Genomic DNA, 128,795 nt, shown 5'->3' on the forward strand with positions numbered 1-128,795 from the left:
TTCCCCCCTAACACGGCCACTATGAAAACAGTTATGTAGATAAAAATGGAAATACCATTAGGACCCAGCCATCTCTCTCCTACGGATTAATGTGAAGAATGAGAATGCCAATTTGCAAAGATTTATGCAACTCTATGTTCACTAGAGCAGTATTCACAATAGCTAAGACATGGAAACATAAATGCCCATTGAGAGATGACTGGCTATGGAGTCCAGTTCATTAATGGAATTAGGACTACCCAGGTATTTAAAAAGATGAAATCTTGTTTTTGCAACAACATGGAAGGAACTTGAGGTGAAAATGCTAAACAAAACAAGAAAGTAAAAGACAGATGGGTTCTCTCATACATTGACTATAAAAGTATTCAATCACAACAAAACAACTCTTAAACTCTGAAAAATACAGGGGTTACAAGAGGGGTAGGGCATGGAGGTAGGTGGGAGAGAAGGGCAGAGAGAATCTACCAGATAGTGGGAAGGGCACTAGAACTTTGGTGGGGTGTGAAGGGAGGCCTACAAACAAATGGAGGTGAAGATTTATATAATAAATTTATATTATTTTATAAATCAATGGTAAATTAAAAACAAATTCCCTGAGCAGACAAAACCAATTTAGTCTTACAAGCAAACCTTGATTGAGCCTATTTGCAAGAGGAACTTCACCTGAGTCATTTCTTGTCTAAGCCTCCGGAAATAAGCAAAACTCACAACTGTTCCCAAGGTTATTAGAAAAACCAAGGAAAATTCTAACCTTTTAACCAATCACTCCTAAGGACAGTCACCCCTAATTATACAAGCTGCTTTTTTTTTTTAATAGAGGCATGCTTTATTTATTTATTTGTTTTGTTTACACATGCACTGGGTACAGTCAGAAGCGCGGGAGGGTGAGAGAATTCGCCAGAGCCAGAGCGGGGAGCAGAGCAGGCAGAAGGACCGAAGTACACTGCTGAGGGGAGCAGCGGGCGGCAGGAGAGGTCTGCGCGCCATGTGGGACCCTCCTCCGGTGGCCGGGGAGCAGCCGGGGATCGAACTGGCTCCGCAGAGGCCGCGGGCAGCTTCACAACCCAGCGCTCAACCGCTGCGCCACCGGGGAGGCCCTATACAAGCTGCTTTTTAGCAGTATAATCCCAAGTCTCATTCCATGTTTGGGTTTGAGTGCTGTTGGTCTGCAAACTGCCTTTTTGGTGTGTGCACGATAAACTTTTGCTAATTACTACTTTGGTGATTCACTGGTTTTACTTCTGTTATTTCTGAAGAGCATTTAATGCTAATTCTACTGCTTTCCGGGGTTGCAAATGCTGAGAAACCCAATTTGCATGATTAAGTACACGTTACAGTCAGGTGCTTTGAATTCCTTCCTACTTAACTACCAATCCTTCACACCCTCACCCACAGACTCACCAAGATCTACCATGAAAAATTTTAAGAACCGATGACTTGTTAAAAAAAAACACACAATTTGTCATAATCATTCATTTTCTCAGCAACGACACGATGCATCACCGAAGATTTGGCAGCATTGAGTAATTTTGAACGGTGAGAACAATCCAATCCACAAGTACACCTGAATGTATACATATACATATTCATTCTCTCTCTCTCTCTCTTTCTCCTCTCTCTCTCTCTCTCAATACACAGAACTCCTTTCAAACTACTGTGAAAGGAATAGCCACAAAACGAGTTTCCAGCCTGCCAGTGGGTTCAAGAAGAGGCTGCTCCTTAGAACTCCAAAAACCTAATAGTACCTGGCTTTTGTTCTGCTCTAACCGACCCTCCAGGCCTGTCTGGCTCTTTCTGCTCTCACTCACAGTGCAACTCCAGTTCCACTTTCCCCACAGCCCTTCACAACCATCTCTCCTAGACGCGTTCCAGCCACCCAGCCCTGCCTCCACTTCCCGGGCTGGTACCTGTTTCAGAAGAGGCGGTCGAGACACAATGCCCCGCAGATCGATATAGACGGGGGAGGACAGTCCGCTCTTCAGTACGAAGTCTCCAAACTTGAAAGCCTGCATGTCGTACAGACTCGTTACCAAAGAGCCCAAAGCTGCAACCACAGGCGCCATGGCGGTGAGCTCCCATGTGGCGTGAATCCGGCGGCGCCCGTCGCGCCGGCGCACTGATGGCGTCGCGCCGGCGCACTGATGGCGTCACTCCGGAGTCCCGCCTCTTCCGCTCCCCTTCCCGGCGCGTCGCCGCGCGCTCCCTGCGCGCCAAAAAGGCGCTAGGCTGTGGGCTTCGGGCGGTGGCCGCGGGTGTGGCGACCTGGTCGTCGCTTGACCGCCTCTGGATAGGATCGCAGCAGTTTAATAATTAGACTGACTGCTGGATCATAAAGTGAAACCTCTCAAGAGAGTTTTTATAAATCCCGCCCACTTTGTATCGCCCAATGCTCGCTTAACTCGTTCCCTTAATTATCTCTTTTCTTACACCACGCTTGTTACTTAACTATTATTAACCAGGAGCCCGCCGCGCCTCCCACTACCGCTTTTCCACAAATTACTTGTTAAGTTCTGAAAAAGCGAATATTACTTCAGGGCATCTGGTTCAATTTGCACATGGCCTAGGAAAAGGGGCAATGTAAAGTACCCAAGATACGGAACTGAACTCCCCCCACCCCCACCCTCAAGGTTTTCTTTTATCTACTTGCGGTTAGTGAAAAAGAGCTCAGCAGAACATTTTCACTGAGCACATAACTCTTAACCTTGAGGATAGGTTTTCTGATTTGCAACTCTGCGCATAAAATCCGTTTAACTTTGCTAATTTCATCACAGGTTTTCTAAGGTTGATAGTAATTGTTCATTACCTGTTCTGTAGGTGTTATAGGACAGGGAGAGGGGCAGCCCAAACCCCGCAAACCTGCCTATTCTACATGGGTTCTGCCATCCGCCGCATCAACACAAAACATAGGAGACTTTAATGGGAAGGAACTTTAATAAAACTAGGAAACAATACAGGTAAGGCAAAGAGTCTAGTTTCTAAATGAAGCACCCAAAGTTACCCATCCCCTCGTGGGTAAAAGTCCATCCAAATGGGATTGGCCCAGAACAAGGCCCCAAAGCCTGCTACAAGTCTAAAGCATCTTCCAGTGGGGACCCACAGAAAAGGGTCACAAACAACCGGATAAGCCCGGAAGGAAAAGAGCAAAATCAACATCAAGATAAAAGCTGCCATTGTCACCTCCCCATGGGTCTCACCCACATCTGTGTCACCCCGTCCACGACCAAAAGACAAGCGCAGTTTCTTCACGTGTCTCTAGGCTCCATGCGCCTCCTCCAGGTCTCCTGGCTCCATCTTGCTTCCTTCCTTCCTCAGTCTCTTCTGCAGCTTCCTCTCTCCCTGCTCAGCTCCACCCTTCCTTGGGTGGGGCAGGGAAGCTGGAACCTCCCCCTTTCCTGGGGACCACCCTGTTACATAGGTACCACGGAGTCCTGGAAGAGGATATGTGTTTTATCCCTGTTAGACTATCTCAAGCACCTGGCACATAATGCACAGCGAATAGACTGGGCGGATAATAGAGGATGAATTGATCGTTGTTGAGGTTATCTGGGACGATACTCTTGGGAACCTATTAAAAAAAAAATCCAAGCATGTTTGGGCTTTACAAATAAACCCCTTACAGCGGGGCGAAAATACCACTATAGATAGGAGGCAAAACTTTACCTTATGGAAGGGAAAATAACCCTTAAAACCACAGGAGACATGATTATTACTCATCAAATTGATCTTGATTTCATTTCTAATTTGTACATGCCTTATATTTTTCTCTGAAGAGATTGTGCTGACCTGCCAGTGTAAAAAGCCATGCTTTTGATAGTTCTTTCTCATTTCAAATAAATGCAGTAAAATCTTGATGAACTAAATGTCAAATGTTAAACCATTTTTGTGGGGGTTTTTTGTGACATAAGCTAATCAAAAAGCTTCAATTTCTAACACTCTGTAATTGATAGTGTACGATGAATTAGTCTCACTTGCATGAGGGTGGCACACAAAGACCCTTTCAAAACCTGATCTTGTCTGCCTATGCTAACCCAGACTTCAGTGTGATGCATAAAGTGAGATCCAATCCAAATGACCTGCCACCTTTCTAACAGAGTTGCCATATGAAACACAAGAATGAAGTTAACACACATTGAAACCATGGCCAAGAACAGCAGGGCAAGCTGGCTGAAACAAGAGGGGGTAAAATACAATCTGTCATAAGTTGTGTCAGAGCTCAGACCCAAAAAGTGCTCACTGTCCTTGAAATGACATCTCATTGCCTGGACCAAAAATAAACACAGGACATGAAACTAAAATGCCTGTCTCGTGGTTAGACAGACAATATTCAGAAATAAGGGGTGCTCATTATGGTAGAGTTCTGGACCCAAATTTGAGTTACACCATGATTTAGTAGAAAGCAACCAATCAGACTCTACCATCTTTCATTTTCTATATTTGTTCTCTAACCACATAAGTATTTTCCAAAGCCCGATCTACTGGAAAATTGATTTGAGAGTCATGCCTCCAGTCTCCTGCCAGGTGACCTCAAATTAAATTGGTTCTTTTGTCAAAAGCTTATGGCATGGCTTTTTGGTTTCTGTGTCATCTGGTAGCAAGCCCATATTTGGCAACAACAATTGAGGCTTATTCCACATTTTTGGAGAGAAAAACACCTTAGTAGAATACATCTCCAGGGTACAAAGTTATTGTTTCCTTTTAAAAATCCTGGGCAAAAAGTGCGGTAATAACAATGATGTAATGTTTTCAGCTTGTCAATGGCTTTCATATATTTTGAGGGAGAGAAAATTACTCTTTTCTTTAAACAAAGGTCTAAATTAGAAAGAAAAGATCACCAGAAATAATACCTTTAGTATAGTATATTTATAGGAATGCATAACTTGTGAGGTGTACATTTTGAAGTTTCATCCATAACTTATAACATTTATTGTAGTAATTAATAACAAGACAGCAGGTCATCACTTTACAACATTACACATGAGTGATTTGGACTTACAAATAAAATATTTACAACCTACCTTTACAAAACGACATTGTGTGCATACAAAATGAACAACTGCAAAAAATTTAAAAATAATAAGACAACCAAAAACCCAGAAGATACACTTAAGGCAGACCAGCAAGACACTGAAATAATTAAGGCTGTGGAATTCTTCTGCACCTTGAAAATATAGAACTATTTATCAATACTGTGGAGTGATTTTAAATCAATTTTACAAGCCTGATGGAAGTATGTACTATATGCATATGTGTAATGGTCCCTATGGGGAAACCTGTCCACTTATGGATAAGGCCCTTTATCTGAATGGCCAGAGAAGCCCACCCAAACTCTCAAGAGACTTGGTGGGATGGGGGTGGGGGGTCACTCAAAACCAAGAGGTACCAATGCAGTTTGCAAACTGACTATTAATAATTCAAATACAGAAACTTTTGATTCCAGCTAAAAGTAATAACCTAAACAATGGTTCCACTTTGTTTATTTGGCTTTGTGGGCTTCAAAAGATAGCAAATTAATTCCCAAATGAGTAGAATCTCTCCCCACAAATCAGCTCTAATGGTTTTGAATGGCCTTAAATGGTTTTCCAGTAGAAAAACTGACCCATCTGGGCTGTGGATAGATTTCTGCATATGAGCATAACATATACATACATAATATACACTATATACATGTACAGATGTACACATATCCATGTTTTCCAAGTTTGTAATTTGATCATTACTGTTCTCTGACTAGGATCACATTCTGAAGAGTATGTTTAGTTTGTTTTTTTTTTTTTTACAGCCTTTACATTCGTCCTAATCACTAATTTTACTCACCTTCCCCATAGAGTAGGCTGAAGTTTGGCAGAAACAGAAGTAAAAGCACCAGGGTCAAAAAAAGCCAAACACAGAGATGACAGATATGGCTTAAGTTAGGAAGAGAAGATATATGTTTTGTTAACTTCAAATTCATCACCATAGTTGTTGAGATTGTGATAATAGTCCCTAATGCTAGTGGATTCACTTTGTGATAGAAAGTAGGCATCGATGGAACTCTGTTATGCTAGCTCTTCCTGGGCTAGCAAGTTCACTTGCTTAAATTAAGCCTCAGGAATTGGGACCCAAGGATTATTTGCACTTTTCCCCACCACCCTCTCTTTTCTCGGCTACTGGCACTATCCAAAATAACAATTTTTGAATAAACAGTGAATCTTGATCATTTGAATAAAAAGCCAAATCTGATCACATTTTATAAACCCTCAGCAAACAAGCTGAGAGGAAAACGCAATAGCTTATGTGTATTTATTTCAAACTTTCCATAAATGTCCCTTAATGATGAAAATCTGCCTCTGGGAAATTGCCTTTTCCGCTAACATCCCTATATATTGAAAATGAGGAAGAAATGCCTTTCATAGAAAATATGACTGATATTTCTGTGTTCTATTATTTCTGAATAATTTTCCATTAGAAACATCCGGTTTTACAGACAAATCGCAGCCCTTTTTAACCCTCGAGAATTAATGTAATAACTGAGGGTCTTAAGGATTTTAGAAAATAAGTATTAATATGGTAGCTTCCCTTTTCTTGCTAGAGTATATGTCAATCTCAACTTTCCTAAACCCACCCCAGGTTCAAGCATTCATTTCTAAATGATCCCTAGATTTTAAGTATTTAAGAAAAGTCATAATGCAAATACATTCTCTGAAAGCTCACATTTTCATTTGCCTAATTCCAAACCCCACATAGATGCCACACAAGAGAAAAGGAGTAAGATCCACATTTCTTAAAACTAAACAGGATGTGGTGAGTTTGCTCTTTTGCCAAACTACAGAGACCTCTAATGTTTGAAACATTTCCTCTTTTATCAAATTCATGGGACAAAGTTTTAATTAATAAACAGCAATATCTGCCATTAATTTATAATATATTTGCTCCCTCATATTCTCACAAATTTAAATTTCCACACTCTTCCACATAGGCAAGAAAAAAGTAATAACTTAATAACTAACTCATGGAAGTTTAATGATGGAGACTATAGGAAAGCAAACAAGCTACTTCTGACACACCTAATGATTTAAAAGAAAAAAGAATACAAGATTTTCCCTCCCAAAACTAGCACTTTAACTAATTTTTAGACCTTTGATTTGCCTCTTCTATAGATGCTTGTGACACTCTGCAGAAAAGAATTGTAGTGTCAGAAAACCTTTTATTTTCACTTCTGTTTTCCCAATGAGAAAAGTGTCTGTTTGGGTTTTTCATCAATTTTTCCAGCACATAAAGTTTGAAAAGAAAAAGTAACTGTTGCTTTGGAAGGCATCTTACTCTGCGTCTGCCCTAAGAAATACTGGAGAAAACAGTCTTTTTTTGACATAAGACTTCATCAACTCTCCTAACCTTTTCCTGTAGACAAGCTTTTAAATGACTGAAATTACAGGTTAAGACCAAATAACATTTAGACAAAGAGCACCTCGTACTTCCAATTAAAATCAATTTACAGAATTTAATCTTATGAGTTTGCAAATGGTATCTAAAGACATGAATATTGAAAACTTGGAATGTTCAAAGTTACCATCAATAAAATTCTTAGCACTGGCAGTGTGTAGCACTTTTTAAAAATCAAAGTATTTCCTAAGCATTTCCTACTAAAGTATTTTCCCAACATTCCCTATGACATGAATATCCTCCCTCCTTCCCCCCCCAATACCCATTTTACCAATGGGGGCATTTGGGGCAGGAAAAAACAGACTTTCTGTAAGAAAGGACGAATAGGAATAGCTGAGGTTGAAACTCAAGAATTCCTGGGCTCACCCTATATTCAGATGTTTTTATTTAAAAGATATTTAAAAATAAAGAAAAATGCTGTAATATCAGTAAATCTAAATACAATGAACTTCTTTATCTCCCATCCTCCCCTCTGAAAGGCACTACTATTTATAAAGTCTTTGTGAACCACAAAGCGGTGAAGCCAGCTTTCCTCTACTGCCTCCTCTACTCTCCCAAGGGTGTTTATGGCTGTGAGAGACCTAACGGTGCCCCCAATGTTGTATTTTTTTTTCTTAAAAATGTTCCCATATTCAGATGCAAGCAGATATAAATCTATTTAATCTGAAATAAATGAAAAAGATGCAGTAAATTGTTATACCTTTTAAAATTATTATGGGTTGTCCCTGATCTTTTCCATCTTTCTGCATCCTACCCTTACAAAACAAAACAAAACAAAACAAAACCCAAAACCCACTGCAATGAGTATAAGCCAAGAAAGCAACTTGTGACTTTAGCCAACATTTATTTTTCTCATTCCGATTGGAGGTTTTCTCTCACTAATTTCTAGTTAAGTCTTGACTTCAAGAACTACCTTAATTATAGTAGAAGTGGACTATCTTCTCTTCCCTACTACCAAGTATAAATATTTTTGCCAAAACAGCTATTAGAAAGTGGTCCCTGATTTTTCATTCCTTCCTAAGTTTGCCTGCAGAGCAACTTAAAATACATTTTCCAGTCTCATCTTCTAGGGTTCCTTGTTATTTCCAACTTGCTGTGCCCATTTTTTTGAATTGGGACCACTATCTTTTCCCTGTTGGGAGGGACCAGGGGTTTTGCAGATAGGGAGCCTCCCTATTAATTTTCTTCAGTTTTCAAACTATATAAAATATACCCCCTTTCTCTTGGGGCCTCTATTAAATTCATTCTACTCTAATGATTGTACTTTGGCTCCAGTTAAGAGAATCATACTACTTTTCACTTCTATGTCCCTCCTCTCTTGGCTCCTGTCTCCTCACTTCCCCAATACATGTATTTGGGGTGTGGGATTCCATGCAACCTCATGTCTGAACCATTTCAACTTTGATTCAAAGGTGATATAAAAGCTTTGGCTCTAACCTATCAATTGTCTTCCCCACAACAGGATTTCAACAACGCCCCCTTGTGTAACCTATGGCCGTTGTCCTAGACTCTCCTCCTCTCAAGCAGAAAGTCAGCTTGTCTCCAACATGGCCGCAACAACTCGAAATGCCTCAGCAGGGGATTTTCAGTCATCAGCCACAGCGGATGCCACAGAACTAGCCAAGTCACAGTGGCGGACATTGGGAATCCTTGGAAAGCGACCAGGCTTTCTTCTGTTATGCTGTCTCTCATAATGAAGACATGTTTACTAAAAGTGTTTTTAGTAAATATGTTTTAAAATTTACATTATTGTATCCTATACTATTTATATATACACATAAGTTTAAATGAAGAGCATGGAAGGTTAGTCGAGAGAGGGCTGAGGAAGTGAGCCTTGATGACCCAGGGTCATTTGAAAATTAGGAAACAGATAATAGTTTGAGTCATTTTCCATAGATTTGGTTAATCCTGAAAATATGAAGTTCTATCTAGTCTTATTGCTTGTACTTTCTACTGGTTTATTAATCTATAATCTTGGATGGGATGAGGTGGAGTGTGGATGAGGAAGTTAACTCTGAGGCCAATGGAAAAGAAAGATAGGCATTTTTAATTCTACATTTCCACTGTGGGAATAAGTTACATATTAAGGTTCAGGCTTTTCCACCATTCTTTTTTATTTAGATAGTTTATACTTCTATTTATCCTTCCTAAACTCTGATTGTAATTTTCTGCTGCATGATTTTAACTATCTCAATCCTACTATAGGACAGAAGCAATGCCATTAAACCTGATGTAGACGAACACTTGAGTTATAATTTTTAAAATACTACTTGCATAACAGCAATTTTCAAAACATACTCTAGGAAACAAAGGGTGGGCGTGTATAAACACAGAAACAAAAACTCTTCCTGAAACATAAAAAGGAAATCATGAAATTCCCAGGTTTAGTTTTTTTCCCCATCAATGGAAAAAAGGGCGGTTCATAATCATCTTGTCTGGAGAACGTACACTGGAGCGCAGTGTTGGCCTCAAAGCGCAATTAGTCCTTTTGGTCCAGGGAAATATTGACAGCTGAGCGGTGATAGGTATTGCCATCGCAGTGAAAACTCAATGCTCTGTCAGAGTGATGTATCAGATTTTATTCCATGGCTTTAAAAAGGACTTGGGACCAGGCCTTTACAAGGCCTCTATGGCTGCCTCCTTTTGGTAAGCACCCCTTGGCTCCTACAGGGGTTAAAAATAAAGCAAGCCAACTTTCTGAGGAGTGCATTCTACAGCTGTAGAAGAAATCAGAAAGTGTTGTTATGTTGTTCATAGGAACTTCAGGGAAGTTTTCTATTGGCCCTTTTGTATGAACCTGTTATATTCATTATATATTTCAAACCAAGTGTAGACAGAAAAATAGCCCCACAACCCTTCCTGTTTGGGGACTTATTTCCTGGCAGGTTTTCCTGCCAGACTAACTCTGAGCTGCCAGTGAATTTGGGGGTAGCATTTCATACACAGAACCTATGTTAATCACACCTGTGACTGAGAGAAAAATCATCTTCCTCACAGATTGCAAAAAGGTGACCTTGCTTTCTGTTAATGCACAGGTTCTGGTAAAAGATTTCTATACAAGATTTATAAAATGCTCTAAAAAAGTTGTCATCTAATTGTGCTTAGTCAAAACAAAGTAATGCTTCGGTAAATAAATTACTGTCTTAACTGGAGCACTCAAAGTTACTTATGCTTGATTTCATATATATCTCTATATTATAAAACTCTGAAACCTGAATGGGTAATATTTAACTGTATGAGAATATGTATGCTATTAAGAAACTATATCTAAGTAATCTAAACCAGCGTAGTGGACATACATGACATCTCTGTTAAATAGAACTTTTTTTTGCTTAAAATTTTAGCAAAGGCAGAAACCTTTGATACTCCCTATGGTGAGCTCATTTTGCCCATGTTGCCCACTCATTTTGGAATGCACAAGCAAAATTTTGGAACAGCAAATATTCTCGTTATCCTTGCCCCTCTTCTTATACTCTGTGACTCTTTGCCGCTTTATCTCTTCTGAATGACCTTCTGGTAAGGCCCTGGATTTCCGGTGATTTTACTGCTGCTCAGACCCTGAATAGCCACTGACGAGGTTTAAGAGGTACATCTCCCAATCCAGAAAACCGCATGGAGTGGAATAATTAACAGATTATTTACAGACACATTCAGTCTTGCTTTGGTTCACACTGCACTTCCATGTGAAACCTCCAGGCCGGGAGCCGGGCTACGTCCCTTGGTTGACCCGGTTGACGATGTAGCTCTTGACGTTGGGGACGGGGCGCACGTCATTCTGGTGCTTGCGGCGCTCTATGAAGCATGCCAGGCGGGAGGTGTCCAGGGGGATCTTGGAGTAGCTGCCATTGTGGGGCTGCAGCCAGGGATGCTGCAGGCAGGTGGCTGCCGTGGGCCGCCGCCGAAAGTCTTCCTGTAAGATCACATTGATGAAATCTCTGGCAGCGTTGCTCACACCACAGAAGTACTCATGTGGGAAGCTGAAGTCCACCCTGCACACGTTGATACACGTCTCCTCTTTGCTCTCATCCAAGAAGGGAGAGACCCCACTCAGCATGACATATGTCAGGACCCCAATGCTCCAAATATCGGTGCCCAGGGAAACAGGAATGCCTTGGATCACTTCTGGGGCAGCAAACTCTGGGTTCCCCAGCAGGTGGTGGATGTGGAAGTGGCCTGAGATCTGGACAGCATCCTCCAAGTCGATGAGCTTCACTCGAGGCACTGGAATCCTTAGGTCAATGAGTAGATTTTCAGGCTGCAAAAACCAAGGGAGGTGGAAAGAAGAGAGGGGATGTTCAGCTCTTTCCTGCCTACCAGCAGGACTCCCTTAGTTCAAACATAGCCCTGATATTCTTTGAAATTCCTTATGCAAAGTGCTTTGGAGGCTTTTAACCAAACAAACTCTGAATTTAGGTGGACTTCAGAGTTCACTTGACGTTGAAAATCACGTCTTCTTAACGACCCCTCACTCTCACATAGAATCAAGCAAATACTGACATTTTCATTTTATTTGAGCACCATGAGTAAAAAGGTGACATTATTGGCTTCCTTCTATAAAGTTATACTAAGTAGTTACAGCTCCCCTGCCCTCTCTCCCCCTAGATGTCACTGTGATTCAGTGTATTGTCATTAATTCACAACAGACACACTTAAAGTGTGTGACAAGCTAGTTTAATATTCACTAGGATTTTAACTTAAGTAAATAAGATGAATTTACTCCCCTCAAGGGTAATGACTGGCAGGGGGGCACTAAGCTGTTTCCCTGCCATAGCTTGTTAACTTTTTTAAAAAAAAATTATTTATATTTATTTTTGCATAGAAGAACTGGGGTGTAGGCCAGAGCTACAGGGGGTGAGAGGATTCACTAGAAACAGAGAGGGGGGTAGTACAGGTGGATCTACTGAAATACACTGCTAAGGAGAGCAGTGGGCGAGATAGGAGAGGGCTGCTGTGCTATATGGGTCAGCCCCTTGGCCAAGGATTCAACTCAGGCTATAGTGGTGATAGTGCTGAGACTTAACCCCTAGGCCGCCAGGGTGGCCCTCCTTGTTACCTTTATGTCCAGGTGTGCGACCCTGCAGTTGTGCAGGTACTGCAGCGCTTCCATGACATCTCGAATGTAGAAGGCTACTTTCTCTTCCATCAGCTCATCGTGGTTCATAAGATAGTCTAAGAGCCGGCCATCATCCATCCTGAAGGTGGAAGGAAAAGGAAAAGGAGATATTTTTGTGAGGGAACAGAAAAAAACGATGTGTAAATCTGTAAGATCTCTGTGCTCTCTCCTCGTCTCTATTATTGCTAAAGATCAGTGTCATGACACAGGCATGTCAGAATTAGAGTTCAAGTTTAGTATGATGCTCATGACTGAAATAAATAAATTTACAATGTGCTACACTTCTCAGAGAAAATTGTATAATCTTATAAGACACATGCTATTTTGTTAACTGGTGAAATTACTCACAAGGGAAAAGTTCTGGGACCCTGTAAGAAGTTAAATTGCAAAACTGAGAAAGTCTTGAGCCTCCCCTGGTGGCGCAGCAGTTGAGCGCTGGGCTGCGAAGCTGCCTGCAGCCTCTGCAGTGCCGTTCGATCCCCGGCACCAGAGAGGGTCCCACATGGCGCGACAGACCTCTCCTGCCGCACCCGCTGCTCCCCTCAGCAGTGTATTTCGTCGTTCTGCCTGTTCTGTTCCCCGCTCTGGTTCTGGTAAATTCTCTCACCCTCCCATGCTTCTGACTGTACCCAGTGCTTGTATAAATAAATAAATCTTAAAAAAAAAAAACTGAGAAAGTCTTCAATCAGAAAGAGAGAGCAGCAATGTTTTGATTAACTTAGACCCAGTGGCTGCAAGAAAGCCTAGGGATGTTTTAGAAGCTGTTTTCATTTGTCAGCTTTTAGTTGGGGAAAAATAGAAAGCAAAGTATGTCCTCAACATTCATAACCCTCTTTTTAAGTCTTTGCCTTAAAGACTCACTAAGTAAGTACATGGTACAAGGAGCCGGGTTGTGGTTTTGAATCCTGGTTCTGCCATTTACAGGCAGGAGGGTGAGGTGGTGGTGAGGGGGAGAGGTGGTTGGGACAAGACAAACTCTTGGTGTTTCAGTTTTTTCCTCTTTGAGGAGGGACTAACAGCAGCAACATTATGAGGATTGTGCAAGTCTCAAGTATGATAAGGAAGCACTTCAGCATAATTTGGTTGCAATAGTAAAAGCTCATAACTGGCAACTTCTTTTAGTTACTCTGTGCCCTCTTCAGCAAGGGGTGACCAGACGTCAGGCACATTCTCTAATGTGCAATGGGTTATTTATTATTTATTAAGTAATGCTCAGGCAGAGGAGTTGGAACCTGAGTCAGAAAACTCAAGTATAGCTGAAACTCTCATGGCCAAGTTTCCATTCTCTTCTCTAGCTTGCTCCGTTCCACTGTATCTTCTGTTTTCCATGACCAGAGTAAAGAAAGACTTCTTTTCCGTCCTTCTTACTCTATGGTGAGCATAGAGTAGAGAAGAGAATGGGGTCTTAGATGAACCCCACCCTGAACTTCTTGGAACAAATAGGGAGAAATTAACAGTAGCACCTCTCCAAGACCCAAGAGTCTCAGCCACCAAGCTCACCCTTAGATAGTTTTGATTACCCATAAGGCCAGGATCCAACCTAAACTAGGGGATCAGGGCCTCATTTGTCTGTAGAGAAAAGCTCTAATAGTGATTCTGTGGGTCACCAAAGGGGAGACCCATCACATGACGCAGTCTGGAGTCACACGGTTTATCTTGGGCACGGCTTCTCCATAAATCTTTAGTGAACCTCAAGTCCAAATGCAGCAACTTTCTATGTTGTCAAAGCTGCTCTCTCCAAAATAGGCATTTTCCCTTAGCACTTACCATGCTATATTGAAATCACTCACTTATCTTCCTCATTAAACTAATATCTCCTCAAGGGCAAGAATTACATGTTTTCATCTTTGTTCTTCCCACCCTTACTCAGGTCTAGCACATGCTGAGTGCACAATAAACTAGTTCAATCCAATATTTATCTAATCTAACCCATGTAACATCCCTGAGAAATGGGAATAATTTTTTCAAGCTTCACAGACGAAGGCCCAAAATCCCAGAAAACTAATTTATACTGTTTCAAATGACAGAGCTGGGACAAAAGCCAGATTCTTCTTTCTAAGAATGCTTTCTTCCCATTGCACTATGGCAGCCTAGAAATTAATACCTTCCCTCAGAACGGTAGCAGGCAAGTCTGAAAGAGCAAAGATTCTGAGTCCGTTTTACCATCTTGGAATGCAAGTAACAACACCTTCTATTGGAACTCATGCATAACATCACTCATAGACAAAGCTAGGTCACTGTTAACAGGATATGCCTTTTGAGTTAGAAAGGCCCCAACAAACAGGTTATGCTCAGAAAGTTGTCTGTAATTATGTTCACTAAGTCTAAAAATGACTGTCTATCAGCTACTGCACAACTGTACCAAATTTAGTCTTGCAGAAGAATTACAAATACTAACTGCTGGTTTTGTTACCCTCTATTTCTTTTCCACCACTTTGAAAGTCTAACCAGAGATGTTTGCATTGGGTTTCTTTTTTCCATCATAAGTAACTTCATGATATGTCATTCCTTCAAAGCTCTACATATGCACACACTTTGACAAGCACACAGGAGTAAGACAAACATAACAGACAAAAGGCAAGAGGTGTCCATGGGTCCACATGGAGCCATCGCTTCATTGGGTTTCGGTTCCAATGTCTGTCTTCTCTCCAGGTGCAGGGCCTCACCAGCACCAGTCAGATAGCATTTCCATGAGGGCTCAGTACTTCTGAAAAGACTGTTCTTTTTAGCCTCTGTCAGATCTCTAAGTAAATCTTAGAGCATAACCTCTATTTTTAGCTTGGGGTCTTAGTTGGGGGGGAGAATGTGACTTTACCCCTGTATTCTTGGGACAAGTATATAGTCCCAAGTATATGGCTGTCTGAGTCCCTAGAAAAATATGGAATGAGTGGAATGAAGGTAAGGCTTCAGCCTAGAAGGGACTTTTGGGGTGGTAGATTGGTGATGCTATGCAGCGGATGGATGTGCCAACCTCTGTCTTTCACTCAGTTTCACCCCTGTCAATAAGTTCATTGTCAATGACCTCCCTGGACTCCTGTCCAATCCAATAGAAGGAAAAGGAAAATCAGAGTGAGAGAGGTGGGTTCAAGTCCCAGTTTCTCCATTTCCTAGTTTTAAGGACTTTATCCTCGATGTGTTCCTATGTGTTCCTATCCTTGATAAAGTCTTTATTCTCTAATCAATAAAATGGGAAAAGTATTTATGTAAAATGGAGGGGAAAGTTCATGCTTCATATAACACTATAAAATGTAATTGCCTCTTCCATTAATTGTCGGTAACAAATAACTCAAATAACTGGGGATCACCATAGAGAGATGGCACCTGTACTTACAGCTCCAAAATCAGGATGTAAGATGTGGGCGATTCGTAGGTGTCATGGAGAGTGATGTATTGGGGGTGCTGCAGGTGCTGAAGTAGGGCAGCCTCGTGGGCAGCCTGCTCTTTTTTCTTCATTTTTTTGCTAACGAATTTCACAGCGACATCTTTGCGGGTGGCTTTGTGAATGCACTTCTTTACGATGGAGAAGCGGCCTCTGGAAAACAATAGGGAGAAAGCGTTTTACCAAGATACAGCAAGCGACTAGGTTCATTTCTCTCAAGGATGAAAGTTTTATCTGAAGTTGCCAGTCAAGAACATTTCATTAGGAACCCTGCTTTCCTGTATTTTATTATAATATTTAGAAAAGCCATATTTCCTTCCTGAGCATCTTACAGCTCTTTAAGAAGCAAAAAGCTAACCAATATCATTTTAAGTCCATTTCATTTCCCTGTCATCTTTGACATTAAACACAGTTTCAGTTTTTTTTCTAAGCAGAGTATATTTCTGTAAAATTTAACAATAGCAACCATATTGAAGAAGGAAGAATCCTAATTTCAAAAACATTTTTAAAAAGGTGACTTTTAATTTTTATTTTACATTGATTATCTTTCTCACATGGAAAATTTCTAAATTACACAGAGGTAGAGAGAATAATCATAATAGATCTAATCAATCCTCTATGCAGCTCCTAAGACTACAATCTTTTGCTAACCTTATGTCATTTATTCCTTTCCCAACACCCCCCTCTTCCATTCTTTTCTTTCTCTAGAGTATTTAAGCAGACTTCATGTTATTTCACTCACAAATATTTCATCTTGCATCTCTAACATTTAAAAATACACAACTGCCATGGCATTTTTACCGCTAACAAAATTTAGCACACCTAGAATAGAGAGAAGGGGTCTCCCACTCAGCCGTGGCTTGCGGGAGGGAGAAGAAAGTGAAGTCAAAGGCAGAATGGCCAGCAGTGGGAGCCGAGAAAAGGGAGGGTATAATTCTAGGTCTGAAAAATTCATTCATGTGGGTCTGCTAGACTTAAGCGGCCTGTTCAGCCACCATTATGGTTACCTGCAGGGCTGCCTTCCTATACAAGGTCACAACCGCCCAGTCAATCAGTCATATGAGCCAAACCTTACAAGGTGCCTTTCAAATCAACCAAGAGCAGAAAGGTTGCTCATTCCGGGAAGGGTGCGCATCACGAGGTATGACGGTCGCGCCCAGGGGGCCGAGGACTGATGTATGACAAGGGGCCCCAGAAGCTGATGAGTGGAATGCCTTGTTGATAAGATTAGGACCATGGCCAGGGGTCTGGGGTCCAGTTTCGATCACAACTTGGTCATCAGGCTGATAACATGGTCCGCAGACTCATGTCCCCCCAAGCCCTAGATGACATTCCTGAGTTTCACCATCCTTTTCTCCTTGTCCTTCTAATGCACATAGCTGATGCTGTATGATTGTTCTAGCAATAAAAACGGCCAGGATTTTGCTCTCAAGCAGCATCCTGCATTTTGTGGCCTGCTCCACGCCTCCCACATTTTTTTTCTTTTCTTTTTTTTAAAGATTCATTTATTTATTTATACAAGCACTGGGTACAGTCAGAAGCATGAGAGGGTGAGAGAATTCACCAGATCTAGAGAGGGCAGCAGAGCAGGCAGAAGGACCGAAGTACACTGCTGAGGGGAGCAGCGGGCGGCAGGAGAGGTCTGCGCGCCATGTGGGACCCTCCTCTGGTGGCCGGGGAGCAGCCGGGGATCGAACCGTCGCTGCAGAGGCTGCGGGCAGCTTCACAACGCAGCGCTCAACCGCTGTGCCACCGAGTCTCCCACATCTTTGTCCACTGTTTAGTTGCCCAATGCAACACATTTATAACTATTTTTCTCTTAAGTGAATACATTGTTTCTCCAACACCCACCCCTCTATGTCCCTGTCCCTTTCCTTACCCCCTCCCTGTTAAACTCAGAGCCCTCAGGCTGTTAATTGATGTCCATTGGTGGTTTTTTTTTAATAAAAGATTTATTTTTATTTATTTATACAAGCACTGGGTACAGTCAGAAGCACAGGAGGGTGAGATAATTCACCAGAGCCAGAGCAGGCAGAAGGACCGAAGTACACTGCTGAGGGGAGCAGCGGGCGGCAGGAGAGGTCTGCGTGCCATGTGGGACCCTCCTCTGCGGTGCCCGGGGAGCAGCCGGGGATCGAACCAGTGCTGCAGAGACCGCGGGCAGCTTCGCAACCCAGCGCTCAACCGCTGCGCCACCAGGAAGGCCCCAATGTCCATTGGTTTTTGAAAGTGTTTTATAGCATCTAATTGTCTGTTATTGTAAGTGTTTAGTATTTTTTATCATTCTGACTGACTTTGCTGCACATAGTTCTCTCAAATTCCCTCCATTTTGTTGAAAATGGCTGTATTTTATTCTTTATTATGGTTATATAATAGTCCATTGTGTGGGTATACAACGTTGTCTTGATCCAGTGGTCCATGGATGGACATTTAGGCTGCTTCCATGTGCTAGCTAACAAAAATAAAACTACAATGAACATTGTGGAACATGTGGGACTTGTGTTGGTGGTTTCATATTCTCTGGATAGGTGCCCAAGAGTGGATTGCTGGGTTGGACAGTATTTCCATTTTTAGTTTTTTAAGGTAAATCCAGATTGTTTTCCATAATGTTTGTACCAGTTCACATTCCCACCAACAGTGTAATAGGGTCCTTTTCACTCTGCATCCTTTCTAGCTCTTGTTGTTGCGGGTCTCTTTAATGTGTATCCTTCTCAGAAGACTGAGGTGGTATCTTATTGTAGTTTTAATAGAAGCGATGATGAACTTTTTTTTATGGCTTTAAGCCTTCTGGATATCCTCTTTGGTGAACTGTTTATATCTGTTGCCATTTATTAATTGGACTGTTTTTTATTATTGATTATATGACTTTTCAATATTATTTTTTTCACACTGTAAATCAGTTCTCAGAAGCCTTGCTGTGCTTCTTTAGGTATCTTCTAAATATGTACAGCTTGGAAATGACCCAGAATTTGTGTTGTTTCATGCACAGAGTTAGGGGTCTTTTGCTTAGCTCATACCTCACTGATATTTCCTCCACGTTCCTTGACTCCCACAAGTGCCCTTTTTTGGTCAGGAAGATGTTTTAGCTTCCTGCACACAGATCCCTGATTTGGTCTACTCCCGGGTCAAACCCAGGAAATAAAAGAAAAAAAAATTAAAAGCAACCCAGAAACCTCACACCACTGTACTCTCCTTGTCTTTCCTCATGTTTTGACTTCCCTCCCCCATCTCTGTTACTTCAGAATCCTCGGATAGTTGCTTTTGCATTTTGTCCAAGGATTCCATTTGTAATTAGTGGGAGATAAAGGCTACAAAGGGCTTACTCCATCTGGGCTGGCATGAAAATGGCTCCTTTTATCTTATTTATTTTTTCATTGAAATATATTTGACATGTAGCATTATATAAATTTAAGGTATAAGACATCTTGATTTGATACATTTGCACATTAAATAATGACTGATATTGTAGCAAGAGTATCTCTATCACATTATGGAATTATTTCTTTTCTGTGAGAAACTGACTCCTTTTAAAAGTTGGAAACTAAAAAACTGTTTGGAAGCTCTGAGAGCGTGGGTGGAGCCTGTCAACTTGACCTTCACCACGGGGTGACCTGACTGTACTGTTTAGTTAGGAAAATAACTAAGTTAGTATCTTCGCCTTTCCTTAGATTCTCCATAAAAGGAAGCTCCTACTTTCTGCCCAGAGAATGAAGCCCTGGCCCTCTACTTTTGGAGGCCTGGTGGAGAAGAGAGTGTGTACCTGAGTATCCTCATGTATTTATTCTCAGGATGCCCCCATTTGGGGGTGGGTTGGGCCTCCCTCAACTGTGCTAGTATTGCAAGGACCAGAGTCACCTGTTTTATCCTTTACAGACAATAGACCTCCCATCTTGTCCTAGGCGGAGAGATAACACTTCTGCCTGCGGCTGGGAGATCTGGAGCTACAATTTTGCACATAGAGCTCAGCCAGTCTTTTTAATTTTAGAATTCTCTTTACACCTGTTTCCAGAGGTACTTGATGCTGTCTGTGCCTCTGGGGAAGTCTGCTGTTAATGTTACATTGGGTCTCCCCTGACCCCATGACTAACTTGGGCTGAGTTTTCCCCAATCTCCTAGGTCACTTGTCATGCTTTCATCTGTTTTTCTATTTAATGTTTTATTGGTGTGGTTTCTTCTTCCAATGTCCTCATTCTTATGCGCTTGCTTCAAAAAAATCCCTTTACTGTCCATTTAGTGACGTTCCAGGAGCGAGTAAAATTAGAGGCCTGGATTCAACCTGCCATCTTTACCCAGAGGCCTGACACTGCTACCTTTTGGGATCCTGTTGAGGTATCCTGGGATAACTCTTTGACATATTTAAGCTGTTGTTTTTGCTTAAGTTGCCATGCTCAAGTCCTCTTTGCTTCTATGAGAGGCTTTTGGAAGGAAGATAGTTCTTTTTGCACCATGGTGTTTATAATATTTAATTACTGGCAAGCTATTTTTAACAAGATAATCATATAGGAATAGAATTCTAGGCTGGGTATGATGGAGAAAGCCTTCTATGGCTATGGTGCAGTTATTGTTCATTTGTCTCATGTAAGTATTTATATAATTCATTTATATTCTGTTAACATACACAATTTTAGAAGGATCTTCTGAGACTATGAGGACTGTTCTTGGGAGAGAGGGAATATTTCAGCTTGTTGGAGATGAGATTATTTAAAAAATACTCATTATCTTGAATGTGTCAAAAATTCTCTCTTTCTTTTGAGAAATATCAAAACATCTATTTCTTCTGGGTAAAACATGCCTTAGCCTGTGGCTATTAACAGCAAATGCGGGTCTTAGGAAGGAATTCATTGATGCATCTAGATGACGGATCCAGTTTCATTTAGAACTAGGTGGGGATTTGATTACTGGGATGATATTTAGCTTCACAAACTTCAACAGTATGGGCCAAACTACTTCAATTAATAGATCTTATATTCAACAAAAAATGGTCTGATGAGAAACAACATAAACTAGTAAAACTATCACAGCCTTAGAGTCAGGCAGCCAGGGTTTGAATCCTGGCTCTATATTTTTCTGGTGGTAAGACCTGGAGAAATTTCCTTACTCCCACCCCCTAGAGTCTATTTCCTTTACTGGAAATCTACTCAAATACTACCTCATAGTGTTGTAAGGATTAGCTTAAATGACTTGTACCATATTTGCATAGTATCTGGTACACTGTGGGCACTCACCAGCATCAGCATCATCATCATCACCTAAACTTCCACTGGACTTTTTTTTTTTTTTTTTAATCTCTGGCTACATAAAGAAGATAGGAAAGAAGAGCTAAAGATTTCTTGCTACTTTTCCATTTCTTTTCTCTTTTTGGGGCTTTAATTCTGTCCAGCAACCCCCAGCCACAGACATGTGGTGTTGTGTTTGTAGGAGGTTTTCTGTTTCATTGAGAGAGGTCACTCACAGGCAGAGGTGACGTTAATGACCCATTGTTAGCGGGAGCTAATTTATTCTCACAGCCAGGGTGAGTGGGTGACTTGTTAGATCTGCCCGCTTTCCTCACTTACACCACCTGCAGACTATGGTACACACAGGATGACCTCCTTTTGCTCCTTTCCACCAAGTATTTTATAAGATAACTCATAGATTTATTCATCATTTTGTTAAAATTCATGTTTTTAATCCTTTTTATTTTTGAGCACACACTTTTCTGTCTAAAATGCAGTGTGTGTGTGTGTATGTGTGTGTGTGTGTGTGTGTGTGTGAGAGAGAGAGAGAGAGAGAGAGAGAGAATTTGGATTAGAAATACTCATATACAATATGCTTGGACACATACAAGAGACTTGTACTAAACAAATTGTTGTTATACATCCTTCTCAAGGATACATGGAATTTTTTAAATAAAAATTCACCATGTATTACTCATAAAAATCCATGTATTACCCAATAAAAATCAAGGAATCAACATCATATAGACCAAGTCCTCCAGCCACAATGCAGCTAAGTTTGAAATTGGTAACAAAAAGATAATTTTTTAAAAATCTCATATATTTGGAGATCCTTCAACATATTTCTATTATAACTGGGCCTAAGAAAAAAAAATCACAGTTGAAGGAAAAACACTTAAAACTGAATGAAAATGAAAATGCCACATGTCAGAACTCAGGCGATGTAGCCAAAATTGTCCTTTGAAGAAAAGGCTGAGCCTTACATTCTTTTGTTAGAAAATAAGAATCAATGCATGAAACATCAAACTTAAGAAGATAGAGAAAAATAGAAAATACATACCAACCTTCTCTTTTCTTTCCTTTCTATATAGAAAACACACTTAATAAAAGAAACATCAGGAACATGTCATTGTTCTGAGATAATGTTGTTAAATAGTCATGGGCCAACGAGTAAAAAAATGTGTCATTACCTTCCAATTTCATTCAGCTCAGTGTAAGCTGAATCAAAATTTTCTTTCCAAGAAATGGTGGCACCATCAGCAGCAGCATCTTTGGAAGAGAGAAACTCCATTATTTTTATATTGAGAAATATCATATAAAGAAAAGCTTAACAGAAAAATTCAAACATTGCCCCAAAGCAATTCCTGTGACTAAATATGGGGCCAACTCAGTGGGAAAATGTCATGATCCTCTGAAATGTTATTTTTAAAAATATCATCCAAGGAGAAACTGACATGACAGGGTCAGACTCCCTGTGCCATCTATGTAAACAAAGAGAAAACTGAGGGCAATCAGAAACACAGTTTCTAGATATTTTAAAATAGAAACTTAGTAAAAAAAAAATTAAAAGGGAAAAATTTTCTCCCTTAAAAAATGTTAAGGGAAAAGTACTTTGGAGGCCTGGGAAGGCCAGTGAGAATGTAGGGAAGATGCAGCAGAGAGGATAGGGCAGATTTTCAAAACCAAAGACAGAAGAAAGGAATGTGCAGCTTAAATACTGCTCTTTCTCATCTCCACTGTCTCGGGCTTAATGAGCTTAATGGCATAATGAATGATGTAACTTGTCCCAAAGTACATGCCTGAGTAGACAGAATCTTTGGTAGCCTTACCTTGAAAGTGTTAATTCCCTGGCAATGATTTGCCCTCACACACATTCATGCAAGTACAAATAGTACTCAGTATCTATTTATGTTGTTCACCAGAGACTAAGGCTCACAAGAAGCAAAACGTGGGCAGTGGCCATCGTGGGCAGGGTTTAATTAGTGACTTGGCGGGGAGGGGCCAAGCCAGCAGTTCAGCCCTGCTCCCCCGGTCACCGGTCACCTCAGGCTTCCCAGAGCGCAGGCGGCTGAGGCTGAGCACGTTGGCTTATTGATTCCAAGGAAACACAGGCCCAGGGCCAAGGTTTTCCAATGAGTCACAAACCTGTGGGAGCAAAGCGGACTACAGGGCTGGGTGGGCACAGCTGATGGGGCTGGGGTGCATTTCTGGATTCAGCTGCAGGCAGGACTGTGGCCCAGACCCTGGAGGGCACTGAGTCACCAAATCCGGATTCCCTTAACCTGAGACACAGATTTATTGCCTTTTCAGCACAGTGACTTCTTCTCCTGCCCAACACACAGTCTATTCTACCCAGTGCTAAAATCCTCATTAATTAGAGATTTCTTTTAACAGATTTTCTCTTTCAAAGTGTCCCTGGGACCAAGGTGGTTTGGTGAGATAGTGAATAGATGGGCAAAATACAAACTGTGTTTGTAAAATACTCATTTGTAGCCAGTTATAGGTATATGTTAGCTAACTTCTCAATATATCTACATATGTACCCGCATTAAAAAAAAGATGTTGGGAGGGTTGGGGATGGGGACACGATACAATGTTCATCATGCAATGAAATCCTCCAGCCACGTTGCTTTCTCCATTCCATTTTAAATTGGTGAGTGGGGTTGTCCCTAATGTTGAGGGGTACACTTGTGCCTAGCAGGGGTGCCCAGGAGAAAGGAGGCTTGGGGTTTGCATCTCAGAAGAGGGGCAGATAGCATCCATGAGACTCCTGACTTTGGCCACCGCTTCTGTTCCAGAGACACACCAGGTGCCAGGAACCTGCAGGGGTAGGCTGGGTGGCAGATCTAAGTTCAACCAAAGGCTCTTGAAGTCACTTTTTATGGAAACACTCTTCATCAGGGTTCTGAGAAGTTACTTGACTAAAGCTGCCAAGCAAATTTAGGGCCCTTCTTGCATGAGGGCCCAACATATGCCCACGAGAGCCAGGGCCAGTAAGCATGTGACAGCTGGCCCGCTGCCTGGCCTCCCCTGCCTGGGGGCTGGGCATGGCTGGGACTCACCGTACTCTGGAAGCCGCACAAACTCTGAAGGCTCGCTGGGAAGGCTGATCCCCCAGGGGTTACTGGCACTGACCCTGAACTGATAAGGGCTCCCAGGACTGAGGTCTTCAATGACGAGATAAGTGTCCAAGGTCGAAGCTACAGACTGCTGCCAGGCCTGGGAGCCTAGCGCACAGTTTCCAAGAAGGAAAGAGAAAATGACAGGGGATCATTGTTTCAAAGACCTTCAGCAAACAAAGAAAGAGAAATGACACACTGCATTCAAGGGACAGTTGGGGTCTGCATGGGGGGGTACCCCTGAAAGCCTGTGGTCAACCGTGGCAGGCTCAGCTTCAGTTTCCTAAATAGTTGAATGTATCATGAGGGATTCAGGGACAGTTGGCCTATAGGTTTTGTCCACGTTCAAATGTGTGCATGTGAGGGTTAAAGTCAGGAGCACACAAAATTTGCAGAGGAACATGTGGCAAATTTTTAATAAGGTCAGAAGAATGTATTTATGTTAATGACAAAAAGAGAAAATATACACTTGGAAATTGAAATAACAGAAATTAACATATGTTAATGTAAAACACTGATATGGAAGCTGTCTTCTCATAATTCTCTCATTTAACTTTCTCATCTATATTCGCAGAAACCCCAAACAGTAGGGAACATTAGTCTCTTTACAGAAAAAGAAACTGAGGCCTGGAAAAATGAGACAATTCTTTCAGGAGAATTATTAATTAAATGAACTAGGAAATGAGTAACACCAAGGTAAAGATCAACTTTGGGGAGGGCGCTTCCCAGTTCAGCATGAATACCTCTGTGGTGAGAAGGGACACACAGAGTGAATGACTCAGGACAGATGCAGAAATAAATAGCTGTACAACTATACAGGCCTGTTTAATACAAGACAGAATTAAAATAATAAGAGTAATGAAAATAGAGTAAAACAAGTGCTTTTGGTTATGAAACTGGTTGTTATCAAGCCAGTTGTGTAATCCACCATATGGTTCAGAGTTGTAGCTAACAATTAGAACTACCTGGAAGCTCTTATTTTACCTAATTCTCCTTGATACCTGGGTCTCTGGCTCAGTTTCTAACTGTTAAAGAAATGTGTGCACACTTAATGGGTACATGTAACAAATCTTACAGTTCCATAATTCAGAAAAGTCATTAGATAGTTACTGTAGGTGTGTATCTTTTTGAGATTTCTAATTTTTTTTGGGGGGGGGAGTCTGTAGGGCACAGTCCTGATCTGATTTAGTTATTACTTTGGGGGAAAGATCACAAATTAGCAAACTAGATTCTGAATTCTACTGCCAGCCTTCCATTTATTAACTGCGGCCTTTTGTTGTTTAACTTTCCATAGGTCTCAGCCTCCCCACCTGTAGAATGGGCCAGTCCTCCCTGTGGCTGATGACTGAGTTTGTAAAGTAGGGGAGCACCTGTAAAGGTGCGCTGCACATGCCTACGTCACTAGCGCCTGGTGGAATCACCGCTCCACGTGACTTCAGATCAGAATGGAGGCCTTGGGGGGATGTGAGGAGACATGAGAAGGAGCAGCTGATGAAAGGCACAGAGGCAAATAGTTTCATTACTCTGAAGGATTTCTTGCAAGGAGGAGAAGACAGAAGAGCGGGGAGAAGCCCACCTTCCTCTCTGTACTCCACGGTGTAACCAGAAATAGTGCAGTTTCCTGTGCTGGACGGGGGCAGCCAGCGGAGAATCACGGAGGAGCAGCTTCTTTCCTGCGCAATGGGGCGGTTAGGGGCTGCTGGAACTCCTGGGGGGACAGAGATTAGGGTCAAGTGCTATTTCTGCAGAACTTGGTATTTTACGGGAAGCTTGAATGCCACTTCGGAAGCACAACCTGACTTGTGTTTCAGATTTTTGCCTTGATCTTCTTCACCAATGGGCATACCTTTCTCCAGGCGTGAGGGTGACCTGGGAGTCACACCTAGTGGCCAGAGTTCTTCCTTGGGCTAAACACTGCTAAATACTGGAGATAAAGTGGGGGAAGGTTAAGTAGGAGAATGCCAGAGGAGCGTGGTGTGTCATAGAGAATTCTTGGCAAAGATTTAGAACTTTACTTTGGAATTTTTCACAATGAACTTTTCTTTCCCAGGTCTCAGGGAACCCTTGTAATGTCCACTGAAAATGTTTGACTAACACAAATTCATAGACAGAAGGTAGGATCGGGGTTGCTAGGGGCTCGGGTCGGGGTGGGGAAGGTGGGAATGGGGGCTTGTTACTGAGTGGGTTCAGAGTTTCAGTTTTGCAAGATGAAAAGTGTCCTGAGATTCTTGCACAAGAATATGAATATACTGAATATCTTTTTACTTTTTTTTTAAAATTTTTAAAAAAGATTTATTTATTTATGCAAGCACTGGGTACAGTCACAAGCACGGGAGGGTGAGAGAATTCACCAGAGCCAGAGTGGGGAACAGAACAGGCAGACTGACGAAGTACATTGCTGAGGGGAGCAGGGGAGCAGCAGGAGAGGTCTGTCGCACCATGTGGGACCCTCGCCGGTGCCCAGGGATTGAACTGGTGCTGCAGAGGCTGCGGGCAGCTTCGCAGCCCAGTGCTCAACCGCTGCGCCACCAGGGGAGGCCCCCTTTTTTTATTTTTTAAAGATTTATTTATTTCTGCATACAAGAGCTGGGGTGCAGGCCAGAGATGTGGGGGGTGAAAGGATTCACCAGAGACAGAGTGGGGAACAGAACAGGTAGACTGACTGAAATACACTGCTGAGGGGAGCAGCGGGCGAGTCAGGAGAGGTCTGCTGCGCCAAGTGTGTTGTTCCCAGGCCGGGGATCGAACTCATGCTGTAGTGGCTTCATAGTGCTGTGTTAACCCCTGTGCCACCAGGGAGGTCCCTGAACACTTTTGAACTGTACATTGTTCATTAGTTAAAATGGTAAATTTTACATTATGTGAATTTTATCACAGTTTTTAAAAGTTTTACAAAAATATTTGACTAACAAGAAGACCTTACCTTGCACTTTAACTGTGGCAGATGTTGATGTGGTCCCGTGGTCATTTGTTGCTATGCAGGTATAAATTCCACTGTCTTGGGGCATCAGATTGCAGATCTTCAGGGTGATTTCCCCAGAATCACTAGGAACACCAAAAGGATGGTCTTCAAACTCCAGTAGTGAGACAACTGGCTTGTGGGTAAAATCCCAAAGCCATGGCACACAGGGTGCCAGCTGAGTCCTGAGGCCCAAGGACTAGTCCAGTTCTGTTCCTTCCTACACACCAGGGAATGACCAACTTGCCTCTCTATACCCTCAATTCCTTACAGAGGAAGGAACTTCTTGCCATGCCTATCACTCAGGTTTGTTGTAAATAAAAGGGATACTAAAGGAGCCAGTGAGGTAAGAATTAGAAGGTGGTTTGAAATACATAAAATCCTATACAAGCTCACAATATTACTGGTATCACCACCTAGCAATTAAACTATTTTCCATCACACAAGCTATAATAAATGGTCTGAGGAAATGGAAAGACTAAAGAATGAATACTTTTAAGTATTTTAAATACTAAATGTGGGGCCCTCAAAATAATTTAGTGAATTAAGTAAGCAGTACATCCCCCGAGGAAAGATGGCTTTCCCAATAGTTCCAGCTGGGGTCTGGGACATCACAAGGGAATGTAGCTGAAAGGGTTAAATGCAGAAGTCCAGCTCCCTCCCCACCAGTTGTGACACTTCCTGACCCTCATCACCCTCACCAAGCACTGCGCCTCACATTTAGCTCCCCCGTGCACAGATATTATAGGACCTAGCCAGGGACTCTGCTGAGAACACTATTTCCCATGAACACAGATTAAGTTAATGGGCGAAAGTTTCTTGATTCTGGGTGTTTCTTCCATAAATGTTTCTTAAACATGTAGGGCTTGTTACAGCTCACCCACTGTAAGCAGTGATACACAAAGAAGTTCAGAATTCGTAGAGTAAATATTAACATATGGTTGAGAGGCCGCCAACAGAGTTTTGTTAAATAGCCTTTTTGTGTGAAGTATGTTTGTGACTGAGTTTTCTGTTTTCGAGGGTACATTATGGAGCGAGTTTTTTCCCTTCTAATAGCACTGTTCTCAGGTTCATGGAGGAATTAAATGTATGGCTGTTTCACAGGATCCTGCAGGGCACAGAGAAGCCCAGAATGTCTGAATCTGAGGGCCACATTCCCCTGCAAGTTGGAGTCTTTGCTATTTCCTGACACAGCAACTCTCCTGGGGATCGTTAGGGAAAGATCATCAAGCAGGTGAGTCTCAGGCAGGGCTTGTCAAAGCTCTTTGAAAGTATAGTTCCTGCCTGACCTGAGAGGTAGGGTCATGCCTCCCTCTATTAGTGTAGTGTGTCTAGAGTGCACTCTTTACAAGCCATTCTTGCAGGTCCCTGGGCAGCGCGTGAAATAGGTGCTGGTAGTGACCCAGATGTTTGTCAGGCTGAGTGGGGATTGTAGTGTGAGGGTCTGAGGCTGAATCTGAAGTTCACTGAACACTGTCCTGTGAGCACGCTGTCCTGTCAGCACGCTTCCTGTCAGCACTATGTCCTGTGAGCACTCTGTCCTAAGTCACCCAGGCTTTCTGATTCAATCTCTCTCCTAATCAAGGCTAAATGTGTGCCCTAGAATAGGCCCCAGGGAAGCTCTTCCCTGGAAAGACTGAATAAACAAAAATAGGAGCTGCCTCCCTGACTAGCCACTGGGTGCTGCACTGAGGTATGGGGGGATCAGCTTACCAGGAGGAGATGGTGTATGTGGCTGAGCTATTGTCAGTGTCCAGGATGTTCTGGTCTGGACCCTTCCAGGTGATGGCGGGCTTCGGCCGCCCACACACTTTGCATTGCAGTGTCACTGTGTCCCCAAGCAAGCAGGTCACATCCACTAAGGGCACAAGGAATTCTGGGGCCACTGTGGTCAAATCAACATAGATTTGCATCATTCAGAGCAAATTGAGAAGAAAACCATCATTTGTAACACTGCTGTCATCGCCTACCTGTGTGGTGTAACAACTCAGATAACTTTTAGCTTATGTGTTGTCATCTGTGTCCCTTTAAAAAGTATTTTAAAAGCAATAAATGTTTATTGCAGAAAACTCAGGAAATACAGATAAGCAAAGTGAAGAAAATGCTGCAAGCTGTCATAACCCATAGGTACTACTGTTGACATCTAATACACGTGTCCTTCAGGCTTTATATAAACACACCTTTTTTGCACAAAACTTGGATCCCATTGTACATATTGCAATTTGTGGTCTTTCTCACCCTAACAGTTTATAGCAACAGCTTTCCTTGTCCATAGTACAGAACCGTCACTGCTGTTGACAGACCCCACAACCGTGCTGGGTTTGCCTTAATTTAGTCAATTGCCACTTTTGTAATTCTACCACTTTAAACTCACCTTCTTGGATGAAATTTGGATTTAAGATCTGAAAAACACAAAGAAACAGAAAATTGTTTCAATCCTAAACTGCTAAAAGAAAACAGGACTTCTACCCTATTGAGTAAAGAGAAGGTATCATTTAGGCCTGGAGCCTTGTTCTCACTGTTGTGAGCACAGCACTACACACTATCACGTAACCACAGGTGGCGGGTGCTGCTCTCTCTACTCTGCTGTTCACGATCTCTCTGGGGGCCGGCCTGACGGGCTCACTGTGACTTGGCTCTGCTTTCTGTCCTCCATTTCCTCAGTTACTTTTCCTCCTTACCACAGGCATCAAAAGCCATTCTCCCCTGTTCAGTATGCACTCAAGCAATGCGATGTCACCGATGCTTCCAGCACTGTGCATTTTTAAAAACAGAGGACCTGGCCAACAACTATCAAACTGGAAGGTCATAGACATTAACCATTAGCTACTAACCCTGTGGTTGCCTTCCACATGTGCCTCCCTTCCCCAAGGAGAGAAACTTCTCTTGCAGCAGCTAAACACAGAGCTTGTTTGGTTGAAGGGAAAAAGAAAAAGCCCTGCCTCTGTCTGTTCAGTCCCCACAGGAGAGCTTAAGAACACTGACCTAATGGTTCTAGTCTTTTCTGTTGCATCAGTAAGTAAACAGACCTAGGTGGTCTAAGTGACCCATTCAGTGGCTGGTTGGCAGAGGCACTGCCAGAGCTCTTTGCACGTAACACTCTGGCTGCTTGTGACACCGAGAGGGGCTCTTCAGCTGGCTGAGAGGGTGATCACGTTGAATTTCCCCATATTTTATACTACTTCTTCACAAGTTGGGCTGCGAAAGCCTGAGGAGGCCAGGGAAGGAGGCTGAAATAAGCATGAGCTTCAAACTTAGAAAGGCTGGGGTTCACCTCATTTTTTGGATGTGATTTTATGGTAGTTACTTAACACTTATTAGCACTGATTTATTCCACTATAAAATGGGAATAAAACTGGGGCCTCCCTGGTGGTGCAAGGGGTAAAGATGCAACCTATAAAGCTATCTGCAGCCACTGCAGCACGAGTTCGGTCTCCAGCCAGGGAGGAGACCCTGGTGCAGCAGACCTCTCCTGACTAGCCCGCTGCTCCCCTCAGCAGTGTATTTCAGTCAGTCTGCCTGTTCTGTTCCGCACTCTGTCTCTGGTGAATCCTCTCACCCTCTGCACCTCTGGCCTGTACCTCAGCTCATATATACATAAATAAATAAATCTTTAAAAAAATGGTAATAAATAATGACTAGTGCAAATGGTACAATAAGTGTTTGACATAATAACTTGACAAATAACAAGTATTCAATGACAACTTAATCATCTCCTTTTGCTAAGCAGTCTTGTTAAAGTGGCTTATCTCTGATAACTGTTTATTTGGAAAATTCTTTTCTTCATAATGAAGTCAGAAAACTCAAGTGCCTTCACTAAGTTCATTGGGGCATTCATACTTGTCTCCCTATATGTGCCCCTGTCATAGATGAAAATGATTTCTCTGTGTTCTTCCCTTATCCAGGGGCCCAGATGAGCCTTTTGGAACAAATATGTTTTTTCTTCCTTTGGGTTTCACTGTAAGCCAACTGCCCACTCATACTATCTGGGTTTTTCACAAAATGGGCTACAGAAAACTCTTGAGATGCTAAGTCCTGGGACTGAGTGTCCAACACTCTAAAAACTGAGGCTGCATTTTGGGCCCGCACACCTCCTTGATCTGACGGGCTGGAAAAAAGTTCAAAACTCTTATCAGTCTGGCTCACCCTTGAAGTGATGCAGAAAAATCCAAATTCCTGTGAGAAAATGAAATCAAGCATCTCTCCATGTCTGTTGCTGCCAGAAGGCAGTTACAGGAAGCTCAAAACCGAGCACCCAAAATCAAATTTCACAAGCAGAGGTAGATAATGTTTAATGTCTTGCCTGCCTTTATGGACACACAGTGATGACAGTGTCTGAGTCTGAGCAACCGGGCAAGTTTGACCCTTTAAAACCTACAAATGAAAACCAGAATACTTGTCAAAAATGAATGCTTTGATTGCTATTTGATGTAAGAAAATAACTATCCCCTTCTTTCCTAAGCGGAATATTCTTACTCAATGTCATGCCTGGTGGAGCAGATCTCTCAGTAAAATCTGTCAGATTGTTCTGGGCCTGAATCCTCACTTTGAAAATCTAATAAACTCTGTCTAACTATCACTAAGACTGGTATCATTATTTCAGGTCACAACTCTGACCACCACAGTGCCCTCTGCTAGTCTCGACAGTGATTCCCAATCCTTGGCCCTGGCAGCTCATGTCAAGGGCCTCGAGCTAGCGAGTCTGTTTTAATTGATGTGAAGACGGGTGAGGAGTTTTGAAACTGTCAGTAGCCTGGGTTGAGGAAAACTGGTAATAGTTCCCCTCTATCCAAGGGAACTTATTCCACATAAGCCAACTTCCTGCCCCTGAGGCTTTCTAGGGAGATTCGAGGGGGACATGAGCACAGGGTGGGCCATGGGAGGGCTTGGGGGTATAAAGGGTTGGTTCTGTTGAACAATTAAGAAGCCAACTTGGTGGGTGGCATCGCATTCCTTGAAGGGTACTAAAGAGGCCATAATTTATCCACCTGGCTTAGGTCATTTCACAAAGAAAGGTGATGAAGAGTCTTTTTTTTTTTTTTTTCTTCCCCACAACATTATATATCAATAAATCTTTGTTAGCTAGAGTGGTGTGATTTCTTATAAAAGAAGATGGAATCTAACCTCTTCAACTACACCAATCTGATGAAGAGTCTTTTCTAACATCAGCAGTGGTTATTTCACGGAGACGGGATGAAGGGTGGCCTTCTCACTGGCGCGGAAAACATTGACTTGTCTTCTCCTTTAGGCCTAAGGTTTTGTGGTGACAGAGATGCTAAACAAAAGGCTTTGCCCTCAGGAATTATAATTGTCTGAAGTTGGGGTGATTTTCCCCTTTCTTTTCTTACCTGAGACTTCCATATAATCTGTAGTCAATATCTTTCATTTTTGTAATTTTTTTAAATTATTTTTTTAAAGATTTGTTTTATTTATACAATAGCTGGGGTACAGGTCAGAGGTGTGGGAGGGTAAGAGGATTCACCAGAGACAGAGTGGGGAGCAGAACAGGCAGACAGACCTAAAGGACTGCTGAGGGGAGCAGCAGGCGAGATAGGTCTGCTGTGCCATGTGTGTATCTCCCTGGCCAGCCAGGAATTGAACCCGCGCTGCAGAGGCTGCGGACAACTTCACAGCACTGTGCTCAACCTGCTGCGCCACTGGGGAGGCCCCATTTTTGTAATTTTAGGGAAAAAAACAGAGAGCTAATTGGCTATAGGTTCCTCAAGGACAGGGACCATCTGTTATTCACCTTTGTATCTCAGGTCTCTGGCCCAGGGTCTGAGACATAGTAGGCATTTCACACATGTTGGTTGAGTAAATATTTGACTTTTGACATGATGTCTGTTCTCCCAAGAATTGAGGACATGTTCATAAATAGAATCTGGAAATAGGACCCAAAGATCTATAAAATAATTGCTTCTGGGTATGTTACTAATATTGTTTAACTAGAACTTGTTTTCCTATACAGATGGAATGCCAGGTTTTGGGAAAATAATTAGAAACAATCTACTCCTAAGAGGAGGTTAATGGATGGAGTGTGAACTCTGGTTGTAGACACAGCACATACCTCCAGCCCCTAAGCCACTCATACTCTCCTGCCTTGGACAACATTTTTAATTTACATTTTTAATGTAAATTGAGTATAATAATGCCCACTTAGAAGGCTGTTGGATGAAATTGCTCATTTATGTGAGGATTTACTGAGCTGACCTTTGGTTAAGGGAGGGTGGTCAGGCAGCAGGGCAGATGTGCTCACTAGCCTCTCGACCCAACCATATACAGGAAGACAGAATTAAGTGACATCTGCAAAGTGCTCGGGGTGGTGCTTGGCTGGTGTGAATGACCAGCCTCCAGCAAACCTGAAGCACTGCCCTCTCCCTCATCCCACCCCTCCTCAATCAGAAGGACAGGGAAGAAAAAACCAAGGGAATATGACCCCCTTCGTCCTGTGGCTGGTATGTCCCATCCTGATGGGAATCCGCAGGAGCAAACCAGCAAGTGCAGACCAGAAGTCTTGGAGAGGTGACAGATGGCAAATGGCAGCTTCCTGTGCTACGAAATGTTAGTGGAACATCAGAAACTTCCACTGGGGCAGAGAAGTTGCCTTATTTCGATTTCTCATCAGAACCTCAACTGCATTAAGAATATTAATAAATAGGCACACTGTGGTTTATTAAACCACTCTTCCTAGGTTGGTTGTGACTTTAGCAGGGGAGCTGCAGAGAAGGGTTGCCAAGAAGACTTAACTGCAGGTTCTCCATCTGGAAGGGGCTTGTGGAGCAGCCCTCTCCATCCGCTGCTTTGGTGGGTCCAGGTATCATTGCTGATTTCTGTAACATCTTAGAGTTTGCATCGACTACTCAAACTCCTTCATTTGCGCCTCCACAATCCTGGGAGGAATTGCCCAGCGGGTGTTCTATTCCTATTTCCAGATGAGATAGGGAAGTAAGTGCCAATCCCAGACGGTGACAGAGGACCGGGTCACGGTGCTCTTTCCGCCACAGCATTCAGAGCAGAAGCAAGTTCTAGCGAGAAGCATTGTGAAGCTTTGTCATCCATGTCAAAAGCCTATTTATCTTTGCTCCCTGACCTTGCTCTCCATCCCATCGCCATCTTGCCCTCGTCTTTAAACTCCTCCAGCAAGGACCAAGAGTCTGAACAAAATCCATGCCATTCCCCCCCCAAATTTTAACTCTGGACTATGCCCATGGAAGACTTCTCCCTCATTTTTCCACTTTCTACTTTGGAGCAAAATACTTTGGAGTACGAACTGGAGGGACATGATGTCTTCTCACATTGTTATATATTTAACTTCATTTTTTTTTATGGCTCACTATGGACCCTAATGCTCATGTGAACAAGAGTCACATTTTGTTCATACTTATTGCCCCAGAGCCTAGCAGAATATCTAGCACTCAAGTGCTCCATTGATATTTGTCAAGTTAATGATAATTTTAAAATGGTGGGTTCCCAATTTGGGGGAAGAGAGTTAAAAAATGTCTTGCCATGAACTTGGAGTGTTTTCCTAGTCCCATTAATTGGGAATATGACCGGATGTGGAATCTCATTGGTTAAGCAGGGTCTGATATTTAGCAACTAGTGTTCTTATTTTCCGGGCTCTTCCAGAGGCTGGTAGTTCTGTGGCTGATCATACGCTGCCATCTCTCATCACATCTTTGTCTTACTAGACTTGTGATCCTCTGAAGACAGTAACCCTTCTACACATTTCATATACCATGGTCACGCTGCTCAATACAGCATCTTGCGCTTAGGGCATCAAGTATTTGAATTAATGGGTAGGCTAGAATACAGATTTCCTGACCACTTTGATTAATGATCATTGTGGGTATGAGCAGGGGCCTGAGGTATCATTCTGGAACCTGAAGGATTAACTATCAGCTGCACATAGTTCTCTAAACCTAATATTTTCCTTTCTTGGAAACAATTTGAGAGTTCATGCAGAGCGGTAGATGGAAGGAGTTGAGAATTGGAAGTGGTGGTGGAAGAAAGATGATGCTGTTTACATTTTATAGAAACACTTTTATATTTTAAGTGCACATGTTCTCTCTCTGTGATACCAAAATCCAAGAGGATGAGGTTTATTTATACGGACCATTTGGGAAAGCGCTGCGTAGGAGTCTGGCTTTATTTGAACAGCAGAGGGCAGCAGAAGGCTAGAGGGAAACAAGAACCACCATGAGGTAGTCCAGCAACTTAAGTTTCTTCCTTCTGGAGAGAAGTCCAATTGTCTTCTTGGGTTTTCTTCAAAATAGGAGGGCAGTGAGGTAACAGGAAAGAATTGTGGGTAAAAAACAATAATTACTGAAAATAAGCTGAACTTTGAGGAAATCTTGAATCTATTTTTCTTGCGAAAGGTTGAGATTCTGACTCTAGGACTCATTGAGTGAGGGAAAAATCGTTGCTTGTCCAGAAGACCCTCTGTCAACTGACTCCAGAAGAAAAATACTTGCCCCACCCCACTGTTTCTAAATTCCTCATCACCAGTCACAAAACAGAGTTCAAAGCTGTACATCAAGAATACAGAAGGAATAAAAAAGGTCAAAAGAAATTCACACCAAATGTCCCAGCTCAGAGCTACCTTGAAGGAACTAAAATTTCTCTATTCTGCCTTTCTTTCAATTCTCTGTGTTTGTGTCATGTAAATCTGTGTTTAGAGGAGGAAGGAATGAGATTTTTAGATGGTTTTGATATTTGGTATTTAAATGGACAGATACAGGAAAAACAATTTCTAAAAATTAGGTCTGGAGGTCTAGCCCTTCTTGCTCTCAATCAGACCAAACCAGACACAATTTCTTAAATGTCTGGAAGATATTTTCCTAAGACATTTAGGAAGTAATTCTACCTCTCCTCACTTCTAATTGAACATTAAACAAGCTGCAATTAAAAGATAAGTAAACACAATTCTAAGCTTTTTCATTATCATTTTCAACTATGAATTTTTCTTTGACCCAATTGTAATAGGAATGTTTAAAACTCTAAATATATGAAACTTTAAAAAGTTGTCTTTTTGTTACTGCCTTGTAACTTAATTGCCATAGTAGTAGGAGAACTTCCTCTATATCATATTGAGTCCTTGACTCTTGTTGAGACTTGCTTTGTGAGTAAGTATTGCAGGGTCAAATTTTGTAAAAGGTCCACCTGTTCTTGAGAAGAAGGTATAAGCCCTAAACATTGGGTATAGGCTTCTGTATATGTTTGCACATCAAGTGCATTTCGTATTTTATGTGTATTTCTATTTCAAATCCCTGTCTCATTCCTCCTCAGTATTTTCGAGAACATTTAGTGTGTCCTCAAAAAATGGAAAAAAGATGAAAATATGATTTTTCACAGAATAATGAAAAAAACAACAACAACCCTATCACATGTCCTACAAATTAGTTGCAGAGAAGGGAACACACGTGGTCGTGCTGTGTCTGCGCTGCTCTCTTAGTGCTTTTACAGCCTGGCGTCCACAAAGAAGCGACTGGGAGAGCAGGAGCTGGGATGGTGCAGTTGTGGGGTCAAACTTCCTTTTTATAAATCACATTTTCCAAGTTGGAAGCCAAGATCTTCAATTTGGAAGCCAGTGTAGACGAGGGTGCCAGAGGACACGCGTGACTGAGGCGGTGCCGGGTGGCCGTGTTGGCCAGAGACACCAAACCCCACATTTCTAACACTTGTGACGGTATTTCTTTTCTTGGCTTCTATGGCTGGACTGAGTCACTGGGGAAGGGTGTGGGTGAGGGCAGGTAATTAACCCAGCTGTCAAGGGATTAAAAAGGTTGTTGAGGAAGAAATTCTCCTCCTACAAGCAGATGTGCAATGAGGGAGGCCCTGAACCTGACGCTTTTTGACCAAGTCCAGGAGCTCAGGAAGCAGACTTCTTCCACCACACAGGCCAGGCTTGGCCTCTCAAAGCACCACAGTCAAGACCTGCTCTTTTAATTGGCTGTGTGACCACATGACCTTCTCTGAACCTGTCTCTTTTAGGAGAATAAGAAAATCTTATTGTAAGGAAAAGAAAGCATAATAGACATGAATATGCAATGGAAGGTCTTGTAATTCTCCCAGGAGAGAGAAATGCCAGCTAAGTGCTTTCCCTCAGAGGCAGAATAGAAATCAGTCTGCATGTAGGATCAGGACAAAGCTGGGCAAGCTTGAGTCTGCCAGCCAACCCCATCAGATATATTGCAAAGAAAATATTTTGTAAAAATAAGAGGAATATGATTCTCACTTTCTTTACTCCCAAGAGTTCATTAAAAAAAAATTCTTTTTATAAAATGCAGAAACAGGCATCAGTGGAAACACACTGGCAATACCAGGAGGCCAGTCACCTGACTAGGGGTGTAAAAATTTCCTTCCATCTGTCTGGCCAGGTTGTTTTGAAGCTCTGAACCTGGGACAGGGAGCCAAAGCAGCTGAGGTGGGAGCAGCAGGCTCTTTGAAGACATGGGAGCTGGGGTTGGGAGTTGTGGGTCTGAGGCAGGAAAGCAGGGTCAGTTCTGGTCACTCAAATCCTTCCAGGAGCCAGGAATGGACACTCTGGTCAGGTCCAGAAGCAACTTGCCCATGCCATTCCTGCCACAGCCCCTGCAAAGAAAGTTTAGGAGCAAAGCACGGAATCTCCCACTTCCTCCTCTGTTGGGGTCATTGTTTCAAGAGTACAAGCTTGGGAGTGCAAAGTCCTTTGATATCACACCTGAGATCTTCATGGCACTCAAAGTGTCCACATCAACTGCACAACATCTGTACCTGGGAGCCATGTGGCCTCCCACAGGAAGGCTAATGGGCTGAGAACTCACACTGATGGTGCACAGATTGGAACCCAGCTTTTCTGACCCATAGTCTAGTGTTCTTTCTGTGAGCTCCTGCCTTTTGTGATTCTTATGTAAGTCACACTTCATCCTTGGAAAGCTGGAAATGCTATTTCTTTTTGCTGAACTAGAACACTGAAGAAAAATTTACACAGAAAAATTGGCATTAAAAGTCAGGTCTCGTCTGCCAAGATCTGTGTTTTAGAATTAAACCAATCTGGGGATGAAGTTGACCAAGTGGGGAGCAGGATTGTACTGGTGGGGCAGCAAAAGCTAGGGAAGCCAGAAATTGCTTTTAGGACACCCTCTAGTGTTCAAACAGAAAGTTATACTTCCATTGCCTCAGTTTCCTCTTTTAAAAGAGAAGGGGCTGGATAGAGAAGGCAAATGAGGAATTATCATTTGGGGGGTACAGTGTGTTAGTTTGGATACTGAAAAAGTTCTGTAAATAAAGAGTAGTGATGGCTGCATAACATCATAAAGGTATTTAACGTCACTTAAAACTGGTTACAATGGTAAATTTTGTTATGTAGAATAAAAAAATAAATGGTATGCATGGGGTTAACTAGGGTTCCAAAGTTCCATTGATTCTGAAAGTCTGTGATTTTTACCCTAATTGGAAATTTTCTCCCAAATTAATTTCAGCTTTCTAAGTGCTTCCTCTCCCTCCTCTCTCAGAAGTCTTTCCCACAAGCTCCCAATTCTGTTTTTATTGAAGAAAGTGCCCCCCGCACCCCAGCCAAGTTGAAGATCTTCACTGGAATTACAAGTGAGGTTCAGTTTACACTTGGTCGGTGCTGTGGGTGAGGCTGTCTCCATGTTAAGTAGGTGGGGCAGAGGTGGAGTCTTCTTGGAATCATGACAACCTCTGACTCTGATGGAGTGACCTTTTCTTGCTGAGAGAGGTATTGGTTTTTTGTTTTTGTTTTTTTTTTTTTTAAACTAAGTTGCATTTAATTAACTGGGCTTGACATAAAAGGTTGGCTGAGAATCCTCATCCCTAAGGATAAAGTCTTGGAGGTTGGTTCAGGCCTTCCAACTCCAGTGTGTGATGCAGACAAGTGACAGTGCTATGATTGGAGGGCAGAGCAAACCCCACACATTGACACAATCCACAGACAATTTCCCAGATCAGGAGCCTGCCTGGGTCCATACAGAAATCCAACACAGCTGACAAAGGCTCCAGACTTCTCAGAGAAAGACACTGGCTAAGTGGGCAATATTGACACTCAACCCTTCAGCCCTGGCTCCAGCCTGGTTGTCAGCACAGACAGTGGGGCAGGGCAGGACTGAAAAAGCTGGCAGATGGGCACAGGATGCTCAGCCCACCGTTGAGTCTGTGTTCTTTGTCAATAAAAGGCATCCAGCAGTGTAAACTGTACTAGGAAAAAATGAATTAATTTGTTCACAAGACAACCTAGTGTTTGATTTCCAGCCCGACCCGACTCTTCCTCCATGTAGAAACAGTTCACAGATATGGAGCATCCCCTTCCACCTCTACCCCCAAAGGATAATCAGTACCAGGTAAAGAAGTAAGCTGAACGATGGGTGGTTCTCTATGATCTGTGCTCACTGTGAGCAAGAGGAAGGGAATCACATAGGCCCAGAACCAATCTTGCACTGGCTGGTAGTGCGGCCTGGGGTTGGGACTGGGAAGAAGGGATTGCACTTAATATTTACAAGCCTCTCTCCTCAGGGAAAGAGAAAGGATGTAATATCAGAGCATAATTGCCTCCCTTTATATTACTGGGTGTTCTTGGAAAGCTTTGTAAATGGGATTCCTAGCATTTAAGGTGCTTTATTCTCCTTTTAATTAGCTTTCAAGGATGTAAAAGAGAAGGGGCTGGATAGAAAAGGCAAATGGGGAATTATCATATATCTCCCCCAACAGGCTGGGGGTGGGACATATGTCAGCCCTGAGGGTAGCAAGCAGCTGGTGTGTAAGCAAAGACCCCAGGAAATTGCTACTTAAAGGAATCTTCCAATCCACCAACTGAGAAAAAGAATGCTTTGGCAGTGCTTTTCATGCGAAGGCAGGAGACAACCTGACATTCCCTCACCCTCTCACCCCCTACGGCCTCATACACAGCTAGGATTGGAATCAACATGCTGGCATCAAGTCAAGGGCAATCAGCCAGCTGGAGGGCGGGACTTAGCAGAGGCCCAGAATGGAGTAATGCACAGGGCACACGTGGCTGGGATGCCAGCCAGGGTTCTGGGCTCAGAAGCTTCTGGCACAGGTCCCGACCAGAAGATACAACAATCAGGTTCAGAAGACTCGAACGAGGTTGGGGGCCAGGCTGAGCCTGGTAATGATTCCCAAAACGATCACTTTAGTTACAAGAAAACTTCAGGAGGTAGCCTGCCCATGTGTTTTTCAAGTTGGGTCTTTGAGGACAGCTCTCTGCAGGAGGTACCCTTTTCATCGTCTGCAGTGGACACTGCAATAAATTGCAATGAGAAAATTCTCAACTCATGTTGAACAGGTTGACTTCCTATATCCTTTTTGCTATTTGTGTTTGAAAATACTAACCTAGCAGAACCAAGAAGCCTGCTTTCCTAAGCACCTTGTTACATGCTCAAAGTTGACTTTAAGATGGCAACACAGTTCAGAGAGCTCACTGATACTTGCGAGGATCACCACAGAACATACGAGGGCTACATGCAAACAGTACAGATGCCTGATTAAGCAGAATATTTGCAGCTACCAACCAAATGCCCCACTGAGAGTTCCAGTTAATTGAAATTTCTGCCTCAACTATATCATTTGAAACATTTTTGGACATGCATCAACATTCCAATGCCTCTGCTTATGCATACATAGTGTCTCTCTGGGGTCCATCTCACTTAGCCCATGCAGAGTTGCAAGCCTTGGATGAATAAGAGTCTTAGATACCTGTGCAACTGACCAAATAGGGCTAAGCTGCATATGGGTGCTTATGTGCATTTTTTCTATAGACTGAAGCATCTAATTACATCAGCTAATCTTCAGTGTGTATTGCTCACCTGGCTGCACATCCTTCTGTATCCACTTATTCCTTTAAAGAACAGAATGGGAAAGTCACTCTTCCTTCCCCAGTGCACCAGAGCTGAAGAAGGTCCCACATTGCCTTCTGGAATGCAAATTATCTGGCTCTTTCCCTTCTTCTGCCTGGTCTTCTCAACTTAACAGATGACATCTCTGATACATGCAAGCAACACTGGGGCCTGGAGATGGATGCACCACTAGGCATCTGCAAGCAGAAGGTGTGGGCTCCATGGAAGCTGGTACCTGGCCTATGAAGAGCAAGGAAAGCCGAGCCAGACATTTCCCCTGACTTCCTCAATCTCTAAGGTACATTTAGGCCACGGATGCCATTCCCACTTCTTCCCACAGTGGAGAACTGCATTGACTCACATCTGCCAGATTTAGCTCTGTGGCAATACCCACATCCACAGGGGACTATTTTATTCTGCCTTCAACCATTTTTCTCTGGCCCTATTCAACCCAACTGGCATCTTGCAGAGCTGACTTACCCTTTCTTAGGCCAACAATCTCTCTTGGGTTTTGTGGTGGTTGTGATAATATGATGATAGATTTCTTTGGGATTAGGTCAAGTTAGAATAACAAAAGTCCATCTAGTTAAGTGAAAAGCTTAGAGGTATTCAAAGGAAAAGTTTAAAGCATCTCCCCACCCCCACCCCCATTTTATACTTAGGAAAAAATCTCTAAACTTTTTTATCTGTTACAGGGATGGGGGCACAGATTTGGACCAGTCACTTCAATATAATTCAATTCCAAAAGACAAAATGGCGAGGAAAGCTGGCTCCATGTCTGCTCTACTTCTATAGCATTTGTGAATCTATGAAGGTTGTCACTCAGTGGCAAACCATGCTAGTCCTATTTCTAGTTGAAAGCAGGTTGAAGTTCCTGTTGGTGGAGCTGTTGGTTCCACTTCTATCTCCTTTTAAGCCTAGAGTGTGAGAAAAGTCCCTGGGCAGTGTTTCAGACTCCTTGTTTCTAGAAAGCTCTGCTAAGGCCATGGGAGGCAGGCATCCCCGAGGCTTCTTTCCTTTCACTTTGGGCACAAGTCACTGCCCGGAAGCCCCTGGGCTGGGGAAGGGCAGGATCTGGAGTCACTCCCATCACACCCCATTAACATCAGCAAGCTGTCATAGTGCTAGGGCCCTGGTCACCCACAAAGCCATACTTAACACATGATTTTGTGGAGCCTTGAGGGAGGAATCCATTCTAGTGGAACCAGATGAAGATAACAGAGGGGAAAGAAAAAAGGAAAAGTGGAGGAGGAAGACACAAAAGAGGGAGAAACCAAAACTAATGGGTTCTTGTCTTTTAGCTGCAAAGCAACCACTCTTTACAACACTATTTTCCATGGAAAAAAATGTGTTCGTTCTAAGATTCCAATAATGAAGTTGGATATTTTCTACATGGAGCCAAACCCATCAGAGAAGAAAATATGAAGCAAGCATTTGAGAGAATCGCACAATTTTGTTTTGAAAAAGATAAGCAAGGTAGAGGTTTCTATTAATTGAGTGGAATTCAGTTTTGTTTTGCTTTTAAGTTGGGACAGGAACACCCAGGGGTGCCCTAACATCACAACTTTGTTGGACTGGCTGGTGACGTTAGCAAGGTTACTCTTACAGAACACATTAAAAAACAAAAACCAAAAAACAATCATTGTAGGAAATAGGACAACAATAGCTGCGTCTACCTCCATGCTAGTATTAGGGTCAAGATCATCACACTCTGACTCCTCGGAACTGTTCGTCTCCTTGGTGGGCAGCATGAGGAAGCGGGAAGAAAGAGAACACAGTTAGAACACAGGCAGCTTTTGCAAGAGAGCGAGGAGAACTTTAGCGAAGCAAGGGCAAAAGGCAAATTGGGCAGAGAGAAGACCAGTGCTTTTAAGATGGGGTGCAAATCACCAAGGGCAGCAGCATGCTCTTTCCAGGGAGAGTTGCTGGGGTCGTGGCGAGCTGCCGGTCTCACAGGAAATAGCAATGGGAGCAGCTGAATGAAGCATGAGTGCTGGAGAATTTAAACTGTTGTCTTCTGTGAGGCTGGACTTCCCAGATGAGGTGAAGGAGAGAAAACAATTTCTTTTCCCCAAGAAGGACCTTAGAAATGTGTTTCAGTTGTTCGTATTTTGCCAGGAAGGGGGAAAAGTGCCAGGTAGATAATCACACATTGTAGCAATATTAAACATCAGCAGTGTAATTTCCATGGTCCAACTTAAACCAGATTGCATTGTTTCAAGGGCCTGCCAAGCTTAGAATCAGTGAGGTAGTATAACAGGTGGATTATTACAGGTACTAGCTTGGGTTTCACCGATGTGTCTCCCTTCCCTGCTCATCCACAGGCTAAAAGGGGGTGTTGTCTGAATTCTGGGGAAAAGAAATGAAACTTTACCAATGACACAGTTGCCCTTGAATTCCAAACCTCAGACTTCACAGTGTTGGGGGTTTGGAAAGCATCCCTAATCTCTTCACCTGTGTGTATTTTCAGACCTAGGATACTGAATGGGTAGCTTTGAGGACTTTAGTATGAGTGAAGCACTTTGCATTTCTAAGAGAATAATGCAGATAATTTTGCTATAAAACATCTGCACGGTATAAAGAGAAAAGTATAAAAGAAAAAAGAGAGATACTTACTTATTTGAATCGAAGTTGCCAGGAGAAATAAAAAATAAAAAATAAATTGATCTTGCATGCAAAATCCTGCTAAACTATTTCCCCTTTGATCCCCATACTGGGAAAAAAAAAAATCCCCATCCACCCAAATTGTCTTGTGAGAATGCTGCAGGGTGGGAGTAGATGAGAGGTGGGACACAGCTCCAGAATACCTTACTCACTTTAACAGAGACTTTGGTGCCCAGAATATCCTTGGGTTTACGAGGCCCTGTGGCTTCATTTTTACCCGTGTTCTCCACTTCCGCCCGCTTTCTCATGCGTAGAGTATGCCATGAACATGACTTCCTGTTGTACCAAAAAATGCACCAATCAAAATGGCAGCTCAGGGCAGAGTGAGGTGGTGGGTGGCCTCGCCACCCCGGGTGAGTCAGTAGGTGAGGTGCTCCAGTCAAGCCCCAGCTTCAGAGGCCCCAAACCTGCACATCAGTTCTTGTGATGGCTGGCAGCCGATCTCACCTCCAACTGGAAGTGAGTGAGGATGAGCTCTGACCCCTTCTGACAGATGTGCAAGGTTGGCTTCACCATTTGAGGAAGATGAGAGTACTGTTTTTTTAAACTCTACCCAGGGAAACGTTTATATCATAATGATGAGGCTCTACAGGCTTGAGAGATTCCTTTCCTGAAGGGTGTGTTGGATGGGGGAAGGAAGGAGGTGGGTAACTTGTAAAACAGGAAAGTAAGGGAAGTATATCTTGTAGTGCATTAGCCCCGTGTACTTTCCTAGGACCTGATGCAAAGACCCCACGCGATGATTTTGAGGTTTTCATCTCATTATTTGTATTTGGGTGGTGGTCACTCCCAGACACTGCAGTAGAGAGGGGATTTCTGGGGGCACTGGACAGTTCAGGCACTAGTCTGGATATTTGAGGATGAGTCTGCCTAGAGTTTTCCTACAGAGAGAATACCCAGGGAGGTGAGGACAGCAATGGTGTTTCACGCCATCCTAACTTCTTTCTCACCAGGAGGGGGCTGGGAGCTACTTCTTCACAGACCTGTAAAGAGAAGCTCAGAGCAGAGCTCTTGAGTTCCACATATGTCAGGATTCAAGCCAAAGACACCAAAAGCCAAGCCACGAACAGCACCAGTGACCCTGGGGAGGCAGCATCCATTTTGGGTATGATCATGGAGTCTGTACCAACTTCTAGCTTTGTCTGGAAGAGGTAAGGGCGGCTTCCCTTAAGATTTATTCCCTTGTCAAATTTAGACCTATCCAGACAGAGCTCCATGAAATGAGTCTTCACTAAGGGGGAGAGAAGAGGGAAGCACATGGGATTTAGGAGGAAGGAAGATACTCCAAGATAGACAGCTTCTCCTCCACAAAACTCCACAAATATTAGGAATTTTAGGATGTTCTGAGGAAGGTGTTCCAAAGTTATTTACCACTTACACACAAGTTTCACAATTAACTTTTTGAGTGGGAGAGAGCAATCACAGTCATGTTCTTCAATATTTTGGGAGTTTATGCTCCTTCAGAAGGTAAGAATCTCTTGGCCAGACCTCCTTTTGTACCTCCTAAATGAGCAGGCTCTCTAAATCCCTTGCATGTCAGCTCCTCACTCCAGTGGTTGTATCTGAGTAAAACCAGTCATGAAAGCTAATTTTAGATGATATCACTCTATTAACATCGGACTTTAATGTCATATATTTATCTCCAAGTCCATGTCCCTGGCTCCTTCTGAGAATATCTTGAGTTAGGGAGGTCCCTACCAAAAATACTCCCAGGGCGGATAGCACAGTATGTGTGTGTGAGAGTGGGGGTGCGTGTCTGTGTTTATCACAACCCCCTGGGTCAGTCAGTATGCTTGGTGAGAAACTGGAAATGTCACAAATAATTTTCAGAAGGAAGTCTCAAAGTTAAGTGGCAGGACAGTTTCAGTTTTATATTCTTCTTCCCAGAACTTGTCATCATGGTTTGGGGGAGCTTCCATGTCTTGGCCACAGTCCAGGGAAGGACATGGAAACAAGCTTTCCGTGACAGTGATCCTGTAGGCAGGGCCATTCTGGCCCATGGTCACAGCAGGACCTGGGGAGGGTGCTGCGATTGTCCCTCACTGATAGATGCTGATGACCCGCTTAGCCAGGTGCTCTGGCCCACCTCCACCAACACTTGTCCAAGAGTGGCTGACAAGGCACCCAAGTGACCAAATTGCATTTGAGTCTGTTCTTTCTTACAACCTGACACCCCTCTTACTTTGTCTCCCACGGAAGGTGCGAACACGTAACCAAAACACCCAAAGGTGAGGAGGGAGGAGTGTTGAGTGCCTGGATAGTTAGCTCAGAGATCATGAACAGTTATGTCTGCAAGGCCGTTGGTTAATAAGAAATTTAATGCTTTGAGGATCTTTGTTCCCAAGGCTTCTGAAAACAAGTGTCTTTGGAATAAAGGAATTGAGTATATTGCACCTTAGGGGCCACTACTAATTTCCAGTTGGGCCTGCAGTTACCTTGAAAGGCCAGGGTGATGTCAGCAGCTTCTATCCCCCGACCTAGTGACAGGCCAAAGAAGACAGTGCTATTAGTGCTCCTGCTCAGAGGTCTCATGGAACTCCTTTCACTCCCGGCCACGGGTGACCACAAGTGGAGAGCAGAGGGGGGTGTGGGGGATGCAAGCCAACACTGGCGCCTACTCTAGCCATTAATTTACATCCACTCTCAAGATGGCCCACTTGGTGGCATCCAGTGTGCACCATTCCTTGTGTCAGAGTTTAGAGAAAACCACTCGGGCTGTTTAGAAAGGAAGGTTAGCTTTGCAGCTCTAGTGACAAAGGCACTTTTCAGGTAGGAAAAAACTGCCAATGCACTCAACCAACTCCTAAAACACAGAAAAGAAAAAAATAAAAGGGAGAATTGTTTGCATATTAAAAGTCCTAGAATAGTGAAAAGGGGGAAAAAGGGTCAACTAGTCTTTAACCTCATTAAAACATGCTCATGGTGAAAATTTATTTTACATATTTAAAATAGTACATTTAAAATTAGTTACATTACAGGTACAATGATGAACATTGTGACTCTCCATTATATTGCACAACCTGACTTCATCCATATGGGTTTCTTTAAATAGTGCAAAATACTTTATACAGGAATGTGTTCGGAAGGGTCTTCACAACCAAAATAAGGAAAAGAAATATCTTACAAATTACCATGAACATATATTAAAGTGACAGGGGAAGGGGAAAATTAAAAAAAAAAGTTACAATCTGTACAGAGGAATTGCCATAGACAACCAAAAAGTTCCCTCTCTCCTGGGAGAAGCAGCGGGCCTCTGACCTGTACAGGTCTGGCATTTGTGCCAAGGTAATTTTTTGGTGTCAATCAAAAAAAATATATATATATATCAGTAACTCAATACAATATAAATAGAAGTCCAGTCCAGTGAATCCTGTGGTGGGTCAAATGGAGCAACGGAAGGCATGCCTTTTGTCACCTAGGGCTTCAGTAGGGTTCTTAGTGGGGGTGGGGAAAGAGGAAAAAATTAACAGAAAATTATAAACAAAAGGGAAAGAAAAATCACCACCACAAAAACAAAAAACGAAAATCCCAAAAAAACCAATAAAACCAAAAACCGGAACAATCCAGCCTGGATGCCCTGCTGCTGGTTCCGGCACTCAGACCTCGGTTCCAGTGGCACTGTCGAGAACAAGCAGCAGTAATTCCCTAGCATGTGTTTGCATTTTTTTGTTCTTTGTTTGTTTTTGAAATTTTTTAATCCACATACTCCTCTCCCAGGGAAGCCAACGAGGCACTTACTTGAGGCTGCTGTCACTAGTTTCTGCTGCTGCCGTGGCTTTGGTGAGGGGTGCCAGGATGCTGCCAGGGACCCAGCCTTCGGCCGCGGGGGAATGGTCACTGGCAGGCTGGTACACCAGGCACATGTTCTGCTGGTTGACGGCGAGGACCTGGACCACCTCACCTTGGCTCACACAGATTTCATTCTCCTTTAGTGCATAGTAATCTTTGATCACGGCCATGGATGAGGTTCCATTGCAGCCTCCCAGGTCGCTCTGCTAGGAGACAAGGGTGAGAAGGGACAGACAGGAGAAGGCTGGGTCACACGTCTTGTTCCGCACTCTACGGCCTGGTTAAAAGCCTCACCACCCACTCACAGGGTAAACAGCAGACTATCTGGAGCAATGGAATGATATCCATTGTGTTTTTTTATAGCAATGTCTCATTCAATGTTATAATCAAGGGTGAACAGGTAGAGGGACTGCCTGGCCTAGGTAAAAGTATTGACAGACCTGAAGTCCTTTCCTAGAGGGCAACCTTCCCACCAGTAGTCTCTGACCAATGGAAATACTGAGCATATAAGCACCTGGACATAGTGAGGTTAGGGCAAAAGTCAATCCGGAGGTGACAAGCCCTCAATAGAAAGAAAATTTTTTTCCTTTCTTTTGAAAAAGCGTTGGTGTTACGCTACATTCTGGCCTTCACTGAGACAGGAGTAACAATGAGACATTTGCCCAATTCGTAGGCAAGAGCATGACCAACCCTCACCTAGCTCCTGTGGGAACAGAACCCCTCTAGTTCCTCCTACTCATTAACATGAGAGGAATAGTTTCTGGGGCCTTTTCACAGGACTGCATCAGGGAAACTGCTTCTAGACAAAACTGTAGCTCCCAGGGAGGCCTGGCTGCCTCACACAGCACAGTGAGAACCAGAAACTCTTTAATAAGTTTGACAAAATGCCAGTGCCAACGTGACTTCAAGTTATTCACTAGTGCGCAAGTTCTAGGTGATGTGATAAAATAAATGAGTACAGATACTCTAATACTGAATTTAACCTACATGTTAAAAGACCATTTAAAAAATCAGTATCATCTAATCATTTGGGTAAAAAAATATAAAATTGGAACATGCAGGTCAAAATATATATGTTCCTAGTCACTGACCCACTGAATTCTAGGCTAACAAGATTAGGGAACTTGCTGAGGTTCTAGAGCAAGCAAGTTGATGAATTTAGAATGGAAAGCAGATGACCTGGCCATTTTTCCTACTACCATGTTGTATCAAAATGCCTGTGTGGGCTGGGTCTATGATGACATCTGGGACTAAGCTCATGGTGATGCTTGAATTGTGGATTATTTGTGAGAAATGTTTGAGGCAACGTTGGCTTCTCTATTCACACCTAGATGAACAACTTCTCGCTACATCAGATGAAGAGTGAAGAACCATGAGTTGACTTCGGCAGCTCAGCATCAGAAAGGGCAGGCTCTTTGGGATGTCAAACACCGGAGCTGTGACTTTTGGATGGTCTACACCGCAGTCACTCTACTTGGTGTGCATCATAATTATCTCTTTCATTGGTATAGTTTCTACAGACGACAAGATTCATTTTAACAGTGTCTGAGCTGCAGTAATTTCTCTAACTCACTTAATTGGCAGGGGAAAAAAAGAAATAATTGAGACTAGGCTGTACTCAGTGGGCTGTTCCTGCTAAAAGGATCCACATAAAAAGTTGCTACTTTGTAAAGTGAGCCCTCAGAATGGGGAGGGTCTTCATAACTGCTGTCACATACCTTGCTGGCCTCAAACTTGTCCCCAGGCTGGTGGTAGTCAAACCCTGGACTGCCGTTGGAGGTAGATATCTTCAGAGGTGGCAGAGGCGGGTTATAGTTGGAGCCCTTTGGGGGCTTCTCAGAGCCCACGGGGACAGAGGAGTAAGGCCTGGGGCTGGCTTGGGGAACCCTAGCAGGCTGCGACCTTATCACAGCAGTGCTCCTTTCTTTCCGCTGGTACTCGATGGGCGACTGTAGTGCTGCAGGATGAAAACAGAGGGTCACTCTAAGCTTCAGAAGTGGAAGGATTACTAGGTACAGGCTATATGCCAGACATGATGAGGGGATGTGAGAAAGATACCACACTTATTTTTAAGGAACTTATAATCTACTGTGAGAACTAAGAAAAGTACCTAAATAATGAAACTATAAAACCAATATAGTGCTGTATGTGAGGTGTGAAGTGGGCAAAAGGAGGGAGGGGCCATGCTGCCTATTTGTGTAGATGGTGGCTGGTAATAAAGGGTCTCAGGAGACCACCGGCCATCAGACCCTGATGTTCAGACTTGGCAAGAAGGAAGCAAGTGTGAAGTGTGTGTGGAACAGGATGGAGACAGATAACCTGGAGCAGAGGGCCTTGGGTCTCCCTGGAGGAAGGAGACAGGTAGGGAGGCTGGAGGTGCTGTGGTGTGAGAGATCAAGAGAGCCAGGTTCATGAGCCTGGAATTAATTGTGATGGTCATGAAAAGTTAGTGGATTAAATGAACCTGGGCATTTTAAATTCAGATTCTGTCACCAGAACCACAGTTGAGGATTCCACAGTTGGGAGGAAGGTGCGGAGGGATGAGTCAGAAGCCATGAGATAGTGACAAGCGAAGAGGCCTGAGCAGAGCAGAGCTGATGGGAAGGTGGGAGGCCTGTGGGATGCCAAGTGCTCTGGCGGGAGACTAGAGCCTAGATGTGAAAACACAGCAAGAGCTGAGGACCACCAGGTCTGGGGAGCAGGAGGCTGTTGGTCAGTGGAACTCAGGAGATGGAGAAAAAGCAAATTTGAAGGGAAAGACATAAGCTTTGTTTTACTGAATTTTAGATAACAGTTCGATGGTCTGAGCACTCAAGAGGAATGGGCAGGCAAAGGCCACATATACCAAATTCTATAATAATGACTTCAAGGGCTGGCCTGATTCTGTTATTTTTATCAGTATTCATGGTAACACATATTCAGGTGGGTTAACAGCCGGGGTACAGAGAACTTTCAAATATAAGGATATTTCTATAGTGATAATACTTCAATAGGACCCAACATCAGATCACATCACCCCCTTTCTATTTGAGAGATGGCTCTGAGGGAGGTGGGGACGGGCTATGAGATGCCTGCACTTGTCTCTGTAAGGAAAAGGCTGGCCCCGCTCCATAGTTACACCCTTGTCTGTCTCTTGAGTATGTCAAAGAATAGAACAGGCCCTTGCCAGAGCTCAGTCTTTCTCCCTGAGAATGTTTTGTAGGCATTAAATATTTAGGAGCTAATAATTTAGCTCAGTTATAGTCCCATAATTCACTATAATTAGGAGGCGGTCTCGGAACCATATAAAGGCCTAATTCATTGGGTATGCCCAAAGAAAGGCAGCGCCAAATTTTAAGTAGACAGCAGAGTGGTGAGCAGGCCTTATCAGACTGACTTTAAGTCAATACCCACCACATGGGATTGGGATATGATCTGATTATGTGTAATAATTGTGCTAAAGTGTCTGAAAATAAGGCACATAGGGAGCATGTGTTCTTCTACCAGCCTTTACCTGCTTAACCAGGTCTTTGGATCAGGAAAGTTGTAACCTTTTGACAGGCTTTGTTTCTGGCAAGTGGAATGCATAGTTCTTATGCCTATCCTGTTTCTTTCTTTGCTTTATTTGCTAGGGAGCTCACAGATAAAGGTGTGTCCCACCATCCACAACTGTACTACAGTTTTGTGGCTAAGAGTCTATTTTTAAGTTATACAGTGCTAGGTTCAAGTTTGTGTTCTATCACCTACTGATTTTGTGACCTTGTGCAAGTTTCTTAACCTACTTATTTTTCCTTTTGTCCTGAATTGATGAGCTTTAAGACCCTCTTCTGGCTTAGAATTATCAGAAATTCCTAATAGAATGCAACTTAATAAATACACTATATACACTAATGAATATACTATATATACTAATGAATATACTCACATATGTTTTATACAAAATTTAAAGGTGCTAATTTGAACTATATGCCACATTTATTACTAACCCTCAGGTTTGGGCTGGAATTTAATTTTAGAATTTTAATACTTTTTACAATGAGAAAGAATCCTAGAGATCAACTAGTCTGGTATTTGGTATTTTATTTTTAACCAAACTGGTCTATAGTGGGGGACCAAGTGGCAAGACCCCAAAATAATCTTTGTAAATGTGGAGTTGCTTTGAAGTTCCATATTCTATCTTAAAAAGTCAAGGCATCCTGCTCCCCTGCTCTATTATTTCTTTTTGTTTGCTTTAAGAGAAATACAATGTGTTAAACCCCTTATTATGGAATAAATTTGGCCATGTAGGGAGGGATGTCATATTTTTTTGCTTCCAGCACTGCTGGCACAGCGTGGCACATGTCTCTTCAAAAGATAAGCCAATGGAGCCCCCCAGAAATGTCCTGACTTGCCCAAGGTCCTCAACTATTATGTCATTTTTGAACACTTCCTGCTACAGGTTCATGGTAGGCATTGGTACCATTTGATAGTTCAGATTCCAGTATTGGCAAGAAGAGGTGATACCGTGTGTGTGTGTGTGTGTGTGTGTGTGTGTGTATGTACATGCGTGGATACTTCTGACCCTGAGCACAGATCTCAGGACAGGCCAGAAGGGTGGTGAGCCTGAGGTTGTCCTGTGTGTGTATTTAAGTGTACACATATAGATCCCTATACTGCACTGGGAAGAAGAGAGGATACTTCTAAGGGTGGTCTCCTGTATGTGTGTGTGTATGTGTACACATATATGTACACAAGGCGCATGTGCTTGCCGAGTCTTCAGGTTATGGTTTACTATGTTATTGATGAAGTTTTGCCTTCAACTTCAAGCTTCATTTTTGCTGAGAGAGACTTCTGAGTATATCAACTCAGCAGATTAACACTAGTTTTAAACTGTATACCACCCCTCATGCCAAACCAAATGTGAAGAAATTGCATCAGGGAGAAAATATAAAGAAACATAAACTAGATACTACTTTCAGCATCCACAAAAAGCTACACTCTGCATCATCATCAGATGGTTCTGGTAGGTTTCAAGGTAATGCTGAAACTGAGAGTTAACAACTGCTGCTCATTTGAAATGGGTAAACTTGACTAGCAAGGTGACTTTCTAGGCTCTCACACTTTTGAGAGCAAAGGGTAGATTTGAATTAATCTGCTAAACATCTAGTTATCTCTAGAAACCACGAGACAACCTTGAGAGTAGCAGCCATTAGCCATGAAATGGGCAAACATGTCACTGATACCTGGCGCCTAAGAAAAAGCAATGTGCCCATATAAAACTTTTGCTTCAGTTGGTGGTAGTGGCTGCAGGCATAGGCCCTATGTCTAGGCTAGAAGAAAGGATCTTTTCTTTTGGAAAGCTGGGCTCTATTACAATGTTCCACTGGCTCCACTTGCATATTCAGGTTCAGGAAGATCCTAAACAGAGTGTTTCTGAAAAACTACAAGTTGGAGTCCATATAAAATGTGATCTGGGCTCATAACTCACCATAAGCCTACATCAAGGTAGCTCAGAGTGTGGGCTACCCTGATAACAGCCCAGTACCCACCATTTAAGAAGTCCCGCTGTGTTTCTAAGACTTGGTTGATGTCCTGCACCCAGGCCTGCTGGATGTCGGCGTTGGCAGCTTGCAGGATGACTCGCTCAGAAGTCTCCCTGTTCATAAGTGCAAACTTGCAGGGGTCGTTGTCCACGTTCTCCTCCAGGACCAAGTAATTCATCTGGAAGAAGTCAAATTAATGCTTTTCATATTTATGTTGTTTTAAAAGAGCAACATTTTATAGTTACTCAATGTTTTTATTTTAGGATCTGTCTGGATCTAATAGCTACATACCTGGGTTTCTGTTTTCGAGTGAATGACATCATACTAGCAACTGGCACCCAGTCTGGTACTTTTTCTTGGATATTTACCCTCCATACCAAGAGGCTGTTATGCTGAAAAAGCTTCCAGGTTCTGGATCCTCACTCATTCTAGTGCAGCTGTGTTAGGAAAGCAGCTGCCCCAAGTTCAACTCCTGCCCCTTCTCATTCCCCAGCTCCCTCACCTTGATGCTCTTCTTGAACATGTAGCCTGGGGTGAGGGATCCCTTCCTGAGCAGTTCACTGAAGATGACAATTTGCTCAAAGAGGAACACGCGTCTCTCCTTGGTCCGGGACTGCATGCCTGCATCCAGCTCAATCACATAGAACGTGTCCTGCTGCAGCAGCTTCCCCTGAGCTGTCAGGGTGCCCTGATGAAAAGAAGGGCTGGGTGAAGTCAATGACAAGCAGGGAGAAGGCCACTGTCTGTGGGGTCCAAGGAACCTGCCTCCCTGGGGACAAGGACAATAGCCCTTATATGCAAAAAAAAAGCCTCTGGGCTATTGTAAGAGCCTGAATTGAAATCCTTTCCCCTGTCCCCCTCCATTCAGCTAGGGCAGACTATGGTACTTTCCTGTTCATACAAGGGCTTTGGAATGAAAGGGAAAGCAGGCCAAGGAACCACTAAGAAACAGCTTCAGGAAAATGCCTGAAGGAAAGGAGGTGAAATTATTAACTAAAAAGATGTTCAGGAATTAGGCTGGTGCTTCTTGTCTTCTATTAGAAGGAGAAAGGAAATAGGTGACATGTGGAGCAAGAAGTGGCCGTTCTGTCTTCAGAGCTCTGAGAAATGTGCTTGACCCATGCTCCCCTGCAGCATGGGTCAAGGACCCAGTACTCTTGTGGCCAACAACCTAGAATCAACCTATGGCCAAGGGAAGTGGTGTAGTCAGGGCCACACAGTCTGATGAGCGGGGCCTGTCTTTTCCTTCTATTGTTTCAGTTTGTGCCCATCTCCGATAGTGCTGGGGGGATCATAGAAAGGTGCCTGTATTTTATTTTATTTATTTATTTTTTAAAAGATTTATTTTAAAATACTGGGTACAGTCAGAAGCGCGGGAGGGTGAGAGAATTCACCAGAGCCAGAGTGGGGAGCAGAACAGGCAGACTGACTGAAATACACTGCTGAGGGGAGCAGCGGGCTGCAGGAGAGGTCTGCGCGCCATGTGGGCCCCTCGCCCAGCAGTCAGGGATTGAATGGGTGCTGCAGAGGCTGCGGGCAGCTTCGCAACCCAATGCTCAACCGCTGCACCACCAGGGAGGCCCGGTGCCTATATTTTATAAAGTGGTAGACATTTTCTGGGTAGTGTGATCCATCTTAAATTAACTCTAGTTACCAGGCCACTTGAAAATCAGTCCAAGAAGTGGTGCCTACTTGGTTTGTCAGTTTCTAACCAGATTTTCAGAGATATCTTCAAAGGGAAGATGGCTCAGCCCAACAGGTCTTGACAGACGCTATTGGAGATTCTGTTTTTCCTACTGTTTCCAAACAAGAAAACCCGGACATCTGAGTCAGTGTCCAGAAGAACTCCTCTACCTGTATTTTCTTAGATGGCACCTTCTGCCTGTGAGGGCAAATGTGAGCCATTCTCTGCATAGGATGCCTTATTCCAAACATTACCCACCACACAGATTATTTCTCTTTCATGTTCTTAAGAGAACTCTGCTTTCTCTTTGGATCGTGACTCCTTATTGTTAAGGTCAGCAGCCAAACAGGCTTATCTCTATCCCAGTCCCAAGTTAATATTAAGTCATTGACCAGCTAGCCAGAAAAGTTCTAAAACTCTATTAATATTACATAAGAGCCTGACCCTCTGCCAACACTAAAGGGAAAGCCAGAAGATTTAAAAGAGAGGGAGTCTAAGTGAGGGGGCTTACTTCTCCCTAGTCCAAAGTCATGGACTTCAGAAGCACGTTTGCTGTCCTTCCTAATTAGCTGAAGAAATGCAAAGCAGATTCTCTGGGACTGGATGCAAAAAGGAGCTGTGGTACTTGATTTAAAGAGAAAATAGTCGTGTATTCCTTTGTGTGGCCTGTGGACACACATGCACTCGTACAACACAGCCCTGTGTAATCTGCCTGGTGCCAGACAGCACACGGGATGCTGAGCCTCCTGTCTGCAGTCAGTCTCTCCAGACACCCAGAGGAAGTCAAGCCAGCCTTCTGCTCAGAAAACTTGGGGGCATTGTGGTTAAGAGCAGAAGTAATTACTATCTGGTGTATTCAGAATAGCCTCAGACCTGGCATAGCTCCAAGAGACGTGTAAAACTTCATCCATTATGACTGAAGAAACACCATAAGGACTTGGTATATTGCTGCAGTGTAACCCTGTTTACTTTAGTACTTCGGGGGTACCATGGAGAACAGGGAACCTATGAAAATGAACAGCAAGGGGCCTCCCCGGTGGTGCAGCGATTGAGCACTGGGTTGTGAAGCTGCCCGCAGCCTCTGCAGTGCCGGTTCGATCCCTGGCCCCCAGGTGAGGGTCCCACATGGTACGCAGACCTCTCCTGCTGCGCCTGCTACTCCCCTCAGCAGTGTACTTCATCGGTCTGCCTGTTCTGCTCTGTTCTCCGCTCTGACTGGTGAATTCTCTCACCCTCCTGCACTTCTGACTGTACCCAGTGCTTGTATAAATAAATAAATAAATGTTAAAAAAAAAAAAGAAAGAAAATGAACAGTTCCTGATCACAAAAAAATAATGGAAATCAAACAAGCATACCAAGAGGGACTGGAAGGACAAGGAGGATAAGAAAGCTTGACTCAGAAAACTCAGTAATCTAACTCATTAACCCAAACCTGAACACAGCCTCCCCTAAATCTAGTTATACAGTAGTCTGCCTCAAAAGTATTCTATCTATACTAACCTGGCCAGAAAAAAATACTTCTTAATTGTCTCAACTTCTAGGAATCCCTTTTCCCCAAAACGGAATAATGAATCTCAGGTTGCAGGGTTACCAAGAATCAGGATTAAAAGATCTACCTCTTTCTCTTAGGGTCTCAACAACTACTAAGTGCCTGTCAATAACATTGTCAGATCCAAATTTATATTAATACTCAAAATCTTGGTTAATGTATAAGGATGTAAACTAATAACAGTCATTCATTAAACTTAAATCAGGAAAGTTAAATTGCTCTTTAAAGATTCATTGCTAGACTATTCACAATAGCTAAGCTTTGGAAACAGCCCAAATGCCCAAAAATAGATGACTGGATCAAGAAGATGTGGTACATATATACCATGGAATATTACTCAGCATTCAAAAAAGATAAACACATGCAATTTGCAGCAACATGGATGGCGCTGGAAGGGATCATGCTCAGTGAAATAAGCCAAAAAGAAAAAGAAAAATACCTGATGGTCTCACTCATAGCAGGAATCTAGAAAACTAAAATAAGGGACCAGGAAAATGAATAACTATAAGAAAGTGAAAATCAAAATCAACAAAAAACTATGAACCAGAGACACTTTTTGGGGGTGGGGGGGGCGGGAGGGGAGAGATTGGGGTCAGAATGGGGGGGGTTGCAATTGTATGGGGAATATAAAAATAAAATTTATTATTTAAAAAAATAAAATAAAAAAATAAAATGTAAAAAAAAATTGTTGAAAGATATTGAACAAGAGATAAATAAATGGAAAAAATGTCCTGTACAAAAAAAAATTATAAAAAAAAAAGAATAAGTTATGATATGACACAAATTGTCATATCATATCATATCATTTTAAGGGAAAGTGAACACTTTCCAGCTGATTTTATGAAACTAGTATAGCACTGACATGCATTTAGAATAAAATAAATGTGCAATATATATGAATCTATCATCAGCTAGATGGACTTCCTTTCTTATAAGGACACCCATAGGAGATAATACTATGCTTTAGTTTATATTCTAGATAATTCCTATATTTTAATAAATGTTTAAGTGTATTTTAAAAAAAAAAATAAAGATTCATTGCTGGGACTTGAATATTTGCCATCCTTTAATTCATAAGTGGAGTCCTAACCCCCAGTACCTCTACATGTAACTTTACCGGGAGATGGGTGTTTACACAAGGAATCAAGTTAAAGTGATGTCATTAGGGTAAGCGCTAATCAAATGTGACTGGTGTCCTTTCTTTTTTTCTTTTTTTTTTTTTAAAGATTTATTTTTATTTATTTTATACAAGCACTGGGTACAGTCAGAAGCATGGGAGGGTGAGAGAATTCACCAGAGCCAGAGCAGGGAGCAGAGCAGGCAGAAGGACCGAAGTACACTGCTGAGGGGAGCAGCGGGCAGCAGGAGAGGTCTGCGCGCCATGCGGGACCCTCCTCCGGTGGCCGGGGAGCAGCCAGGGATCGAACCACCGCTGCAGAGGCTGCGGGCAGCTTTGCAACCCAGCACTCAACCACTGTGCCACCGGGGAGGCCCTGTCCTTTCTTTTTAAAAAGGGGAAATTTGAACACAGTTAAGTTCATAGGGAAGAGGCTGAAGCTAGAGGAAGAACACTATGTGAACATGAGGACAGCCATGGACAAGCCTCATAAAGAGGCCTGCATGGATGCTTTCTTTGTGGCCCTCAGAAGAAACCACCCCTGCCTATACTTTTTCCTGGTCTTCTAGAAATGTGAGATGACAAATTCCTGTTGTTTAAGTCCTCCAGGCTATGGAACTTTGTTCTGTCATCCCTAATAAACTACTGCATTCACTAAAAAAAAAAAAAATAAATAAAATAAAAATCCTGAGGACGTCCGAGAGTTTCTCCTAGGACTTGATTCTTGTATTTATGCAATATATAACTGATAAGGGATTTATATCCAAGCTATGTATAAAAGATCATACAATTCTGCCATTAAAAAGTCATAAACAGGGGCCTCTCTGGTGGTACAAGGGGTTAAGACTCAACTTATGAAGCTCAACGCAGCCACTACAGCACAAGTTCAATCCCCGGCCAGGGAGGTGACCCACATGGTGCAGCAGACCTCTCCTGACTTGCCTGCTGTTCCCCTCAACAGTGTATTTCAATCGGTCTGCCTGTTCTGTTCCCCACTCCATTTCTGGTGAATCCTCTCACCCCCCAAAACTCTGGCCTGTACCTTGGATCTTGTATGTATAAATAAATGAATCTTTAAAAAAAAGTCATAAATAACCCAATTAATGGGCAGGAGATGTGAATAATTTACAGAGGATGTACAGAAGGCCAAATAAATGATCATCATGGATTCTAAGAGAGGTGCAGATTAAAAACACAATGAGATACATTCTCACAGCTGTGAGAATGACACATATCAAAAAGATCCTGGAGGGGATGTGGGGGACAAAGGAACCTATTAAACTGTTGGTGGGAATGTAAACTGTTGTAACTATTAAGGAGAGCAATTTGGATTTATGTTAAAAAACTCAATTGGAAATACTCTAGGAATCAGCAATCCCACTCTTGGGAATATATCCAACGAATGCAAAACCACCAACACAAAACCACTTATGTTCCACAATGTTTGCAGCAGCCTGATTTACATTAGCTAGGACACCCATGGACAACTGGGTCAAGAAGATGTGGTATAGCCACACCATGGAGTATTATGTAACCACAATAAAGGATGAAATGCAGCCATTTTGAGCCAAATGGAGGAAATGAGAGAATTATGCAGCAAAGTAAGTCAAAATGATAAAAACAAATACTGGACATTTATGTAACAGACAATTTGATAATAGAAAATACTTTCAAAAACCAGTGGATATCAATTAACATCCTGAGGGTTAAGAGGGAGGGGAGGAGAGGGACAAGGGGATAAAAAGGGTGGTGGTGGGCAAAAATGTGGTTAAAAACATGTAATTAATATGTTTTCTAAAATTTTTAAAATGACAGCAACTGATTTCAAATGACCAAAGGAAAATGCTGGTCTTTTGACTGTCTTTCAGAAAACTTTGTAGTCCAAAGAGTCAGAGCAGACAAAGACAAAGAAGGACTTGATTCTTCTCTTTAGAAATGTCCACTCTGATGTTTTAGAGCTAAAAATGTTCATTTAATTTAAAAGTCAAGGGCCTCCCTGGTGGCGCAAGGGGTTAAGACACAACCTATGAAGCTAACGGCAGTCACTGCAGCACGAGTTAGATCCCCGGCCAGGGAGCTACCCACATGGCGCAGCAGACCTCTCCTGTCTCACCCACTGCTCCCCTCAGCAGTGTATTTCAGTAGATCTGCCTGTTCTGCTCCCCACTCTGTCTCTGGTGAATCCTCTCACCCTCCCCCACGACCCCGCACCTCTGGCCTGTACCCCAGTTCTTGTATGCATAAAAATAAAATAAATTAAAAAAATAATTTAAAAGTCAACCGCTATAGAGACCTGCTTATTAGGACCACCCTCTCCAAAAGAAAAGTGTTCCCTTTCCCCTCCAGTTCTACTTTCACCATACACTTCTGTTTTCCACTACATTCCCAGCATTTCTCAGGCAAGAAAGAAAAGGGAAGAGAGGTCCTTGCCAGGTCCACAGTGATGAGGATTTTTTGGTCTTTCTAATCCCTTGGGAATCCTGACTCCAGCTCAGCTGACCGCTCTGGAGCCTCTATGACTGCCCAATTACTAGACTTCCCAAACAGATGCATCTTCTAGACCTGGGAACCAGAGGCACAATGGTGTGGATGGTGAGAGAAGTCAGAGGAGGAGGTGGGCCACAGGGCTTCAAAGGGAAGCAACCTCCCAGCCTGGGGTCGTGCTGCCCAGAAGAGAGGGCTGAGAAGCAGTATTAACAGCTCACCTCAAAGCCCTGCAGGCGTCCTAGATTCATCATGTCATTGCAGCGTTTTGGAACAAGGCACATTAACTCCACTGCTTTCTGTGGGAAAAACAATCAATATAGGCTCAGGGTAAGGAACAGCGCTCAGGCAGGAAGTTCAGGGCGTTCTATGCTGGCATCCGGGGCCTCCTGGTAGCTCCTTGATTCCAGGAAAGGCTGCTGGCCTGTGCTGCTCACTTTCAGAGGCGTGTGGGATTGTCTGTTCTAGGTGGAGGGTGTTGGTCATTACGGGGCTCCATGTGACTCAGTGATTGCATGTGGGGAGAATACTACCCAGCCCATTCTTTTCCTACCTTCCTACTTTTATCAATTCCCTTTCCTTCTTGTATTTTCTATCTTCTCTTTGTTGCTTCCTGGCTCTCCAAGCAACAGCTTAGCCTGGCTTGTGAAACACTAGAGGATTTAACCTAAAATAACCCTCCAGAATGGTTTGTAACCTCTCTGGTTTAAAATAATCCCCATGGTGACTTTGTCTCATAGGACTTCACTTGGGGAGTAATCCTCAGGGGCAGGGGAGGGAATGAAAATGGAGTATTTTATATGTTAAGCTCAAATAGTTTCTGGATTCATGGGTAAAACTACACAGTGAAGCACCCAATCTCTGAGGGATGTTAGAGGCCTCAAATACAACCCTTCCTACCACATGTCACTGGGAACCACAAGGAGACTAGTTGGCATAAGTGCTGGTTTGTCCTGAACAGAAATCTTGAGTTCTAGAAAAAACTCTTAGTGCATTTATTAACACCTGCCATTCATCATCCTGCTGAGCAGTTGTTCTCAAGGGGCTGTTACTAACATCGGTCAGCCTGGACCCTTGGCTGCCCAGTGACAGCTCTCCCCTTTAGAGATAGACATCCAATATTGTCCCCAAGAACAGCCAGCATTACAAGTAAAATACTCACCTCGATATCTGAACATTCCAAACCCGCCTTCTCGCTGTATCTCAGGAAGTCCTAGCAAGTGGGGGAAGCGAGGAAGGGTGTGGGAAGGGTGAAATCAGTTAGGAAACAGTGCTATGAAAACTTAGCATCATGAAACCACAGTAACACCAGAAGACTTTCCCTCCCACCAGAGATGGCCATGGTTTGTTGTAGCTGAGATATTAAATTACAAGTCATATTGGATATGATAACACAGAGAAAGCACCCCAAGTCTTCAAAGATACAAAGCTATGAGAAAAGGGAGAGAGGGAGGAAAAAAGGGGACAAAAAAAGTGTGTGAGCAGGGAGAGAGGGGATTATGACAAGAAAGGGTAGGAGAACAGAACGTTAAATCTCTCTCATTTAAATTATATTTCTGAGACCAAATTAAACTATTTTAAAAAAGCAAAATATGATCAAATTTTAGGTATTATTTATCTAATGTTTTTAGAGTTTTTCCTTTCCTTTTTTCCCTTGTACTCCACCTTAATTTTTAGGCTTTATATTTTCTAAAAGGTACCAAGCCAGTGATTGTTGCAAGAAAGAAAGCAAATTGAAAAAAAGACAATCAATCAACCTCAAATGCAGAAACAACAGTTTTATAATTTATTTGGAGACAAAGCTGATCAAGTAACCGACAGACAAGATAAAATCCCACTTGTCCTCATTAGCTCATGGGAGAAGTGTGGTAGAGATGGAGCCTCAAACTGACCTGTATCCTAACACAGGCCCAAAGCAGACACCCCTCCAAGCTCATCTCTCACTTACCTTGAGGAGCAACTGATACTTTGTTATTCTCTGGATGGGCTTGATAAGGAAGTCGCTAAGAGTCAGTCTTTGATTTATCTCTTGTTTCACCTCCTGGAACATAAGGAAGGTTATGTTTAAAAAAAAAAGGAACCAAAGAATTGGGGTGCTCTGCATCACAGTTCCAGGCAGGAAGCACAGGTTTTTGTGTTTGTCAATAAAAGTCTGGAATCGTCAAATTGTGCAAGAGGTAGACTTGGCTGTCCAACTGCTGATTGGTCATTAATCACATGAACACACTTCGCCATCACTAGCCTGCATGCCATGTGCTCTCAGAGTCTGGGTCCTCTCCCCAGTCCTGGGAGCAAGGTGGAGTGCGTAGTCTGTTCTCTCTATGGTTCCAGAACCAAGCCAGGAATGAATGGCTTCTCCTCGGGCACAAACCTATGGGGTGGTGTCCAACTCAGATCTGTAAATACTCGATTTTGGGCACTTCTCAAATGATGGCATTGCCTCTCCTCCAGGAAAGCCAACACTTCCAGCCTGGGGCAAAACAAACACTTGGAACTACTTGACAGAACCTTTGGGAATCAGAGCAGAGACTATGAGGTGACTGTGTCCACCTTACTTAACAAGGAGACACATCCTCAGCAAGCTGTCTCCAGGGGGCCTGTGAGGAAGAGTGTGGACATAGACTGCTCTGGGGTCAAGGAAGGAGGATAGGACAGAGCCCTGAAGGAGACCTGAGGCAGTCTCTGAGCTACAGAGTCATTCTGCAAAGGGAGGCATCTAAAAGCAGTGCCTACCCTGCCACCTTGGTGCCCCTCAAGCAAAGGGGGTCCTCAGAATTTAGCTAAGATGCTAAAGGCTCTGTTGAGTCAGCTATCCCTGCCCTGAAGGGCCAGCAGAGCTGTGTGAGGATGGCAGCTGTGTCTCTGAATATGTCTGTCTCGGCCAGAGTTTCTTCCCCTCAACTGGCTTAGCAAAAGCCAAAGCAGCTTACTTCAAAGTAGGCGTCGTATTCGGCCACAATGTACTCTGAGCGCGGCTTGTTCTGGCAGTACCACACGTAGATGTGCAGCTTCCGCTCCTGAAAAGGCACAGGGAAGGCACTCAGGCATCTGGGGCCTCGAGCTCTGAGTGCTTTTGATCTACACGTGGGGAGAAGCACAGACACGGTCTACATTCTGGGGACACATCAAGGCAGCTGAAGAGTAGACAAGAGTCCATCATTCAAACTGCAGGAAAGACTGAAAACAATAACAACTCAGAAGTGTGAGAAGGGAGCAGGTCAAGGCAAAGCAGAAGGAAGGAATTTTAAAGTGAATGTAAATGAGCCTGGCGGGAGGGGACAGGCTGGCGGTGCCAGGAAAACACTCACATGTTTAATAAAGAGCTGTGCCAATCTGTCTTGTTCTTGGATACATTTTTCCAGTTCAGTCAGGAAAAAGCTAAAAGGAGGAAAGGGATAAGAGAAGGAAGCCACAATTTTTCAGAACTGTATTATTTCACAGTGATAAGTGACAGAAGATTCTCAGCAAACTCTACCCCTGAGGCCAGATGCAGGAGGAGGATGGAGAGCCTGCAACAGGCTCACCCCTCAGGGCACGCAGCACTTACTCCTTATGCCAGTCATAAATCTGGTGAATATTTCCAAACACGATTTTATCTTTTCCTCGCATGTCTTCAGGGACACCCTTTTCTTCTATTCTCTTCATGAAACCCTGTAGCGCAGAGGCGATAATTAGGAGAACATCTTCATAGAAGCTTTGCAGGCTCATCCCACACCACAGCCCCCGGGAAGCCCCCACTCTGCATGGGTTTGAGGGCAGTGCTTTCCTGTGCACTTAGAGTTTTTTCTTTCTTTCTTTCTTTTTTTTTTTTTTTACCAGTTAGTGAAGACTTAGCCATTGAGCAGAGTGAGACACAACTTTCATGAAGTACTGGGTCCCTTTCTTTGTCTTTAAGAAAGCAGGACATAATGTAGTATATACAGATATTGAAATATAATGGAGTACATCCGATGGATAATGATATGTAGCAATGTTACTTCAATAAAAATTAAAAAATAAAGAACAAAGAAGAAGAAAATCATCTGTCCCCCTGTCTTCCCAATCCCAGTTAATTATGTCCTCAAAGGCTTAGAACTAGATAAATCTGGCCTAGAAATACTTCTTAATATGTTATGACTTTAGGTTCTGTAAAATGTTATCAAATATAATCTCATTTTAACTTTTAAAAAATCAAGTTTTGAGGTTGCAGAGGCAGTATTTATCCCCATTTGACACATGAGAAAACCAGGGCTCTGGGGAGTTATGGCATTTGTCTTCAGCCAAATCTTACATCACTTATGTCTGACTTCCCTGGATAACAGTTTCTTGTATCCTACTCCTAGGCCCTTTATTCCTAAGCTGGCTGCTTATGGGAGTTCCTGTACCCTCTACTGCTCCCATCCCCCTTTGGAAGAGAGACTAACTTCCCACAAGTCCTCATGCAGGTCCTCCATCTGCCAGGTCAGTCTGCTTGTCCAAGGCTCAGGACAAGCGAATACAGAATGTTAAGTCAGATTTTACAGGTTGGGGGACTTACAGGCCCAAGGGAAAGAACCAGTAGAAGATTTACTTTTGAGGCCTGCGATTTTCAGACTTCATATTCTTTTGTTTAAGATGATTAACAACAGGCTCTAACATCTAAATTATCCATTTGCTTTCTTAGATTTTCTCATTCAAGTATCTAAATCCCCCTAACGTAAATCCCTATATAGAGAGGGATTTTATTTACTATCAAGTTAACTGCAACTGTGGACTTCTCATTGTTGCCTTATTGGTGTTGGGCTCTTCCTTGTCTGTCTTGCTGGTAGCTGTAACACCCCTATAAAAATCTAAGGACACAAAAAAAACCCAAGGTTTCATCAAGAGTAAACTGCTTAGGGCCCACAGTGGCACATGGCTCTGAAGAATGAATGTCCACATGGTTAAACACCAAAAACAGCTCTTAGGACAATGACTTAGTCACCTAAAACAAGGTGACATGAATTTAGCTCTAAGAGGCTCCCTGAAGTGCTGCAATATGCAGGACCTGCCTCCTAAATCCTGATAATAGTTTAAAAGGAAAAATAAAATTACTTATATATTTTTTATTTGCTCTATTACCAAGTTTAGTTTCATTTCTGCAAATACACAGGTAGAGAAAAATACATGGAACCCTCAAGTTGAAACACCTTCACCATGTAGGGTCTAATATGCCGCTGGCTAGGTGACCCCAGATCCCTCGAGCCCTCTACTCACCTCCACCACAATCCCCAGATCCTTGACATAGTCTTTCTCTGTCTGTACCAGCTCATTCAGGACAAACCTGAGCAGGAGATTAAGAACAATGAAAGTTCTTCTTTGTGAAGCAAGAGATCTTTCCACTTAAGTTTGCAGGAAAGTCACATTAGTGACTTTATGATGAGACCACCATGAATTCCACTCTTAGCACCTGGCGGGAGGTGCTTGCTGCTTGCTCTACAGAAGGCCCTTCCTGGCGAGCAGAGGGCACAGAGGCTGGGAGAGGGCTTTCCCAGCTGGCCCACAACAGCCAGACCACGGGCGATGCTCCTAACCCAGAATTCTTCCTTCCACCCGTCCTCCTTCTCCCTCCCTTGTCTATAACTTAACAATCACACAGGCACACAGTGCAAAGGAAAATGACCACCTTGGCAAATGAGTGATGAAAACTTTGAGGCCAAGGGATTGACATGAAAATTTTCTCCCCTCTTTTTAGCTTCATTCTTTGCTTAACAGCAGGAGAAAGACATTTGTCTGATAACCAATCTTTGAGGCCTCAGAAGCACTGACACCAAGAGAAGTTTTTGAGATATAGAAGCTACAATTATTCAGATAGATATCTACAGTAAGCAGCCTGCAAAACCCTCAGTCAAAGCCAGAATGATGGACTGCAGACACTCCATAACCACAGCGTTGAAGCAGCACCCATCCAGTCTTCTACCAGCTGAGGACTAGGAGCGAGATCATGTGATTTTTTGGTTTCTTTCTGGTTAATGATTTTTCCCTCTTAGAATATTTACTTTGTGTCAGTTGCTTCATCTGGACTTTCTCTTGCTAATATTAAGGTAGGTGTTGTAAGCCTTGTTTAATATAGATGAAAATACTGAGACAGGAAGGTTAGGTGACTCGCCCAAGATGACAAACTGAGTAGCAGAGCTGGGATTTGAACCCACTTGTATAAGAGCCCAAAGATGCTGCCCTTTTCACTGTTGCTCGTTGCTGGTAAACTGTTCACGCTGGCTCTCTGGAGTCTGTGAGGCCTCAAATCCAAACCCTCCTCTTTCTTCTTTTCCCTCCTTCTAAGCAGTAAAGAGCTATCCATAAAACGCTCAGGGCTGGGCACAGGGGTGGGTGAGGCACAGCGGGGCTCAATGGACTCATATACCTAAGTTTGGAAGAGCTTTGCCTGCAGCCACACTTCATTTTGGTCCTCAGAGACTGAAGGGAGAGTGTTGGAGACGTCAGAGGGGCCCAGCACAAGGGCTTACCCGTTCTGAACCCAGGAAGTACTATTCATCTGAAATTCTTGTTCTACATGGCACAGAAAAGCCACCAAGTGCCCAGTCCTGGGCCTCAGGCGAGAGGGAAGAAGCCGAGGAACACATGCTTCTTTATCAGCATGCCCAGTCCTTCCACCCAGCACCCCCTCTCTACTACAGACAATCATGTGTTATAGGCCACAGGAAGGAACTGGTGAGGCCAAATAAAAGCATTCAAATATATCTTTAGCAAGGCCCAAGAAAACCCACAGAAAAGTTAGAGTGGGAATGTGGGGCTGGAAAGGCCCTCTGGAGATGAAGTCTAGCTCTCCTTGAGGTGACATTGTTATCCTAATCTATCTGCTGACAGGCTGAGGGCTGTCTTGTGTTCACCACCTGCTAGTGGACCTTCCTTGAAGAGTTGATGAAATACTTGGGGGAGGTAATGACACATTAAAAAATATTCTCAAAAGGTCCACAAAAGATTTTGTGCACTCAGGAGGCAGTGCATGAGTGATTGACAAATTGAACTGATAATAAAGCATTTTTCTTCAGAAAAAAATGGGGACTCCCTCTCTAATTCTTCCCCAAATTCCCATAAGCCTTGCCCATCATGTGTACATACACAAACATCAGGGTGGAATCTGGAGAAGTCACTTACATCCTGCCTCTCAGGGCCTTGGCTTTCTGTTCTTCTTCTAGGTTTCTAGGAGGCGTGGGAGGGGTCATCCCCTCATTCAGGCATCCTGTGGGGTCTTTCAAGCTCCCCCTGTACGAGCCTCCTTCTAGACTCTGAAAAGAGATGAATAGAAAGGCTTAGGGACGTGTACACTGAAAAGTTGTTTGGAAGCCTTGAGTCTCCTAGCATAGCCTCCGCCAAGTCAGAAGACCAGGCTGTTCTTACAGAACCTCAGCGAAGTACCAGGAGACCAGAATCCCATCACCCTAGAGCAGGGAGCCCAGGGTTGCAGCCATCTCAGGCAATCAGGGCCTACGTGGCATCTACATGCTGCCAATTTCTCAGACAAAAGGAAAATTGTTAAAGTGACTTATCTCTGGGTAAGGACACACGAGATAAAGTTAATCGTCACCATTCTACATTAAACAAGCTCTTAGAAAAGAAATCAGTTGTCTACTATCAAATACAAATTGAGAAGGGAAAGGTAGTGATAACAGTACTAGTTCAGGGAAATCATGCTTTGTTAAATCAGTTGTTTTTTTTTTTTTTTTTTGAGAGGCCAGTGAGATGTAGGTGAGAAGAGGTAAGTAGATTTAGCCTTTTCTAAAAACATCTTTGCTAAGGCTATTGACCAAGGGCTTGCCTTCATTTATTAATCCTTTTCATTTTTTTAAATTAAGGAGCTGCAGGATTGAGAAACAAGTTAAGGGGATTAATATAGTACCTTAGAAAGAGGTAAGGGTAAAAGGGTAAAGGAACTCAAATTCTAATCCCAGATCTTCTGGTCACTGGATGTTCTTAAGTGAGATAGCTAAAAGTTTTCTGTGCTTTGGTTTTTCTCAGTTTTTAAATCAAATCTCTCCTTTCTCCAACAGATTTCTAAGGAAGAAACAGAGATAATAGTTGTGCAGCCCCTTGAAAAATTAAAATGCTCTATAGTGATCCCTCCTTTCAGGGACAGAATTGTTAAGCTAAGGGTACTCAAAAGAGAGGTCAATCTTAGCATTTTTTACAAGTGTCCTAGAAAGATCACACAGCGACACTTGACATTTCATTATGCAAATTAGCAGGAGCATTGTGGATAAAACAGTAAGGCTGAGATTAAGGTCAAGATAGCCAACTAAAACAAGTATGGGAGTTGAGTCTAAAGTCTTACAAGATTGCTGGCTACCACTGCCACTGTGGCTAAAAGAAAGGCTTCCCCTTAATAGCCTCAGAAAACGTCTGCCCGAAAGTTAAAGGAACAACGGAGGCTCTTCTGTTGGGCTAATTCCTTTTCTAAGCCCCGCTCAAGGAAGAAGACAAATAAAAACATCTTTGTTCCTTAAAAAAAAAAATCAAATAAAACAAAACCGCAAAAGAGAACAGGAACATAAGGTTTCAGCATTGTCTTACATAGACTTGGAGTGTCTGTCACAAACTTTCTTAGTTGTTGTATTTCAACCCAGGCCAAAACGGAAGTGGGAAAAGTCCTAAAATACAACATGAACAACAGTCCGATGGGCTAGTCTATGAGAACAGTGGAAATATAAAGACTGGAGAGCTGACAACCTCAGTGCTGAGGAGATCAGGGTGCCTCCCTCCCCTCCCCAACTTACCCCCAAACCAACAAAATATACCATGGGACCAACAGGATTTTGAGATGAACATTAGAATTAATAGGACAGGGTTTTCAAGCTTGAGACAGAGAATTTCTTTTAACTTAACATAAAGGTATTTTATAGAACAAGTAATCAACCACGGATGTTGTTATCCAGAGAAGCAGCATAGACTAAAAATATAGAAAGGTCAAGAAGAGTTTAGCTAAATTTACAGATTCAGGATCTGTAACCAGTTATTAAGGAAATGGGGGTGTCTGGTGCTGAGGCTTGACAAGCTGGTGGACAGGCAGGCTTTCCAACGACATGTGCCATGTCCTCTGGTGCCATCCGCAGAGACAGGCACCCTGGCAGATGCACCCTTGCTGGTGAGTGATCTGATTACATGTCTTTTCCTTCCCCTGTCCCTTCCCCATTGCCGGCTGTTGGTTGTCAGGATTCTGGCCGCATCGCCCAGGAAACAGGTCTGCATCTCTGTCCAAGGACTCCCTGTGGAACACCTGCCTTGACATGGCCCAGGCTGAACTCTTCCATGGACTGACTAAAGGGCATCTCAGGAGTCCAAAGTATGACATCTGTTCCATCTCCTCCTGCCTGATCTAGTACATGAGCAAAGAAGCTCAAGTTGTCTTCAGGGAAGGACTCTCGAATGGCGATGAGAAGGACAGAGACAGTGTCTGCTGATATTTGCAAAACTGGAGAAACAGGGGTGACTAAGATATGGCTGTGCTGTACCACAACCTAAGCTACAGTGAGTGCCCTTGCAGGCAGAAGGGGTACCATGATGTATGAAAAAAGCAGGAGGCAATTCTATGGTGGGCTGGAAAGGAAGGGAAAAGCTTAATGGCAGAGGGAAAGCTTGAACTACCAATTGAGAAATGAAAAGGATTTCATTGGCAGAACAGAGGCTGCTGTTAACCTATATGCTGGCTAATGTGCCTCAGTTAACGTCGTAATTCAAGAATTTGTCTTGGCGACCTAGAGTTCAGACAGCATGCTGGCTAAGAGCATTTAGGGGTGACATGTATTTTCTATGCTGTACCTGGAGGGAAACAGACAGTAGTGGATAGCTGACGCGTGGTGGGCTGTGCAGTCATAGGGGGAGCTTCTGTTATGTAATGGGGCTCAGGACCACGAGAGACAGAGGAAAAGGTATATAAGTGTTATAGGATCCCCCTTTCCTGGGACCACCCTGTTACATAAGGAGAAAGTGACAAAAGTTTCTATAGTTTATCCAAATTCAGGAAACAGAGATGCAAATAGCATTTGAAAAAGCAGACTAAATATGGAGAAAGGTATTGCTATATTAAAAATGGACACATTTCCTGTCTGTTGAATCTTGGGTCACATACCCATAAAATGCCCTACCTCTGGGCTCATATAAGCACCTTTTATGCCTCCCCTGCACAATATTCTTTACATAGTACTATAATTAATTATTTGTTTGTACTCACACAGATATTTCCCAAACACCTATCACCTGCTGATATTTGCAACACTGGAGAAATAGGGGTGACTAGGATATGGCTGTGCTGCACCACAACTTAAGCTACAGCAAGTGCCCTTGCAGGCAGAAGGGGTACCATGACATATGAAAAAAGGAGGAGGCTATTCTATGGTGGGCTGGAAAGGAAGGGAAAGGCTTAACGGCAGAGGGAAAGCTTGAACTACCAATTGAGAAATGAGAAGGATTTCACTGGACACGCCAATGGGAGGATAGTTCAGATGGAAGCAGCACTGTGAAGAAAGGATCAAATTGTGAAAAGACACAGGGCGGCCTGGGAAGCTGAAAGCAGCCTGGATTGGTAGAACATAGGGTATGAAGGGGGTTGGCAAGTGTTACATAAATTGGGTCCTCTGATATGAAAGCAAAGGAAAACAGACTTCAGTTCTATATACTCAATGATTAACTACTTTGTTTCTAAGGGATCTGCCAAAAAGTCTATTACGTCAACACTGAGTACATCTGTATAATGGTGAGCGATATACTTTGTGTTTATATATTTATTTTTCCAGTTTTTCTTGAATGAGCATATCTTGTTTTTATTCAAAAAGAACTGCTAAAAACTTTTTTTTTTTTTAATAAGGAAAAAAAGCAAGGAAAGATTCCTCTGGCAGTCCCACAGAGAGATGGCAGACCCAAATCCAGGCAAAGATGGTGGCGGTGGTCCAGTAGGAGAGTATTTTGAGCATTAATTCTAGACTCTGAGCTCCAGGAAGGAAGGTTTTGTGCTTGATCTCAGAGCACAGCATATAGCAGGACTCCAAGAGTTTACTGAAAATACTTTAGAACTCTTGGGGAGAGGTCAAAGCTTATCTGATGAAACAACAGGACAGTGTGCTGGGTTAGCACCTCTCAGCTGCCCCACCCTTTTGTAAAAATGTGTATAATAGTCTACAGACAAAAAACCTACATTAGGGGCCTCCTTGGTGGTGCAAGGGGTTAAGACACAGCACTATGAAGCTATCCGCAGCCATTGCAGCGAGAGTTCAGTCCCTGGGCAGGGAGGTGACCCATATGGTGCAGCAGACTGCTCCTGACTCGCCCGTTGCTCCCCTCAGCAGTCTATTTCAGTCAATCTACCTGTTCTGCTCCCCACATTGTCTCTGGCGTATCCTCTCACCCATCATATCTCTGGCCTACACCCCAGCTCTTGCATGCATGCATAAATAAATCTTTTTAAAAATCTAAATTATAACATTTTCATTCCCAGGTAAATTGAGTGTGGAAGACAATTATATAGTAAAAAACCAAAGTGTGGATTTTTCAGGCAAATTTCAAGTTTGTGACCTTGAGTTAAATTTTTTATTTATTTATTTATTTTTGGTAGATCTATACTTTTCTGTTTCAACAAGCTCTGGAATCTTTTCCACAGAGGGATGCTAGAAGAATCCAGTTCCTAAAAATACATACCTCCATGTGGATATGATGGGATTATTATTTCCTCCATTCTGGTCTCTGAACTACTCTATCTTGCCATTAACAAAAGCAATTCAATTCATCCACAGGAAGGAAAAGCACACACATTACGCAGCCTGGTCCTAGCCATGTTCACTGGCCTATAGGCCACCTAGAGAAGTGAATGTTGTCAAAGCGGGAGAACCCGAGGGTGGGAAGTATTCTGAAGCAGGTAAGACACAGTCCCAGGATGGTGGGCCACGAGGCAGACTGAGAAAGAGCTCAATCATGGCCAGACCCTTGACAGAGGCACAGGACTATCAGCGCAGGGTTCACTGGTACCATCCTGAGCCCAATGAACTACTGCATCATGCAACCCATGGACAGTTCTCAGAGAAGGGTCTTTCTCTCTAGATTGAAAGATTTAGAAACTCAATCTTTCACCCAAGGTGGGTGGTGGAATCCTGGGGCTGTTTAGAGTCACAATATATTTTCACATGACCAACTTTTGCTTGCCAAACTTGAGAAATCAAACCAAATCAAATCATACAGACTGTTTAGCTGTAACCCTGCAACGTTCACCCAATTATCAATTTATTGACTGACAGATTTGAAGTGTCCCCAAGCCAAGGGTGTGGCTATGAATGATAAAGCATGATGTGGGTCCTTTTCCCTGCCCTCCACAATGCAGGTGAGGTGGCAAAGAGCTAATATTTGAAGGATGCCGATTTATCAGTTTACAGAGCATGTTCACACTTTACACAGTCATCATAATTCTCTTGAAATTAGATTCAGTGGACAGATTCATGGTCGACAAATGAGATAAAAGAGAGGCTCAAACAGACTAAACAACTTGCCCAGGGCTATACAGTAAGTAGCAGAGGCAAAAACCAAAACCTACGTCTTCTGATTCCTTCCTTACACACAGTCTCTCCACTATCAGTCACATGTCTGGGGTAAGTTTTATTAAAAATCACAGGGAAGGCAGTGGGGAGATATTATTCCTTACTCAGAGTTAAACATAATAGCCATTGGGACTCCCTGGTGGCCCAAGGAGTTAATACGCAGCACTATGAAGCTATCTGCAGCCACTGCAACACGAGTTCGATCCCCAGCCAGAGAGCTGACCCACATGGTGCAAAAGACCTCTCCTGTCTCGCCTGTTGCTCCCCTTAGCAGTGCATTTCAGTCAGTCTGCCTGTTCTGTTCCCCACTCTGTCTCTGGTGAATCCTCTCACCCCCCGCACCTCTGGTCTGTACCCCAGTTCTTGTATGCATAAATAAATAAATCTTAAAAAAAAAGATAATAACCATTATTAAATACAAAACCCAGAAAAAAATGTCCATTAACAGAGCAAAGAATTAAAAAGATGTGGTGAAATACTATCCAGCTATAAAAAAAAGATAATCTCTTGCCATTTGGGACATCATGGATGGAACTGCAGGGGATTATGCTAAATGAAATGTCAGAGGGAGAAAGACCAATACAGGATGATTTCATTCACATGAGGGGGGAAAAAGGGCACCAATAAAATGGAACCAAAACAAACTCTGGGAATATGACTGCAGAACTGAGGCTACATGAAGGGGAAGGAAGGTGAGAGTGGAAACAAAGGGGGAAGGAGATCCAGTGACGTAGGTGAAAGGACTAGGGGTGCTTTGATCGTGGGGGTGGTGTGGCAACGTCTATCTGAGGAGGGGTAAACCTCTACCCCTAAATCATAGACAGCGGGGTAAACCAATGTTACCTCAATAAAGAAAACAAACAAAAAAACCTAAAAAAAAATATATATTAGCTCCACATAAGGGACTATGGTGATGGTGCACGGGGGAATTGGTGGTGGGAATATTACAGGCACTACACCTGAGAGGAGAAAGCATACATTGTACAAAGAGGAAGAACGATGTCAAATATATATAAAGTTAAATTAATTCTCTCCACACACATGCAAAGAAATTAAACCTTTTCCAATAAATATATGTAATTTGAAATTACAGATATTTTAAATTATTTCTATTTTCACTTAGGTGAAAACTTTAAAAGGAGACCTATGATTTCATTTAGTCACTCAGTATACTATAATGTCTTCCCAGTCTAATCTATGATACCAAAACTGTTCAGCCAGCAGAACAAAATAAATAAAATTCAATAGTAAGTACTCAGCAACAACCACTATATATATATTTATATATTAGCTCTATTTGGGGGAGGGACCGGGAGGTGAATGGAAATTCTCTCTTGGTAAACAAAAGTATTGGTCAAAGACTGAGACTGGCAGGCAAGATCCCAAAAGGGCCCATTAATGCCTATCGATAACTTGCCATAGAGGGTCTTGGGGGATCGTCAGGGGTGCCCTCATTCCCTAACAGCAGCTATTGAGCAGCAGAGATCACAACTCCCTGAGGTGGAAGCCTTAGTGCATCATGACCCATGACCATAAGCACCAAAGGGAGTTTTGGGGTTCACATACAAAGAACTCAAGTCCTAGATAAAAGCTGAAGAACACCAAATGCCCCTGTAAAATGGAATCAGACTCCACACATTGGGAAGTGCCTATTTAGTTTGTCTTATATTGAACTAAGAGAACTTCCTCCCACAGGTCTATATTCCACCATCTGGTGCAACCCTCCTTCCCATACAGTGCTCAACTGTTAGAAGACATTCTCATGTGTCATCTCTCTCTTAACTTCTCTATATATGTGGCCTTGGTTTCTTCAACAATCCTTCAAATCACATCGGCCACCACATGGTACAGGTTACCTGTTCCTGGGGCCCTTTCACTGCACTCCAGAACAGTATAAAATGCTGTGTTCAGAACCCAACACGTGACTCACACATGACTCAGATGGGTGCGGTCTAAGGAGTTTTGTACACAAAGGCAGTGTTACTCCCATTCATCTGCTCATTGCACTTTCCTGGACCCAGTCTATGACCACACTGGCTGTTTTGGCAGCTGTCACACTGTTGTACTTCTAGGCCAATGGCAACTCCAAAACTTTTATAGGCTCTACCCTCTTCTAAGCTAAAATGCTGATTAGGAATAGGACTACACATTTCGGGGGTGGAAGTGCAGGTCGGTATTTCCAAACGTGGCTGAGCAAACAAGCACCTGCTGTTCCTCCACTGCTACTCCACAAAGGACCAAGTCATGGTGAGAGGATTCGAGAAACCAAACCACTGGTCTCTCATTGTCTTCTGTGTTAGGCTTGGTTTTATACGGTAAGCCAAATAATTCTTTAATTCTAGGTTCAACACAGGTCCTCAAGAAATAGTTATTGGTGGAAGAAGTTAAATCCCTCATAGCAAACTCATTACAGAAAGCCCATTCATTGAATAGGCATTTGTTGAGAGCCTGTTATAGGGCCAATCAAGTCTAACACCATCCTACAGTCTCTTTCTTGCAGGAATTTGTTCTTATGGGACATCTTAATATTTGCACATGTTTAACAGCAGATCCTCTGGTTACACAAACTAGAGGCCTGCAGAGACTCCCAAGAGTGCTAAGGTGAGCAGCAGCAGTAGGAAAAAGGCAATCCAAAATATAGGAAATTACAGATTTTTGGAAACATATATTTACTGATGCAATGTAAATGTAAAAGACTCCCTATACATTAATGGAGGAGGAGAAAATAACATCTTAAATTACCAGTTCTCTCCCTGGGGAGATAAGCTGCAGATGACAAGATAAAGCTATTTCAACAAGAGCTGTTCCATGCAGCGTGGGACTTACACAGTAATTGCCATGGGGCTGCAGAAGAAATCTGGCCTGGTCAGGGCAGTCCTTGTGGAGATAAAGGACCTTGAACTGTTATGCTTTGGGCAAGTACAAATAAGAGGGAACACATTCCAGAGAAGTGGGGTGGTATGAACAGAGACTTGGAAAAAGTCAGATGCATGTTTGGCGACAGTGAGGAACAGTTTGGTTGGAGCAGAGTTCATCAACAGGAATAAATAAGTGGGGGTGGAGGACAGGCTGAAAAACATTAGAATACTGGGTAGGTGTGGACTTTATCTACAGGCCAGGGACATTCAAATGTTGATTATATACCTCCATCAGTAAACACAGTTTTGGTCTCTGCTCCCCCCAAATTTAGTAATTATGTATTTGTGCTACTGTATTATCACTATACACACACTAAACAGACACAAAACCATTTTGCAATGGTGAGATAGAGATTCTAGTATTTTCTTCCTATATCTCAGAAACTGATGGGTTAGGCCAGAGGGAGGAGGGGAGCCTCCACCAGGGAGGGAGGCAATAGTGGAGCTTGTGGAAGACCAGGAGAGTGGACGTCAGGAATTTGAGGCCCAAGAGACAGAGAAGAGAAGGGAAAGATCAGGCAACACATTCTGCAAGGAGAAAATGCAAAAGAAAGGACGAATGTTTTAGGAAAAAAAAAAATTTTAATGTATTCGGAAAATGAAGAGGCTGTAAGGGTAAATGTAAAGAGGAAAGGAGAACACATGGTGGGGGCGGGGGGGGGAATGTGTCAGGGAGACCTGTTTTGAAAGGTCACTGTTGTGCCCGGAAGAGCACTCAGCTCCCAGCAGTGGGACAGGAAGAGATGATGGCAGGACAACCTCCCAGAGTCTGACGAGAGTTATTAAAAACATTAGCTAACTTCTTTTTTCTTTAATTAGGGAGGAAAATTTAGAAGGAAAAGAAGAAAGTTACATATGTTAAATTTCATTGGTACTCTATTAGCTGGGATTTTTGAAAAGGGAGTTACTGTAATCAAAATTATTATCAGGCAGCTTTCCCCAGGGAGAGTCCAGCATTTTTCTCTAATTCCTGGCCAAGTGGAGAAGGGTTTAACTGGCGCCATTAATGGGGCTGTCCGGCAGAAGTCTGGAGGAAGCGCACTTACCCTAATGAGAGTTGCAGGAAAAACTGAGTGAGTGGCATGGATGAGAGCAAAGGAAAGGAAAATGCTTCAAATTGCCATCCTGTAGTAACAGACTTAAATGTGAAGATATGGGCAGAGAGGAAGGTCTATCTAGAAAAGGAGCTCTTTCATCAGCGTTCTGTGGAAACCCTGAATCAGCTCAGGCTCACAACCTGTGCCTTCAGTGGTCTGACTTATATTCAACTTCCCCCCATTATGGGGATATGCACCAGCTCCCTTAATTTCTTGTGGTGAGGTAGCTACTTACTTTTGCCCATCCCCTTTCTAATCAGCAACCTACTTTTGTAAGACTTTGTAAGCTAGAAGGCTATTTGAGGGCCTAAAATAAAATTAACTGGTGCTTTCAAAGATCCAGCCCCAATCCAAATGCCCAAAAATGACTGGATCAAGAAGATGTGGTATATATACACAATGGAATACTATTCAACAATCAAAAAAGATAAACTCATGCCATTCTCAGTCACATGGATGGAGCTGGAAGGGATTATGCTCAATGAAATAAGCCAGAAAGGAAAAGAAAAATACTGGATGGTTTCACTTATAGGAGGAATATAGGGGAAACAAATAAGGGATAAGGAAAATAATAATAATAAATAAATAAACAAAATTAGCAGGCAACTATAAATCAGAGACATTCTGCAGGGGAGGGGGAGGAACAGGGATCAAAACAGGGGAGGGAAGAGCACAAAGGACCATGGTGATGGTGCACGGGTGAACTGGTGGTGGGAATTCTATGGGGACTACACCTGAGAGGAGAAAGCAAACATTGTACAAAAATGAACGATGATGTAAAATATATATATAGGGCCTCCCCTGGTGGCTCAGCGGTTGAGCGCTGGGCTGCGAAGCTGCCCGCAGTCTCTGCAGCGCAGGTTCGGTCCCCGGCCACCGGCAAGGGCCCCACATGGCACGCAGACCTCTCCTGCCATGCCCGCTGCTCCCCCAGCAGTGTGCTTCAGTCCTTCTGCCTGTTCTGCTCCCCACTCTGGCTCTGGTGAATTCTCTCACCCTCCCGTGCTTCTGACTGTACCCAGTGCTTGTATAAATAAATAAATAAATCTTTAAAAAAACTCATTAAAATATATATATATAAATTAATTAATTAAAAAAATTCAATCCAAGTTCCATGTCTCAGCAGCAAAGTTAGCTTTAGGACTACCCGACACACATCAATTACCATCCAACTACCATGTCCCTATATTATAGGTCAGTTGTCTAAACTTACCGGGAGGTTTTTTTGTCTTAAGCACTTTTTTTTTAAGATTTATTTTTATTTATTTATACACACAAACTGGGGTGATGGCCAGAGATGCATGAGAGGATTCATCAGAGACAGAGTAGGGAACAGAATAGGCAGATCAACTGAAATACACTGCTGATGGGAGTAGCAGGCGAGTCAGGAGAGGTCTGCTATGCCGGGTCAACTCCCTGGCTGGGGATTGAGCTTAGGCTGCAGTGGCTGCTGATAGCTTGATAGCACTAAGACTTTAACCCCTGCGCCACCAGGGAGGCCCTGTTACTTTTCATCAATGTCAACCCCAAAAGAAAGGATGGCTTTAAGGAAAGGAATTTTTTCCTTAAAACTTTTAAGGAAAAGTTAATTGCTCATGCCATTCACAAACAAAGCCAAAAAGGAATTTGGGGCACAGCTTTTAGCAACCATCACAAGCTGGACACAATCCTACAGGAGGAATGAGAACAGGCACGAAGGAGAGCATGGCAGGTAGATACCAGGCCCTGGGAGCTGCACAGAGGTGAGACACATGCAGAACTGCCTCCTATACAACCCACTTACCAGCTTGCTTTTGACCAACTGTTCTATTGCACTGACAAGGTCTGCAGCAGTAGGTACATCGGAGGGAGCCTGCCGGGCTGCTAGCAAAGAGGAGGACTGGAAGACATTGAGCAGCAAAGGAAAAGCAGATTAGCGAGGAATGAGGAAAAGCAGTTAGGATATAAAACAGCAAGTCCAAAGCTCAAGGTAGCAAGGGAAGCAAAGCTCTATGAGATGACAGAGGGAGATAGGGGGTAGTGCAGGTATGGCACAGCCTGCTTGACCCTTTATTGGGAACTCTGGCCAGCAGTGATGGGACTAGGCTCCTTTAGGCCGGCCTCCTACAGAGCTGAGGGGAGGGTCACTGAGTTCCCAGGAGGTCAACAGGTATGGGCTCCACTCACTGTCAACAATGGAGGGGGAGAAGTGCAGACAGGCCTTTGGTCACTGTCCAGTGTCCAGGGCTGCCCAATGCCATCCCTGCTTGAAGAGTCAATAAACCTGGTCTCAGTGTGTCCAAATAAGAGAAAGTATCTTTGCTTCACTTAGATGTAGATTTTAACTATAGCTAATCACTATGAGTCAAGCAAAAATGCTAGGGGCAGGACACTTAGAGACCAGGACACACACACACACACACACACACACACACACACACACACACACACACACGAGTCCTGTTCATAGTGAAAGACCTGTGCCTCTTCCCCATGATCCGTGGGGCTGTTTGGTCAATGGTTGGGGACTCCTGCTCACTAAGGGACAGTGTTATTTTTTTTCTTAAGAGGAAACTGGGGGAGGGGTATTGCAGTGCAGGTCATGGCCGTGGAGGGGAGCTGGTGGACCCAGAAGGCCCCTAGCCTCTTATCCAGTCTTCACTGACCAGGCTAAGGGAGGGTGTGGCACCCTTCCAGCTCCAAGCTGGCACCTCCATGTGGAGGCCTGCGTGGGCTGGCAGAGAGTGGGACACAGACATCCTTGCACCCCTGGCATAGTAAGGGCGAGGGCAAAGATGGTCCCAGGACCCAGGGCATATGCTTCTTCAGTCTTTAGCACTGAAGACTGTGAGAACAGAAAGGTGAAAGTCCTAGTTGTGCCTTGGCTTCTAGTTTGCCCCTTAAGTTGGGGGGATGCTTCTTAGGTTATTTTAGGTCTTTACTTCTGATAGGGGGTAAAAAAAATCAAATAAATGTCATTAAGAGGGCTATAGCAACACCCATTTTCTTCCCTGGGGAATGTAGGAAAAGAGCTTAATTTAAGTTTGTTTGCAGATTAAAGCAATCAAGTTTTTGATCTGGTGATTCTACCCCTGGGAATGTAGCCCAAGAATAGAAGTCTACAGAACAGCATTATCCAAAGTAGCAAAATTGGAAACAACCTAGGATATCTCAAAACAAGTTGGTCAAGCAAATTATGGTACATCAAATAAATGCAATACCCTGCAGTCATTAACAAATAAAATGAAGACTTTAGGAAATACTAAATGAAACATTAAACACATATATGTCTACTATAATTGTAAAAAGAAAACATCCATGCATAAGAACTAATTTTAGAAGGAAACATGGAGAATTAATCATACAACAGTACAATGGCTGGGCTTCAAAAAATCTTTTTACACTGTTGTAAAAATTATTTTAATAAATCCAACTCCATTTGCTAGAAGTTCTGAGGTTCACCCCACACCCAAATATTCCAGAAAAACAAACATATAATATCAAATAGCTGGGCTGAGGGGGAGTATGTGTCTAAAAAGAGACTGTTGCCATCCGCCCTATTTCTGGCTAAGGAAAGGGCTACACAAACCTCTGGAGGTAAGTCCACATTCTTAGTTAAAAATTACCCAGAAACAACATAACATCTTTTTTCCTAAAACAAGCTGTGTGTGAGGGAGTTAGTGGGGGTGGGTTCATGACCTTTATCTTTTGCAAGCTGGCACCTCCATGTGGAGGCCTGCCCAGGATGGCAGATAGTGGGGCACAGACGTCCTATCTCCCCACACACTGTCACTGTTGAGAGAAATTTTGCAAGGATTGGCCTCTGGGAACACAGCAGGTTGGTCCTCATTCCCATCTCCAAGTGAAGCACAGGTATTTCTGCCTCTGGGAATCCAGGATGGGCAACATGCCAGGCTTCCTGCTATTTTGATTCCCAACAGTCAGAGTCTAGGGCCATCGATATCACTTTAGGAGGGGCTGCAAGTATTTCTGTCTCATCAGTGAGTCACAGAGGAGGGCAGCGACCACATCTTAGTCATTGTGCCCCTAGAAGCTGGGCTTTTAATCTGGCACATGGGAAGACCTCAATGAATATGTGTGGGTCAATGATGTAAATGCAAGTGGAGAGAATTAAAACAAGAACTGAGACTTCACTAGAGACACTGAAGCATCTGCAAACAGTACTTTCTGAATTGCATCCTAGGTGGTATAAAGGTTTGTTCCTTGCCTATGCATGCTAGACCCTCCACCTCTGACAAAGCTGCCCCATCATGAGGCAAGCACTAGAAAGGAGGCATAGCTAAGCCACCAGCACTACCACCAAACACCACTCTGAGAATCAAATGCAAATACAATCAAAAACTGAAACCACCACTTCAAATCCCAGAGTCCAACAGGACAGCGAAACTAAAAGAAGACAAGAAAAACACAATTAACTGAAAGCTTGACTTATTAGGCAAGATCAAGCACATGATCAAAATAGCCTCAGATGGGGACCTGGAACTACATCCACCCGGATTCTCTGCTCTAGAACCATCAGAGGGTCACCCTGAAACTAGAGATCTGATGGCCACCCACACTTCAGCCACGACTGAGCCTCTGCCTGCCAGTAAGTCAGGAAATTTTGCAAAACAAAAAACTTGGGCAACCTGGAATATTAGGTTTTCTCACATTTGACAGTAACCTCCCTTTCACAGCTTCTCCATCCTTCATATTGTGTTTGCAGAATTTTAACAGCACTGGACTTGACTGGAAGTTACTATGATTTGGGCTTCAGTATTGAGACTAGGGGAAACAATCCACTAAAACATAAGTCATATAGCCAGGTACAACAGAATGATCATGACCTGGAACCACCTTAGACTCCTTTTTGAGCCACCTTAGGTTCCTTTTTGAGACAGTTTCTTTTGAGATCTCTGCTTCCAAAGACAGAGCCAATACCTTTCATCAACATGATGCAATACCAAGCAGATTCTCACTCTGAGAATTCTACACACACCACTATGTTGCCTAGAATGAAGTCAGAATTCCAGGGTTGGTGGAGGGGACCCCTGCCAAATACTGATGGAATAAACATCACCATGGATTCATGTGGTGTGAGACACAACAAAGGAGAGCGAACATTATTATCCCCATCCCACACAAACAATGAAATCACATGGATGACACACTACTCTTCAAAGTGAGAAAGCAAAGAAGTTCTACCATCTCGTCCTGCGTGGGGTCATTGTCAAAGATCTTCATAGGGGGAGGGAGGGGTGTATGCGACTCTTCATCTGGTTCATCTTCACCCCAACCTTTCTTGCTCTTCTAGAACAAAAGAACAGCATTAGTCACTGTTTCATGTAAAGATGCCATTAGTTCAAGTCTTAGAATTTTTGAAAAGCAACATGTAAGATACCATTCTGCCTCAACACACCCCTAGTTTTTCAGTCTTATAGTCCTCTGTGGGATGGAGGAGGACACTTGCTTATCTGAAAGAACAGTGAAGAGAGAATGGAGGAAAACACACACACACACACAGAAGGAGAAGAGGGAGAGAGACAGACAGACAGACAATCTCACCAATGAGTCAGAAAAAGATGAAGTTGCGTGATCAGAGAGTGCCTAACAAATTTTTTAAAAAATATTAAACCACAATCTGAATACCACCAGGCTCTACTGCCATGTTTAGAGGGAGAAATGACAGACAGCATAAAATTACAAAGAGTCTGGTTACACATTCAGAAGAATTTCTTAGCCACAGCAGTGAGAAGAGTAGGTTAGTTTGCCAGATAAAACAGCTATCTCATTCCCCCAAACAAAACAGTCATACGATATTTTGATTACAGAATCTCAGCTCTGGAAGGGACTTCAGAGGGGTCCAGTCTGGCCTTAGCTAACACAGGGTAACACTAACACAGCTAACTAACACAGTTAGCTAACACAGCTAACTCTGACTCTTATGTGAGGTCACATGGACTCTGAAATCCTTCCAGTAGGGGTGTTCATTTGTTTTCACGAAGGCTCATTTCATCCCTAGTTGACAGCCACCGAAGTTCCTCTGAGCTGAAACCTTGCCTACTATAAACCTTCAGCTCTCCCTGGAGCAACCTGCAGTTGGATGCTCACTTTTAGATGTGGCAACTGCTTAAGAGACTTGGCAACAGCTATTATGTCCTAGTATAGTCTTCAGTTTTCTAAGTGAAACTCTCTCCATTCTCTTATTCCTATTCTAAACATGCCTAGCAGGTTTTGAGGTCACCCTTAGTCGAGGCAGGGGGCTAGGTGATTGCTGGCTCCCCTCAGGGCCAGGCTCCTTTCTCCACATCTAGCAAAATGGCATCTGTTGGAAATTCTAAATGGTAGTCAGTTTCTGAACTGGTCACAAACCAAACTGGCAAGTCTGGAGAATAGAAAAACTCAGATCATGGAGGCCCAAGAAGACAAACCTCTGGGGACTAGAGAAGCCTGGCGAGTTGACCACACCCGTGGGAGGATGCATGTCAGTAGTCCCTGCCTGCTGGAGGTTCCAGGGCCTGGTGTAATTACCTCATCAGCGCTGTCTCCCTGGGGAGTTGTCTCATCCCCAGGTTTGGGAGATCCCAGATCGAAGCTCTTCCGGCCATCACGTACTTTCTTCTGTTTTTTGATGTTTCCATCTGCTTTCCCACTGTTGAGCCGGCGTACTGGACTTGTCAGCCACTTCTTAAGGGTGTTGGTGGAACGCTTGGGCCCAGGGGAGCTGTGGATGGAGTTCAGGGAGGGCTGAGCCTGCAGGTTGGCCACTGACTCAGACTTGCCTCCATTTTCATTGGAGGAATGAGAGTATGAATCTGAGGAAAAAAGAAAAGACAGAAGTGGCGGGTCAATGGCAGTTAAGGCAGGCTGCCAGCCCAGGAGTAAAACAGCTCCAGCCTCAGAAAGCTGGGACACAAGGTAGAATGTCAAGGCCTGCTACAAACCACAGTTGAGGAAATCCTTTTTAGAACAGCAGTAACAGCACTTGATTCCTAACATGCAAGGCACTGTTCTGGGTGATATATATATGGGAGTAGACAAGATAAAGACTCCTGCCTTCAGGGAAAAACGATCTAGAGCCCAAGCAAGAATTGCCCACCATAATAATGTTATGGAGCACCTATTAGATAGTGTATTGTAAAGACATATAAGCACAGGTATTATTTTTATAGACCTCTTAACTAGCTATGCACACATACACACACAGACACGGAGGCAATGAGAATGAAAGAATAAGACAGAGCAGTTAAAGATCATTTCACAAAGCAGTGTGTGATTAATTGCCAAAGGTCTGGTAAGGACTGTAGATGATAAGTAAGTGGAGTTCAGAGGACGGTCAGATCTGTGTAAGAGGGACTGAAAAGGTTTCACAGAGGAGATATGTCTGAGTAGAAGGAATTCCAAAAGGGGAGATAGCAAGAACAAAAGCACAAAGGCAGGCAAATTGAAAACAAAGTTAACACAGCCATAGTACATCCTTTGAATGAAATACAGATTAATGGAGGAGAAACTGGTTAGAAACATTAGTGAGGACATTTAATAATATCCTAGAGGTAGAGGAATATGAACTTTATTGGGAAATGTCATGATAAAAAGAGCTGTTTGTTTGCTTTGAATGAGTCTGTGCAAGGCACAGCCCTGGGAAGGAGGGGTTAGAACTCAGAAGGCCACCCTAGGCGCGCACAGGGAGTTCAAAGGCTTGTCCGTGAAGCATTTCAAAGCAAGAAGCAGTACCGTTAGTACCTGGACAACAAATCAAAGGCGAGTTGTCTCTATATGTTGCTTCCTCTGCTTGCCCACAAGGTCTTGGGAGAATACCCGAGCAACTTTACCTTGACTCACTGGGCCCCTCACCTCAGTGCCAGTTTGTATACTGATATTTAAACCAAACACACCACTACATGTTTAAACAAATAATCACAGTAACTTTCTATACCTGTTCGTCTTAACAAGGGAATCACCTTTTCCTATAATGACTTCATCCTAGACCTAGACAATGGGTCTCATCTGACCTGGGAGGCCCTCTGGCCTAGATACAGCCAATAGGGAAGAAACAAAATCTGAATAAGGGGGATGAATGCTCTTGACAACAGAGAACCGCCTTCAGTTTTTACTACTGGCTTATCTTGAGGGCACTAAGGTCAGGCTCTTGACCCTGTGGGGACTTTCTCAGCTTTTGCTAGTTTGTGCATATTTGGAAAAAACAGCAGAATATCTGCATCTAGAAGCACAAACATTGAGCTCCTAAAGTCCTTTGTTATGATGAATAACTTACAGGGTTGCTCTGCTGGGGCAGCGGTGGGGGGGGGGGGATGGGGGGGGGGGGTAATATTTGGGGATTGACCGACTGGGTTGGCGTCCCTTTAAGAACAAAGTTGTAATCTTATCTCAGAAAATTCCTTGCTGGCTGTGGTCTTAGGTATGTTGACATTATTTCTGAAGTGTTTGGTATGGGTCAAACTCCAGTCCTTACAAGCCTTCGTGATAAATATCTCCCCAGCTCTGGTAGTGGAAACAGGGCCTTTCTTATCTTTCTGCTGATAAGCTACAGAAGCTTTTCATTTACTAGCCCCTTGTGATGCCACAGCAAGCCTTTTATTAAATTCAAGCCTCAAAACTTAGATTTATCCACATGTCATGTCAGCAGAACTAGAGGCCTCGTCTAGAGAACTAGACACATTAACTGTGTCTTGTGTTACCAGAGAAGACATGTCTAACCAAGTTTCTGTTCCATGGAAAAATCACAGTCTGGCTTTAAGATACACAAATATGAATTTTGACCCACCATTTCTCTTCTCTCATTGACATCTAGTTCTGCTTTGGTGCATTCTGTACAAATTAATGGCAAGAGTATAAATTACAGAGTACAAATTAAAAATCAAGAGTGTGTTGTTTCAAGTTTACTGTGTGTAAACAACTGGGGTCTTTCAAGCATGCCCACATAAAAGAGAATTGAAGAGTTGGCAGTATTCTATAATTCATCATCTAGTTAGTATCCTGTATTGAGACAGGAACAACTGAGACTAAATTACTTTGAATGCATGGTTATAAAGGAATGTGGCATCATTTAGTTTAGAAAATTTGTACTTGCAAAGAATGATTGATATGTTATGCACATCCTATTTTTGGAAGATGGTTGCAATGAATGGTTTGAGAATTTATTCTTGTATCTTTCCAGGCATAACAAGTACAACAATAATACCATTATTTCATCAAATCTTTCCAAGTTGAAGTAGGTACTCTATGCAATGATTTCTGTCTTAGGAAACAGGAAATTGGAATGTTTCAGAAAACTAAGATCATATTTGGTAAGTGGCAGACAAGCAAGACTTAATCTCAAATCTGACTTGGGTCTCCCCGGTGACGCAGCGGTTGAACACTGGGTTGCGAAGCTGCCCGCAGCCTCTGCAGCACCAGTTTGATCCCCGGCTGCTCCCCGGCCAATGGAGGAGGGTCCCACATGGCGTGCAGACCTCTCCTGCCGCCCGCTGCTCCCCTCAGCAGTGTACTTCGTCAGTCTGCCTGTTCTGCTCCCTGCTCTGGCTCTGGTGAATTCTCTCACCCTCCCGCGCTTCTGACTATACCCAGTGCTTGTATAAATAAATAAATAAATAAATAAATAAATAAATAAATCAATCTTAAAAAAAAAAAAATCTGACTCTACTGCACATACAATTAATCTCATTCCTACATCTGTGTTCACTCCATGTATTCCTTTAGCCTCTATATTAATTGAAAAAAGGAGCATCAAAATATACATTTATACATAATTGATATGTTATAAAATTCCAATGCTAAAATTAGAGAACACAATGGAGATTTCAATAAGGGAAATTCACTGTCACAAGTTAGTCACAAAAGTAGGACCAGAATCCCAACATCTCTACATCAAGAGACTCAGGGCTCTGAGTCAAGGCATAGAAACTGCCTATGGGTTGATATCTAGGCAAACAAATCCCTGGAAAGACATATATGTCACTGAAGCTAAAAATTCCTTGGATAATTTAGTATGTATTACTTGTTTATAAGCAAGAACAAATTATATGGTGAGACTGATTTTTAGTATGAAATATTAAATACAGAAAAAAATCCATGTACCCACTACCTAGATATAATAAATGTAAATATTGTTGTCATATTTGCTTCAGTTTTTTTTAAAAAAGAAATAAATATTCTAAATATAGATGAAGGCTTCTTACTTTTTCATCCATTTGCAAGACTATTTCTTACTTTCCCAAGAGTTAAATTCTTGTCTGAAGTTAGTATGCATTTTCCCATCCCATGCATTTACTTTGTAAGCAAAAATAGTATTACTTTGTGTTTTATATCTCTTATCAACAACAACTATCAGAATACAGGTATTATTTTGCAACTTGTTCATTTATTCAAGGTTATTTGAGATTTATCCATGTTCATACATGAAATCTACTTCATTTGTTTTAATCCTTGAGTGAAGTTTATAATACATTTTCCTAATGACAGGAATTTAGGTTGTTATACACACACACACCCACATACACACGCATACACACACAGAGTCATAAGCAATCATGTGCAAGTTTCTGCATGCCTGTGAGAATCCTTTAGGAGAGTGCTCCTGAACTACTTTTGGTAAAGGACGTATTTTTCTTATCTCCACTCTGTTTTGAACCAATACTGTTATAAAACACAGTCACACTTTTGGATGTTGCAGAAATATCAAATTGCTATAAAAGCTTTAAGTGCTTGTTTTCATTTTCTGTACTTAGCTTACTGTGGACTGGAAACTAATCCACACACCTTTGGCACCTGCAGATTACACAGTGAGTAGCATTATGCTCAACTCTAAAATCTTTGTGCATCTAAAGCATATATCTCAAGGTAGAACTTCTGCGTTGTAGGAAATACACATTACCAACTTCAGAGGGTCAATTGCTCTCTGACTCCCACTAGGCATGTGCAAAAGTTCTCATCTTCTTGAACTCTCTTTGAAGTTTAATTCTGTAAATTAGTATATAATGTTCCTTTGGAAAAATTAAATTTGTCTTCTTTAAACAAAAATATGTATTCCAAGGAAATAAACTGAGATGAAAACAGAACGTATAGAGAAGATCAAGTGAAAAGATAAAAACCAGTGACTCTCAATCAACAGGACATGCATCCTACAGTTGGTACCTCAGTTACAAAATGGAAAAATCGGAAACTTAGCAGGGAAATTCATGAAGCTGACATTCCAACTTCACAGACTGAGCGGCACAAACTTACTGATGGCTCTCATGGGAACATACAAATACATACAAATGAAATCAAGAGAATCTAAATAAATAAGCCAACAAGAAACAAACTCTTATTCATGGCCAGATTTTCATATTATTTTTCATCCTCACTTCTTCAATTCCCAAGAAACCACCCATCACCACTTCCTTAATACTCAAAAAAAAAAAAAAATACTGTATGGTCACAGAATACATTCCAAAGATTAACCAACAATTACTGACACCAACACACTCATCTCTTAATGAATTTTGTTGAAGTTGATTGAAAGAGAAACTGTTGGTACAATTTTCCTGCCTTTCATATAATCCAAGAGCAACCTAGTAGTGCCTAATCATTGGATCGCAACAAAGAGAATACCTGGGTTTGGGTCCTGCTCAGTTGCTATCTAGCCAGCCAGTACCACACAGACACTTACGTCCCTCGATTTTTTCATCTACAAAATGAACAGATTATATAGGATGCATTCAAAGCCCAGCTCTATCAATGGCTAGCTATGTGACTCTGGGCCAATTATTTAATGTCTCTGTATTTCAGTTTTCTCTCTAGTAAATAAAAATAATATTAATATCTGTTCCATAGGGTTTGTTATTAGGACTAAGGAGCTAGTATTTGTAACTTAGAATACTTTAGACCTTAAGAATATTGCCTTGGGCTACATCTTAGCTTATTTCTACCTCCTGAATTCTCCTTTTGTCCCTGTAGTGCTGTTCCTCTCCTGGCAGAATATGCAAAGAGATACCTGTCCTGCAGGGATGATTCTAAATCCAGTGGCATCCACATAGGGTCAGAATCCTTTTCATCTCCAGAGTCCATTGGGACATTAGCTCTTAATATCAGGATCTTCTCCAACTGACCAAACAATCTTCACAGGAGTGAAAAGTCAATATTTCTAGTTTTAATCCAGATGAACTCTTTAGAATTCTATTCTCATTTAGTTCAGAGCTCCCTTAACTACTACTGGCTCCTTCAGTGCTCTGTCTCCACTTTTCCTGCTCAATTTCTGTTAGGATGCCACTGAATGAAGAGGGTAAAGTAAGTTTCTAATTGCTAGTCCACAGGTCTTCCAGGCCTCCATTCACCCTATCTTCTTTCTGACTCACAAAGGGAAGAAAGACCTCAAAGGGCACCCAGTGAGTTCCCTCCCTCATCCAAGATACGCACATCCCAAACATGCAAGGCCACTGCTAGGACAGGTTGCCACACCTACTCACCTGACTCACTACCTCTTCTAGCTGCCTTTGAAAGGGCTAAAAATTCTCTCTATATTATAGCATCACTATCTCTATATGCGGGAGGGGGGAGGGGGATTCTGAAGCTTGTTATATCAGCATTGTTTTTTCCAAGAGTGAATATAACAGATATTATTTCCACTTATATCTTCATTCACTCTCCTATGTGTCGAGAAAATACACATTTCCTCCAAACCGAGGAGCAGAAAACTCTCTAAAAGGCTTCTGAATTATTCAAAACATAACCAACAAAAGAGCACAGGGAACTTCACAAGTTCAGATGAAAGAAAGGGCATACTCTGTTACTATAAAATCTAAATACAGAATTAGAATTTAAGAACTGGTTTCCACTTGTGAGAGGGCAGCAAGAATCAGTGCTAAGCGGGTGCTGAGGTTACCTGAGATAAAGCTATCATGAGCACGAGGAGGGTCACTTAATCATGACGCTTGGCCCAGTATTAGGGCCGGGGAAGGTGTCTTTTTCTGGCTCATCTCTCCACATGCATCCTTCCTCACCTCAGTACCCTGAAGGCAAGCCAAATTTCTCTGGTATAATAGGGTCACTCCTGAGTCTGGGATGTGTCTACTTTGAAGTTTTCTCCCAAGCTTTCAAATAAGCCCTCAGGTAGGTTAAATGAGCTCCCTAAAACTGTCTACACTAATAACTTACATTGTAACATTTTCCACTTTTAAGATAGTGCAATATACCTACTAATACAAGTTCAATCCTACTAATACCCACAAAGCCTCAAGATAACATTATGTGAATTACTGTGTGTAACTGAGGACTCTCAGAGAATGATCAAGGTTAACTTAGTTTTTGTCTCCTGCAAGTACTTTCCTCATTCACAAAAATTTCTGTACTGATATTTCCTTTCCAGTCCTACTGTCACGGCCTTGATTCAGATCTTTTAAATCTACTTGCTTAAACTGGGCCTCCCTCGTGGCACAAGGGGTTAAGATGCAACCTGTGAAGCTATCCGGAGCCACTGCAGCACAAGTTCGATCCCCAGCCAGGGAGGTAACCCACATGGTGCAGCAGATCTCTCCTGACTTGCCTGCTGCTCCCCTCAGTAGTGTATTTCAGTCAATCTGGCTGTTCTGTTCCCCACTCTGTCTCTGATGAATCCTCTCACCCCCCCCATACCTCTGGCCTGTACCCCAGTTTTTGTGTTCATAAATAAATCAATCTTAAAAAAAAAAAAACTACTTGCTAAAACTATGTAACAGTTCCCAAATTGGTCTCTCTGTGTCTAGGTTTTTTCTCTTATCCATTGGACATACCTCTGCTACCAGAGCAATTATATTGCTTTGTTTAAGTCACAATTCAAAGCTTGATCAGTAAAATCTAACTTCTCAGCCTGCATGTAAGGGGCATGAGTTTACCTCTCCAGCTCATTGAGCTTCCAGTCTCTGATAATTTGAGGTTCTCAAACTGTGATCACAATACCAGTAAAGTTAGGATTACCTGGGAACTTGTTAGAAACGTAAATTCTTGGGTTTCAACCCAGAGCTACTGGATTGAAATTATGGCAGCTTCTAGCACTCCAGTAAGCCCTGCAAGTAATTTCCATGTATGCGAAAGTTTGAAAATGACAAGCCTAACTGTTTAGTTTGTGGCAGCCAAGCCTGTTGCATTCCTCACTGGCTCATCCAGCCCTTTAGCCTTTCTGCCTGTCTAAGCCCACCCAGGACTTCTTAGCCCACTAAGCCCAGCATGCTCTCCCGTATCTCTCCTACCACTCATTTTATACTTGTTTATGTACCTTACTTCCCTAACTCTAGGAAAGTCCTCCATCTTTATACGCCCAGGACAAACTGTTCAGAGAAGAGCTTATTAAATGGCTGGTGATGAATAGTGAAGGAGAAAAAAAGGATAAGTCATTTGTCATTTTTATTTTTATGCCCAGAAGCCTCTAAGAAAAAGCCAAAGCTGGTGCGGCACTCACTCATCTCTTAGACTTAGTGACGTGACTATCAATCTGGTCAGTGTTCCCTGTTTCTTAAGATGCTCCAAGTGTTGCCCATTCAATTATGATGAGTTAAATGAATTCATCTGGTTCTGTACTGTGAGATTTTTCAGAACCTTTGACATGCTTTTTAACATGTTCATGTAGATTGTGTGTTTCCAAAGAGGACATATGGCATCTACTAAATTCTTTTAAAATGTTGTAGAAAGCAGTGTGGCTGGCATTGATCTTGCCCATTATTTCACCTCAGTCTGGAACACAAAAGGTGAATCAGATTCCTGAGGCTGGTATCCTGACAGCAGGGTTGCCAGTCAAATTCAAAATCGCTTATGAAAGTCTAGGTAGATAAGTTACAGTCCAGTTATTTTTGGCTTATGTACTATCACCTCAGAGTCTACCCAGAAGCCAGCAGGAAGCCTGACCTGGATTCAACTTATAGCACGTCCTTCAGTTGTAACCTTAACCAAAGGTAACCATGCCAGCTTAATGACAGAGGTGGAGGTGGGGAGTAAAGCAGGGTGACTCTGGAAAGTTTAAGACTGTAATTAAGTGCTACTTAACTGAAAATGTTGCAATGGAAACTCTCCTAGGGAACTGAGGGGAAAAGGAAGGAGAAAACTACATATCTGGAAGAAGAAACAAGTGGTTGGTGGTCAACATCCTTTTTGAGCAAACTATGTGTGTGTGTGAGTGAGTGAGTGAGTGAGTGTGTGTGTGTGTGTGTGTTAGAAAAGAAAGTATTAAGGTTTAGGGTCTCTTGGACTTAATGTAGTTTGAGTCCTGCAGTCTTAACCTACCCTCTTTCTCCCACGTACCTGTGTCAAGTGACTTTTCCTCTAGGTCTTTGCTACCTGACTGGAAAAAAGCAGCAGACAGAGAAGACTAAGTTCAGTTTGGGGCCATGTCAAGCACAATGCCTGTTCTATCTTACTCTATTCTGAGTTCCTCACACAAAAGTGTCCTCCTGGCCTTCCTCCCAAATGCCTTAGATGCAGAACAGATTCAATGCTAAGGGTACCCATGACCAAGAAAGCCCAGTCCATTAGCCTACCTGGGAATGGGATTCACAAATATGATCATATTGGTATCATTTTTTGGGGGGGACATAATTTCAGATTTAAAGAAAAGCTACAAGATTAGTACAAAGAATTCCTTCAGACAGGCTCCCAAAATGTTAACATTTAATCATTTACTTTTTTTTTTTTTACTCTTACTCTTTTTGAACTGTCTGAGAATAAGTTAAAGAAGATTCCTCTTTATTCTTAAATACTAAAATAGGGGTAATTTCTTATATAACCACAATATAAGCAGCAAAATCAGGAATTTAATATTAATGCAAAAGTTTCCAATTGTTACAATAATGTTCTTTATAGAAAACGGTCACTTTTTCATGACCTAGACATCTTTTTGAGTACAGTGTATTTTGTAGACTATCCTTCAACTTGGGTTTGCTGGATATGTTCTATGGTTAGTTTTAGTGTGCATTTTTGGCAGAAGTACCCCTAAAAACTACATACCATATCAAAAGACATAATATCAATTTGATCCAATTCTTTGATCCCCTGGTTAAGGTGTTGTCTGTTACTGTCAAATTGCCTGTACGCTTGGCCTTTGTGTTTTAAAGTTCTCATACAACTCAATAGTAAATGATGTTTTAACACAACTTCTGTGTAAAATACCCAGTTCCATTTGTAAAACAATTTACAATTCAAAAATATGAGACAATAATAATTTTCCACTGCATTGGAAATTGAACAATGTATAATGAAAATGGCTAAATCTAGATTTTGGAAAAATTTTATATGTTGTACTTTATTTGACATATTTAAAGTTGATTTTAGGGCCTCCCCTGGTGGCACAGTGGTTGAGCGCTGGGCTGCGAAGCTGCCCGCAGCCTTTGCAGCTGCGGTTCGATCCCCGGCCGCTGGCGAGGGTCCCACATGGCGTGACAGACCTCTCCTGCCACGCCTGCTGTTCCCCTCAGCAGTGTTTTTCGTCACTCTGCCTGTTCTGCTCCCAGCTCTGGCTCTGGTGAATGCTCTCACCCTCCCGCGCTTCTGACTGTACCCAGTGCTTGTATAAAAAAAAAAAAAATCTTAAAAAATAAAAAATAAAGTTGATTTTAGCCTTGTGGGCATACAAAAATCAACTTGAAGTTTCTACATTAAGCTCACATCCCTAAATGAGGATTTTGAAAGCTAATCTGGGGTCAACCCATTCAACCCATCCAACCCATTGTTCTCTTCTCTAGATCTTGAAATTGTTACTTAAAATGGTGTTGGAGGTTTGGGGGGGAGGCATAAAATTCTGGGTAACACTGTTAATTATGACAATATTTTACCAATAAATACAGAAAGATCATTGTGATAAAGAACTCTGGTTGCTCTAGTCTTCAGTATGGGAACTGACTAACTGTAAGAACAGAGATTGAAGAATGGAAACATGATTCTAAGGTACTGGTAGACGTGAACATTTCCTGTCTCACAAGTTAAATTTAAGAGTTTTAAAGGTGGGAGAAATGGCAAGTAGGTGATGTGAGAATAAATCAGCTGAATTAGGTGACTTCACTGTTGTAGTAAATGATAAGATAGTGGACCAAGATAATACTAAGGGATCTGGAAAACTCACTTCCTAATTCTATATATCTAGGTTATTTGCATAATTGGGATCAGAAAATCCCTTTAGCAAGCATTTCCTGCTTTGGGGTAAGGTAAGACAAACTGACACCTTATCCTCTAGTCAAGAGCTCATTTTGACTTATAACCAGGAGTATTTCACTCCTCTTTGATGAGGAAAAACATCCACAATGCCCACTGGGTTGCTAGGAAACAGGAAATCTGTTCCCCTAGGGCAGGGATCAAAGTTTGGATATCTTAAGGGACCAGCAGGGAAGGAAAACATGAGAAGAAGTGGATGCGGACAAGCAGAATAGGTGTGGAGTTGCAAGATGGAGAGTGCAAGGATCTTAAAGGCACTCATTTTTCAAAGAAGAATCCAAACACTCTGCTGCCAAATACTATACATCTGGGATTAAAGGCCAAGGGCTGCCACTTTGCCATGCCTGCCCAATGAGGACAAGGCTATCTTCTCTTTGCTACGGAGTCTCCAGCTTTGTGATCAGCAATGCTTGGGATGGGATATCATCCCATACCACAGGTATTCCTAGAGATATCCTTGGTAGAAAAAAATAGACAATCTTATAGATATGGTCTATTTCCTAAAAGATTGCCTAGACCTAGCCCCATTATGATGGATCCTCTATTACTTCAATTGCTAGGTCCCACAGGCTCAATTTATATAACAATTTTATATTTGCCTGTATTGTGTTATTATTTATTCATTCATTCAACAAATGTTTACTGAGTGCCAGATGCGATTTCTGATTCTGGAGTAAACCAGTAGAAGAAAAAAAGTTCCTGGCATTAGAAAGGTGACGTTCCAGCTGGGGTGGGGGCGGGGGGCGGTGAGGTCACATAATATACTAATATATAAGTTAGAAAAATCCCAATACAGTATTTAGAGAATTAGACTGGCTAATGGGCTAGAAAGGGCTTGGATAACTTTTTAAGACTAGTAGTTTGTGAGGGTATCTGAAAAGTTAGCTGAGACCTGAATGCTAAGGACTCAGTCCTATAAAGGTGGAGATAAGGACTTCTGTAAAGGGCACAGCCTGTTAAAAATGCTAGGCATAAGTGACAATTTCAGATGTTCAAGTTCCTGATGGAAATGCGTGCGGCTGGCGCACAGTGACAGGTGGAGGGCAGGAAAGGTGGCCGTGCCCAGACTCAGAGCCTTGCAGGCCATGACAGGGAGGTGGAACTTGCTTTCAAATGTGATGGGAAATCATTGGAGTTTTCAACGAGGTTGGGATGAGGGACAGGTGATGAGATATGATTTGCTTTAATAAAAAATCTCGACTTTGATTGTTCCATGTTGTATAGTCTGATATATTTCTCTTGAATTAAGCATCATTTTCCCACCAAGAATTACCTTATCTATCCGAAAGGATTTGGTGAGAAACAATCTCACCATACTAAGTATGGGTGAATGGGAAATATCAAGATATTCACAACTTGTCTCTGGAAAAATACTCTATATTCAGCTCACACACATAAGGGCATTGCCCTCTATCCTATTAGCTTGTGTTTCTAACACCTACACCTATCTCTAAACTCTATCTGCTATGGTCTAACAATGCATATTAATGCAGCTTTAACTGAGATCTGCTCCTAACTCTGATCTATCAGATCTCTCTGCCCAGAAAATTCTTTCCCCAGATCCCATATAGCTCCTCCCCTCTCTGCCTGCAGGTCTCCATTGAACTACTGCCTCCCCACTACAATCTTCCCTAACCATCTAAAACTATAACACCCTACGCCTTTATTATTACCATTCCTTACTCCATCCCTTTGCCCTTCTGTCTTTCCCTGTAGCACTCACTTATCATCATCGAGCCTGCTTATTTTCTTTATATGCCTTCTTATTTTCTTTATTCTGATGCTTTGATATCTAGGTCTGGGTGAATCCTGGAGGGACAGTCATTTACAGGCAGGGTAAATTCCTAGAGACCACAAACAACTCATTTCCATCATGCCTTTTATATGCAAACCCACCAATCCAGAACCCATACCCCCAACTGGCTTTACTGGGCTCTCGCAATTTGGGACATTATCTGTCTAATCTAATCACCCCAGGCCCCAAGACATCCAGGAACATTTCTATACTCCAGAGGCTGCTGAAATTATTCAACTATTTAATCCAAAGCTGATCACCTGATTCACCTCTTTTTTTTTTTTTTTTTAAGATTTATTTATTTATTTATTTATATAAGAACGGGTACAGGTTAGAGGAGCAGAAGGGAGGGTGAGAGGATCCACCACAGACAGAGTGGGGAGCAGAACAGGCAGACGACTGAAGACACTGCTGAGGGGAGCAGCGGGCAAGGCAGGAGAGGTCTGTTCACCACGTGCGTTTCTCCCTGGCCAGGCGGGAACCGAGGCTGCAGACAGTTTCACAGCACCGCGCTCAACCTGCTGCGCCACCGCCACCGGGGAAGCCCTGATTCACCTCTTAAAGGCTTCAGCCCACTACTTCCTTCTCTCTCTCTGCCTGCAACCAACCTCAGTGTTTTCTCCTGTGGTTCTGTGTAGTGCGCTCCCTCCTGCTGGGAATGTGGGTTACAGACTATCTTTTTTATTGTAATCATCTCCTGACCTATTGACCTTATTCAGCATCATAATTTTCTATTGATACAACAAGTCTTAAAATACCGACTGTAGAATTTATTATTTGTCTTTCCTACTGCCCTCACCATGAGTGCAGATTTTTTTGGTCTGCTTTTGCTCACTGTTGTGCTTCTAGAACCTAAACAGTGCCTGACACAGAAAATCAAAGCACTCAATAACCATTTGTTGGGAAAAACAGATTTTATAGAAAGTGCTCAATTAGTATGTTCTAAACATTAAATGGCTGAAAAAGAAGCTGTCTGTTTGTGTGTGCAGGGATAAATAAAAGGAGCACGTGGTAGAGTGAGATGAACTTGTAACTTGAGTCCCAGATCGCCTCTTTACCTTTCTGAACTTAGTTTCCTCTATAAAATAGGGATAATTAACACTTATACCTGAGATAATAATACTCAAAGTAATAGTGAAATGTTATGATATGACAATGATGACAACGCTGACTGCTGAAAGGCAATAAAATATATTGTACTGTTGTGCAGAATGGCCCACATCCTAAGACCTGGCAGCCATCAGACTACTAAGCTTTGACTCATCTGCTAAACAAGCTCTCTCACTTTCCTTCATAGGACAGTAGCTAAAGGAGAAAGCATTTCTTCTTCCAAGCAGCTCCACCACCTTATTTCCCTATATAACCTGCTGTTTCTTATCGGTCACAGATGTAGAAGCAGATTCCAGCAAGTGCAAACACACCAATGCCCTCACAGATGCTCATAAGCAGTATTACCAGGTAAATGGCACGAACATACTTTGGACTTCCGTGAACTCAGGTGGGAGACCTCAGAACTATCAGACTCACATTACAGAGGTAGCCACATCTGTTTGATATGTACTCCCAGACCACACAGTTTATTCTTGCACAAAAAAGTTCATATTATGGAGTTGAATTTAAAAAAAAAATTTTTTTCAACAAATGAGAGATCTTTCCATGTCTATACTTTCTCTTGTTTGTTTTAGATGGCTGCATAGTACTCATGGTAAAACTATACCATAACCATTCTCTATCTTATTTTTTTCTGTTGTAAAAAACTGCTATTTAAACCTCCTGAGACAAATGGAGACCTTATTTAGGGGATACTCCTAGAAGTTTGTCAAAAGATAAATAGATTTTCAATTTTTAAAGATTCTACCAAATGGCTTTCCAGAAGGACTATATCAATTTATACTCCCAGTGGTGTCTGAGTGTCTATTTCTATACCCCCTTCTTTTAAACTGAAGGGTGAAAAACCTTCTTTTATTTATATTTCTCTGATTATTATTGACTATTCAAAAGTTCATTGATTTTTTTTTTAAATGTCCTGGTTCATTATAACTTTTGCCCATTTTCCTATTGGATTGTTGACTTTTCTTACTGTTTTCTAAGAACTCTATACATTCTGGATATTAATCTTTTACTACATAGGTTGCAAGTATTTTCTCCCAGACTATCATTTGTCTTACTTCCTTTACTGTGTCTATTACATTGGCCTGAAAGCCATCTGGAATGAATTTTTATGTACAAAGATATGTGAGGGCCTCCCTGGTGGTGCAGCGGTTGAGTGCTGGGTTGCGAAGCTGCCCTTGGCCTCTGTGGCGCCGGTTCGATCCCCGGCTGCTCCCCGGCCACCAGAGGAGGGTCCCACATGGCGCGCAGACCTCTCCTGCCGCCCGCTGCTCCCTCAGCAGTGTACTTCAGTCCTTCTACCTGCTCTGCTCCCCACTCTGGCTCTGGTGAATTCTCTCACCCTCCCGCGCTTCTGACTGTACCCAGTGCATGTATGAACAAAACAAACAAACAAACAAACAAACAAATAAATAAAACATGCCTCTATTAAAAAAAACAAAAACAAAAAAAAAAAAAAAAAAAAAAAAAAAACAAAGATATGTGAGAACATAATTTATCTTACATTAAGGTTACAAAAATAATCTTTAAAGTAGAAACTTCAAAGCTTCCATTTTATATTCAATTTTTAAGCTTCCCATATATTATAAATCAAATTTATGGGACTTGTAAGAGCTGGAAATAGAATAAGCATTAAAAAGAGGCCTTACCATCTCATAGCCTGGGCATTTTCATAGCCCAGGGAGCACACCTTGCCACGCAAGCATGAGCTCAGCAGATGCGTGAGGCCAGATCTCGGGCTCTGGACCTCAGGTTGGGTCCCTTGTTGGTCACATGTCACCAATGAAGGTCCCTGTCCAGGAGAGGCTACTCTCCACTCCAGTCTAAATCTCACTGAAGCCAAAGTTTAAGGACTTAGGTATGCCCCATAAGAGGACAATACTCATTCTACAGCAGAATCCCTTTCATGCCCAAACCCCAATAAATGTGATTTTATTTCTCTGTGTTTTAAGTTTTGATATATTTACTGAATTAATGTATGAGTATGGTAAGTCAAATTTTAAAACATTGATCAGGATAATCAGAGGGAGTTGGTCAGGCACTGAGATGATAAAGGAGGCTCAAGAAATAGATTTTCCAATAAAACCTGGGGAAAGAGGCTAGAAGTTGTGGCAAGAACAACATTCTGTTGTGCATGTTTGGGGGTGAGGAGTTTCAGTCACGTGTAATGGGAGGGGAAGTGTGAAGCATAGAGACTAAAAAGCACTCAAGGGTGCACACGTATCTTCATTAAGTACTGAAACTTTGTAATTGGGAGTCAAAAACTGATGTGCCTGTGTTGCAGCTCAGAGGGGTGGGTCTCAAGGAGTCATATACACTGTCCTGCACAACTCCCCCTCTGGGGACTGTGGCCATGGATACGGCAGACAGCTGACTAGGGCAGAGTCAATGTGGGACCAGGACATGGCGCTGGTGACCCCATCCCCACCAATCCTAAGAAGCAAGGACAGGTGGGGAACAGTCCTGGCACTTGCTTGAATGTAGGGTCTGTCACTTTGACTCAGCTATGCCTTTGTAGCCTCTTGTAACTTAATATTTTCTAATTGTACAAGTAAATTATATTATAGTGGGAAGCTTGAAAATTTGAAACACTTTAAAGAGAATAAAAAGTATCATTAAATTCTTCTATAAATTCCCTTCTCTCTTTCATTTATTTATTTTTTAAAGATCAATTCTATTGCAATCTTTTTTTTTTAAAGATTTATTTATGCATACAAGAACTGGGCCAGAGGTGCGGGGGGTGACAGGTTCACCAGAGACAGAGTGGGGAGTGGAACAGGCAGACTAACTGAAATACACTGCTGAGGGGAGCAGTGGGAGAGACAGGAGAGGTCTGCTGCGCCATGTTGGTTAGCTCCCTGGTTGGGGATTGAACTCACGCAGCAGTGACTGGCAATAGCTTGAGAGCACTGAGACTTTACCCCTGTGCCACCAGGGAGGCCCCTTCCTCTCTTTTATAAATCAATAAATTTATACTCTTTCACATATACACTTCCCTTTCTTGGTGTATTTTAAAAAATTCTTTTCATTGTAGCAAAAATTTATAGAAGATCAAATTTACAATTTTAACCACCATTTTTTTTTTTTTTTTTTTTTTTTTTTTTTTAAATTTTTTTTTTTTTAATAGAGGCATGCTTATTTATTTATTTATTTGTTTGTTTGTTTTTGTTTATACATGCACTGGGTACAGTCAGAAGCACGGGAGGGTGAGAGAATTCACCAGAGCCAGAGCGGGGAGCAGAGCAGGCAGAAGGACCGAAGTACACTGCTGAGGGGAGCAGCGGGCGGCAGGAGAGGTCTGCGCGCCATGTGGGACCCTCCTCCAGTGGCCGGGGAGCAGCCGGGGGATCGAACCGGTGCCGCAGACGCTGCGGCAGCTTCGCCAGCTTCGCAACCCAGCGCTCAACCGCTGCGCCACCGGGGAGGCCCACCATTTTTTTTTTTTTTTTTTTTTTTTTTTGTGGGACCCTTGCCGGCAGCCGGGGAACGAACTGGCGCTGCAGAGGCTGCGGGCAGCCTCCCAACCCAGCGCTCAACCGCTGCGCCACTAGGGGAGGCCCCAATTTTAACCACTTTAACTGTATGACTCAGTGGTGTTAAGCATATACACAATGTTGTGTAACCATCGCCGTCATCCACACTTATGCTTTATATGCTGCTTCTTTATAGAGAATTCACAACATACCAGCATTTCGCTGCATCTGCAACACTCCATGCACACAGATACTATGATTATGCCTGTTTCACTAATGAGGAGTATGTGGCATAGAAAGGTTAGTCCCTATGGCAGGCTACAGAGCTGGCAAGTGACAGGGGCAGTATCCAGGGCAGGATACTTCTAAACTCTAAAGTCTATACTTTTTTTTTTTTTTTTTATAGTTATGTAGCGGTATCTGGTTATCTTTCTTTTTTTTTTTTTTTAAGATTTATTTTTTTATTTATATAAGTACCGGGATACAGGCCAGATATGCAGGAGGGTGAGAGGATTCACCAGAGACAGAGTGGGGAACAGAACAGGCAGACTGATGAAATACACTGCTGAGGGGAGCAGCAGGTGCGACAGGAGAGGTCTGCTGCACCATGTGGGACCCTCGTGGCTGGCTGGGATGGAACCGGTGCTGCAGAGGCCGTGGACAGCTTCACAGCGCTGCGCTAACCGTCTGCGCCACCAGGGGAGGCCCTAAAGTCTACACTTCTACACAATTTTGAGCCCCATTTGGACACACTAGCCCCATTTGGATGGTGGGGGTAGGGGTGCAAGTGTCTTAATACACCTATTTGCTGCACACACACAAAACTGAATTAAAAAATCTAGTTCAGGGCCTCCCCTGGTGGCGCAGTGGTTGAGCGCTGGGCTGCAAACTGCCCGCAGCCTCTGCAGCACTGGTTTGATCCCTGGCTGCTGGCGAGGGTCCCAAATGGCACACAGACCTCTCCTGCCACCTGCTGCTCCCCTCAGCAGTGTACTTCATCAGTCTGCCTGTTCTGTTCTCCGCTCTGGCTCTGGTGAATTCTCTCACCCTCCCACACTTCTAACTGTACCCAGTGCTTGTATAAATAAATAAATAAATCTTTAAAAAAAAATCTAGTGCAAATTTTGAGTTAGGAAAATTTCAAATATTTCCAACCCAATAGAATAGAAATTGCAAGTGCTCATTTTCTATTTAGTGGGATTACCTATTTTAAGGATCATAAAAATATTTATATGACTTTCATGAGCTCATTTGCAACCTTCATCTCCCAAATCTATTTTCCACCATTAAGCACCTAAACTTTCAGTTCTATTATCACAAGGTTATGCAGACATAGCTTTTGTGGTTCAGGAAGAGCAAAGTAGTCCAACAGTGGCACCAAGAGAGGCTCTTGCAGGGCTCAGTGAGTGACCTCCATGCCCCCACTCTGGAGCACACCCTGTTCAAATCATAGCACAGGCTTGGAAAATGGGAGAGCAATCCTGACAGTCCGTTTTTTCAGCGTTCTTGCCCTGTGGGTTTTTTGTGTTTGCCACCCACATTGTCACCCTGGTGTTTAGGATCGCTTAGTGGTAGGACCCAAGTCTAGAGCACACAACACAGAATCACTTGTAGGAGCAGACAGTCACTTCCTTTATCCAGTGACAGCTCTGAGAGAGACCTTTGCACATAAGACTACCAGGCTCCACCTGGGAGCAGTTTCCCCCACAGTGGTATGATGTATTATTCTGGGGGGGGGGGAGGTGCATACAGAAACCTATAGGGTAAAAGCACCTTCTGTATTCCCTTTCTTCTACTCGCATCAAGTTCAAAGTCAAAATGAGGCAACTTGTACTTTAAAACAAAGGAAGCTGATAGACTACCACAAGGGAATACTGACTTTCTCTGAAACAGAACCCCAAAACATTTTTAAAATCCATTTAACAACCTCTGGCAGGGTCTGTTCCATATGTTGGATAGAGTTTAGCCTGCAGGCTCCTCTGTGAAAGTTCCTCCATATTGGCCTAGCCTACAAGCTGAGCCAGCAACAGGCAGGAAGAATGGGTATGGACATCTCAGAGAGAGTTAGACTTTCAGCTCTCTGAGGCAACATGTGTGATCTAGGAGATGATTCCAATACTCTCACTAGAAGACATCTGAAAATTCTATGGATTCTGGTGGGTCAACAGAAGGGAGCAGGAAAATTAATCACAGTAAAACAGAGGCTGCTGAGGTTGGCAGGAGAAGGTAAGTGGAACAGACAGGGATCTGAGAGGGCTGTGACAACTAGAAACAGCCTTCTTAGGAAACTCAATACTATTTTAAGAGACAAACAAGTGTGACTGTGGTTAAAGATAATCACAGTCAGATGTTGGCAAAAGTAGACAAACATTTCTAGGCCCCTGCTATTTAGGGTATAAAAGAGAGAGAGAGAGAGTGAGTGTGTGTGTGTGTGTGTGTGTGTGTGTGTGTATGCCAGGCAATGTTTATGTTAGGAGCTTTGGCGGCACAGGGTTTACATATGCAAATAAAAGTAATACTCCACAACAAAAAGCTGTTTCTGAAACTGCTAACCCATCTCATAGTTTCAGGGACACACTATACCATATTTCATTACAGTCATAAAAACATAACTTTACACAAAGATGAGATTCTAGGCCTCCCTGGTAGAGCAAGGGGTTAAGACACAACCTATGAAGCTATCCACAGCCACTGCAGCACGAGTTCAATGCCCTGGTCAGCCAGGGAGCAACCCACATGGTGCAGCAGACCTCTCCTGACTCACCCACTGCTCCCCTCAGCAGTATACTTTGGTCTATCTGCCTGTTCTGTTCCCCACTGTCTCTGGTGAATCCTCTTACCCCCCACTCCTCTGGCCTATACCCTAGCTCTTGTATGCATAAATAAATCAATCTTTAAAAAAAAAAAAGATCAGAATCTAGTTGGGCAGAGAGTAAATGGGAGAGCGGGTGGACTATTGAGAGGAAACCAAGGCTCAACTTATTAACTACACACTCCCGGGAAAATCCTCTAATCTCTCTGAACCTCAGTGTTCTCATCTGTGCAATGTGTAGGCTGACTCCCAAGAGCTGAAGTCAAAAGGAGATGCTATAATGGTGCATGGAAAATTGCTATTTGTTCATCTTTTCTGTAGATACTCCATGCCCATCCAGGCCTCTGTGTCCTTCTTGCTATTTCCTCTGGCTAACTTCTTAGATGAAGAATATCCCTTCTGACCCTTTGCTGGCCAATTCCATTGTCAGTTCTCCAATGGGTCTTGCCTTCTTGTCTGATTGACCCTTCTAAGCATGTACAACAGAACAGGCATTTACAATAGTCAATTGTCCTTAAATTTACTATAGTTTCTCTTTTAACCTAAAGGACCCACAAATCACCAGCTGGCTGCCTCTATTTTTTTCTTTCCCCTTCAAAAGGGCACCCCAATTCCCAGTTTTATAATCTGTCCCTGCTCAATCTCTACCCTCAGAGTGGGTTCTAAAATAATCAGATATTTTATTCCCTGGTCCAAAGGGATTAAGGATGGGCACATGACCAGACTCAGTGTGGACAGATCCAAAGAGAGTCAATTTTAGGGACTTTTAACTTCTGCCTTCCCACTGAACATGAAGGTCTATAACTGAGTTTCATGGTTGTAAAAAGTAATCTAATCTAGGGCCTCCCTGGTGGCGTAAGGGGTTAAGACACAACCTATGAAGCTATCAGCAGCCACCGCAGCATGAGTTCAATCCCCAACCAGGGAGCTACCCACATGGTACAGTAGACCTCTCCTGACTTGCCCGCTGCTCCCCTCAGCAGTGTATTTCAGTCGATCTGCCTGTTCTGTTCCCCACTCTGTCTATAATGAATCCTCTCACCCCCCCCCCACACACCTCTGGCCTGTACCCCAGTTCTTGTATGCATAAATAAATAAATCTTAAAAAAAAGTAATCTAATCTAATCTAATTCTAATCTAATCAATAATACATCTACCCAAAATGTCAAGTTTGTTGTTTTGTTTGAAAGTGATAAATGCGGCTACGGGAAATAAGGAGATCTGATTGGTTACTGATGACAGGATAGAAATTTCTGAGTCATAAATGGCACATCTGATATTTGCCAGAGCACAGCATATAGCCACAGTAATTAAAGGAGCACAACCACGACGATCAGCTTTGGATAACTACAGGATAATGGTGTAAACTAAACTAACAAAGGTCTTTGGGAGTGATCTGAAGAACTTCTTAAAACCCCAACATATTGGCTTCTAAGTATAGAGGAGACCTTTGATCACTTTCTTAATAAAATTTGTCAACTTGAATCGGCCTTAGAACCCACCAGATCAGCAATTTATTTTAAACAGGGATACTTCTAGGGACCAATAATTGGACAAAAAGCCAGTAATTAGAGGCCTAAGTTACAAGTTTTATTTTCAAAAATCTTTGAAAAATATTTACTGATTTCCAATCCCACTTAGTGGCTCATCTATAACTACTGCCCTATAAGTCAGAGAAATATCTGATATAGAGAAAGAATATATATTGTTTATAGCCAGTGTTTATTGATAGCATTCTATGCATCAGGAAGCCAGGATCTATATCAAGTGATAGGCAACCCTCCACACCTTTTTTATTTGAATCCTCACAAACACCCTAGGGAAGATGCCCATAATTTTCCAAATACAGTCATGTGTCACTTAGCAATGGGGCTATGTTCTGAGAAATGCATCATTAGGCAATTCTGTCACTGAGCAAACATTACAGTGAGTACTTCCAAAGCCAACATGGTATAGGCTACTACACACCTGGACTGTATGTAGGGACTACCGTCATACATGTAGTGTGTTACTGACTGAAACATTGTTATGTGGGGCATGAGTATATGCGGAGGAAGAAATTGATATAAAGAAGTAGCTAGACCAATGCACACACTTAATGCTAAAATGTGAGGATGGGAACTCTGTTGTACCCTAATCCATGCTCTTCTCTTAGAATCCTGAGTTAAGAAGATAATTGCCGACAAAATCCCTCTAGTTTACTTAAAGGGAATGAAAGATGAGCACAGGAGAGCCAGCTAACCCATGTTCTCTTCTCTGTTTGTGATATTAATCTGGGCATTTTCAAAGAGTGCTAGAAACAACTCCGGACATTTTATGTCCTGGCTCTCCTCTCAACAGCAAGCTAGGGCACTTTGAAAAGACATATATGCTCAAGACAACTTTTCCAAACCTGCCTCTAGATGATTTCTGAACTATTAGGGAGCAAACAGAAAAATAAAGATTGTCTTACTTGAGTAATAATCTGCTGCCACTTAAAAATGTCACATAAATATATAACATCACATATACATGTATGGATTTCACGCTGGAGGGTGTTAGTCATGACTATAGAAACAAATTAGAGGAAATTTTACGAACTAGTTTAACTGTTTTGTGTCTGAACATTTTTAGTATAAAAATATGCAAAGTTACCCACCAACAGAATTAAAGACTCTGCCCTCAGATATGTTTTCACTGACACGGAATAACACGTGAATGAAACAACGTAGCAAGTCAGACAATCAAGTGAGGTCTGGAATCTATAAAACAAAATGTGCAGATGGTAATTAATGAACTGGGACTGGTGACTTGTCACTAGGAGACAAGAACGAGCATATAACTGTGGTATAATGTTTGGCAGGAAGTCATGGTAACTATAAATGCAGGTGAGTTACATCATTTATATTTTACAGAGGGAGGAAATAGTGGAGAATTTAGCTAACTTTCTCCAAGGGACCAGCCACGCCAGGATAAACTCCTAATAGTCACATGGGATGATTACACTTCTCCCCATCCTGAACTCCTCTTGCTCCCTCAGGGCTGATCTAGCTTTTGGGAAGCCTTACCCACTTTCTCGTCTAACTCCTCTGCACACATACTCCCAAGAACAGTCCAGTTCTGGCTTTGTTCTTGCAGCCCTAGTTTGCCTATACTGGCAGAAGGTCACAGTTAAATTTAGACTTGACCACCTCACTGGGAAGGAGCTGGGAAACTGGCTGTTTCTCAGAGAATATCTATGAGGAGATCCACAGATTTTCTGGTAGAAGTGGGTGCTAACACTCCAAAATGGAATCAGTACTAGGTGATTGTACTCAGTTAAATTGGGAAGGGGTAGAATTTCCAAACCAAAGCTCAAAAAATCCTAGACCTTAAAAATTAGAAAGCCTCAAGAAGAAAAAAAGAAAAAGAACAAAAAACCCTCAAAAGTGTATCAAAGTTTTCTCCTGTTTTCATGCAGACTACAAGTAAACGAATAGGATTGTCTGTGTTTTAAAATCTCTTTGTGGAGTAGGAATTGGAAAAGAACTCAGAGGTCGGTGATTGAGGTTTTTCTTTTTTTTAAGAGCCAAGTCTGCAACACAGCCAGGAAAGGGTTGCTCAGTCTCAGCTGAAGCTGTCATGAGCACAATTAGTGGCACGTCACCACAGGGGGCTGCTGTGGATGGCGTGTCTCACAGCAGCAACTAAAGTCAGGTGGGAAAGACCAAATGAGTGGGAATCTGGCCTTGTATCCCAGTGTCAAAATATGTAGGAGTACAACAGTGCCACAGGGATTCAGGACACAGTACAGGCACCCTGTGGACACAGTACAGGTACCTCAGATGCTTGTGGACTGAAGAATGGCGTGTGAGTTCTTGAAGCAAGCCAGCTTTGGGCAAGGAACCAAAGATGTGAACTCCATAAAGCTACACATATTAAAGCTTCTTTTACAATCTACTTCAAACTTGGTCTAGAATGCAAATGATATATACTTGGGGGCCAGAAGAATGGTAATAAAAGGACTTTTGGTACCTATGTCAATTCCTCCATTCTAAGTTCCTCCTCTACCACCATATTATGCTCCTCTCACAGCATATTTTGAGAATGAAGAAAATCTGTGTGTGTGTGTGTGTGCGCGCATGTGCGCGCACACACTCATACATGCTACTCCCTTTAAATTATAAATCTATGAGGGCAGTGTCATGTCCATTTTGTTCATTGGTTGTGATTTCTGAGTATACCCAAGTCCTGGGGAAGTCAGAGCCAGGAGGCCCTGGGTAAGGCCTCTGGAATACTGGGGCAGTCTTTCAGTTAACTCTCTGGGTTAACTGGAAGGTTTTCATGAAAGCCTGATTAGATAGGAGCACACTGGCTATTCAGCTCTGAATTCAGAACAACCTTGACATTCCATATGATCTGGACGGTCACAGGAAAGCCCATTGAGTGATCTCAAGAAACTTTCCAGTGCTGGCTGGCCTTGCTAGGAGACTCCAGGCCAACAGGGCTAACCCTGATCATTAGGACCAGCTGGCCTATTCCTCAACTCTAGGTTTTGGGAACCCAGCTATGATTTCAGATGAACCTTGGACTATGAGCTCTGGGATAGCTCTGTTCAATAAAATACAATGCAATAGCCCATAGTGGTAAAGCTCCCCCAGAATTTCTCCAGACATTTAGAAATACCAGATGCAAGTGGCCATTGAGGGGGAGATTTCCACAGGAACAAATCTAAAGCACATAATTAGGATACAGCTCTGGGAACCTGAGAGTGATTTCTATTCACTTGAGTCCCTGATCCTCTACATTCCTTCAAACATCTGGGTCTCTCCTATGACTTGATTCAGTGCTTCTGCTCTCCCCATCCTACCAAACAAAAGGGCAGAACGACGCTTCATCTCACTCTCTCCTCCAGAAAGATACAAGCATATGCTACAGAAAGGATGATATCATTTTACTAATTAGCAAGTGAGCCTCAGGCAAGTCACATCTCTTTTTTAAAGTGCTCTTGTCATGGATAAACTTGGAATCTATGATCTGAGAAGTGTTAAATTCTAGTGGTCTATTATGCCACAGAGTCAAGCCATGCTACATATACAGCTTTTCTTAGACAAATAGGGACATGGTCTCCATGCCCTGTACAGAATGGCTCTCACTCAGGCACTCAGTGATGGAGACAAAAATGAGGATGAAGCATTTTGCTCAGAAAGATACACTGAACACTCAAATACCATTCAGCTAAATGACAACATGAAAATCGCCTGAGCTCAACTAGGAACTCCAAGTACCCACCTAGGAATGTCTCCTCTAGATTTCAGCCCCCAAATCAGAGCAGCAGACTCCCTCACTCTGTCAGCAGCCCCACTGTAACCTTAGGCACTGGGGGCACATGGGCTAGCAAAGTTCGTGTCATGTAGAGAAGCAGGACTCGAGTGTGGTATGTTGGTGGAGGGGTCAGCCCATTGGGAGATGGGGGTACACTGCTACTCTCTTCTTGTTTATTTTTCTTCTCAGGATTTTCTCTCATTATGTTCCCCAAACCTGGCTAACCTGAGCTCTAGGAGAATTCACAATTTAATCCTGTTTGTTCTCTCACAAACTGCGCTACTCAGAAAGGAAAAGGTAACTGCTTCTCTTGAGCATTAAAGTTGAGCAGGCCTGTGGGCATCTTGAAGCACCACAGAGCCCATCATTCTCCTGGAATTATGGAGAGGGCTGGGGGGTGGGGGCAGGTGGTCTAGGACTGGACCTGGAATGGGGTGAAAGCATTCAGAATTGAAAAATTCCTAATCTGGCACATGAATGCATCATAGACTGTAAGCTCTGAGATAGCTCTGTCCAAGAGAAATCTAGTGCACGTCTTTTGGGCTCAGAGAGAACGTTACATCTCCTGAGAAGTCCTCCCATATCATTTTAGGCCACTGTGCTCCCATCAGCTTCTGCAGAATTATTTTGGTCAGCCATCAGGCAGAATCTTGAAGCATCATTTTTCTTTTTGCCTTTAGCATCTATTTCCTCCTCCTTTCTTTTTTCTATCATTTTTTTTTTCAGTTCAAACTTGTGTATAATAGTTCTGTTGCACTATAAGATCCTTGGGGCCATGGAAATATCTTAAAGATCTTAAAATTATCTATGGTCGCTAATCAGATACTTACTACATGATACTCAAATACCTGGAGGTTGATACCAAAAAAAAAAGCTGAATTTAATTTCCTTTATGATTAAGAGCGAAGGAAATCATTTGAATGTGACAGTTGGCAAAAGTCACAGAGACTATGTATTCATTAAAGCTAATAATAATCTAACACTTATCTAGAAGTTCTAAGTGATTGACATATGGCAATCCATCTAAGCCTTACAAAAATCCATGACTAGATTTCATGTTTATCTTCATTTTCCAGATGAGGAAACTGAGGCAAAGCATTTATGTAACTTGCACAAAGTTAGCAAGTAGCAAAGTTCAGATTCAAACTCTCCCTGGATCTAAAGCCTCAGCTCTTAATCATCTCCAGAACAGCCACAAACTATAATTACACTCTGAATATCAGTCATAGCCTAAGAATCAAAGGCGCTAATTTATTATACTCTCAGCTAGAGTATTTCCTTATATAAAAAGAATTAAGTTAATTCAGAAAATGTAAACAGAAGTAAACAACAGAAGAGACATGAAATTCCTCGTCCCAGAGGATGTAGCTCATAAATCCTCTCAAAACAAAAAGAAAGAGTATAACATTCCCTTCAAAGGGTATGAAACTGGGGTGTAACTACCAGCAAATGACGCTTGTAATTCTGGATATTCTTTCACTGTGGAACTCAAAATTTCTAGGGATTTAGCCTAAGGAAGTAATTATGAGTATGTGCCAAGTCTTAACTATCAGAATGGTCATTATAATAGCAAAGATTAGAAACAACCTAAAATAGGGAGAGTGAAAGTACAAACAAACCAACATTACACATGAGAAAATGTGCATTTAGTGATCTGCTGGTAATCTAGCTCCCTGAATAAAAAAAAAAAAAGCCTTGATTTGCGGTGTCTGATGACTTCCCCAGTATAAATACTCCCACGAAGGCTGATCTTAAGCTACCAGTGGCTCTCAAAATCCTACCACTGTCAACATCCTAAATATTTAACAGTCCCTCTGTGCACTGAAGTGAATGCATACACAAAATACATGATAGAAGTTGTTCAATACCTTATGTGAAAAAAAATTATAATACTACTATAGTGGGAAGAAATACACACATGAAAAAAAAGATCAAAATGAGATTTTTAAAATGTTAACATGATTACCTCTAAATAATGGAATCTTGCTTTCATTTATCTATATTTTCAAATGCTTTCCCAATGTTTATGCAGGATTTTGCTAGGTAGAAGAATTTAATCAAGACTGTCTTTCCCAGTTTCAATAATTAAAAACCTATCTCCAGAGGTATGTCTCAAGAAAAGAAAAAGAAAAAGAAAAACCCCCTCAGCTTGAAAGCAGCTATACAATTAGGAGACTCGAGAGTGAGAAAATTCCTAATACCACATAAGGAAGAAAAGGATGTCACAGAGCATGCTGGTCACAGAGCGTATGACACCCGGGAGGAAGAAGTGAACCATATCTCTCTTGGGGGAAATCATACATCCTGCAGAAAGGAAAGCTGGGATGCAGGGAGTGGAGATCTGTAAACCCCAAGACAAGAATCAGTCTGTCTATATAGTCTGATTCTGGAAAGACCTATTTTTAACAATTAGCTCTTCCTCACTCCCTTCCACCAAAACCTTAGTCACTATATTAAATCAATTCTAACAATTGTCAAGTTCAAGTCTTATCTGCAATGAAGCAATTTGCAGCCACTAAAAATATCCTGGAAATATATCTATATGGGAATATGTGCAGAAGATTAAGTGAAAGCAAGTTGTAAAACAGCATATAAACTATGAACCCATTTATTTTAAAAGGGAGTAAACACAGGAAAAAAGGATACATTAAGTGGGTTAAGTGGTAGTTATTTATAGGTGGTTAGGATATACTATACAAGTTGTGATTCATGGTCTTTGAGTTTGCCTAATTTTTTTTTTTTTCTATAGTGAGCATAGTTGGCTTTAGGAGTAATAATGAAAACAAAACAAAAGCATAGGAATCTTAAATGGGAAAAAGAATGCCACAGCTTCCCTTACTGGGCCCTGGGGGATGTGTGTAGGTGATTTCTAATTTCTACCTCATATTGGCAAGTGAAAATGACTGGTGAAGGGGCCTCTGCCACTTCGCCAAACAGTAATTCCTAGGGGAACAGGAAGCCTTCTGTATAGGGTACTTGTGCTGGAGCTGGGGAGCGAGGAGGAAGATGGGGGCGGGCAGATAGAAGAAAAAGAACAAACCAAAAATGAGAAAAAGGAGGAACCTAAGAAGAAACATGCCTTTCCCTCTAAGTCAGCAGCACTGAGTCAGTGGTTCTCACCTTGGGTGTGCACTGGAACCACCTGAAGGGCTTGTCAAACACTGACTCTGGGTCCCATCCCAGAGTTTCTGAGTCATGGGGCTGAGAATCAGCATTTCTAACATGTTCCTCAGGGACCACACTGAGAGTTTATGCTTTAAGTAGAGAGTATAAAGAAGGAGGCAGCACACAGGTGTAGACAGAGATCCCAAAACTGTGCGGAAGGGGCACGTTTGTAGTCCTTCTAAAAATGAGACTGGTTCCCCTTTGGATTGGAAAAGGCAACACTTCCATCTCTTGGAGAACAATAAGGAGACTCTAATGGTGGAAGGGCAGAAACTGGGAATGCCCTGAAAGCATTCTTATACATAGGTGCTAACAGGTGCTGTAAGAGAACAAACGTGTGCCTATAACTGATCCTGCCCCAGGGAAGAGCAGATACCTGAGAACAGAAATGTTTTACAAGGTACTGTTTCAACCTGTGGCAGAAGGGGTTTCCTTTCCTTCCCATTGACAATTTCCTCACTGTGGTCACTAGGAAGGCAAGAATGTGGAGCAACCTGTTCTGTAACTCTGATCTTTGCTCCTTTACCTTGCTAAAGTCCACCTGGCCGGCTTCTAGTTGCCTTGCATATGTAACCAGAGCTCCCCTACTTCCAGGAAGGACAGCACAGAAAGCTCTGCCAGACTTCAAAGATGCTCTCCATTCATCACTGAGTAGACCAAGCAGGGGAGTCAATTGCCTACTGTCCCACATTTACACGAAACACGGAAGACACTGACCAAGGCTAAGAGAAATGTCAGCAACTTGGGGCTACTGCAGGCAGCAGGTTATGACTTTTATCTAGGCAAAAACAGCCTGGGGCCTCCCTCATGGTGCAAGGGGGTAAGCATAGCACTATGAAGCTGTCCATAGCCTCTGCAGCATGAGTTCGATCCCTGGCAGCCAGGGTGCTACCCACATGGTGCAGCAAGAAAGACCTCTCCTGTCCTGCCCTCTGCTCCCCTCAGCTGTGTATTTCAGTCAGTCTGCCTGTTCTGTTTCCCACTCTGTCTCTGGTGATCCTCTCACTGCCCCCGCCCCCATCTCTGGCCCCTACCCCAATTCTTGTATGCATAAGTAAATAAATCTTTAAAAAAAAAAAAAAAAAGCCTGAAAAAGAACCAGTAAAGCTTTGTGCATAAAGGATGTTGAATAATGCTGTCCGAAGGTAACAGAAATTATCTCTCTTTAGATGGTTAGTCCAAGCAAGGGGCAGGCAAGAAGTGATGCATTTTAATATAATGTAAGTTCTCAGGATTCAAACTTCAAACTGGGGTAGCTATGCTCCAATTCTTGCACCTTATGTTTCTCCTCAAAGAAGAAAAACTCAGGATGCTTAAGATTCTAATATCAACAGTACTGTGCGTTTTCAAATTGGTTTTATTTATTTATTTATTTATTTTAATGTTTAATATATTTTATTTTGTATAATTCTTACATCATCATTTTTCGTTTTTGAGAATGGCACATATTAAAAAAACTAGCAACAACAAATGTTGGCGAGGATGTGGTGAAAAAGGAACTCTCCTGCACTGCTGGTGGGAGTGCAAACTGGTCCAACCACTATGGAAAGCTGTGTGGAGATTTCTGGACCTACTAAACATAGAGTTTCCACATGATCCAGCAATTCCACTCCTAGGTATTTACCCAAAGGACACGGAAACATTAATTCAAAAGGGCATCTGCACCCCTATGTTTATAGAAGCACTGTTTACAATAGCTAAGCTATGGAAATAACCCAAATGCCCAAAAATAGATGACTGGACAAATTGGTTTAATTAAAAAAAAAAAGGAAATCCCCAGCATGCATCTAGATCACAAGCTTTCTTCCCTCATAGTGAATTATGTCAGCCTTGAGGAACGGCTGACAATGGTTTGAGCCAGTACGACTGACATGGCAAAGGAACTTAGATTTACAATAGGTAGAGCCACACACTTTTGGTTGGGAGTTCCCAGAGCATGGGGGGTCTTTGTCAAGTGTTACAATTACAGTTCTTATCAGTAGCTAAACTTTCAAAAGCATGCTGTATGCCCTGTGCTTTGTTGCATCCTATAAGTATATTAAATAATCCTTATAACAGCCCAAAGGGGTCAGCGCTACTCTGATCTCCATCCATTCTTCTCCAGGCGAGCAGTCAGCATGTAAACACTTGTGAAATGAATGAAAAACACTGCGTTACATAAAATCCAGAGTTGTTCAAGATAGAACGATAGGAATGCATTTCATTGATTCATTTCTACCTGAAAGGATATGCTTCAAGAAGAGAGACAAGAAAGCAAGGGAGAAATTCTGAATTAAATTGACCCAGAGAGAAAACAGGAGCAGACTTTCCTAAGAACGGGGTGCACAAGCTGCTCTGGAGAGGCAGAAACATGGCAGTCTGCTCTTTCTAGGGTCCTCCTTCAGGACAAGCCTGGGGTTTGGTTGCAAGGAGAGGGCAGACTATGTAGCCACTCACTCATCGAAAGAGGAGCAATACTTCAAAAGGGAATATTTTTAAGGCGTAAGAGAATAGCATCAAGATTCTCAAGAGGAATATCCCAAAATAGAACACCAGCAACAGTCCTCTGCAGTGAGGTATGCGCACAACACTGTCTGTACTCTGAATGGAGTCCCTGATGGTCATTCCTTGTTGTTTTTACTTTTAAATGATTTTGCATAACAATATAAAGACTGAGTTTTTAATCTTTTCATCCAAAGTTGAGACTTAACCAACCTGGAGCCCTGGGACCACTGGGGTGACTTGCCTACAGCTTTACCAGTACTTGCTGGACTCACAGCTGGAGGGGCACTTGGTTTCAGTTTCCAATCTCTACCTCACCCACCAAGTGCACACACCTCCATTTCTACTAGGCTAAACACTAACACAGACTAGTGGCCGGATGGTAGCCTAGTAGAAATGGGAGAGTATGGCACTGAGCGGCACTCAGTGCTATTATCAAGGCAATAGATATTCTTGTTATTATTCACCAGTCAGAGAATCAAGTATGGGAAGAAGAGCATAGGCTTTAGGATGGGAACAGTATTTATGTGTGGTAATTCCCTTTAGGTTAGGGTATATCCCTGGGAGGCAGAGATCATTAAAAAGATCTATTAGTGTTACAGGACAGGGAGAGGGGCAGCCCAAACCCCGCAAACCTGCCTATTCTAAATGGGTTCTGCCACCTGCCGCATCAGCACAAAACATATGAGACTTTAATGGGAAGGAACTTTAATACAACTAGGAAACAATACAGGAAAGGCAAAGAATCTAGTTTCTAAACCAAGCACCCAAAGTTACCCGTCCCCTCGTGGGTAAAAGTCCATCCATATGGGATTGGCCCAGAGCAAGGCCCCAAAGCCTGCCACAAGTCGGAAGCATCTTCCAGTGGGGACCTACAGAAAAGGGTCAGAAACAACCAGACAAGCCCGGAAGGAAAAGAGCAAAATCAAAATCAAGATAAAAGCTGCCATTGTCCCCTCCCCTCGGGTCTCTCACCCACATCTGTGTCACCCAGTCCACGACCAAAAGACAAGCGCAGTTTCTTCACGTGTCTCTAGGCTCCATGCACCTCCTCTAGGTCTCCTTCAGGCTCCATCCTGCTTCCTTCCTTAGTCTCCTCTGAAGCTTCTTCTCTCCCTGCTTAGCTCCACCCTCCCTTGGGTGGGGCAGGGAACCTGGAAACTCCCCCTTTCCTGGGGACCACCCTGTTAAAATCCCCCCTTTTAAATTTTATTCCACCATATCTATGGTGGCACAGATCTCAGGATGTAGTGTTAGGAGACAGTCTTTTTTTAGGGTTACAATGTGTGTAAGAGAAGCAACAATTAGTCAGTAGCATTGTCCATGAATGTCCAGTATGACAGTTTTCCATTACTGGAAAATAGTCCATTATCCAAGCCAAAAGAAAAAAAAATCTGGAGCATTAGTCAAAACAAGACAGCAAATATATCAAAATTGTTAGGGGAAAAAGGATGTCCTAAAGCTAATTCCATACAGGCTTTGTGGACTCCACCCCCACCCCAGACCAAAGCCATCAAGACACTGGGAACTACAAATCCCATCACCACCAAAGGGAAGGTGGCTGGAACCTGAGGGAGGAGTCCACAAAGCCTGTATGGAATTAGCTTTAGGACATCCTTTTTCGCCTAACATTAGCAAAACATATATGCTAAATAGTATGTTTATGTTTGTAGGGTAAGGAAAAATGTCAGGCTTTTCTGCCCTCCCGCCATCAGGATAGATGAGGGAACCCCGTGATCCTGAATGCATGCCTGATGGCAGGCACCTGAAGTGGGTACACCTGCGCTAAGACTGTGCTTTTAAGGGCGGCGTCACGGGGATACCAGTAGAAGCCGAGAAGCAGAGACAACGCCAGAGAGCCCAGATAGAGTGAGGGTTTGCTGGGGGCTGGGAGGACCGCCAGCCTCCCGGCCCTCCAGCACCCCTGCCTGCCATATGCCTGATAAACCCCAATAAAAACCTGCAAAACCACTGAGGACTCTGACTCCTCCTTTACCCAGTCTGCTGGATCCTAGAAAACCTGCTCCGTGTCCATTCCTGACCCTACAATGTTCCTCATGGTAAAGGCACATTCTGGAGTAGTATGTATATGTATATTACGATGAATTAAGTAAACAATAGTGAATATCACAAGGGTTCCTCATTGAGGTTACCAACACCTTTCTAAGGGAACTTGGTGTCATGGACTCACTCATTAAATTCAGTTTATAAAATGAGCTGTATCAGTTTACAAGCCAAAGAAGAGACATTCACTTGGAGTCAGAGGTTTCTGCTAAGCGATTCTGGGAAAAGGTATGGAAACAAAGAAATTATAGAAAAGGTGGAGTGGGGATGCACTGTGAGCTCTCAAAACCCTTACCCAAACCCCCTGATGTCAGCGTCAAGTTGGAACTCAACCTGCCCAGGTGGTGACAGAGCCATAGGAATGTGACCCCAGCACCTCTCCCCCGCTGTCCTCCAGCTGGTTCAGGCTTCTTTTTACCTGTGAGATACTCAGACTCCTGAATCGGGCATGTGTCCCATTGAAATGGGAAGACACAATGGCACAGGACCTGGATACGGCAATAAGCAAGTATAAAGAAAACCTATGCACACTGTGGGAAACAGAGGATAGCAATCAGGAAAGGTTTCCAAGAAGGGAATGTTGTCCATATACCCAAAGTTAATTACAAGTTGACTAGAAAATTAAAGGTTCTAAAACTGGCTTCTGCCTAGCAAGGTCAGAAAGGTCTCTAGGCTCCATGATCCAAGAAGTCATAAATTCCAGTCTGTAACCCCTAACTTAGTTACCCCCAAATGATGTGAAACCCTGTTTGTAAATTTGAAACAGGTTGCCTTTTAAATTTCGAGGTAATTAAGGAAGAATGCAGAGCTGACCCACATCTTCAGCCTTAAAATCTAAGTTGCCAAAGCAATTCTGAAACTCCCCACAGAGTGTGATATCAATGATTAATCACCCTCCAGACACACACATGCCATTATTTCACATTTGGCTATTTTTCACTTCCCAAAAGGCAGTTATAAATGTTTTTACTGTCTTTCCCCTTCTCACCTGATCGCTATTTCCATCTTAAGCTTGAATTTTAGTTTTTCTGCCCTTTAACACCAATTTCAAGGTAGGGAAGAAAGATCATCTTTCTTCAAACTCCTTTTCCCTACCCAAACTTACTAGAACTAAAAACTGGAAGAGAAAAACATGTTGCAGCCTTCCTCACTTTTCTGAATCAAAAGACAAGCTCAACGAACTTCATCCCTCTTTTTTCTAAAATAAGATATTGAAAGGCCACACAGGTCCTGTCACTAATCCTTGATTCTTACCCAGCCGTAACAATTACAACTGCTTAGGATTCACCAGAGAAAGTCTAGGATGCCTCACTTAGCTTTGAAGAAAAAATAACCAGACATGTCACTTCCTCTTGCTTTTTCCTTTTGTCTTTTTCCACAGACTACAGAAGGAGGTGACCGAAGCCAGTGTAGGTCCCTTGACATGGGAACCATAGCAGTAGATTCCCACCCTTTAGCCTTAGAATCCAGCTACTGGAGCATTACCAGAGTTAGTTCTTGCTGGAGATAGAGACCAATTAACCAGCTGCCTTTATTTAAAAGAAGAAACAGGGGGCCTCTCTGGTGCACAGGGGTTAAAGACAGTGCTATCGCCAGCTACTGCAGCTGGCCAGAGAGCAACCCACATGGCACGGCAGACCCCTCCTGACTCACCCGTTGCTCCCCTCAGCAGTGTATTTCAGTCGATCTGCCTGTTCTGCGTCCCACTCCATCTCTGGTGAATCCTCTCACACACACCCCTACCTCTGGCTTACACCCCAGTTCTTGTATGCATAAATAAATAAATCTTCAAAAAAATTAAAAGAAAAATTAAAAGAGTTAGGTCTGTTATAACAGAAACTGGTTTGACTGAATAGGGAGGCAAATCACCCCCAGTGAGCTGCCCTCTATTCCAATCTGCCTCTCATACTGTTCCCTAAGTCCTGGTGTTCCAACTGGGAAGTTTCTTCCCTTAAAGTTTTGGGGCTCTGGCCCATGTATTTAGGCTCAGTATAAGACTCCAAGATCTCATTTAGCTATTGGAGGCAAAGAATCTTATGGCAGGGAATCCAGATGTTTAAACAGGAATGGAATTAAAAATCACCGTTGTTTCAGGCACAAGGAATATCTTTTTGCCAGATTTTTTTTTAAAGATTTATTTTTATACAAGAACTGGGGTACAGGCCAGATGCATGGGAGGGTGAGAGGATTCACCAGAGACAGAGCGGGGAACAGAACAGGCAGAATGACTGAAATACACTGCTGAGGGGAGCAGCAGGCGCGGCAGGAGAGGTCTGCTGCGCCATGTGGGACCCTCACCGGCCGGCGGGGATCAAACCCACGCTGCAGAGGCTGGGGACAGCTTCACAGTGCTGCGCTCAACTGCACGCGCCACTAGGGAGGCCCCTTTTTGCCAGATTTTTAAATTCTATCTATGGCCAGGGGGCCTTTCCCCACAGTCTTTTAGTGCTGGTTTCTTTCTGTTTCTCCTTGAATGCCTTATCTTCCTCTTCCATCTCCTTGGCCTGCTTCAGGGGCTTGTTCTTGTCACCTTCACAGCCAGACATGGCTCCTGCCACCCCTTAGCCCAGACCCTGCCTGACCTTATCTTTTTAATCTGCTTCCAAACAGGTAACCATAGGCTGGGCGGAGACTTAGATTAGATCTCTCCTTTCTGTTTGAGGCAAACTGAGGAGTCCCACAGGCAGTGCCCCAACATCTCAGACACTATTTCCCTGCCTAGTGTGATCAGGAGTTTTCTGAAGGGTGGCTAATTCACCTCCACCATCATCTTCCTCATTGGAGCCCCAGTTTTCCCTCCTCACATGTTATCTAGGAAAGAGTAAGGAGTAAAGCAGAAGGTGACAAGGCACCCATATTTGTTTTGCCTTCCTTTCCCCTTTGAGCTGCCTTCTGCTCCCCTCAATTTTCATTGGAGAGTCCATAGTTTCTTCCAGCTTGGGCTCCTGCAAGTCCCACTCTCTCACACCCCCTCTCCAAGCCACAGAGCCTACAGCCCTGGCTTTCCCAGTCCCACAGGCAGAGGGGCCCAGGAGGGGCCCAGCAGGGGCTCCAAGCAACTCTCACCCCCTCCTAGATGCTGGAACAGAGAGAAGCGCCAGGGCAATTCACAAACAAAGCAAAAGCCCAGAGACCCCAGGAGAATTACTCTGTAGGGAAGCTGGAACAGCCACACATCTGGACTCAAGGCGGCAGCTGCCTGGACTTTAGATAAGCACCACCCTAGTCCCTGCATTCTGCTTTTTGACAGGAAATGGACGCTGAAGAAATCTTGCTTGAAAACCCTTCACAATGAAAGGGGCACAGGCTTCAGAGTAAACCCACCCCCTCAGATTCCCTTTCCTATTTCGTCTCCTTTTTAATAAATCCCCCCTTCTTTCAATTCCCAGTTCTCACTGTTCTAATCTATGCTTGGATTTTTGTGAGGGCCCCTAGTTCCCTAAGAGTCTACCATCTGAGTGCTGACTTTCAGAGCTAGAGCACACATAGTTCCACGCTGTTCTAATCAAATGCAGAGACTGAGAGACTCTACTGCTAAGTTTGTAACCTTTAATGTCTTGGGAAACGTCCTTCAGGTTTACTTCGTTTTTGTAGCCCTCCATCTGCTAAGATGGAGAATTTGTCAGGAACTTGCCGTGCATGAGAGGCATAAATGACGGTGAAGGGTTATTTAGAAAAAACGTAATCATCAGGAACTCAGAAAAAGTTCCATCAGGACTTGGTGGGACAAAGATGGGGTGGGAAAATGGGGGTGGAGGATAGAAGCCGGACAGGTGGAACAGAAAAAAGGGCGAGTGTCAAGGGAGAGGTTTTAGTCTCACTTCTAGCCGCATACAAACAGACTCTCTCTTCCCCCACCCTCCAAGTCTGAGTGTTAAAGTGGAAGGAACTGCCTTAGGAATATCTACTAGCTCTGCCTAGGAAGGTCCTGATTTCTTTTCCAGGAGAGGCTACACAATTGATAATCTTTCTCTGTGATACTTCTCACCATTTTTGTTTTGCAGGCTGATTTTGGGAAAATTAATTGCTTCCTGCAAGTAACCTCAACAACATTAAAATTAGCAGAATAATTAAATACAGCCCTAATTGGGTACATAGAGAGTTCTTGGTTAATTAATGAACCAAGCTTTGGCCCAGAGCTGCAAACCCAGAGCTGGCCTGCGAACGCCCAGGAAGAGAAAAGCCGGCTCCAGTCCCAAAAGAAAATTGTCACTTGGCAAAAATAGTTGCTGGTGTAGAGACAAGTGTCAAATGCACTCCTGTAGCGCAGAGTCATTTGTTAATCCTGCAGCTGAGATCTTTATGTAAATGAGAGCAGGGGAGCACGAGTCTGCCGCTATAGGGACACACAGAGCAAGAGAGCCCTCTCCCCACCCCCCTGCATCCGCACCCCACCCCCTACGGCCTGGCGCCAGAGAGCCAAAGCCACTGATAACTGAGTTTCCAACTGCAGCTTCCACGCGAGCTAGAATGTCCCCGAGAAGAGCGCCCGCGGACCGCCAGGGAAACTGTGAAAGGAATGCAGTTTAGAGCAATCTCTCGTCCCTTTGTTACCCGCCTCCTCTCCCCTCATCCCACTCGTTTCTCCCCCCACCCCACCCCAGCTCTGTCCCCCCCCCCCCTCCGTCCTACTCTTTAGTCCCCAGTCTCGGGTAAAAGAAGGCGCAAAGCCGACAGTCACTCACCACCGCATGGGAAGCAACAGCAGCACTTAGCAAAGAGCCACCCCAAAGAGGGACATCGGGTGTAAGCCCGGTTACTGCCCTTCATGCTGCTGCTTGGTCCCAGCGTTCCCTCATGGCCCAGGGCGCCAGCAGCCGGCAGGGGTGCAGCGGGCAAGAAACTTCGGCGCCGCGGCCAGGGAGCCAGCTCCCTCTCTTGCTCCCTCCCCACGGTCCTTGGTCCTCTCCCTTAACTACAGCGGCTGCTCTGACTTTCTGGGAGCCACAGCCACCTTGGGGAGGAGGGGCTCCGGCGGGGAGGGAGGGCCTAAGGGGGGCGGAGTTCCAAAGTCCAGCTGTTTGCTGGAGTCCTGTCCAGCAGGGTGGCCCAGGGCCTTATGCAACAGCCGCCCGAGGTTGTGGGCACTGGGAGGAAGGGCATTCACACTCCCCATAGAGACGGTTCCTACGCACAGCATCATCCCCTCAAGGGCCACCACAATCAACTTTGGCTTAAAGTAAAGTGAGATAAAGCTAAAGCTGCAGGAGAGAAGCAGCCTTAGAAGGTTCAAGACTCAATAATGCTTTTTCTCTGTAACAGATTCTCTCCGAACAAGGGCAGCCTCTTCTATATTGAAATCAGCTTCACTTAACCTTCCCTTCTTTATTTAATGCTGACAACACTAAATACTGCCTCACTTTCAATTTTTTTATCAGTTCCCCATCTGTAATGAGGTGCAAAGGCATTTTCTTTGGAATCACAGAGCCAAAGCGCACAGCTGTTGTGCCACTTACTAACTGATTGACCTTAGACAAGTCACTTCACTTTTTCGAATTTCAGTTTTCTCATTTAAAAAAAAAAAATTCCCATGTTGCAGGAGTGCCAATATACTTTGTTAAAAACCTGTGGAAGCACTTGTTAGCTGTTTAATAGTTCCAGTTGAATGCATGCCTCCAGAGAAACTCCAAATACCTTATTTGGGTTGGAAAACTTCCATTCACCATACCCTCAACAATGCCCAGTGGACCTATAGACATACCTAATTTCACCGCACTTCATTTTATTGTACTTTGCAGATATTGTGTTTTTCCCCCACAAATTGAAGGCTTGCGGTAACCCTTTGTGAAGCAAGTCTGCCAGAGACATTTTTCCAACAGCATAAGCTCACTTCATGTTTCTGTGCCACATTTTGCAAATTCTTACAATATTTCAAACTTTTCTGCCCTTATTGTATATTACAGCGAACTGTGATCTTTGATGTTACTATTGTAATTGTTTGGGGGCACCATGAACCATGCCCATGTCTGTGTTCCTAACTGATAAACATAACGAGTGTTCTGATCCCTCCACTGAGGGACCCCTATCTCCCTCTCCTTGGCCTTCCTATTCCCTGAGACACAACAGTACTGAAATAAGGCCAGTGATCTTCTAAGGGGAGAGTTGCACACTTCTCACTTTGGATCAAAATCTAGAAATGATCAAGCTAAGTGAGGAAGGCATGCACAAGCCAACTCAGACCAAAAGCTGGATGTCTTGTATCAGCTAGCCAAATTGTGGAGGCAAAGGAAAGGTTCTGGAAGGAAATTAAAGGCTCTGCTCCCTTGAACACATGAATGATAAGAAAGTAAAACAGCCCGTTGCTGATATGGAGAAAGCTTAGAGGTCTGCATAGAAGATGAAATCAGTCACAACAGTTTCTTAAGCCAGAGCCTAACCCAGAGCAAGGCTCTAAATCTCTTCAATCTATAAAGGCTGAGACAGATGAGGAAGCTGCAGAAGAAAAGTTTAAAGCTAGGAGAGGTTGATTCATGAGGTTTATGGAAAGAAGTTGTCTCTATGACATAAAAGTTCAAGGTGAAGCAGCAAGTTTCTCATCCAAAAGATCATTAGTGAAAGCACCTACACCAAACACCAGTTTCAATGTAGATAAAACGCCTTCTGTTGGAAGAAGACACCATCAAGCACATCCGTAGTGAGAGAAGCTTCGAAGCTTCAAAGAACAGGCTGACTCTCTTGTAAGGAACTAAAGTCACTGGCGACTTTAAGCTGAAGCCAATGCTCATTTTCCATTCTGAAAATCCTAGGTCTCTTAAAGACGATTCTAGGTCTACCTTGCCTGTGCTCTATAAATGGAAAAACAAAGACCACAGGACAGCACAACTGTTTACAACATGGTTTACTGGATATTTTAAGCCTACTCTTGACACCTACCTCTCAGGAAAAAAAGACTCCTTTCAAAACATTGTTGCTGACAATGTACCCGGGCACGCAAGAATGATGGAGACATACAAGATGAGTGTTATTTTCAAGTCTGCTAACTCAACATCCATTGTGTAGCCTCTGGCTCAAGGGGTCATTTAACCTGCAAGTATTATGATTTAAGAAATATATTTTGTAAGGCTATAGCTGCCTTAGATAGTGTTGGGCAAAAATAATTGAAAACCTCTGGAAAAGGAGGTTAAAATAGCAACGTTAATAGGAGTTGGAAGAAGTTGATTCCAACTCTCATGGACGACTTTGAGTGGTTCAAGACTTCATGGAGAAAGTAACTGCAGATGGGGGGAAACAGCAAGAGAACTAGAATTAGAAGTTGGAGCCTAAAGATGGACCAAATGCGGCAATCTCATGATAAAACATGAATAGATGACAGACTGCTTCTTATGGATGAGTGAAGAAAGCAGTTTCTTGAGATGGAAACTACCTCTGGTGAAGATGCTGTGAAGGTTGCTGAAATGACAACAGAGGATAAAGAACATCAGTTTAGGGCCTCCCCTGGTGGCGCAGCAGTTGAGCGCTGGGCTGTGAAGCTGCCTGAAGCCTCTGCAGCACTGGTTCGATACCCGGCCACCGGGCAAGGGTCCCACATGGGTCCCACATGGCGCGCAGACCTCTCCTGCCATGCCCACTGCTCCCCTCAGTGCCCGCTGCTCCCCTCATCGCCTGCTGCTCCCCTCAGTGCCTGCTGCTCCCCTCAGCAGTGTATTTCATCGTTCTGCCTGTTCTGTTCCCCGCTCTGGCTCTGGTGAATTCTCTCACCCTCCCGTGCTTCTCACTGTACCTAGTGCTTGTACAAATAAATAAATAAATCTTTAAAAAAAAAAAAAAGAATATCAGTTTATCAGTTAAGTTTTTAACTGATAAAGCAGAGGCAGGGGTTGAGAGGATTGACTCCAGTTTTGAAAGAAGTTCTATTGTGGGTAAAATGTTACCAGACAGCATCCTTTGCTGCAGAGAAATCTTTTGTGAAAGGAAGTCAATAAATGAAGCAAACTTCATTGTTGTCTTTGAGAAATTGCCACAGCCACCCAGACTTCAGTAACCACTACCCTGATCAGTCAGCAGCCATGAGTATCAAGGCAAGACCCTCTCCAGCAAAAAGATTATGACTCTCTGAAAGCTCAGATGATGGCTAGCAATTTTTAGCAAGAAAGGATTTTAAAAGTAAGGAATGTATATTGGATTTTAAAAGATGCAATGTATCCCACACTTAATAGACCACAGTATAATATAAACACAACTTTTATATGCACTGGGAAACCAAAAACCTGTGTGACTCGTTTTATTGCAATACTTGCTTTATTGCAGTGGTCTGGAAGCATTATCTGTGAGGTGTACCGTATTATTCCTTTACTTCTATTCTTATACTTTCCTTCTTTTTTTTTCTTTCATATTTGGAAGCCAAGTTCACGTTCCACAGTCCCAAAGCCCACCTGGGCCATGTTAACTGGACCTGTTCGTGAACTGCTGTGATTATCATTCACAGGCCTCTCTCCATTTCTTTGTGTCCAGATTTAGGGAAAAGGAATTGCTGGAAACACACAACACTCATAGAGTGGGAAGGGGCCCATTCATCAGAAAAAAAAGGGGAGTTTGTGAGACTAGTAAAAATATGAAGCTTGAATACTCACTTAACAGGTTCTCACCAGGAAGAAAGACTGTCAAGGGACAAAGCATTTAGGAGTTACCAGGATTTGGAACTTATTTTCTCAGTCTGAATCATGTTCAGACTTGTACCTGTGTTGCAGCATCGACCATGGGGTTGGCACAAGTAGATGTCTAGTAGATGACAGCAACACAACTTAATGAGCAATAATGGCTGACACTTATTGAGCATTTATTTGCGTCAAGCAGTTTCCTTTGTGTAATTTCTATATTAACTTACTTACCATTACAAAAAAACTTTTCCGCATCTGAGCTGAATGCATACGCAATGAGACTTTGATGGTTTAATTCTAAAGAGAAACCCGAAAAAGCATCACTCTCTAGGAACACAGAAGCTAAAGTCAACATCTAACTTCCAGTTCTACCACCGCCATCTCCATGATGCTCTCTCCGGGCAAGAATTACATAAGAATCTCACTTTTGAGCAGGAAATGTGCCTCTGGTGCTCCATATACAAAACACAGTAAGCAGGAAATGTGCCTCTGGTGCTCCATATACAAAACACAGTAATGAAAGGTCAAACCCCAGATTTTTGATTCATTGACCATCCACTATCAGTCAGTCTTATCTTGAATTACTGCAGGATCACAGTTGTGATCTGTGGCGGCTATCTAAACCTCCCTTCCATATATCACTAAAGACAACACCCATTTTGCTTTTCTTGCAAACTGAGAGCAGAAAACAGCCAGGACTCTTTAAGAGTGAACTCTTTAAGGGCCCCCCTGGTGGCGCAGCGGTTGAGCGCTGGGATGCGAGGCTGCCCTCAGCCTCTGTAGCCCGGTTCCTTCCCCGGAAAAGAGTGAACTCGTGAACTCTTGAACTCTTTAAGAGTTCAATATTTTATTTACCTGCTCAATACATCTTTTTGGGTACTTTGGGGGCACTCTGATAGGAATTGGAAGACATTTAAAAACTTCTTGCTGAGTGACCAGTTCCTTTTTTACTTAAATCTACCAATGTGTCTTTGTGTTCAGGTGAGGGAGTACAATGACTCTCCTTTTCATCATAGACCTTCGCAAGAAACTAGTGATGTCATCTTGCAGAAACTGGCTTAAGTTAAATGCCTCTGGAAGACTCAGTTCTTACTCAGAAATAATTTCAAATTATTTGAGACCCTTAACTAGTCTTAGCCTCCATAAAATACGTCCTTTAGGCATGTTTCCACTAGTCCTTGTAACACAGGAATCCAGCCTACTTTTAAAGGCATTAGACTGTCAGGAACATGTACCATCTTAAGTAGATATGGTCAACACATTTTTTGCCATCATGAATCTGGGGATTCATGCTGTGGTGAGGCAGCAATAACCCATGAGTCCCACTGCATCCTTGTGTGCCTTCCAGAATGAGGTCAGAAATGTCTTTAACTCAACAAGAAGATATTGAACACCACTGGGGCACTGACTGCAGATCTAGTCATTAATCCAATATTACTGAGTGTCTACTATGTGCCATGCTCTGTTCTAGGCACTGGGTTTACATTCGTGAATAAAAACAATCGCAGACCTGTGGATGTAGCCACTAGAACAGACTCACCATGAACATGAAAGAAAAGAGAATCAACATCGGATAAAGAACCGACTTTATGAATTGAGGGGTTTAAGAAAATAGGTGCCTGAATCCTCTAACCTGCATCTACCTGTTTTAAGGTAATGGGTGTCCTCAGGACCATGTGGAGGTATAGGACAATTAAATATTAATGCTTCTTAGAATCATCAGAGAAGCTGAATCATAAAGGGAAAGAGGGAGGGAGAAGAGGAAGAGGAGAATGGAGACAGGAGAGGGAGGTGTGTGTGAGAGGTTTGATGAGATCATCTGAATAACTGGATATACTTTTCCCCAAGCCTTATCTACCCCTAGACTTTATTTGAGCTCCTCCCCCATAAACTTCTTTTTGCATAAGATAGTTAAATGTCTGTGGTTTCAGGGATTTCAAACACCCACCAAGGTTCAGGTTAAGAGCTCCTGAGTTACATCAACATCTTTAGAATTTTCTTAATTTCCAAACAGATAGCTGAGTCTCCTTCTTATTTTTGACAGAGCCTGGCTTCAGTGATAACTCTAAAGTCCATTTTACGTGAGTTAGGTTTTCTCTCTATGTGTCCATTTTATGTCTCATCTCTATTGCTTACAACAGTGAATCACATAGAATTCCTGGTGGTCTTGGCCTATAGACATATTAGGTCAGGTCTACTCAATGCCTAGCATAGCTGAGAACTAGAGGGACTGCTCTCCCCCCCGCCCCCATTTAGTGACAGGCTTTAGTAATGCTAGACACTGACCTCAGGTGTCTGCCTTTTCCACCAGCAGACATACATACAGGTTTTTTTCCTTAATTATCTTCAGATTTACAGAAACAGAGTCCTTCAAAATCATAACACTTCCCCACATTTTTTAGTGAAAGCCTAGCCCAGAGACATCAGGAATAGCAAATATGTCCCAACTCAGACCTGAAGAATCCTGTGAATACCTTTTTACCATGACAAGCAGAGTACATGCCTTTTCCAGAATGTGCCCAGACAGACTTTGTAAGGGTGGGGGAATGGCTCCTGGTGACTGCTAGTGATAGGATCTTCTTTCTTCCTGCCCACCCCAAGCAGTCATTCATCTGCCTTTTCCTCCACAGTCACTCTCACTTCTAGCACCCACTTTCAGATTCATATCTACAGCCTAAAAGGCTCTGCAGGTAATTTCACTGTGCAATCAGTGCTAAGAACCTCTGATCTTGGCACCCAAGGCACACACTCTGAGGTCACTTCCTTCAGGGTGAATATAGGTTTGGAAAGCATCTAGATTCAGATGTTTTCACTTTCTCAAACTTTGACGCCTGGTACCTTGACTCATTCTCTCACTACCTGTTATGCTCTCTAGTAACTGCATGTTTCTTAAACAGCATCTTTTTGACCTGTGAACTTCCTGAATGTTGATACCAGGTGGTTGATCATTTACTCCAAATGACACATTTCTGCTATCTATTTGTGACTGTGGCTTAAAATGCAAAGATTCTTGGGCCTCCCTGTGGCACAGGGGTTAAAGTATCAGCACTTTGAAGCTATCCTCAGCCACTGTGGCGTGAGTTCAATCCCTGGCCATAGAGCTGACCCACATGGTGCAGCAGACCTCCCCTGTCTCACCCGCTGCTCCCCTCAGCAGTGTATTTCAGTAGATCTGCCTGTTCTGCTCCCCACTTTGCCTCTGGTGAATCCTCTCACCCCCGGCAACTCTGGTCTATACCCCAGTTCTTGTATGCATGAATAAGTAAAAAATAAATCTTTTTAAAAATGCAAAGATTCTTGCCAAGTACTGATCATTTATTCAATGAATAGTTTCTCAACATTTACTATGTACAAGTTACTAAGCTAACCTACATATGGGAATTTATATGGAAAATATAAATTGAATAAGACATGTTCCCTGGCAAAGACAAAAGAGAACAGGGCGAGTTATAGGAGAAGCAGCTGGTTCAATATTTTTGTGAGAGAAAAAGAAAAGTGGAAGCAGATCGGGACTGGATAGAAGATTTTTCTTTATGTGAAAATGAAGAACTGAGATAATAATCACTGGTGCCCAGAAACACTTAAGATCAGAAAAAGGAAGTACAATGTGTACGTTGCTTCTATTTTGATTTGAATTCTAAATAAATATTTCAAAATTGTATATGTATAACATATATTCCCAGGTCACATTTTATAGTAATGTAAAAGTTAATAGTCACAGTTAAATAACAATGTTGTAGTTCATAGTAAAGCATGATTGCTAGCGTTACGCATGGTAATCTCCCTTGCTAATTGTCCGTTTACTTTTTTTTTTTTAAAGATTTATTTATTTATACAAGAACCGGGGTACAGGCCAGATTCGCGGGAGGGTGAGAGGATTCACCAGAGCCAGAGCGGGGAACAGAACAGGCAGATGGACCAAAATACACTGCTGAGGGGAGCAGTGGGCGCGGCAGGAGAGGTCTGCGCGCCATGTGGGACCCTTGCTGGGGGCCGGGGATCGAACCAGCACTGCAGCAGCGCTGCAGAGTCTGCAGGCAGCTTCGCAGCCCAGCACTCAACCGCTGCACCACCAAGGGGAGGCCTTGTCCCTGTTTACTTTTGCCCCACTGCTGGCCTACAGGCACCGTCCACCTGGTGACAAGCTCCCAGACGCCAATGTCTGAACCACCGCTAATCATGCGACGCTGCCTGACATGGTCCCTCTGCTCGCCCACTCGACACCATCTGCCTCTTGCTGGCTGTCTCATTTATCCTCAACAAAGTTAAGATGCAGCTCATCCTGTCAATCACCCTCCTCGTTTTCAGGAAGGATCACTGCTCTGAGCCAGGCCCCAGGTGCCAGATGGTGCAGGAAATACTGAAGAAGACCACGGTTTCATAGAGAGCCCGGCTGTCTCCCAGAACAGTCAATGTCATGTTCTCCTGTGGGGAAGGAGAGACAGAGCTGTGTGCGGCGAGACAGGCTCG

At 42.9% G+C, this 128,795-nt stretch overlaps 2 protein-coding genes across 10 annotated transcripts in view; both read right to left on the reverse strand.

Moving 5' to 3' along the window:
• UMPS (uridine monophosphate synthetase) overlaps positions 1-2,118 on the reverse strand; it is a 17,130-nt gene extending 15,012 nt beyond the window's left edge. Inside the window, exon 1 of the mRNA XM_037525408.2 lies at positions 1,908-2,118. Coding sequence (XP_037381305.1) covers positions 1,908-2,063 — 156 coding nt within the window. The 5' untranslated portion in view covers positions 2,064-2,118. The remainder of the gene's footprint in view (positions 1-1,907) is intronic.
• Positions 2,119-9,154: 7,036 nt separating this feature from the next.
• On the reverse strand, positions 9,155-120,681 carry LOC129144613 (kalirin). Of its 9 annotated transcripts, none has more exons than XM_054700510.1 (27): positions 120,414-120,681; positions 82,905-83,188; positions 81,579-81,683; positions 78,178-78,273; positions 66,960-67,090; positions 65,058-65,124; positions 63,391-63,494; positions 63,152-63,221; positions 62,774-62,860; positions 61,792-61,884; positions 61,006-61,056; positions 60,065-60,142; positions 53,512-53,697; positions 53,016-53,187; positions 49,227-49,465; positions 47,458-47,711; positions 43,872-43,995; positions 42,732-42,791; positions 29,580-29,607; positions 28,919-29,090; positions 27,170-27,291; positions 25,823-25,954; positions 24,190-24,354; positions 22,318-22,396; positions 15,864-16,064; positions 12,473-12,611; positions 9,155-11,674 (listed from the first exon to the last, which is right to left on the reverse strand). In XM_054700510.1, the coding sequence occupies exons 1-27, from the start codon at positions 120,496-120,498 to the stop codon at positions 11,129-11,131; spliced, it is 3,870 nt and encodes a 1,289-aa protein (XP_054556485.1). In that variant the 5' UTR covers positions 120,499-120,681; the 3' UTR covers positions 9,155-11,128. The 9 variants fall into 9 exon arrangements, with proteins under 9 accessions (XP_054556485.1, XP_054556484.1, XP_054556481.1 ...); XM_054700509.1 differs by having other exon boundaries at positions 47,458-47,714; XM_054700506.1 differs by lacking the exons at positions 42,732-42,791; positions 78,178-78,273 and having other exon boundaries at positions 47,458-47,714; positions 81,579-81,680.
• Positions 120,682-128,795: the final 8,114 nt, after the last annotated feature.

The sequence above is a fragment of the Talpa occidentalis genome, unplaced genomic scaffold, assembly GCF_014898055.3.
Source record: "Talpa occidentalis isolate TD23 unplaced genomic scaffold, MPIMG_talOcc4v2.1 talOcc4.4, whole genome shotgun sequence".
In the NCBI taxonomy this organism is placed as follows: Eukaryota; Metazoa; Chordata; class Mammalia; order Eulipotyphla; family Talpidae; genus Talpa; species Talpa occidentalis.

Coding starts and splice junctions, on each gene's coding strand:
- LOC129144613 (XM_054700509.1), bottom strand. CDS start 120,498: ATGAAGGGCAGTAACCGGGCTTACACCCGATGTCCCTCTTTGGGGTGG. Junction 65,125..66,959: donor AAGGCCCTGAGAGGCAGGAT/GTAAGTGACTTC, acceptor TCTCCTGCTCAG/GTTTGTCCTGAATGAGCTGG. Junction 29,608..42,731: donor ACCCTAATACTAGCATGGAG/GTAGACGCAGCT, acceptor TGTGTTTTTCAG/ATCTTAAATCCAAATTTCAT.